Source organism: Triplophysa rosa, linkage group LG2, assembly GCF_024868665.1.
Source record: "Triplophysa rosa linkage group LG2, Trosa_1v2, whole genome shotgun sequence".
NCBI classification, from domain to species: domain Eukaryota; kingdom Metazoa; phylum Chordata; class Actinopteri; order Cypriniformes; family Nemacheilidae; genus Triplophysa; species Triplophysa rosa.
Genome location: NC_079891.1, coordinates 4,210,818 through 4,332,713, shown reverse-complemented (window position 1 = coordinate 4,332,713; position 121,896 = coordinate 4,210,818). Strand labels below are relative to the sequence as shown.

At 39.6% G+C, this 121,896-nt stretch overlaps 5 protein-coding genes across 8 annotated transcripts in view; 3 read left to right on the top strand and 2 right to left on the bottom strand.

Moving 5' to 3' along the window:
- The first annotated feature begins 8,313 nt into the window (after positions 1–8,313).
- On the top strand, positions 8,314–21,133 carry rgmb (repulsive guidance molecule BMP co-receptor b). The gene is made up of 3 exons (XM_057325908.1): positions 8,314–8,780; positions 15,398–15,912; positions 18,098–21,133. Exons 1-3 carry the CDS (start codon positions 8,675–8,677, stop codon positions 18,770–18,772), a joined length of 1,296 nt encoding a protein of 431 aa, XP_057181891.1. The 5' UTR covers positions 8,314–8,674; the 3' UTR covers positions 18,773–21,133.
- A 2,953-nt stretch (positions 21,134–24,086) lies between these two features.
- On the top strand, positions 24,087–32,050 carry erap2 (endoplasmic reticulum aminopeptidase 2). The gene is made up of 19 exons (XM_057327526.1): positions 24,087–24,473; positions 24,828–25,387; positions 25,454–25,592; positions 25,671–25,805; positions 26,355–26,475; positions 26,567–26,721; positions 27,264–27,377; positions 27,474–27,605; positions 27,685–27,816; positions 27,904–27,972; positions 28,132–28,307; positions 28,396–28,475; positions 28,960–29,143; positions 29,300–29,456; positions 30,088–30,272; positions 30,479–30,640; positions 30,924–31,064; positions 31,170–31,251; positions 31,336–32,050. Exons 2-19 carry the CDS (start codon positions 24,897–24,899, stop codon positions 31,480–31,482), a joined length of 2,802 nt encoding a protein of 933 aa, XP_057183509.1. The 5' UTR covers positions 24,087–24,473; positions 24,828–24,896; the 3' UTR covers positions 31,483–32,050.
- A 521-nt stretch (positions 32,051–32,571) lies between these two features.
- On the top strand, positions 32,572–52,739 carry lnpep (leucyl/cystinyl aminopeptidase). Of its 3 annotated transcripts, none has more exons than XM_057319456.1 (18): positions 32,572–32,698; positions 39,516–40,338; positions 40,446–40,584; positions 41,439–41,570; positions 44,157–44,277; positions 44,406–44,557; positions 45,685–45,798; positions 45,886–46,017; positions 46,113–46,244; positions 46,330–46,484; positions 46,655–46,743; positions 46,850–47,033; positions 48,272–48,428; positions 48,508–48,692; positions 48,778–48,939; positions 49,024–49,164; positions 49,722–49,803; positions 49,894–52,739. In XM_057319456.1, the coding sequence occupies exons 1-18, from the start codon at positions 32,653–32,655 to the stop codon at positions 50,023–50,025; spliced, it is 3,078 nt and encodes a 1,025-aa protein (XP_057175439.1). In that variant the 5' UTR covers positions 32,572–32,652; the 3' UTR covers positions 50,026–52,739. The 3 variants fall into 3 exon arrangements, with proteins under 3 accessions (XP_057175439.1, XP_057175430.1, XP_057175447.1); XM_057319447.1 differs by having other exon boundaries at positions 46,652–46,743; XM_057319464.1 differs by lacking the exon at positions 32,572–32,698 and adding an exon at positions 32,875–33,241 and having other exon boundaries at positions 46,652–46,743.
- A 3,525-nt stretch (positions 52,740–56,264) lies between these two features.
- slc14a2 (solute carrier family 14 member 2) lies at positions 56,265–61,691 on the bottom strand. The gene is made up of 9 exons (XM_057319563.1): positions 61,612–61,691; positions 61,248–61,404; positions 60,303–60,492; positions 60,096–60,224; positions 58,831–59,023; positions 58,417–58,564; positions 58,198–58,332; positions 58,047–58,096; positions 56,265–57,456 (listed from the first exon to the last, which is right to left on the bottom strand). The coding sequence occupies exons 1-9, from the start codon at positions 61,633–61,635 to the stop codon at positions 57,211–57,213; spliced, it is 1,272 nt and encodes a 423-aa protein (XP_057175546.1). The 5' UTR covers positions 61,636–61,691; the 3' UTR covers positions 56,265–57,210.
- Positions 61,692–75,833: 14,142 nt separating this feature from the next.
- The window catches only part of setbp1 (SET binding protein 1), a 73,049-nt gene continuing 26,986 nt past the window's right edge, over positions 75,834–121,896 (bottom strand). For both annotated transcript variants that reach the window (XM_057353499.1, XM_057353491.1), the window contains 2 exons: positions 85,432–88,762; positions 75,834–79,952 (listed from right to left, as the gene is read on the bottom strand). In XM_057353499.1, the coding sequence (XP_057209482.1) occupies positions 79,465–79,952; positions 85,432–88,762 (3,819 nt within the window). In that variant the 3' untranslated portion in view covers positions 75,834–79,464. The remainder of the gene's footprint in view (positions 79,953–85,431; positions 88,763–121,896) is intronic.

Below are 121,896 nucleotides of genomic sequence, written 5' to 3'. Positions count from 1 at the left end.
GCTGCGTCATATTGACCTAACATAGGGAACTGCACCACTAAACCATAGCTGTCCACTGTTTGGACATATGAACATTATTCATCTTGTGAATATACATAATGGGTCATGTTTCATCATTTTGTTGTTTTGTAGTCTGCTGACAGAAAATAAGTAAATAAAAACAGCTTTTGGGGGCTTTCGGGTATATTAAAATAATACAGAGAAAAGGTTAAGTGGGATGAAAAACTGATCTGAGGTGCCAACACTTAGCACTAGAGTGACATGATGATGTCATAGAAATGGCCGTACCCACCATTGAGGTCCCCGAGGTCCAGACCTCGGTAGTTTTGTCGTGAAAAAAATGCCAATTTAGTAGAAAACGCCTAGATAACTGATCTCAGATCTGATCAGCGCTCTTAAGTGTCAATCTGATTGAGTAGGCCAATCAAATGAAAGAAGGCGTGAGTTGCTATTGACAGAAGTCAAGCTCCAGTTCAATTGCTACTGTGAAAGAGCGCGATGTAAGTAGCTAACTGTTTAATGTTTTATCATAGAAATGTTAGCGGCCATTCACATGTCGCGTCTAAAAAAACGCGTGCAAAACGCTGACTGCGTCGCTTTCTCCCTCTTTTCAGAGCGCCCGGGAGTTTACACACTCGTTTTGAGCGTGCTTGACGCGCGTCAACATTTAAACAACAAACCTGAGTAAACGACCGATTGTAATATCCAGTAATCCAAACTACAAAATGCCGAAAACATATCATGTACGTGTTTAATGTCAGTTTGACGTGACAAAAACATTACCAGACCTCCACTAGTTCATGCTAAACTGCGTGGCTTCTGGTTGTGGTTAGCTTATTAAAACAACTATATGATTTGCAAATAATTCAAATGCATCACTTTTAAACAAATTCTCGTTCTTTAATTCTGTTTCTATATTATTTTAAGTTGACCTATTTTTAATAAAAACCTAAGTGTCTGCAACTTCTGTAGCTACACAAAAAAGTTAAAGGGACAGTTCACTCAAAAATGGAAACCTCTTACCTTTATGTCATTTCAAACCCAAATGCATTATGCTCCTTTATGAAATACAGGTTGTATTTCAATCTGCTAGTATTTTTATAAAAATATCAATTGACCATGTGTTTACTTTCATTACTGATAAACATGAAAAGACAGAGATGGTTTTAGCAATTGTTATGTAATTTGCACTCCAAACGTTTTAAAATGCACATACTGTATGTATATCAAGAAAGTCCTTTTTTTGTGACAAATTCAGTTTTTGGACCTCGGTATTTCCAAAATCCTGCGTACGACCCTGGTCATAGATATGCAGATGAACACATGACATCATATAGCGACATATAGACAGTTAAAATGTGGCAGCACTGCTCGAAAGGGAACTGTGGGATTCGTATCAAACTTACTTTTAAAATGGGAGCGGAGTAAACCGGTGCAGACTGGTTATTTTCTTCGGAGTGCAAACTATTCCCAAAGGGTCTGAGGAATTTTGACATCTGCCCCGGCACACTTGGGAGCACAGATGTGCGGAGAGCTCCTGAACAACAAATCCCACGTTTCCTGTCTTTTACTGTAACGGGGGTATTTGCGATTGGCGTTCTGGAAAAGACGTTGTAAACCCAGCACTCGTACATAAAAATGTGAACGAGTCTCAGGCTGTTGCCACTTTTTATTCCCAAGTATTGAAAATGAGCTGGTTTTGTGATTTACGATGTAAGTCATGTGATGCAACAATGTCTGTGTTTTCAGGTTGGAGGTACATCATGGGATGTGGTTAAAACTGTTGCATAATATTGTAATAAATACCCACAGCAATAAATTAAGTGAATGTATAATTAAAATCTGTATCCCGTGCCTGTTTTTACTGTCATTGTGGGAATCACAATATATTTGCTTATGATTAGTTAAAAAATGAAACATTATTATTGCAATTGTCGGAATACTGTTGAATGTATCAACAATACTTGAACAAATCAGGTATATGAATCAGTAACCAATGAATTGTGATTCACAAAATAGCTGTCTAATCCGAGTCTGTTGAATTGTGTTAACATGATATCAGAAGTTATCAGAGTGGGTAGTCGTTGAGCTGAAATCCACTGAGCGTGCGAGTAATGGAAGTGATAAAATTGTTTCATGAACGTTCTGGCTGTCTGCCACATGCTGATGAGAGTATAAGAGGCATTATCGCCAGGGGCCTTATGGTAGCGTTTCATTTTATACACCTCTGCGAAAACATAATCTATTCTACACGTAACTCTTGAAATATCCTTATTGAGATGTCATAAATTAATTTGAATCCAAAGTAAGATTTTGTTCACAGTCTAGAGAGAATCTGCATCGTCTCAAGTGTTATGCTCCATTAATGAAATAACAGCGAGCACGGTCCTGTCCTCATAAGGCACAACAGCTGTCTTTCTGCCAGTGTCATTACCCGGGCGATGGACTGCTATAATGCCTGCAGATTCGACCGTCTGCACTCCAAATGAAAGCAATCCAATGTTGCCTCTAAAAGAGGCATTTAATCTTATAATTACTACAGAGACTCGCCTTCGCAGACCAAACCTCCACGCAGTGCTTCAAGAATAGACGTGTGGCTCATACTACCCATCTTATGCATTAAACATGAAACCCATATGTTGGGTTGTGGAGACGGTTTTCCCAGGAGGCGGCGCGGATGATGCGCAGCGGATGGGGTGCGTGAGGGACCGAGGCGCTTTCTATTGATGCGCTGGGGAAAAAACAGGAATTGAAGTTGTCAGTTGTGGTGTATTTGCATATCTACAGAGTCAGTGGTTTGTTTTGTATTCAGACTCTACACATAAGCACCAACATACAGTATATTGATGTGTTTATACTCAGGGCCGTGGTGTGAAATCACTGTTTTTGTGTTATACGTGTATACACAGTGTTTGGATTATATAGGCTTCTACATAGCACGACGTGGTAACAAACAGAAAAAGATGAGAACCCTTGGGATAAAACAGCTGAATCCAGCCTAAGGCCATGCTGGTTAGACTGGTGTGTTTCAGTGGTTTGGGTGCTTGTCATCTGGTCGGCTGGGAGCCAAGTTGGACAGCCATCAATACCAACAAAACACCAGCTTGGCCAGACTGGAAGACCAGCTGAAACCAGGTAAGACCAGCTAACCGGCTCAAGCGACTGGTTCTAGGTGTTTTTTGTCCGCAAATGTCTTGAACCAGGTGTTTAAATGTTCTAAGATATATCTTTGAGATATATATGGCTAGTTAGTAACTATTTTACGAGATGAATTGTAAAAAAACATACAATTACTTGGAAAAAAGCAGTACTGAAGCCCCACCCTTAACCCCGCCCCTAAAGCTAGCGTCACTAGCGTTAAAGCAAATTGTACTAAAATGTGCGAATGAGAGCCTTTGAATTCATGCGAATTAGCCACATCGTACAAAGTAAAAATATTGCCGTGAGATTGTGTTGGTAAGTCCAGTTTCTTCATTTATTTACAACAATTTATATAAAAACAATTTGAGCTTTTATTTTTATATTTTTAGCTTGCATGATATTTTTTTCAATTTGTTTAAAATTGAAATTTTGAGCGATTCTGTTTTTTGATTCTGCTTTTGTCATTTCATGCATTGTTCATATATTGTTATCTATGTATTTATTTTATTTTGTTGATAACTTCAACTGATAGCTTCAACTTAAACCTATAAATTGCTATGGCAAGGCAATGGTATTTTTAAGTAATATTTGTGTTTTTATTTTATCATATTATTTTTATAGTTTTTTTTTTCAAATTATAGTAATGTTTTAATAGTTTTTAATGGTTCTCCCTGAAGATTTGATCAACAGCCAGTCATGACATTTTTGTTGTCAGCGTCAATGCCATGGATGTTAATTCTAGCCAAGAGGACCCAAATGTATTGCCCAGAATTTGTTTCTGCATAATCTTTTTGTTCAGATCATTCAGTCTCATTTGGAAAAGCACATGCCCTCACCAAATGTACAGTAGGCTAATATTGCATATTTTCAGTAATTGCTTAGTTTTTGCCGGTGTGTACAGTACCACACCGACTGGAACAGTTTGGCATCTATCTTAAATTCTTTCCGTTTTCGCCAAGCGCCATTGCTAAGCCAACACCTGTAAAGTCATGTAAAGCACGCTTGTGTGACTGCGGTAAAAATCCTGCTGCCAAAAACCTGAACAGAACTGCAAGAGACGTGCCTCATTACACTTTTCTCCCCGCTGAATTTTCTGCTGATGCTCTGTGTGTCAGGAGAGCAGCTGTGTTGCCAAACCCTCCAGGAGGAGGCGTGCTAGCAAATGTGCGCCATGCGCCCGCCTGCGTGTCTGCCACCGGCCTTTTCGCTACCTTCTGGAGAGACCCCTCAGCCGCACAAAGAGACCCTTGTCTGGAGGTGTCACAGAGCAGTATGTATCAGACACCATATTAAATGTCCCCTAAGCATAGAGGAAGTCTGACGAGGGGTGAGGCCGTGCCAGGGAGCCACCAAAGAGGTTTTTGACAGCGGCCAAAACAGATGGCTGGGAATGGGGAAACAAGGTCAGAGGACGTCCAATGCACTCTCTCCGGTCCTTTCTCCTCGCTGCATTCGATACGATTGAGCATCATATGATGTTTGCCTCTCTTTTTAATTAAAATGGACGCTTCGGAATAGGAGCTTCGTTGTTTTCCTCCAAAGGTGCTTAAGGAGGGAGGTATAGATAACAGAGTGACTTTGTGTCTGGCTGCCGAATGAAAGGAACCACTGTGTTGACCGTTAGGAACAAGACCAATCGAAGATAACCTGTTCCAATGATAAGACTTACACCCGTGTTTCAATGGCATGTATCTCCATGGAGCTGTGATAACTTGTGGTAACATGACCTGCGGGTGGTCCCGCTGCGATTATGTTATATTGTCACAGTACACACGGAGGCTCTTGCCGCGTTTGCATTTCTCTATCTGCCGTAATCAAATGCTGTCTTGTTGGGTGATTTGTGGGGCGTGATACTGCTTCAATTCACGTCGGTCGGGATAATGGAAACTCATTAGAACGGTTAATTTAGTGTGATTCATTTAGCGTACTTGCTTTCAAAGCTTTACAAAGCTTTAGCGAGACGCTTTACTAAATTGAACATAATGATACAACGGACGCCAATTGTCAGATTTGTTCAATCTACACCACGATACTAGCATATGCAAAGTACAAAGGTGTTTTTTTAGGTCAGCCTCAAGGTTTCGACATGAAGACATATTATGAATTAAACATGTACAGCTGTAGAACAAAGGTGACGGAAGGGACGTGGAAAGGCTGTAAGACTATCCTGTTGTCCTCTTACGGGGGAGGGCACGGCTCAAGGTTCGCCTTTTCTCCGACTCACATGAAAGTCTGAGGCAAGGTTAGCCATGTTGCCTTGATGTTGTGACTGAGCTGCAATGTTAAGGTCAGCTCTTTGTGGAAGTCGGGTCCGGGTCTCGGCCCTTCCTGCCGCAGCTGTGCAGAGGGCCGCCATTGTCTGGAGATGGTATGAACAAGCCGGTCTGAAGGAACTGTAGGGAGAAGTGTGGGTATAGGCCAGCTGGACATACAAAGAACAGTACATAAGACTTAAGCAGAAATGAAGTATACTGTGTATTGCATAAAGGACTGTTTTCACCTCCTCTATTGTACTCTTTCCCAGTTATAAAATTAAGGGGATAGTTCACCCAAAAATGGAAATTCTTTCATGAATTATTCACTCTCTAGTTGTTCCAAACCTGTATGCATTTTTTTGTTCTTTGTTGAAGAGAGAGAAAGATGTTTGGACGAATGTTTGTAACCAAACAGTTCTTGGTCACCATTGACTACCATAGTAGGAAAAATGACAATGGTAGTCAAAAGTGCCCCAGAACTGTTTGCTGTCCTACATTCTTCAAAATATCTTCTTTTGTGTTTAACATAACAAAAAAATTATAAATCAATTTTTCCTACTATGGTAGTCAATGGGGTCCAAGAACTGTTTGGTTATAAGCATTCTTCCAAATATCTTTCTCTGTGTTCATCAGTACAATGTAATTTATACAGATTTGGAACAACTCGTAAGTGAGTAAATGTTGACAGAATTTTAATTTTTGGGTAAACTGTCCCTTTAAAGATGTATTAAAGATTTTGTATAAATGTTGTGTAGTTGTGTAAACTGAAGCAAAAAATTATACATACCTTTATGTGCAAACCCCAGGAGCAGCCTTATTATAGTTTTATTAATATTTTAAATTTACTTTTTAATTTTATATTTATAGTTTTCATGCTAATTTTAGTTTAATTTGTGCTTTTGTCATTTTTTAATATTTTATATTGCTATACAAGTTTGATTTATTTTAGAGAGGTTCAACAAAATAGGCTATTAATAGCAGATTAGGTAGATTTTTGTTTTTATAAGCGTTTTTGGGCATATTTTTGTTAATCGTTTCCCTCATTCGCTTTAGTTTGCCCTTTTGCTAAATAATTTTCTTAAATCAATACCTTAACAAAGTTTAGTGTTGTTTTCCATTTTGTACCACGTGCTTGAACCAATCAGATCATATAAAGCAAATATTGTGCAAATATCACTTTTGGCCACTATATCTCCCCTTGCCTAACTCTCTCAAGAAATTCAAAATTAGAATTTGTGACTAGATTTCCAGAATATTGCATTTACGCATTTGGCAGCCGCTTTTATCCAAAAGCGATTTACCTTGCATTATAACATTTGCTTCTGAGTAATCTCTTGTTTCCAAGCAATCCCTGGGATTGAACCCATGACCTTGGCGTTGCTAGTGCACTGAGCTGCAGGAATATGAATTTTTGAGATGAGAAATTCTGTAATATTCCTCTAATATAATATTCTTTCTGCGAATTTGTGTGCTTGACATTATTGCTATCACATTATTATTTTGTGCTTAATATGGACACTTAGCAGTCATAATAGTAACTGTTCAATGACTTTTATTCTGGTGTGGCAGAGGGGTCCACGCAGAGGATTATCCATTATTAACCATTATCATTGCACTTTAAGACATTCTGTATATCCATTGGGCTTCAAACACCATGCCACGCTCATGATTTTGGTCTCTGTCAACTTGGACGTTTTCATCTCCCAAAATGAATGAACAAAATACTTTGTGGCTTTGAGATAATTCTTTAATCTTGTTCCGAAGCAGTGTCACGCTAAAGTGAGAACGGGGTCACTGTTATGACCAAAGAAAACCCAAATCCTTCTAATCCTTGAAGTCGTTCTTACACCTCGCTTGATTTTCACAGGCCATGTAAGCAGCGAAAAAGAAAGAATTGGGTTAAAGGCAATAAGCCCTAAACCACCACAATTCAACGGCTGCTGTCCTATTAAACCGTGTTCCAATACTCTAATCAATTTACAGATGGGCTGCTTCGCCCTCTACACCGAAACCGAACACAAAACACAGAAGCATTTCCAGAATTACAATACTTTCCAAAGAATCCCTGTGAGACATGCGGTGCAGCATAATCCAATCGCGCGTATTCATAAGAAAATGGGTTTATATTCGGATTCGCAGCATTCTCTCCGAATTGATTTTGTATTGTATTGAAAGTGGGTTTCACTGGATGTTTTGAACACATCTCCTCCCCTGCTGGACAGGAAGAGAGCTGCTTTCTCTACTGCCAGAGGGCCTATAAATACCACTTTCACTCTAGCTGTCCAGCACAGGAAGTAGGAGCGGATTAATGTCTTGTAAAGTCTTGTGGTCTTAGTATGTTATTGCTATAAAGGAGCTGATGATATCACCCTGTAATTGGCTCGGGTTTCATCGGGTTATTCCGAATATGAATTTTCCCATAAACGAATAAGCTTTAGATTACACCTCCATGACTGTTTATACACACCGCCCTGCATTCTAGCCAATAAAGCGGAGTATATTTTCCAAGAGACCTGCTTTCAGAATGCTGTATATTAGCCATATTGTTGCGCTTGATTTTTAAATGATAGTATTATAATCCATTTATCATAGTGATGGCACTGCAAAGGCCATGCGTTTGAATCCTAGGGAAAAAACGCACTGATAAAAATGTACAGTTTAAATGCACTTTGCATAAAATGAGCATAAATATAAAAAATGAGAAAACGGTCACATCATTACCAACACGACCACCTCACTCAATAAAACAACACACCCCTGAGCCATTACGTTTGTTTTCTCTGAAAGTGAGAGCGCAAGAGCCCTGCGCTGTCAATCTGGGATGTATGGTTCAGGGGCGGGGCTTATATCTCAGAGTGGGCGGGGTTTCCGCTAAACTCTGGGTTAGGTTGATTCACTATCGATCATTGGGAAAAGACTGGGCTAGATTTCCTTGTGGCGGGCGGGGAGAAATGCGATGTGCAGGCGATATGAGTCGGACGAGTGCGGAGCGCGGATTCGTTCTAGTACGTTAACAGATTTCTTTCGCACTTTTAAATTCGTAGTCATACGGATGCAAACTGAGTAGTGTTTCTCTCCGGTGCTTCGGGAAAGTGTTGCGGATCGCACTTGGCGAAATCGCTACTTTGTTTCTCTTATGCGTAATAGGCGCGGACGGTGCGCGTTACCCAAAAGCGGCCACGTCTTAATAAAGTTACGCGTCCCAGAAAGGAGTGAAGTTGGAGGGCCCGTGGATCACTTAAGCCGTGGAGTACTCTTGAGTCTCACTGGATGGATGGATGGGTATGGGGAGAGCAGGATCTTACTACCCCGGGGCTGAGCGCCTCATCTCTCCTGTACTCTATCTACTAGTGCTGTGCACCATCTCTTGTGTCACTCATATAGGTAAAAGTCTTTTTCACACTTATATGACATAATGCATGGTTATGCACGCTTAAAGCCTACAGAAGAACGCACTTTAAATAGTATATAATGAAATGGTATATGTAGCAGCGCCCTTCGTCCGTGTCATCTCAATGCACAGTAGTCTCTTTATTTCCAACAGATGTTGTTCACAGATCTATGGATCTCTCTATTGTTCAGTCTTTCAAATGAGGTGGAATAAGTCCATACAAATAAGAACTGGAGTAGTAAGTGACCGTAGTAAATTTTAGTCTTAAAGTTAATAAACAATCAAATGTTTTTAATGATCAGCATGCCTTTGGTTTTAGGTTGTTTGGTTCGGTTTATTTTGTGTTAGACATCCTTCTTTCATTTTCTTGTACAATGAGAGTCATGTCTGTTCTTGTTTAATGCATCTATAATTATGTTCATATTTGATGTGCACGTACATATATGTCATCATGTGTGTGTGTGTGTATATATATATATATATATATATATATATGTGTTTTTTATTCATAAAAGAGCTGTTTTTATTTAAGTTTGGCTATGGTTTGTCCAGTTTAAACAGGTTTGAAGTGATTCGGTTGAAATTGGGATGGTTTAGCAGACTGTGAATACTACACATTTGGTGCCCTGTTTTCACTTGGCACCTTGTCAAGCCGTCCACTTTGGGTGTCCTGGCCATAGACTGTGTTAATGCCATTGTGAATTAAGAGGATAAGGAACGCTGCTGTGCGTCCATTGAGCAGTCGCACCTTTTTAATTTATTTAACATGGATCCTGGGCAGTAAGGCTATACACATAGCTATTCTTTAATTACATGGAAATTAAAATGAATACCAACATTTTGCACTGTTTTCTAACTAATTTGTAATGAACAAAAATATCCATAAATCTGCTATTTGTTTTTATCATTTAAATTAAATGACCTCATTGGGACAATCCCAAATGTGACATTCCTCTTTTATTGTACATAAATACTTGGTTTTCCATTTCGTGTGAATTGGCAAAAAAGGGACAGTAATTTATTTTGGACAGCTTTTATTCATTTTTCATTCCTTAATAAAAGAATGTAATAGCTTTAACTGGGGGAGGTAGTTGTATTGTTGCAACGGAAATATCAATGATCATCAAATCAGATCAAATCATGCTATCTGGTCTATGATTTCAACAGTACATGATCAATTTGGTCGCATCGTCTCTCTCAGTTGGTTCTCAGCTGCCCTTTGGTGATGTTTGATTGTGTTAGAATCACAGTAAAAGAGAGAAAGAAAGTGAGAAAAGTGCCTCGTGTTTTATTTAGACTATTGTGTTCTAAGTCCTTTCTCTTTATGTGTCACATTTTGTGGTACTTAACTTACTTAAATAACTGCACAATGTTTGGTCATTGAGTTTGCTGGAAGTCTCCAAAAATAAGCCTTCTCACAATTAAAAAAATAAAAGCTACAACAAACTGACAGACATCAAACCAGATTTTAAAGTTGAGCGCAGTACAGAGTAAGCTCAGAATCTAGGACTGTAGATGTCATTTAGACAGGGAGACTTCTAAACCCCCCCTGCTTTCTCCACATTTTACCGTTGACTGCTGGAGAAGGCGTAGGCCCATTGACCCCTCTGCCCTGGCCAAATTCCACATCTTGAAATTTCACTCCAAACACACTTTGCGAGGCCCCTCTACAGCTGAGAATGCCTGCTTCGGCCGGCTGGCCACCCTGAGAAAATATTTCCGACGACTTAATAGCAACAAGGGTGCGCTGTGTGCTCTCAACCAGACCCTTCGCCCCAACAGCAGGAACATAGATATGAGCTGCTGAAACAAACATTGTGTTTTTCTCCCCCGTGTGTTACTGCAAGTTTGTTTTTATGATCTCGACAGAAGGAGTTTGCCCAAAGCTGTTTTTTTATTTGAGATGTATTATGACTAGTTTTTTATTATGATTTTTTTCATATGTAGTCAATTTAGGATTTGTTTTGCAACCTGCTTCGAAATCCACATTCTTTGAAATGTTACAGTAGATTTCTGGCATTTGTATATTCAGCCACATCACCTCCTCAGAACCAATCAGTGAGCCAGAACTTCAAAACCAGTGAGCCAATCATGTTTCAGGCTTTAGTTTTGTTATTTGTCAAAAGACTGTGACATTCTAACCTAAAGTGTGATGGTTTGATTTTTCACTCCTCTGAAAGCATTACGTTGGGATCTGCTGCCCCCAACTGGGGGTCCCCAAAGACGTTCATGTTCTGCACAAAGATCATTGTCAATCAAATAAAAGAATGCCCAGCCCACATTTCATCTTTATTTGCTCTGTTCAAGCATGTTGATGTTGGAATGATTGTCAATTCACTTGCGTTGGGTCACTCTAAAACGAGATCTGTCAGATGACCGTCTAATTGAGTTTCAGCATCCAACCGGCATAAACAACTTGTGTCCAGGACTGCTGTGAATTAGATTATGGCAGGGTGGCAGATTTGTCCGATTTGAACATGGATGGACAGTGTCTTTTATAAAAATCTATAAACACTATAAAACTCAATGAAATTACCAGACACCTGGTTGTGCAGTATATCAATATGTGGGTCACAGTTTTAGTTATATATGTTACGTATATACTTACGTTTTTATTCGCATTGGACTTCGATAGTTCAAAAAATGTTAAGTTCTGTCTCAGTTTCCAAACCTGTAGGATTTTCGTTGTTTTGCTGAACACAAGATATTTTGTAGAATTGTATAACCATACAGTTCTGGGGCACTATTGACTACCATTGTAGTCAACGGTAGTCAATGGTGCCCCAGAACTGTTTGGATTCCCACGTTCTTCAAAATATCTCCTTTTGTGCTCAGCAAAACAAAGATATTTATACAGGTCTGGAACACCTTGAGTGAAAGTAAATTACGACAGAATTTTAAATTTTGGGTGAACTGTCCCTTTAAGTTCCTAATATATCATATTTATTTATCATATGTTTTGCGCATTCTAAAAATACAGTAATTGAGGGAGCTTAATGTGACTTTTAGTGGTGGTCAGTCTAATTTCCCAAACATTTGACAAATATAAAAAATATATAGATTACTCCCATGAGAATATTGATGCGGTAAGGTAAGATAAGATGAGGTAAGGCTTCACCCCCCACCCCTATAGAACATCATGACACGCATCACGAGCTCACACCTCACGCCCGGTGCGAGGAACAACAGAGGCGCATGATTTTGATGGGTGATCAGGTCACATATGGCCAGCGGGCCTTCATGAAAAGCCTTTCTGTTTCTCGCCGATATGTGGGACATACCTGCCTAATGTGGTTACATTTACAGCATGCCCTCTGTCATTTTATACCCGCGCTTATTTCCCCTATTCGGGTCACGACTCTTTGCGGAGTTGTTTTCGATTAAAGCGTAAGTTTCTTCATTATTGCTTCGTGTGGATCTGCTCGAGCGTCGGCTCGAACTATAAATGGTAATGTGCTGGAGATGGCTTCGTCTTACACGCCTTGCCAACTATTTGAGTTTTTTTGCTCCGGTACAGATGTCACTGGAGCTCTGCCTGATAAAACACGACGGGGGGGTGGATGCGAACGGGTGCTGCCTTCTTCCTTCCCCTTCCAGCCAGCATCTGTACCAACCTTTACCGTATTGTCTTACAGCATGTTACTGTAACTCTATCTCGTCCATGCTTTGTCATCCATCCATGCACGGCAACTGCAGTGCAACTCGGACCGCCCGACCCGCTGCGGCGCTCCGTCATCTGATAATCAAATCAGATGCATTTGGATCCGTAGTGGTCTGAGTTATTGGTGTGGCAGGCAGAAATGGGCGGCCCTGACGGTGTGAGATAGAGTCATTGCGAGCGTGTTAATGGAGAGGCTGCATCTAATATCGTATTAGCAGGGCCTCTCTCCGAGCTAATGCAATCGGGCCGCACTCAAATGTGAGGCATTAGGACTCTGATTGAAGCGGCGTGGAGGATGTTGTTCTTTCCTGGGAGATGATATTCGGGTTTGTGCTTTGTCATTGATGGGTAATTGAGGGCATGCGAGCGTCGTGGTTTGGGCAACCAATGTGATAAGGTAGAAGTGTATATGAAACTAAAAAATATACAGTAATAAATGGTATCCAACTGGTATCTAAAGAAGAGAAGTAACATTTGATCGTACCGTTTTTACGCCATGGCAGTGTTAGGAGATAAATACTTGGGCATGAAGTTTGCGGTGAGTCTTTGGTCTCAAAAGCACACGTGTTGGCTTTGCACGAATAGCTCTGGTTCCAGATCAGCCTCCTGTGTTTTTCTCATCTGAAGTGGCGTTTTATTTGAGTTTATGGCGGCCATAAGCATTCTGCTTTGTAGATAACATAGCTTTCACACGCTTGTTGAGCCTGACTGTTAATGTTTCAAGACCATAATGCGAAACACACGTGGAGTCCACAACTCGGTCCACGGCCTTATTATGCTTTAAAAGTCTGGAAACTGTATTATTTTACTAGACTGTTTCTACATTTTAGCAGGGTAGGGTTATGCTTAATTCATTCAACTGGTATAAATGCCTGCTGGAATAAACAATAGAACCCTGTCCAAAACACAATAGAAAATGTTAAAGATTTAATGGTTATATTGGGAATTGTACTGGTTTTAATGGAAACTATAATGGTGTCTGCTGGTATGTGATGGATTCTATTGGTGGGGTGTTATCTGACAGATGGGAACCAATGGAACACCATTAAATCCTATTGGAGTAATGCCCAAAATACATACACTGTAAAAAGGAATTATGTAATGGTTCTAAAGGAAAAATCTAATGGTTATAATGTTATTTCAATTGGAACCATTAGAAGACCTGTTATGGTTTCTGTTGCTTTTTCAGCAGGGACTTTTTTCCATTAAAGGAATAGGTCACCTTCAAATGAAAATTCTGTAATCATTTACTCACGCTGTTGTCATTTTAAACCTGTGTGATTTCTTTCTTCTGCAAAACACAAAAGCAGATATTTTGAAAAATGTTGGTAATCAAAAAACGTTGGTCCCCATTGACTTTTATTGTATTCTATTTTGTGTTCTGCAGAAGGAATTAAGTCATACAGGTTGGAAATGACAAGAGGGTGTGTTAATAATGACAAAACTTTCATTTTGAGTGTGAACTATTTATTTAATGTAAGGGCACAATATGTAAGAGTTTTGCATTTAAGTATCCAAAAAAACACCAACACAGTTTTATTTGTTTGTTCACATATATACTGTTTACATCCAAAGAACTTGGTCATTTTATCAAGTGTAACATCCCTCCTCATTGTATGATCCTCGCTTCATTCACTGAGTCATAAAGCTATTTCCATTCCTACCTCAATCTGCAAAAATTACATAATGTGCCTAAATTGACAAAAAAGTGACCGTAAAACTTTCCTAAATACTCCTATTTACTGGGGTCTTCATGGGGGTCTCCAACCCAACTGTGGGGGGTCCATCAGTTATTGATGTATCCTAAACCTTAAGATTTGATGATGAAATTTTAAAAAGTGTGTTGAACAAAAATAAACAAAACTAAAGTTAACCTAAATGTTTCACTCTTTCATACTTATTAAATGTAGTTAAATGTAAAGTAATGTATGTATTCTATGTAATACAGGCCAGGCTTAAAGTGGCCATAACTCAGTTTCTGCATATCTCTTACAGTACTTACAGAATAGTATTGCACCCTTCAAATATCTGTAGAGTCTTTAGTTTGATCACATTAATAAAAGACAGATACAGCTGTATGATTTTTTCCGAAAACATACAACTCGTGCGGGTAATATGGGGGGTGGAACTAAAAAACGAGCACACCCATTGCGAACAAAACACAGACATATGACTCAGTTTCACTTACTGCGTGCGGTTCATGTCCGGCATCTTTTAGCGCTGGGACGGCTCCATCTATCAGTTTCAAACAATCTCCAAATCCAGCGTCTTATCCACCATTTATATAACATCCTTTACTAAAATGCTGTGAACAAACAAACACACCTCAACTTCTCTCACTATTGTAAGAGTTACGAGCTGCAGCTGCAGGCCCACAGCTTAGCCAATCTTGATGGTAAGCAGGTTTTCCTATCGCTCGTCGGTTGACACGTGGGCGGGCTACTTCTTTCACCTTGCCGTGGGCGTGATTTTCTGAGAGAATTGCCCAATAAGGGACTAAGAAAAGTTGTTACGAAACAGATTTTCATGTTTGAATTTTTTTTTCAGAAACCTATACAAACGCTGGGGGAGTGTATCGAGCACAGACATACTACGTCATACGTCCAACTCATTTTTTGACAAGTTGACCATGTTAAGCATGAGAAGCCAGCACGTTAACATTATAAAGAAGTCAGAATGCATGAAACAGCGTTAAATCACCCCTTTAAATTACAGCACTTTGATGTAATTGTCCCTGACCTAACAGAGTTTGAAAACTTCTGCCATTCACAAAAAATCTGCAAATAGGGTACATTGAGTTTCTGTGCATATGGTTCTGTGTTTGCTTGATTTACGCCTTTTGTTCTTTTACAAACCTTTTATGAAGCTGTACTGAGTTTTGTAAGGCCATAAATGAGAAAGTTCTCTGAAATTAAGACCGTTAAAAACATCTTATCTGTCTTACCTCAGGTGAGGGCCAGGTGCAAACTCCACAGTGCCGGATTCAGAAGTGCACCACCGACTTTGTCTCGCTCACCTCCCACCTCAACCCTTCGCTGGATGGCTTTGACACTGAATTCTGCAAGGCGCTGCGAGCCTATTCCGCCTGCACCCAGCGGACCTCCAAAAGCTGCAGGGGCAACCTGGTGTTCCATTCAGCCATGCTGGGCATCAGTGACCTCATGAGCCAGAGGAACTGCTCTAATGATGGACCCACATCGTCCACCCATCCAGTCATCCCCATCGAACCGTGCAACTACCACAGCCAGCATCATCATGCGTCGCAGCCCGGGGTGCCGGAACACCCTCGGCCCACCTACCTGTTCTGCGGCCTGTTTGGGGACCCCCACCTTAGAACTTTCAAAGACCATTTTCAGACCTGTAAGGTTGAAGGGGCGTGGCCTCTCATTGATAACAATTACCTGTCGGTGCAGGTGACAAATGTTCCGGTTGTTTATGGATCCAGTGCCACGGCAACCAATAAGGTGAGTGAGAGCATATGATTATGTTTTATATTTAAACACTTAAAAAAATCACTGGAACACAGGATTATTAGATGTGCCATTTTGCATATTTTGTAAGTATTTGTAGTTCTTTGTAGTTTGTGATGTACAGCAGTGTTTCTCAACCAGGGGGCCGGGGTCCACAACAAATGTCCAAGGGGGCCTCCAAATGACTTAAAATTATTTAAAAGCCAAGCTCTAGAATATTTTAACGGGAATAATTTTTTTGTGGGGGGCCTTTAAATATTGTTGTGGACAATGGGGGGGGGCTTGAAGTCAAAAGACTGAGATCCACTAATCTCAGTGGATCCTATATGTATAAAATTGCAATATATTGTGTGTTTTCTTATTTACTGTAGGGTAAAGGCATGCATGATGATTTAACTTTCGTATTTATCAAAATACTGAATAGCCACAGTTTCATTAATGTCAGCTTTGGTTTTCGATATTCCATTTTTCCAGCCTTTTTAATTCACAACATTACATTGTGACTTTTTATCTTCATTATGTGCTCTCGGTGTTTAATGTGATATCTCTATGACTGTATGGAAAAGATTATCAGAAAGAGCCGCAGACAGAAGATAAGACCTATAAAGACCAAATAACATTCAACTTTGACCAAGTAGTCACAGGTGTGTGTTAAACAAAGCAAACAGCTCCAGTCTCATGATTAACACTTCTGACCGTCTGTAAAAGTTCTATCATTAATGACTAGATGTTGTGACCTGGAAAACGTTTACTTTGAAAGAAGCGTCTGTCTTTAGTTTTCCAAGTGTGAGGTGGTAAAACCTCACAGATACTCGCACACAGGCTGTTGCAGAATAGTGTCCGCTAGTACAGATGTTTTTTATGGGAAATATTTAACTTCAATGGAAGCTTGCAAATGCTACAATCCTAGAAGTCCTAAGTCACTCTTGTTGTTTTATCAAGTTAAGACCATTAGCTTAACACAGGTATGGGGCCAGTTGCACAAACTTAGTTTCTAAGTTAAGACTGTTTCTTAACAACTAGTCTCACTGACTAGCAATTATTTAAGACCAATCAGTCTTACTTTTCAGATTTCAATTAGACCAATCTACCCTTTTATGTAACTGATTTAAAGAAGCTATGACCAGTCTTGAAGAAAAAAATGAGATGACTAACTTGTAAGACTAGTCTAAGTAGTTTATGCCACCGGCCCCTGGTCTCTAGTTTGACCTCGTGACCTTGAAAGTGGGGTGCCGTTATTAAACATTGGCGAGTAATTATTAGCACACGCTGCTTAACTGAAGCCTTTCAGTCGCCTCTCCTCATGGCCATCAGCCGTCGTTTTTTATCCCTTTTTGCGTACAAAGCTGCTATTCATACGGCGCTAATGTAACGACCCACTTCTTCTGCTTCCCACAAGTCTTAGAGTTTCACTGCGCAGGGACTGTGTGCCTGCTGGATTTTATGGTTTAAACGTACAAGGCAAAGGTTTATGGTTCTGTACGAGTAATATTCACGAGATCGGTACAAATCTGGATCTGGGGTGCTAATTGTCCATTTCAGTTCTTGCTGGTTTGCTTCAGGGATGAAGCTAATTGTTTTTAAGGGTGATGTTTGTCATCCGTCAATGTAAAATACTTTATGCATTTGAAATAATTTATGCATTTGGCTTGTATCTAAAGCAACTTGTCTTGTGAATTCCAGATCCAATAGATTTGCTCAGTTGATGTCTAAGGGTTCAATTTTTTAGAACATTTAGAAGATACAAGATATTAGAAGATATTTACAAGATATAAGCATTAATCACTTTTTTATGACATCATTCTGCACTTCAGCTTCTTATCAAATTGCATGCTGTGAGGTAACTAAATGCTATTGGCTATGTTGAAAGGGGAAGGAGCCAACTCGATATGTCCCGCTCTAACATCCTGTTTCAAAAAGTTGTCAACGTTTTGACCAAAGCTGAACATTTCAAGGCACTTTAGTGGGTTTTTAATAATCAGGGAAAACTTTAGGAAGTAAATAGTGAACGCAGTCATTGAGCGCTACATACGTAGGTACATTTAGTAAGCAGTATGAAATGTAATACTGCTTGAGTATTAAACAACCGCTGAAATGTAATGTAATAGTAAAATGTTAATTCGATTTGAATTACTAAAATGTTTTGAAAGATAACTCTTCACTCTATTCTTCTGTTCAGGTCACAATAATCTTCAAACCATACCAAGAATGTACAGACCAGAAGGTCTACCAGGCCATAACAGACGACCTTCCCGCCGCCTTCGTGGACGGCACCATCAGCGGGGGCGACAGTGAGACCCGCAGCATCTGGATCCTAGAGAAGACACCGGGTCGACACGTCGAGATCCACGCCGCCTACATCGGTGTCAACATTATCATACGGCAACAAGGCCGATACCTGACGCTGGCTGTGCGGATGCCAGAGGAGCTGGCCATGACCTTCGACGAAACGCAGGACCTGCAGCTGTGCATGAATGGATGCCCGACATCAGAGCGCATCGACCAAGAGGGACATCTTCATCTGCCCATGCAGGGCCTCCAGCAGGCCGGCTTGCAGCAGCAGGCGAGGGCCGAAGCCCAGAGGGGGCTCTTCACCCTTGAAAGCGCCTCCAGTAAGTGCAGAGAACAGCTGGAGGTGAAAGACATTTATTTCCACTCCTGCGTGTTTGACCTGCTCACCACAGGAGATGCGAACTTCACCACGGCCGCCTACAACGCCCTGAAGGACATGGAGATTCTGCACCCCAAGAGGGAGCGCTGGCATATCTTTCCGAACTCGGCCGCCGGGCTGAGGCCTTTTTCATTGCTCTCACATGCACTGCTGGTCGTCTTTCTGCTTGTTGCGCTTTTGTAATGCGGACAGCGCTCCACTGACTGTTTCGTAAAAAAAGCAAAAACAAACAAAAAATAACTTAAGGAGCTAAGGTTGAGACTGTAAAAAATCGTAAGGGTATTCTGTATATACTGTCTGTCCTGAGAATGAATGTTAGTATCTTTGGTTAGACTGTAAATTTAGTGTAAATTACGTTTTCATGAGAGCTGAATATTGTAGATTTTTGTGAGTGAATTTTTAGAAATTTCATGTTTTGGTCCTCGGAAGAGGAAATCTTAATGGAAGCACTTTAATTTTTTTAACGGTTTGTTTTTGCAACTAGATAACAGTGTTCAGTGAAACCCGTGCTCAATATTCTCTGTTAGCGAACTTCCTTGGTACACGCTGTGCTTTTCTCGATACATTTCCGTAGGTCTCTGTACAAATCAGACCACACCATTTTACTCTGTAAAACTACGTCATGATGTGGCTGGCATAGCGATTGTGAGGTTTAAGTATTGTGTGGATTAGACATTCACTTCATTTGTTAAGGTTATATATATAAATTGTACTCCGAACTGTTGATTAACGTTTATCGGCAAAAACAAAAGGAATATACAGTACTACAGTACAGCAGACAGCTCGAAGTGCACTTAATTCGGAAAATGTTCATTTTAAATTTGTCAGTAGCGTGTAACATTTTTATCACTCACAAGTTTTACAAATGACAATCAGAATTTTCTTTGCTTGATACGAAATCTGCCTAATCTTACATCAATCAGTCCTGAAGAGCCAGTTGAGACAACGGCTGCGTCCGAAATCGCCTACTTCCATACTATATAGTAGGCGAAAATGAGTATGAGTCATGAATAGTATGTATGCATAAACAGTAGGCGAGAAATACCCGGATGGTCTACTACTTCCGCCGAGTTCCTGAGTGTGGATCGGATGGACACTCCTCTATCCCATGATGACACGAGAGCTGAGCAACGGTCAAATTTCCTAAGTAAATCAAATAAATATAGCGGAAAACTTTAAGGCGGACGTCCGTTTTTAATGTAAGTGCCAATAAATGAATTTCTCATGACTAAATTATGTTTTATAAACGCTCATGTATAGATTGTTGTTAAAACGTCATGGGTCAAAGAGCACACGGGTCACATGACCATAAAACATGGATGGACGCAGTATGTCCGAAATGTATTCATACTACACCCACTCATACTATATAGAACGTACTGTTTTAACGGCCGATACGACTTATTTAAATTCAGTACGTACTGTCACAGCATGCGATTTCGGACGCAGCCTTCAGTAATTTGTTTTTCATAATAAAAGTCCCCTCTTCTTTCAGTCTAATATCGACTCTAATCCCACAGAATGAACTGGAAAATGAATATTGCGTAAGTGCAAAGAGGGTCCATGTCTCAAACTGACTCCTTGCTAGATTTCTTTTATTAGCTTAGTTCTTTTTCGAAGCAAAATATTTGGCTATTTGTTAAAAGTCTTACGTTGTCCTTGTTTTATCCCTGACCAAAGATATGACCTCACGCATTTCAAATGTTTTGCCAGATGTAGGGTTCACCTATAGATTTTGTTTCACCAAAAATATGGAAGTGAGTCAGACAGACCATGAAATATTGTGTCATTCTCTGTAGGATTACTGCATCAATAGGAGATTACATTTTTGTCATTTACCAAAAGGATGCTGAATGTATATCATCAGTAACATCAGTCAGAGGTTTGGTTGTGGCACGGTGGACATTCATTCAAACGATTGGTGAAATTGAATCAGATGCCTTCTGGGCCTTTACGGCGACTGCTTTGCTGTCCAGCTATGGAAGTCCATACCGACGCTCTCATGCGCACGTTTCAATACACGACTCGCTACTGTAGAGACGTCATAGTTTATTTGTTTATTTACAACTACTGTCAGTGCTGAAGAGCTGCTACATTACTGTGACAAGTGTAATAGATTGTATTTGGAACACTGGGAGTTTCACAGACAGTGATCGGCCGAATCCTAAAACGGGATTATTTGATTGGTCGGATGGCCCCGAAACCGTGTACAGTGGGATTTTTACAGAGTGCAATTTACTGCAAATGAACGCCTTCATCCTGTGTTTTTCGCGTTTGATCTCGTGATCTCTTACTTTTGTTGTGAACATTGTTTTCGTGAAGAGTGACTGCTCGATGTTTATACTTAAATTATTTATGAAATATAGTGTCTTGTTAGAGAAGTTAAACTCCATACTCTTGCTGTTGAAAAAACGTTTGAGATGTGATTGTACTGCCACCTAGTGGGTTGCCATTGTTACATCAGTGTTTTAGTATTGTACGGATGCTGTTTGAAAAAAAGGAAAAAATGTGTTATTTAAAACAATAAATGAAAAATACGTAATGACTGATTTCATATTTGCTTTAATCTTTGCCATGCACCTTTGTTTATTATTTCGTAAACTCGGTTTACAGGCATTTAACCCAATGGAGGACACAATAAAAGTAGCAAAATACAGTACCATAGTAAATTTCCACAACACTGCGTCAGATGTTCAGAAAGAGTTGTATAAGAACATTGAACAATTTGTGATCATTCATTACAAAAATAACTGAATGAAATTCTTTTTAGCACTTGTCACATTCAGACTACATTCTGACATAAGCAGTCAATGCCTAAAAAAATGGTACATTACAAGGAAAGTGACTTTACAAAGCCATTTGAACTCTCTTTGGCCTAGAAAAGTAGTGCAGTTCTTTTGTTGTGTTTGGTATATGATGTGGTTTTGAGCTGATAATAGATTGATCTCCCCAGATATTGTAGCACCTGTGTCTACACGTGTGGCACAATGTCAGTCTCCGGCTCTGCTCATCGAGAAGCCAACATTCTTCTTTCTCATAGACTTCCACTGGTCTGGCATTCCCTGATGCTGTAAACCGCATCCAATTCATTCTGATGTTTTACCCCAAATCTTCAATTGTTGACACTCTAGTAGAAAAGTAGGACAGGTATCAGTTGTGTATCGATAAGTTGTGACAAATTAAATCACATAGTACAAGTTATTATTTTATCTTATTTTTGTCAAATAAAATAATGCTTACCACTTTATGACAACTTGAACTGTCATCAAAACGTTGAAAATTGTGATTTTAAGAAGGAGAACTCGGAGGGCTTGTACAAGCATTAGATCTTTGTTTCCTCTGACTTCTGCAGAAAATAAATAATATACTTTTTAATTGACATATTTTAATAAATAATGGGATAAACAAATGACATATTACCTTCCAAAAAACTGCTGTGATGGTCTGAACACATTTCAGGCGTTTCTTCGTCATCAAACTTTTCTAGGTCATACATTTCTGAAACAAATGCAATTTAGTAAATACAATTACTAAATATTATACAGTATATACTATATATAGCCGCATGCAGAAAAAATAAGAGACCACTCCAAAATTATGTTCAGTTTTTCCGAATGTACTCCCTATTTTGTTTCATTCTGAGGTTTGTTTATGTTGGAATTCAACTGACACCGGACTGCAATAGCCGCAATAAATACAGAAATGCGTGAGTGGTCTTTTAATTTTTCTGGCACTATATGTATATTCTTTAAAATATAATAATTGAAATATATATATATATATATAGATTACCTGTCTCCTTCGGTAACCCAGCATAGTGTCTGTGTGTGAGCCGATCGGACACTCTGTGACTCACAAAGCAAGTATAAGACGTCCATTCACTTGATGCTACAGATATAAGTGACATTGCACTCTGAATGCCGTCGACACTCTGGAATAAGCTATAGGTGGCTGGTCTAGTTCCTCTGGTTCCACTGGAAATCCAGGCTAACTCCATTTCTCCTTGATGAATGTCATTGACCACACACATCAGGATGGTCAAGCCGCTGTGATGGGTGGTCAAATGGACTGACGATAAAGTGGGGTAAGGGACAGCCCCTGCTCCCACTTTTAAAGATGAGACCATTTACACTGGTAAATACATTCTTCTCCATGTTAAAGTATTACAGTTAAAACAACCCAGATATTTCAGAAATGCAATACTTTAAATATAATTGAATAAGTTCCCATTCATTGAAAAGTGTGAGAGATGTTAGGAATTGTGCTAGCTTCCTTATAAAAAATTCTCAACTTACTTGTAAAAAGCAGTATGATGAGGCGGGTGGGAAACATGTTGATGTGCTGTGTAGCTCTGTGAGTTCAGCCAAGCATTCAAAGAGATTATCAAGTTTCAGTCATGTGATTTCACACCCGCCATGGAATCTTTCCATAACGGTGTTAGTCTCAGGAGAGCCGAGCCAACATATGAGATTAAATAAGAGCAGAGAGACGTGTGCTCTCATACACACTGATGCACATACAGTATTTAAGCATCAGATTTCATGCACATAGCAAAAAACTCCATAGTTGCACTACCGCATGAAGGGTGTACGGGGGAAATGTTGGAGAACTGCTTCAGTATAGTGTGCCACCATCATTTCGATTTCCAAATATTTATTAAACATATGTACAGTATGTATTTGAATGAAATGATACACATTCAAAATAAACGGTGTAATATGTACCGTAGTAAACATTTCTAGACGTATATGTGAGAATATGTCGTCTCATTGTCACACCTGTGTGTTGGTTTACTCTGCGGTGAGGGACTGATAATATCAACACCAACGGCTGTACCTGCTCCTTTGTACATCTGGATGAAATAAAGATGCACTTTCAAAGAATATTTTCACTAATATAATCATTTGTACAACGTATTTACAAAACACTGCTCTCTAGAGCAGTAGTTCTCAATCTGGGGGCCGTGGCCCCTGGGGGGGCCCCGAGATGGATCCAGGGGGCCACAGATTTTGTGGCATTTTATGACATAGAAATTGATCATAGATTTTATGCAATCAAACATCAGAAAAATAAGACCACCAGACAAAAGAATTGTTGTTTCAGCATTGTATAACCGAATATGTTTTTGTTTAAATAAAAATGTTAAATTTAAGATTATAAATCTTTATTTGGGAGGCCGCAAAGCGATGCACTCTACACAAAGGGGGCCTTACAACGAAAAAGTTTGAAAACCACTGCTCTAGAGCAGTTTGTCCTTTTAGGGCTACTGTAGAAACAACACAGCGAATTAAATGCAAGGGGACCCTTGTGGTGTATGTAGATTAGTAATATAATATTATAATAAACACATAACGCTTCATTGTGTAAGGTCTTTATACACCTCTGAAGACAAAGTTAGGTATATGATATTGCATTTCTGTCAATAGATCCTCCACAAAATTACACACAGCACATTTAAATAATGATGGACCAAACATTATTGTGTTCATTACAAAAAAATGGGTCTATAATACAAATAATTGAAATTAATTTTGTGTATTCGGTTTTATTCATACATACATGGTGCTACTGTGAGTAAAATGTGATTGTTACTTCAATATATGATTGTACCAATAAACAAACAGTCTACAGATCACTAGCAAAAGCAAACAAGTCCTAGATATTTTTCCCATCACAATTTTGTTTACTTCTCGTCTGTCTGTTCGTGGTGTCGGTAGGTCATTCTTTTGTCCTTTGGCTTAAGCCCCACTGTTGTCGTTTGAGTTGAGATCCACAGTCAGGCAGAACAGAGCAGGCAGCTGCTGCTGTGAAGCAGGAAACTGTGGGCAGGACAAATGAAATAGAAAATGAAAGCAGCAGCCGCAGTGATACAGCTGAAATTGAGGTAAAGACAACATTTGGTGTAATACTTCATTTGCAATGTCTGTTTTGCTGTTTGTTTGGATGGATGCCCGTCCTACTTTACACAGATCATGTACAGTTTGAAGAGAAGGAGTGTTTGTACTGTATGAACGTAAACAGGGCGCCGTATCACATTGCAGTGTTGTGATAGTGAGGTCAATGGAGAACAGTCAGCACGGCTCTGTTGCCATGCCTGTTATTTTAAGAACGCTTTCTCGTGTGCCTTTTATTTTTCCAGGCACGTCGGCGTGTTGCTTGTTATGATTCTGCGTGACTTAAAATGAGATACTTTTTAGTCTTCCTAACAACGCACATGAATTTTCTTGTCTGTCTTCAGGATGCAGTGAGTGCAGATGTCCAACCATTCCAGTGTCAAAATCAAACCAAACCCGAGTCACTTTCCATCATGCATCTTTTAGTTTTCATCTCGTTCTTTCTAAAATTGCAGTTTTGTGTCCCGTCTGATAGCAGTAATTCTGCCGGTGACAATCTGGCAACAAACGGTCTACCTTTTCCATGGAGTAAAGTCCGCCTGCCAAACTACATAGTGCCTGTCCGTTACTATTTACTAATCCATCCCAATCTTACCACTTTGACGTTCAACGGTTCTGTGAAGATTGAAATCGATGTCAAGAACTACACAAATTGGGTCGTGCTGCACAGCAAGAACCTTAAGATCTTCACAGCCACGGTTTTGGATGAAGGTGAAGCTCACCTGTCAGATAAAGTGCTCCCTGTGTTGGAATATCCTCCGCATGAACAGATCGCCATCTTCTCTCCGAAGATCCTGACCTCGGGCGAAAAATACTTCCTTTATTTGGAGTTTGGTGCACCGTTGAGTGAGGGCTTCTATGGGTTTTATAAAAGTACCTATAGGACAAAAGGAGGAGAAACAAGGTATTACTAAAGTATATTGCATAAATCATATGAACTTATATATAAATCGTACATATTTTTTCACAGGGTCCTGGCATCCACTCACTTCGAGCCTACATCTGCCCGAATGGCATTGCCATGTTTTGATGAGCCTGTTTTTAAAGCCAATTACAGTGTCAGGATAAGAAGAGGACCATCACACATATCTCTGTCCAACATGCCATTAGTAAGACCATCACATACAGTTAATCTGCAAAAATATAGAGCCATTTGCAGAATAAAAAACAATTGTATTATTTTGCAGGAAAAAACAGTTGAAATTGAAAATGGCTTGTTTGAGGATCATTTCGAAGCCAGTGTGAGGATGAGTTCCTACCTGTTGGCCTTCGTTGTTTGCGACTTTAAATCTGTTAGTGGAATGACTGGAACCGGAATAAATGTAAGTAAAAAGAGTAACAAGATGGGTAAATGAAGCTACATGCAAGGTGGGAGGAGCCTGATCATTTACTCCGGTCAATCATCTTGTGCACTGCCATTCAAAAGTTTAGGGTCATTTCACTAAAATGTAAATTGTGAATAAATATTTTAAAACAAATGCTGTACACCAAAGTATAACTGTAAAAATGTGTCATTTTATTTGATTATGTTATAACATAATATAATTCATTTCAAATGTTTAAATTTGGATGCCAAAAAATTAACATTTTATACTATGTTCAAATTATTTCGAATTTTTGTCATTTCATAGATCCTATAGCATTTGTTTTATTTAACGAGTTCACTAAAATGTACATTTACTTCTCTAGAAAAGAAATATTAATAATCCAGTTTAATATGTTATATAGTAAATCATTTGTCCTCCTCAATTCTAATGTAAACTGAGCATCTGATTTAAAGTTTGCGAATTTAACTTGTACTTTAATCTGAAACATCTCATCCGACTCTTATTTTAGAATTCTTAAAAAATATATTTTGTCTTCTCCCAAAGGTTTCTATTTACGCCGTTCCAGAGAAATGGCATCAGACGCACTATGCTCTTGAGGCCGCCGTGAAACTATTGGAGTTTTATGAAAAATATTTCAACATACTTTATCCGCTGCCAAAACTGGGTGAGTACGTCTGGCATCCTTCTTTAATGCATAATTTATAGGTAGTTTCTCGAGTGGAGATTCACGTCGTTGATTTTATGATCTGTGCCAGATCTGATAGCTATTCCAGATTTCCAGTCAGGTGCTATGGAGAACTGGGGTTTGACTACATACAGGGAAACCTCGCTCCTGTACAACCCTGACATCTCATCTGCCTCTGATAAGCTCTGGGTTACCATGGTGATAGGACACGAGCTGGCTCATCAAGTAAAGCAAAACTGCACTTTCTGTGAAAAAATAAATCAATCAAGATTACATTCTTAAATGATTATTCTTAAAGGAACAGTTCACCCAAAAACGAATATCCTGTCTTCATTTACTCACCCTCAAGTGTCCAAATGTGTATACATTTCTTTGTTCTGATGAACACTGAGAACGATATATGGAAGAATGTCAGCAACCAAACAGTTCTTGGCCACCACTGACTACCATAAGAAAAATCTCTTAGTAAGCCTAAATTTCTTTGTTCTGTCTTCTCAAAAAAGAAGATATTTTGAAGAATGTAGGAAAGCAAACAGTTCTAGGGCACCATTGACTACCATTGTCATTTTTTTCTGCTATGGTAGTCAATGGTGCCCAGAACTGTCTTTCTCTGTGTTCATCAGAACAAAGACATTTATACAGATTTGGAACAACTCGAGGGTGAGTAAATGATGACAATTTTTTTTTTTTTTGGTGAACTGTCCTTAATAATTATGATCTGTCAAGTTAGCAATAAAATCCACTTTGCTCCTGTTTTTTCTCTCCAGTGGTTTGGAAACCTGGTCACCATGGAATGGTGGAATGACATTTGGCTAAATGAAGGCTTTGCACGCTATATGGAATTCGTCTCTGTTGAGGCTGTATATCCAGAGCTTAAAGTTGTATGTTCAATCTTAACAAATCTCCACTTTCAGTTGCAAAGAATTATGCTTTATAGTAAATGTATATGTCAATACTTCTTTTCTAATGCATGTTAGGAGGACAATTTCCTAGATACCTGTTTTGGAGCTATCGGGCGTGATTCTCTCAATTCTTCTAGGCCGATTTCCAGTTTAGCCGAGAATCCAACCCAGATCAAAGAAATGTTTGATACTGTGTCCTATGACAAGGTAATAAAAGTGCTTTATTCTTTGCTTTATTCAGCATAGTACCATCTTTCCTTATCTGTTTTGTTAATGAATGTTTCAGGGAGCGTGTATTCTTCACATGCTGAGGAACTTTCTGACAGACGAGGGCTTTCAGAGTGGCATCATTCGGTACCTCAGGAGGTTCAGCTACAGCAATGCCAGAAATGAAGACCTGTGGGACATTCTGATTAAAGTACACCACTACATCCTTCATTGCCTTTTTCCGTTTGACGTATAATTTAGCATCATGTCAAAAACTCAAACCATCTTCTCTGTGCAGACGTGTTCTGAGGAGGATTTTACCTCAGGGAAATACTGTTACAGCAGCGCACAAGCCACCAAAAATGCAGTAAATATGTCACTCACATCATAAATAAAATATCTGATGATAGCTGCTTTAAATTCAAAGCACTTCACAAATACAGAACAAAAGTCAGTTATTTACTATTTCTTCTGGTAATTTTAAAGACATAAGGAGTGAATTCACATTCTGAATATCTTTATCTAGTATTCTTTTGCAGGGGAACACATAGACCTGAAGCAAATGATGTACACGTGGACTCTACAGAAAGGCATACCGCTGGTGACTGTTAAGCGTCAGGGAAGGAAACTTTATATCGGGCAAGAGCGCTTCTTAAAGATAGTCCAGCCCAATGACCCCTTATGGGATTCGCTGCAAAGCGGGTAACAGCATTTTTGGATTCCTCCTATTTTTATTATTTACATGCATGTAAAAGTACTGTCGTGACTGTATAAATATTCTTCTCAAAAGCTTTCTGTGGCACATCCCTTTGACATATAAAACAAGCCACTCTGATCATGAGATCAAACACATCTTGGATACAAAATCAGGTATGACTGGAGCAAAATCATTCACGAATACACACAGGTTGTTTCAAGTCTCTTCATATAATCCCAGACTGATGTGATGACGGTGTCTCCTGTATGACTTCTTGTTCATACAAAATCTCACTTGAAGTTCACCCAAAAATGAAAATTCTGTCATCATTTACCCACCCTCAAGGTGTTCCAAACCTGTGTACATTTTGTTGTTCTGTTGAACACCGAGAAAGATATTTGGAAGAATGTTCGTAAGCAAACAGTTTTGGTGCGCTGTTGACTTCTATAATAGGGAAGAAAACTACTATGGTAGTCAATGGTGCCCCAGAACGGTTTAGTTTCCCACATTCTTCAAAGTATCTTCTTTTGTGTTCAACAGAACCAATCATTCTTTACAGTGGTGGTCTTTCAAACATCCACGTGTATTATATATTTGGGAAGCATCTGAATACCTTTTGCATTGCACATTTTACACATGTCAATCTCTTAAACCCAGATGTGTTGACAATGGATGAAGATGTACAATGGGTAAAACTCAACAGTGATATGAATGGATACTACATTGTCCATTATGAGGACGATGGCTGGAACGCCCTGACGGAGCTCCTGCGAGTAAACCACACTGCTTTGAGCTTCAAGGACAGAGCCAACCTCATTCACAATGCATTTCAGCTAGTCACGTAAGTTACTGTGTGATTCACCGTCCCCATCAAACTGGCTGAGATTAAAAAGCACACTTATTTTCTCTGTGAAAAACAGGAAATTCCATATCAAACTGCATAACTGTATTATATGAGCTCATTTGGTAATGTGATTTCCTTTTTTTATATATTAAGTGCAGGGCGTCTGTCACTTGACAAAGCATTGGATCTGATCAGATACCTCAAGTCCGAAACCCACAACGTGCCTCTCCTTCAAGGGCTCGGATATCTACAGTCATTCTATAAACTGATTGAGAAGAGAAACATAGTTGATGTTACTCAAAATCTCAAGGTATGACAAGAGCGTGTCATGTCATGATGTTGGAGTCTAATCTTATTTACTGTCCTTAATTCCTCCACATGAGAGTCATTCATTTGGTTCAATTGAAGTTCCCAGAGGGATATTTTATAGATCGCTCTTTCATATCTCGGGAAATTTGATTGAATTCTCTGTTGTGTTTCATTTAAGCATCAACTCAGTCTCAGTTGTTTCTCCTAAAATTTGCTTAGGAGAAATAAAAATAGAAACAAATGTGACATTTGTTAAAATACATAAAGAGTATCATTTGGATTTGGATCGATTTGATGAGGATTTTTTGAGTTCCTATTGAGATTTTCAATAATATTGACTTTTGATTGCAGACTTGACAAATCGCAGTTCAGTTTGTTACATTGTTGAGATCTCTTCTGAAACTCTAAAAGAGACATTTGTGAGATTTCTTCTTCTAAAAAAAAAAATGAGACACAGGAGACTGAGACAAAAGTTTGTATTTGTTCTCAGTTTAATTTCATTGATGTCTATAGGAGAAATACTTTAAAGAGACCATAAAGAGATCTCATCTCTAATTTACTTTCTTATCCTGATCAAATGTCATCCTCCAAAATGTTCTTATCTTGTGGACTTGTCTTGTTTTCTCCTGTAGACCTACATCTTGCGGTATTTCAGAGATGTGATCGACAGGCAGTCATGGAGCGATGATGGGATGGTTTCAGACCGTAGACTGCGCGAAGAGGTTCTCTCACTCGCATGTGATTTGGGATATCAGCCCTGCTCGGAAAAGGCTAAACAACTGTATGACGGCTGGGTGGAATCTAACGCTACAATCAGGTGATTTGTGTGTCTGCAAATAAAAGCATGTTATAATAGGAATACATGGAAATCATGCCTTGTGAATTAAGGCTTTTATATGACATAATAAATCATAACATCAGCAGGGATAAAATGTGGGTATAGGACAAGTCCACAATAATAAAATAAAATAATTATGGCAGTATGTTTCTAAATTTGTGAAATTTGGTTTACAAATTATACAGCTTGCCCACCGATGTGTCAGAGACAGTCTACATGATTGGAGCTCAGGATGACAGCGGCTGGGCTTATCTCCTGGAAAAGTACTCCATCTCCATGTGTGAAACAGAGAAAAGCAAATTTCTTTCCGCTTTAGCAAACAGCAGGGATTCTGAAAAACTGTCAAGGTACACGCGGTTGTCAACACACATTTCTTCATTTCCTTTCATCGACAAACATTTCCCAGCAAACCAAACAAAATATGTTCAAAGAACGTTTTGCTAACGTTAGATGTAACGTTTTTATAACGTTTAGCTGTGAAATCATGTTGATAAAACGCTCTTTTAATTTTACTGCATTAATATTTCGTAATAACTTTAAGAGAGCTTTCAGAGAACGATAACCGATCTGTTTGCTGGGATGGTTTCATATTTAAAATCATGCAATGCCTTTTGTGTGTTTTTTCTGTAGATTGTTGGAGCTGGGATTGGATGGAACTGTAATAAAAACACAAAATTTACCCTCACTTATATACAGGGTAGCCAGAAATCCAGTCGGTCATTTTCTAGCGTGGGACTTTGTGAAGAAACACTGGAATGAACTAGTAGATAAGTAGGTCCTTGTTTTATTTTATAGCTGTTTTGTGGGGGTTTTTCTTCAATTGAATGAATTTAAGAAGCTTGAGTTTACAAACTTCTTGTTATCTTATTATCAAAGGTTTCCGCTGGGCTCTTTCGGAATCAGAAATATTATTGTTGGCACTGTAACTCAGTTCTCTTCCACAGAGGAGTTGAACGAGGTGAGTATATTTTTTTATCATTCAGAGAGAATGATTTTTTTAATAGTTACTTACAGTGTCAGTATTTCTTCTTTTTATCTTAAGGTCAAGGATTTCTTCAGGTCTTTTGCAGAGCAGGTATCTCACCTGCGTGTCACTCAAGTGGCCCTGGATAACGTGGAGAAGAATATTCTCTGGCTCACAAGAAACTTAGAGACCATGAGGTCATGGTTACAGAAAAGACTCAAGTAAAAACAGAAGTATAGACCAAAATCTCTGCTGATTACTAAAATCATTTGGAAAGCATAGAAATGACGGAACAATGTTTCGTTGTTCATAATCACATCAAACTCCATGTGACTTTTCATAATTTTTCTATTGTTTGTGGTTTTTAAGTTAAGTTTGTTTTGGCTAATTGCTTTTAAAATGCACGATTTCATTGCTTTTTTATTTTTTGGTAAGAGAAAGGGATTTGTAGTCATGTTAATTCTTCTGCAGTTTTACGGTTTTGCATTCTTTGTCACTGATTGTTTTTTGACGGCTGTGCCAAATGTTTTTAACTAATGTAAATACATGATTGTCTAGCCTATAAATCTGTGGTACATATGAATACTTGAACATGAAAATGAGCTGTAAATGAGGTTTGGTTAATAAAAAATGTCTCTGGAGCACAACCAGAACACTTGAACTCTTGATACAATGTGTTTCAATTATTGTTACTTCATATCCACTCCACAGGCATTCAGATTGGCACCTTACCAAACACTAATACTGTTTTATGGAGGAGTATGTCATTCCAGTTTATTCAAAGTATGTTTCAATATTTTTTCACACTTACAAGAAAAATTCAAATGTTTATTTTTGGACTATTATGTCACCAACATCCTCTATATAATATTTTAGTGTAATGTAACTCAAACGTAATGGATGTAGTATTGCTGTTACTGTCGCTAGGGGGCAGCATTGCCTCCCAATGTTCATTCTAGCTGTCAAAAACACGTGTTTAAACAAACATTAATTCATGAATGTTGTGTATCTTTCTTTCTTTTTTCTTTGTTCTCATGATAGTGGACCTTTTAGCTGTCTACGTTATACCTTAAACACTACACTGTTCATACGATGTAATTATTTTATTATTTCAATTTGTCCAATTTCTTTCTTCCCTGGTAGTTGACTTTTTCAGCAGAGCCATCTACAGTGTAGTGTTGTTCTTATAGTACAATGGCGCAATTATTTATAACTGTTCCATTGATTCTCAAATGTGCTGCACACTGCAGGCCCTTAAGAATACACCAGTCCATTGTAGTGTGCATTCACAGAGCAATAGTCACTGCCAGTAAAATGATGTGCATGTGATGGTTAGAATTGCTTGACTGTGATACTATCGCAGTTTTTCTTGAGCATGGCACCAAGTCTCGGCGCATGGAACCTGCAAACCATTTAAATCAACCCGAATATGGAGCCATTGGTATGAATTATGCATTTTTATTTTCATAAAATTAGTGTTTTTATTTTGTATCCTACTTATTTTTGTTTAAACGTTTTTTTTTCTTGTCTTGTTCATTTTTATTCATTGACCTTTTCAAATGTTAGTATGTGTCAGTTTGAAGTTGTCTCTGTTTGACAACATGATCATAAGTAGGTTACGTCGGTCAGTCAGTTCAGTGATGTTGTGTGGAGTAGCAGCAGTCTGTAACTTTAAAGGGACAGTGAAGGGGAAGTCGTGGAAGTAAAGCTTGTCAGACAGCAGTGATTGACACTTGTAACTTGTGTCCACTGTTTTATCAATGCCAATACCTCTGTAATAGTCTTTCTAATGCGGACGGATGATTTTAATGCGCTGATGTGAGAGCTGTGCATCATGCTAACGATGCTAATGTAGCACCAGTTGATCCGATGCGCTCTTGTCTGACTTTTTCGGAATTAAACCGCGATTTATTCTCCAAGAGGACTTTGGTTTTCACCACAGACTTCATTTTATGAAACCTAAGTATGGAGCCGTTTGAAAGCGGTAAGACTGCTGCATATGTCAGGCGACTGCTCTGTGCACTGGCAAAAGTTATCGGCTAACAGGCTACAGCTAGCCGCATCGCTTCGCTTCTTCTCGTATAACTAACATACACACATGACGTTTACGTGCGTGATAAAATAACGCTGTTCTGTCTTTGTGTAAACTGTCTTTTTGTATTTGTTCGTGTTTCTGGTTATCGAGTCGGTTTGGTTAAATAACGTTACTCGAAGATAACATGCACGCAAACTTCCGTCATGCTAACGAACAGATTTGAGTATCGTTAACAGTTATAGTAAATAAACAAACCGGTATATGTTTTTAGTGCGCAGCAGTGCCACTTTAAGTCCATGACAGCACATCTGAGGTTTGAATGGGTATGTCATTGTTTTTGAAGGGGGTGAAAACAGAAAATATGATCTATAGCATTTATTTTCGACTTCAAATAGTCAACAGATCTTCTGTCTGTTAATATTAGCAATGTCAGTATGTATGCATGACATCAAACATGCGGAGGATCTCAAACATAATTCTCCCCATAATCCTGGAAAGGTGACATTTTGTTGTCTGTTTGTGCTTTTATGGTCTTGGACAGGTGGTTCACTGGCCAGCTGGTTTTACTGGTTCGCATTTGTCTCATAGTTTAGTTTATTAAAGGAGACTCAAGTTATTTCATGGCCAGGCCACTAAACATTCGTCTTTGTTTCCTGACAGTAACACGGAACATGATCATGTTCTGCTGTTCTAGTTCACTTCCTGAATGAAAGTTTCACTGATAATGGAAACTTGACAAAAATAGGTCAGATGGAAGGAAAGGAAATGTTTGTACTTAAATAATAGATTCGGCCTGTTTTAATGACCTCTTAAGTCTCCTTGTTTATTTCTACATTATTTGTAACAATGTTTACATGGTAATTAAGCGTACACCCTACCCCGTTGCAAAAACCCAAAAAACTAGGCTATTACAGGTCATGTGGTTGTCCTTTGGACAAGTAAAGTTTTTTTTGTCTCAGGGCTAAAATACACTACAAGACTTTTGCTCAGATTTTTAGTCTGGACAGTCTGCAGATTTGATCAGTTAGTGTGTTTCTATCTGAAACTTTCAAAAAGTCTGCAAGTGTATAGCTGTGTCCCAAATGACATAGTGCATATGCACTATGCACTTAAACTATGCACTCAACCATGTAGTGTATGAAGTTTAGAAGAGTGTATCGGTTTCCATGACATCAATCGCACGGCACAATGCGTGTGAATAAAAAATCAACTTGAACATTGTACAATTAATGTAGTTTTCATCTGTTTTGCCCAGCATTACTTTAGTCATCATCAGATTGAAGCGTTATCGCTCTGCAGGAGTTTTGCTCGAGCAGCGTCTGATAGCCCTGCTACGTAAGCGAAACTGCGACCGTTGAGTGCGTGAAGTGTCACGATCCGGGATGCCTGCACGATCCGTTCTGCGCATGCGCATAATGACGTAGTAAACAACGTCACGGTTTCCCTACACTATTGGTATCAAGCATGCGATGAAACGCTTGATGGCCAGACGACACAACTGGCGGCATATTTTTGTAGGCTACATTGTGTTTTTCATTTAACAGTTCATGGCGGGTCTATTTTGATGTTTTAAAATGTAGCTTACGCTATGCATTACGATGTGTTTACGTGGTTGCCAATCCAAAATAATAAAGGAGTTGTTACATGAACATACACGATTTTGGTTACATGTGGAATAAAGTCTGAGTCTTTAGAGTCTGTCACTGCAAACCTTCAGTTTCCTCCATACTCCCCTTTGCGATTCATTGCTGCATGGCATTAGGCCTACTTAACTTGCTGTGTTTCGATCTGAGGTCAGTAGTATTGTCAAAGACGGTTTTTATTAAAAGCTGCTAATATTAGTTAACTTTAAATCGACTCATTTTGTATTAGTATGGGTCTATATATAGGCTAATATATCTATCTATATAATCTAAATGAGGAATAATCCCTTCAATGGTGTTTACAGAACACAATAAGGAACATAATATGCATTTCCGCCTAGACTATCTGCACTTACATGAAGAAAGAACTACAAACAAGTCTGGGGAAACGTTACAGAGTATTTCAACGCATAGTGTGCACACAGAAGTGACATGAGACCAGAGGTGGACAGTAGTGAAAGTCGCGGTACAAAGGTGCTCAAGCGTGGAACAGATCATGCAGTGTCGTCGCTAAACAGAATTATCTACTACGTCATTATGCGCATGCGCGGACGGATCGTGCAGGCATCCCGGATCGTGTACCGACAGTGTCCACACTTCATATTTTCGGTTGAAAAAGTGCATCATCCGGGTACTTAAAGTGCACGTCTTTTTTGAGGATTTTAAATGTGAACGCAGTCGCACTAGTCACACTATTTATACTACAAAATGGCGTAGAATAGTGCACAAGTGTGCGATTTGGGACGCACCTAAAGTCTAGTTTAAAAAAAATCTGTTCAGATTTTAAAAGTCTTGTAGTGTATTCCATTGTAGACTATCACTCGTGTAGTATGGTAATCTGTGCACCTCATTCACTCAGACATGCAGAACACCCAGATGACATATTTAAATAACAGGATTCCACGTACGCATCTAGTTATATGGCCTCAATGCGATTCGCCATTGATTATTGTCACTCACAAACAAGCACAACCACGACAAAAGCAATTCACACAAACACGCGGCTCTGTCTAATGCACCCAGGGGCGTAAATCCCGGGAGGGACGGAGGGGACACGTCCCCCTCCATCCGAGGGTTGTCCCCCCCCAAATCATTAAAAATCGCACTGTCTATTGTGCAAAATATATTTATGTATACCTAAACTAATTGTGTAATTAGAAAAAAATACAAACGCGAAAAATGCTTTTTAAGTTTAGAAACAGTTGAGTTTCCCCTCCCCTGCCTCACTGTGGTTTGGCCCACTGCCTGCTTTCCCCTTTCATCTCACCTACGCTACACAACACATAAGTAAGGTATGCGGCTCAGTTCAGCAGTGGTTGTTGAACCCCAGTAAGAAGGCTATTTTATTCACGTTAAATTAAGTGATTCTCTTTAATGTAGTTGATGCTGATTCATTAATAAATTAGTTGTGCCTAAAAAGGCTGATTACTGATGTATTTTTCCATGAATCTGCTATGTTAGCGATTAAAACGTTACTTAGCTAGTTAATGTTAGCTTGTTTACCATAGCTTCTTGCATAGTGCGTCAAACACTGCAACTAACACGCCAAAGCCGGTTCCCATGCATTGTTTTATTTGTGGCGACCTGGCATAATGTTAACATTAACGGCCACAATTAGCCGCCGATCCTTGCCATTCAGGTCCCGTGTCACACACAGTCGCACAAATACCGGTGACAGTTTAGTGACTTTGGCACTATATTTAGCGAATTTCAGACTTTTGTCCACAAAAGTTGCACAGTTTTCATTCAGTTGGAAAAGCTCGTTTTCTCATAGTTTGTTGGCGGAGGCAGTGCACTACATGGGAAAATAACCACTTCTCTTTAATGTAGATGTATGGTGACTTTGTCAGACGTGGTTGCAGTATAAATCAGGATAACATTTAAAAAGTGTTTAAAAAGTGACTCATTGTTAACATGTAGTATCATGGGTAGTGTTTTTATACTTGTTTCCTGTCTTGACAACAGAGACAAAAAAAAATGGAAATGGAAACAGCTTTATTAGGTGTTCACTTGTATTACAGTATGTGGCAGTTCAGTTCAGTTATAATATGACTGCAAGTCTGCATGATAAACCTATGAACCTAACGCATATTGTCGCTTTATGATGTAGTAAGTACAATTTTGACTGTATTATCTGTGTCCCCTTCAAAAATTGCTCTTGAGAAATTTTATGTTTATTGTCCCCCCCTACTGTTAAATGAGATTTATGCCCCTGAATGCACCTATCTTATTATTCGCACAGACCGGTTTTTTCGTAGCACTGTTATTTGTATTTTTTTCAAGTTGCTTGTCTGGTCGGGCAAGTAAAATTCTCTCACTTGCCCATACAAAACACTCACTTGACCCGGACAAGCGTTCATGTCAAGCCCTGTATTATATTAAATATATATATTAAACAGTATATAGGCCTATTGTTTGAGTTATAGATTTGATTTTAACTTATGATTTAATGCAATACACAATAATGGTTACAGGATACAAAGTTTTTAATATTTGCAATTTTTTTTAAATGAAACTGAAATTCCAAAGCTTGAACCATTTTTAATGACATTTCAACTTATGGAACTGGCAACATATAAAGTTTAGTTAAACCTTATGTAAGTACATTACTAAAAATGCAATAGTTCTGTCACACTAAATTAAAACTGAATTTTAACATAAAAAAGCTGAACCCTAAGAAAAGCTTCTTAAAACTGTACAATTCGTAAATGCTAGAGGTGGGCGGAATGGCCAAAAATCAATTTCACGGAATGAGTAATTTTATTTCACGGTAACGATATATTTCATGAAACAATCTCCCATTATAATTCAATATTTTATACCTCATTTTTCTTAGATTGATTTAACTAATTTATTTATTACAGTTAATTTAAAGCTCACCATAGTTAAAATGTAGGCAAGTTATGAAAATGTACTAAAGATATCAAATTAAGTTCTGCTAATCAGATGTATTATTTATTCATATTTATATTCTGGCTATACCATATGTATACAGTATGAAGATAGACAACATGTATAACAATAAAGTATGAATATGCACAAACAATGAGAGTACAGTATATGACTAGTGTTATAAACTGGTGTTCATGGGGTCTGTACTGTAGGTCTTTATCGCTCTTCACTCTCTATTAGATGAGCAATTTTAGTGTGTTGCGACTCTCTGTCTTTATGTTTGTTTATTCTCGGGCTTGTTTTTGCACTGCAAGTCTCTGGTGACTCCTCACGCGTCTCCAAAAACTGGAGGTAGAAGCACGTCACATCAAAGCGCTCACGCGCTCGCGAGCATCATCGCGCATTTCAACGCAAGTTTCCTTGGCTCGCCTGAAGTTAAACTTTCTAAAACTATTAACAGCTTTTCAAAACAACCTGACTTCTGAAATACTTGTTGAGAATGAGCTTTTTTAAATGCTGGCGCAGATCCCTGCACAAGCACTGCGGGTGAGAGAAGCGCCGGACTGGAGCGGATCACTAAACTACAGACTGAAAGAAGGTCAAAAGAATGTTTGATACGTTCATTTGTTACGGGTGGATTAATTCATTCCTTTTTTTCAGAATAGCGCCTAATTTGCAGAGCGCCGAGTTAACCACGCCTACTTATTTACATTCCGCGGAATACACGGAATATAAAAATCTCTTACGGTTGACATTTTATTCCACGGTAACGGAATATTCCGTCATTCCGCCCAGCCCTAGTAAATGCGTTATCTCCTTCGGCAAAGAAGCGAAAACGGGACGACATCTTTGTCCTGTGTCAGCCACTGTTGTGCTTCAAAGGGGAGGGGAGGAGTGAGCCGTTGGTTGCAATTCGCAACCTTACCACTAGATGCCACTAAATTCCATACACTGTACCTTTAATTGTTTTATTCTTTGTTGAGGAAGTGACAAAGGCGAAGAATGCATCCTGTTCACAAGCACTTTTGACAAATCGATTACCCAAAAATAAAAAAAATCTTTTATTCACTCTCATGTTGTTCACAATCTGTAGAGGACTTTTTCTTCTGTAGAACACAAAAGAAGATATTTTGAGAAATGTCTCAGTGGTTTTGAGTTAATACGATGGAAGTCAATGGAGGCCAATGTTGTTTGTTTACCAAAGTTTCTCAAAATATTTATTTTGTGTTCTTCAGAATAAAGAAAATCATAGAGGTTTAAAATGACATGAGAGTGAGTAATAGAAGGAATGATTTTGGTGAACTATCACTCTAACAAAGCTAGTATAAAACGACTTGTGCTGTGCGGTACTGTCTGGCTGTGGTAATGTGGGGTAGATTTACTGGAACTTCTCAAAGGCGCATCTTCAACACTTCTCTAAAAGACACACGAGAAGCTTTTCATCTCAAGTTTCATTTTCGTATAATTTTCTACACGCTGACTCGGAAAATGTGATAAAATCATGCCACATTTTGGGAACATTAACTGTCCCCTTATTCACACTGCCTTCACAAACCAATAATTCAAACAGCAGCAGTTTGAAGAAGCCTTAGACGACAGCCTGATTCTTAACATTAAGTCTCTGCTTTTTTCATTATGCTTTTTTAGTCACGCACATTTTGGTTTTCTGTTGCTGCTGTAACCTACAGAGAGAGCTCCAGTGCCCAGGAACATGATCGAGAACAGCATGTTTGAGGAAGAGCCAGATGTGGTGGATTTGGCGAAGGAGTCGCCAACCAATCCCATCGACTCCGACGACGCGGTCTACGAACCCCGCAACTCGCGCCTATTGGTCCGAGGCCTGGGAGAAAATGACCTGGACGAAGACGAGGAGGACTACGAGTCTTCTGCTCGGCTGCTTGGCATGTCCTTCATGAACCGCAGTTCCAACCAGCGTAGCACATCCTCGCCCTACACCCGCCAGCAGCCCTCCGGATTGTGCTCGATGCCCTCCGCTAAGACTTTAGTGGTGGGCGTTCTCATTTTGGTGCTGGTGGCTTCCATAGCCATGGTCATCTACTTCCTGCCAGGCTGCACTTTCACCAGAAATGGCTGTAAGAAAGACAACTCCACCATGGACAACATCTATCCCAATTCCACAAGTGGAGAGCCTTTCCCGTGGACGGACTTGAGATTACCGGGTGGCGTACACCCCGTGCATTACGATATTTCGCTCCATCCCAACCTGACCAGCATGAACTTTCGAGGCAACATTTCCATCACGGTGCAGGTCACGGAGGTGACTAATAAGATGGTCCTGCACAGTTCGTATATGAATATAGTCAAGGCCACGTTTCAAGGTAAAGAGGTCAAGATCCTGGAGTACAAACCCTGGCAGCAGATCGCCATTAAATTTCCAGAAGATCTTCAGAAGGGAATGTACTTTCTGAATATTATCTACACAGCAAATCTCTCCACCAGCTATGACGGCTTCTACAACAGTTCATATGTAGACACAACTGGTGCAAAAAGGTAACCGTTGTGTGAGCTCATTTTGAATGGACTTATTTCTATTAAGTTAATTTATTAATTAGTTTTCCTCTCAAAGGTTTTCACTCTATGCTCAAATTTTCTTCCAGAGTTTTGGCTACGACTCAGTTTGAACCCCTGGCAGCCCGCAAGGCTTTCCCTTGTTTTGATGAGCCAGCTTTTAAATCCACTTTTCTTATTAAGATGATAAGAGAACCCAAATACATCAGTCTTTCAAACATGCCTAAGGTAATTGTTCGATTTTGTATATTTTTTGTTTTGTACCACAATTTAAAGCTACAATCTGTAACGTTTGACTCTCTGTCGCCATCTCTGTTTGAAACATAAAACTTAAGGTTACTTTACGTACTCTTTACATTGAAGTCAAATATGTCTATCATTTCTCATGAAATCGTGATTTACATCTGAATTATAAATCTGTGTGATTTGTGTTAAATGAGACGTGTACTTTTTCATGCACTTGCTCACTAACAGATTTTTTGTTTATTTTAAACAAAAAACACTATAGTTTGCATAAGGAGCAAATACATGGGGATGTTGACAAATATAAAGTCCATGTGTCCTGTGGTGTGACAGCAAAAATGTAATTAATAACATATTTTTTTGAATTATTAATGTTTATATTTATAATAACATAAGTTAATACATAAGTTATATTTAACATAACATAAATAACAGAAGATTTATTTTAGTTGTTTTTTTACTTTTGCTATGTCACACAATAGGACACATTTTCGGTATGTTTGTCAATTAACTACATTTTACTGCTGTCCTTCTGAAACTTTGTATCTCCATATTTCTTGATTTTTTTGTTGTTGCCATAAATCATTATTATTAGTCGCCCTTTATGTTTGTCACTGGGTTTTGCAAATATCTAACCAATAAATAGTATTAAAAAGTGCTTGTCAACGTTGACAACACAGTATTTAATCATTTAAAAAGTACAGTGTTTTTATTCCATTTTCTGAAAAACAGCTAATTTGTACATCCGAGGTTTCAGAAGAACAGTTACAATATAATTTTTGCTGTGTGTGGTTAAACTATGTACGTCAGACTTGCTAAACCGGTCTGGTATTTTGTAGGCCAAAACCACTGATTTAAAGAATGGTCTTCTAGAAGATGAATTTGAGAAGAGTGTTATTATGAGCACTTACCTGGTCGCATTTGTAGTGGCTGAATTCAACAGCGTCAGCAAGAACGTCTCCAAAACTACAGTAAGTGTCCTCCTAAAAAACTTTTGTGTTTTTGTGTTAAAAAAAGTTAGAGGTGCACTGAAAGATCAGTCAATAATCAGCATCGGGGCCGATATATCCTGTTAATCAAAGGAGGACAGGAAAATGCAATGAATTTGTGCTCTGTATATTGAAAAAGTTAAGAAACATCACAAGTTTGTAGGGATGCAGTGTTGGGTAAGTTACTTTGAAAAAGTAATTAATTACTAGTTACTAATTACATATTCAATAGTGTAATTAGATTACTGTACAAATTACTCTCTCCAAAAAGTATTTAGTTACTTATTACTAATTACTTTCTATATCCTACATCAACCTTGATTAGTTAAGTGATTGAAGGATAGACATGAAACTGCTTATTTAATTCAGTCAAATAAATAATATTAAACTACATAAAGTACTCTTATTAACTGACCAAAGTATTACAAATGTGAGAACTCACTATTCACTATACTGATCTCACGATACAATTTATTCACAATTTATCTTTACAAAATGAGTTGATGCTGTTCAAAACATGTACTGCAATTCATTTAACATCTCAACCGACTCGAATCATCACATATTATAATCGATTTTCAACCGGCTCACGGTGAATCATTACATCCCTACCAGTTTGATAATCAATGTTAGTAGTCATTGTAGGAATTCATAACATTCAGAAAGTTAAAAATATTTATTTAATCTTCAGAATCGGTATTGGCAGATATCTCTCAGAATAATCGGCTTTCTGTATTGGTGGAGAAATGTAGTATCCAGTGGCGTAACGGCCGGGTGGGCACGCAGGGCACGATATAATAAATCTGATTTTTGACGTGAATAAATAGGACTTTTAATTTGGTGTTCATTGTTGCCTACCCCTGTTTGGTGATCGCAGTATCTTTTCTCGTCGTTGTTGTTATCCAATCGTAATGGTGAATAGATACAAATGTCCAGGGGCAGGTTGCACCAGCTGTTGCTACTAAATATTTTTTAGTTGCACCATTCAACTTAGTTGAAGCGTAATGTTACGTTTAGACTAAATATTTACGGAAGCCTCCCGTCAGGAGTAACTGTAGGAATAAAATAGAAGGCTCTTGTTTCACTCGACATTCTTAAATGATTTACACACATGATAATGCTGACATGTACAGTCACTTAACTTTTAAAATGGAGAACATGATTACATTTTTGACGGCGCTAACAAGAACCGCCCTTGTGCGCCTCCGTGTGTATATAGGCTATCTGCCTGTGTTGTGCATGTCAAAATAAAATAATCTTTTTATTTCATTGGTGGTTTGCAGTAAAATGAAATCACCCATATTACATGTCATTTATTATTGTGTGAATTATTGTTTTTAATCAGCTTTTGTTTATTAATCTAGATAGATAGTATTCTATTTAATAACATTTTTATTTTACCGTTATTATGTGTGATAAAATACGTTTAAATCAAGAAAGTTTTGAAATTTACAACATTTCAACACAACTTTTTCTCACAAATTTAAAGGCTGCTATTGGACGGTTGAAGGTAAACATCATATTATGTGACTACGCATTACTTTACGGAGAGCTTACGAACTACTAGCTACGTTCTGCCTTATGAACAAATGGTGCAACCGAATAGCATACAGATTTAGTTACAAACTAGTTAGTAGTTACTAACCCCCATTTCACACCGCACGCGTAAGTAGTGCATAAGCAGCGCATATTTTTTTCGGCGTACTTGTTAATAGATGAGATCATTCATACCGCATGCTTAAGCAGCGCGTTCTCTCGGAGCAGATCCGGCGCGTAAGCAGCAGTGCAGCGATCAATCCGTCGCTGAGTCTAGTTTCCCTACTCGCTGTTCCCCCTACGCACTGCTTACGCGTGCGGTGTGAAACGGGAGTTATCCTCTATTGTGGACTTTACGTTCACATTTAAGAAAGAACTTACGAATGGCTGGTGCAACCCTACCCTGGAACGTAATAATCTTAGCCTTCTTTGCTAAATAAGTAAGATCAAATATCTCCAAAACGGTGTCCGAGTGTCACAGATGTTTTTTTAACCATCCCTGTCACCATGCAAGTGGAGATCGAGATGTTGTTTTCTAAATTAAAACTTAAAAGTGAGCTGTACCATTTCAAGTTGGATGTACGTCACGAGGCTACGTGCAAGTAGTCCAATAGTTTTGACACAAAATAATATGGTCTAGTAAGTGGCATAGCACTGGTAAGTTACGATTTTATATTGCATGAATTCCACTGATTTGATCAGGGGTGTCCAATGTCGGTCCTGGAGGGCCACTGTCCTGCAGAGTTTAGCTCCAACTTGGCTCAATTTACCTGTTTGGAAGTTTCTAGTCTGCTTTATGAGAACTTGATTAGCTGTTCAGGTGTGTTTGATTAGGGTTGAAGCTAAACTTTGCAGGACACCGTCCCTCCAGGACTGACTTTGGACACCCCTGGATTATATGGTAAAGAGGCCCTGCCTCCACTCTTGCGGGAGGGCCACCGCAGTTTGCGTTACACCACAGGTAATATCGGTGCATCTCTTAAAACAGGAGTGTGTTACTGTAACTTTTTGGTTTTTTCTTCTCTCTCACAGGTCTCTGTGTATGCAGTGCCTGACAAGAAGGACCAAATTCATTACGCTCTGGACACGGCTGGCAAATTGTTGGAGTTCTACAATACGTTCTTTGACATTGACTACCCGTTACTCAAGCTGGGTGAGCAAGCCTTTCCTGAATCTTCAATCAGGGTTATTAGATTCGCAAAACAGCTTTTATCAATAATAAAATTAAACGTTTATGTCTGTCTGCTGTTGTGATTGAGTTCTCTTGAATACTGTAAATAGATTTAGTGGCCATTCCTGATTTCCTCGCTGGAGCCATGGAGAACTGGGGACTAATCACATTCCGTGAGAACATGCTGCTCGTAGGGAATGATTCCTCCCCTATAGACAAGCAACTGGTGACATCCGTCATTGCTCATGAACTTGCCCACCAGGTAATAAAGTATCTAAATAGATCAACATTCACATGACAGGGTAATAATAGTCACATTCACACTGTTTTCAACGCAGACGATAGGACATGAAAGAGACTCTGTGGCCGCATAGCTATAGTATGTTAGGTACAGTATGTTTATGACCAGTGTGGGTGTATTTAAGTGTTGTCTACACTAACCACAGATTACAGAGTGTAAGAACCTGCATCAGATGGTAGTTATATAACAGGATATGTTTAATAGAATCAACAAAAAACTCTTTGTCGTTTTTCAGATGCTTCAGAATTTTTATTATTAATTTAAAACATATTGTGGATGTGATAGATGAACATGCAGTCATGCACAGGAGTGACAGCGCTCGTGCTAATCAGAATGACTGGCAGGGAAACATATCAAGTTATTCCTACTAAATAATGATTCAGCAGTTGATTGTGACATTTATTATATGGATTTGTGGGTGTTGTTGTCATTTGAATTATAAATGTTGCAGATTGACCGATTAATGTGATATTCATTTGAAAGTGAAAGTGACCTATTAGTCAGATACGGTGACCCATACCCGAAATGTGACCTCTGCATTTAACCCATCCAGAGAGTAGTGAACACACGCACAGCAAGTGGTGAACACACCTACACCCGGAGCAGTGGGCAGCTATCACTGTGTGTACACTGAGTGTGTAACCATTGTTACATCGCAAATATCATAATTCAGCTCCAGTTTGAAGATTTGTTTTAAGAGCCACAGTGGTCACAAACTCTCTCTCTCATCCCCTACACTCGTAATTTGACTATGATTCATTGGCCTAAAAAAGATAAAATACAAAATGAAAGATGAATTTGACTGATAGCATAATTTATTCTTAATTATTTCAATTGATATCGTAATAAATGCTTATTGTGAATTCTTTTGGCCACAACTATCGTGTACTGAAAATGTAATATCACGGTAGCCCTATTGTTGGCACAGGTCATTTTGTAAAAGAAACTCATCATAGCTCTACAGTCCGTGCAAACTTTATTTTGGTACCGTCATACTGTATGTCGTGCCACAATATACCGTCACACTCCTACTCAGACGTGATTTGTTCATTATGTCTGTACTGATGTACTGATTCTGTTCCATTCAGTGGTTTGGGAATCTGGTGACGATGAAATGGTGGAACGATCTTTGGCTAAATGAGGGATTTGCAACATACATGCAGTATACGTCGATTGAAACCGTTTTCCCGGATCTGGACATGGTAAGTTATAGTTTACGGCTATGTTCGTCACGCAAACCATTTTCCACCAGAGAAGCTTAAAGTTGGTTGGTCTCTTCGCATTTCCAGGACACTGAATTCTTAAGCATTCGTTTCAAAGCCCTGGCCAATGACGCGCTGAACTCATCCCATCCGGTGTCCTCTATAGTGAAAACACCAGAGCAGGTTGAGGAGATGTTCGACTCGGTCTCTTATGAGAAGGTACGTCATGAATTACCTGTGAACTGAGATACGGCACAGCAGAAGTATTTCTCATCAATTATAAGCTCAAGTTTTATTGTTTTGTTCCACACCAGGGGGCGTCAATTCTGCTCATGCTCAATTCAACGCTGACAGAGGAGGAGTTTCGAAAGGGAGTGATCGAATATTTGCAAGCGCATGAATTCCAGAACACAAAAAGTGAAGACTTATGGAACAGTCTTACCAATGTCGGTCCTTTTCTTAACCCTTTTTTTTCTCCACTGAGACATTGTTCTTATTAATGTGTATTTTCATGCCTCGTGTTGTACGCAGGTGAGTAAACAGCCGTTCAGCGTGGCCCAGATGATGAACACGTGGACCATTCAGAAGGGCTTTCCTCTGGTCACGGTGACGAGGAACGGAACTCAAGTCACACTGACCCAGGAACACTTCCTTCTGAATGCTAAAAATGCCCCCACCCATGACAGGTTACAGTAGTTTTACTACAATTGTAAACATCAGTCTAGACATTTATCATATTATGGGCAAGATCTGTCTGTTAACATTTTAAACCGTAGCTAATTGAATTGACCATTTAAAGGATGAGACTATCGCAAATCAATCGAATGTTTTTCGTCTTTTGTTTTACTCGTAGCAGCTTGTGGCACATTCCCTTGACGTATGTGAACGACAGCTGTAGCGCTTTGAGTTCCTGCAAGCAAGTTTTTCATCTCAAGGACAAAACAGGTTTATGTCCCTCATGTTAGAAATTGCTTCATATTTCAGTTACTTCATATAGTTAAGTAATAAAACTGGAGAGCTGATTGTTTTTTTATGTTTGAATCTTTCACAGCTACATTGAAACTTCCAGATCAGGTGAAATGGTTAAAGTTCAACTACAGGAGCGATGGCTTCTACATAGTGCACTATGACAATGAGGGCTGGGAGGCGTTAATCGAGGCGTTGAGAAACGACGTCAAGGTCCTCACCCATAAAGACCGAGCATCTCTCATCAATAACGTCTTTGCTCTCTCAAGGTAGATCTGCTCATTTTATGTCATTTAAAGTGGCCATAACTCAGACAGTTTCTGCATATCTCATGTTAATCTTGAGTACTTACAGAATAGTATCGCACCCTTCAAATATCCGTAGAGTCTTTATGTAACTCAGTTCAATAGAAGTTAAGGAAGGAGGCAGGAACCGGCGAACATTTAATAAACTTTAATCAAAATAACCAAACAATAACACGGAAGTAAAAGGCCGGCAGCCCCTCACGGACGACTGCCGGCCACACAAACATAAACACAAAACTTAACATTTCCGGGCCCGGTCCTCTCTCTTCGGCAGTCCCGTCGCTCGTCCTCTTATGCTCCCTAGCTCCCCCGTGAGGCATGCGGGACCGGTGCGCGTACAGCTGATACTCATCACTCACGCTACCGGCCCCGCCTTCCTGCCCCACAGCTCTCGTCCCGCCTTCCTCGCTACATTCTCTTGCCACCGGCTCCGCCTTCCTGCCCCACGGCTCTCGTCCCTCCTTCCTCGCTACACTTTAGTTTGATCACATTTATAAAGGACAGATACAGCTGTTCGATTATTTTCAAAAACATAGGATGCGGGGGGTGGGGGGTGCGGAACTAAAGCACGTGCGCACCCATTGCCAACAAAACACAGACATATGACTCAGTTTTACTTACCGTGTGCAGTTCATGTCCGGCATCTTTTAGCTCTGGGACCGCTCCATCTATCAGTTTCAAACGATCTCCAAATCCAGCGTTATATTCACCGTTTATATAACATTCATCACTAAAATTCCTTGAACAAACAAACTCACCGCAACTTCTCTCAATATCACAAGAGTAACGAGCTGCAGCTGCAGCCCCACAGCGCAGCCAATCTTGACACATCGCAGCCAATCTTGATGGTAAGCAGGTTTTCCTATCGCTCGTCGGTTGACACGTGGGCTGGCTACTTCTTTCGCCTTGCCATGGGCGTGCTTTTCCGGGAGAATTGCCCAATAAGGGACTAAGAAAAGTTGTTATGAAACGGATTTTCATATTCGAAAAAACTTTCCGAAACCTATACAAACGCTGGGAGAGTGTATCGAGCATAGAAATACTACGTCATACGTCCAACTCATTTTTTGACAAGTTGACCATGTCAAGCATGAGAAGACAGCACGTTTAACATTGTAAAGAAGTCAGAATGCATGAAACACCGTTGCATGGCCCCTTTAAAGCTACGATGTAATATGTTTGTGTTTATGGATTGCCTCCAGGTTGGGGAAGGTGCCCTTTAGACAGGTCTTTAATCTGATGGAGTACATCAAAAATGAGACCGAAACCGCTCCACTAACTGAAGCTCTCATCCAGCTCGGTCAGATCTTCAGATTGCTGGACAAAAGATCAGAGCTCCACTTAGTCTCCAGAATGAAGGTCAGTGTAACATCCAGTGTGTAAAATGGTTTTCTGCATGCACAGACGGTTTTCTCATAAAAACATTTGCTATTTGCAGAGTTACATTTTGGTCTATTTCGGAACTCTGATGGGGAATCAGTCATGGCAACTGGAAAGCTCTGTGTCAAAGATGACCCTTAGGTCCGCCCTACTTGAGATGGCATGTTCCCTCGACATTGCCAACTGCACACAACAAGCCAAACATCTCTATGATCTGTGGACGGCTCCTAACTCAACTTATCAGTAAGTCTGAGCAGCGATTGACCCTTGGAGAGCAGGAATAATGCCAACTGTTCAACATCCTCCACTATGTTTCGTGTCGTTTCAGGATTCCCAGTGATCTCATGAGAACGGTCTTTAAAGTTGCTGCCCAAACTGAAGAAGGATGGGGTGTGATATTAGAAACATATAAATACTCCATCTCTGACCCAGAGAAGCATAAGGCTCTTGAAGCGTTGGCCAGTACGCAGGACGTGCGGAAAATTCTCTGGTAAGTCTGGACCACGTATTATTTCATAGGGAAAATTCTGGCGGCATTATGTGTCAGCGCAACTACATTTCTTTTTACCTTTAGGATTCTACACAAAAGTCTTGATGGAAGCGTGATTCCGACTCCCGAATTTCCTTTGGTGGTGAATGCAATTTGCAAGAACTTCGCTGGCTACCTGTACGCTTGGGATTTTGTAAAAGAAAACTGGGATAAGATCACTCAAAAGTGAGTTTTCTTTTAAAAATACAGGGGTCTTTTGAAGCAATGCAATTGATTATAAATCGTAAACTAAAAAAAAAAGCTTTTTAATGAGCTGGTTTTTATTACTATTTTACGAGGTGGCTAATTCATATACATTTGTATACTCGTATGATTGACTTAAGACCGTGGTTCTCAAACTGGGGGCCCCAAGATGGATCCATAAGACCACCAACCAAAAAAAGGGATGTTTCAGCATTGTACTGTATAATTGTATGTTTTCGTTTAATTCGATTTTTAAGTTTAAAATCATTTAAGTCTTTTTGGGGGGGGCATAAAGGGGGCCCACAATGAAAAAGTTTGAGAACCACTGGCTTAAGATGTTAGACATAAGATATAAGTTGCAAGGATAGGGCTTTATTTTTACTTTTTTGTAATTGTTGTATGTTTTTATATGATTTACATCAGGTTTATGCTAAATAACCACTTTGTAAAAAATGATGTGAGATTGCATGTATTTACATTCAAATGTAAAAAGTAATCATGTCAAATTGAATATGCATTTTTCTTCTTTTTTATGTCAGGTTCCCTGTTGGATCCTTTGCCATTCAAAGCCTCATCACGTCCACAACTAGTCAATTCTCCACAAAAACCCATCTCATGGAGGTCTGGTTTCCAAAAAACAAACTATAACTTCCATTTTAGATGTTTTTAGGTGACTTTTTTTAAATGAACTTTTTTTTCTATCTCATCCAGGCCCAAAACTTCTTCAGCTCTCTGGGGGACAAAGGATCTCAGATGAGGATCGTGCAGGAGGCCATAGAGACTATCAAGTTGAACAAGAGGTGGATAGAGACGAATCTGGAGACACTCCAGGAGTGGCTGTAGTGTGAGGAGTCTCTCCTCGCTTGTGCCTCTCACTCCCTCAGGTGATGTCATCTCGCACCGCAGGTGTAAGTGATGTTACCGTGACAACAGCCAGAGCCATTTCTGTCATGTGAAGGATGGTACAGATATGTTTTAGGGCATCATGTAGGGAATTTTTAATTGTATGTAAATAAACAGGTTTGTGTAACAGGTATAAAGATGGTCTTTAGGTAGAGGCACCATATGATTTTCAGTGTCATAACTTGAACATAAACTGCTTGGCACATGATCTTCTCTCACATCACATTGACTCTGTATGTGTGTGTATGAACAGGTTTATGGCTCTGGTCTCATGCACTATTTGCACTATTCAAAGTTACAGCTTGCTCAGGGTGAATCTGGTTGTTTTTGAAATGTTATGATGCATTTGAACCCTTAATGTTGGTGGCTACAGACCAAAACCTGTCATCGGTATCTCTTATATATGTCCTTTTGCTCGCATTGCCAAAAATGATAGTTGCCTAATGAAGGTTGAATAAAATGCTTAATTCTGCAACAACAACAAAAAACGCAGCAACAGAAACCCCTACTGGGTATAAAATCTGGCATCCATGAATATGTTAGCAAAATGTGCAGACAATCGATTGTCAGTAGAGATGTAACGATTCACTCAACTCACGATGCGATGCGATTCACGATTCGAATCTCACGATGCGATTTATTCACGATTTACTCACGATTTATTTTTACAAAATGAGTTGAAACAAATTAGAAATGAACAACTTCCCTTGCATTATTTCTTAAATGCTTCATGTTTCTTTGTATAATAAAATTATGTTTTATTTCAAATAACAAAACTAAACTGCAGTTTTATAACAAATTAATAATAGAAAAGGTCTCTTTAATATAAACAAACTAATACTGTCTGTGCTTTTCTTGGACTTTTTTGCATTTAAGAAATATTAGCATGTCCACGTTTAGGTTTGCAGTGAACATGGCGGCCCCTGCTGTTCAAAAAATGTATTGCGATTCAGTTCACACCTCAACCGATTTGAATCGTTACACATTATAACCGATTTTCAACCGGCTCACGGTGAATCGTTACATCCCTAATTGTCAGTGTATTTGTCTTTTTATTTATGCGTTTGAATGAGTTTTATTGTTTGCATAGTCTGTGTGATGTTTTTGCCTTAGGAGTTTTCCTTAAAACTTTCGTCCTTTGCACAAAATGTATTTTGGAGAGTCTATTTTCGAGGTGAGTGTGTATATTATGTATTAAAGTTCACGCAGGCTTTTTTATGAACTTTTAAGTTGGCGTTTAAAATCGTGTGGATTTATTTTGTTTTTTGCAATGCACATTCTGAAATGATTTCACAGTTATATTGTTATATAGGAGGCGACAACGTGTGTGAGCAGATTTATAGTGTGTGGTTTTAGGATTTGACCGGTATAAATCTATATTTGTTACCAAGTTTAAAGAATGTGTAAAGCTTTAGTGAATGGTACCACCGGAAGGCAAACGGACTGTAAAGTCACATCACTCCTCAGTTTTTATTCTTTAGATCTCCAGCCGTTGCTGCTGACTGTTTTTCTTCAGTAAATGGTGGGTTTTTGTGTGTGGATGGCGTTTTACAAATCCACAGATGTGTTCTTATTGTCTAGAAATTGAATTCGGAGTCAAAACAGTATCAAAACCTCCCACAAATGTACAGAACGGCCCCAATTCACAAATACACCCAAGTGTAGTTTAGTTACATTTCTGTAATTTAATACACAAAACTACTGAACTTTTTCGTTAGTTTTCTGTCTGGAAGATCTTCAAGATCTGGAGTTTTTAGGGTTAGAGTCGGCCTTGTTGGATTTCTTGCGCTATCATGTTATGAGTTTGTATATTTAGGAGTTTGTAGGAGGTTTTATTTAGTTTTAACTCCAAACGTTGATGGTTTGAAATCTGTGGTCACTAGATATCACAAATGATGATAATTATGCTTTCGGGTTTTTTATTTCTTAATCTGACCTCATAAAATGTCACGTATGACTGGTACATTGTAGTACAACGGGTACATTGTAATTATTTTGTAGTTAACAATTGCCATTTGTTCTTTAACCATGAGCTTTATGTATAAATGTTTTTAAGACAACAGCAACATTGCTTACACTCTAAATATGGCGTTTATTGTAGATATCGAAGTTGGAACGTTACAGTGTATCAATGAAAGTATTCATGTTTGTTACTATAGGTTTGGTCAAACTTGAGCAGTATGATTGTAATTCCCTTCTATCTGAATTGATCTATATTAACAATATGGATAAATTGATAAGTGTTGAAAGTACGGTATATTCTTCCATTTGACACCATTATTGTTATTTTCTTAGCAGTCGCATTTTTGGAGCTACTCATTTTTGTAGTTTTCATCTGCAGGTGCAAAATATGATTATTCACTGAATGACTATTTTCTTCCCCTGAAATGATCTCTTGTTTCGGAGATCTCTTGAGTTGGACAGTTATAAATAAATAAATATAAATATGCTTATATTTTCAAATTTGCTTTGTTTAATTGCTTAATAGGTTTGTAGTGGATTATGGAAAAAAGGATTGTTTGGTGGTGGAAACTGTTTATTTTATTTTGTTAAATAGATTTACACTAGATAAAAACATTTTTAAGACATTGCTTAATGGATAACCAGTGGCCCATCTTTACACAACACAAAAAAATAAAAACGTTTGTGAACAAATTTCCCTGAATTGTGTGTATTCATGTTGTGGATTCATTTTTTTTCAAATTATTCAGTAGGTGGCACTGTGCTCTCTCTCAATCATGCCTCTCTCCTCTCATTTATGCTCAAGGATCAAAGAAAACACCTATAACCTAATTATTAGAAAAACATTAAGATGAGAAAAGATTTGTGCATTTTTGTAATTTAGCTTTGAAGGGATACTTCACCCAAAATGAAAATGTTGTCAACATTTACTCACCCGAACTCATTTCTTTGTTCTGTTAAGAAAGACATCTTCAATTCTGGGACATAATTCACTGCCGTAGTAGAAAAAAATGGCATTTTTTTTGTTCTGTTTAACACAAAATTAGATATTTTGAAGAATTTAGGAAAGCAAACAGTTCTGGGCGATGTTTGACAACCCTTTTAATTTGTCCTACTATGGTAGTCAACGATGGCCTAGAGCTGAAAAATAGCTAATACTCTTCCAAATATCTTTCTTTGTGTTCATCAGAACAAAGAAATTTATTCAGGTTTGGAACAATTTGAGGATGAGTAAATGATGAACGAATTTTCATTTTTGGGTGAACCGTCCCTTTAATACTCAACATGCTTTTTATAGCAACTGTGTGAAAGAAAGACCTTTCAAATCGATTTCTTTACTTTGGTCTTTGCATGATGAGTTTTTCCCAGTAAATTATTTGTAAACCAAAACTGGCAGTTATCATGAAGCATAAAAATGTGAAATCAATCAGCTGTGCGACGTCAACAGGAACTCCTGATGATCCCATCATGAAATGTTCGATTCAGGGTTTAGATCCAGTATCTCACAGAAGTGAGTACACCCCTCACATTTTAGTAAATATTTTATAACTTTTTATAATAAAATTATGTCACTTCGCTACAATGTAAAGTAGTGAGTGTACAGCTTGTATAACAGTGTAAATTTGCTGTCCCCTCAAAATAACTCAACACACAGCCATTAATGTCTAAACCGCTGTCAACAAAAGTGAGTACACCCCTAAGTAAAAATGTCCAAATTGGGCCCAAAGTGTCAATATTTTTTGTGGCCACCATTATTTTCCAGCACTGCCTTAACCCTCTTGGGCATGGAGTTCACCAGAGCTTCTCAGGTTGCCACTGGAGGCCTCTTCCACTCCTCCATGACGACATCACAGAGCTGGTGGATGTTAGAGACCTTGCGCTCCTCCACCTTCCGTTTGAGGATGCCCCACAGATGCTCAATAGGGTTTAGTTCTGGAGACATGCTTGGCCAGTCCATCACCTTTACCCTCAGCTTCTTTTGGGGTCGTTATCATCTTGGAATACTGCCCTGCTGCCCAATCTCTCAAGCTCTGCTTCAGTATGTCACAGTACATGTTGGCATTCATGGTTCCGGTAGCACTCATGCAGCCCCAGACCATGACACTCCCACCGCCATGCTTGACTGTAGGCAAGACACACTTGTCTTTGTACTCCTCACCTGGTTGCCTCCACACACGCTTGACACCATCTGAACCAAATAAGTTTATCTTGGTCTCATCAGACCACAGGACATGGTTCCAGTAATCCATGTCCTTAGTCTGCTTGTCTTCAGCAAACTGTTTGCGGGCTTTCTTCTGCATCATCTTTAGAAGAGGCTTCCTTCTAGGACGACAGCCATGCAGACCAGTTTGATGCAGTGTGCGGCGTATGGTCTGAGCACTGACAGGCTGACCCCCCATCCCTTCAACCTCTTCAACAATGCTGGCAGCACTCATACGTCTATTTCCCAAAGACAACCTGTGGATATGACGCTGAGCACGTGCACTCAACTTCTTTGGTCGACCATGGCGAGGCCTGTTCTGAGTGGAACCTGTCCTGTTAAACCGCTGTATGGTCTTGGCCACCGTGCTGCAGCTCAGTTTCAGGGTTTTGGCAATCTTCTTATAGCCTAGGCCATCTTTATGTAGAGCAACAATTCTTTTTTTCAGATCTTCAGGTGGATATCTGTGCTATTATTATGGTGACAAAGCTTCTTAATTTACTTTAGATAAAAGTCTCTGTCAAATGCGTAAATAAAAAAATTGGTGGTGCATCAGGATACAAACGCAATTGTATGCATCTATAATGTTGTGTGTTTCTCACTAATTTGTTTTATCTAATACCTCCTGATCCATATCACACTGTATTTTCATGTACCCCTAAAAATACAATAACAAACTTGTAAGTTTATGTTGTAAAAGACCACCACTGGCCCAACGACGGAATCCAATGGCGTGGTTGAAGGGATCTCCTGTTCTGCTTCTCCTCAGTGTCTACTACATGAAGTTATTTAAAAACGGAATTGTTACAATTTGGTTCAATTTACATGACTCCGTGGTTAAGACCAATCTGACTCCAATTTTAATATAATATAAGTTATATGACATTTCCAGTGTATCTGTTGATCATAGTTAATTTTATCTGTAAATCTTTATACTTTATATATATATATACAGTATATAGTTATCCTTTCGTTTGGGATCTGCTGTCGCACAGAGTCTCACGCCGGCCGAGTACGTGGATCTCATGGTCACAAAACTGTTAATTCCGGGGAAACTAAAATCATTAAGTCTGGCCGCCCCATGCTTGCTCAGAAACATAACAATAGTTATTTTAGTCAGGATCATGCAACTTTCTAAGGCAGGTGATGAGTGGAATTCTGGTACATGTGAGCTTTAGTAAATGTGCCCCATTTGTAGTTTAAATCAAAACTCCAGTCCATCCTCCAAGTCTTCATAAATGATATGCACAGTATGAAATGAGTAAGCACTTTTCCACTGATCATGGCCTGAAGAGATGAAGGGGAGGGTAGAGGTGCGATAAGAAGAGGGGTTCGGTTCATGGAAATCAACTCCTGATGGGAGGTCAGGATATCATTCCTCAGGATCTAGCAACAAATGGGGTTTTATTGTTTTGTGTCCCAGCATCGCAAACAACCTTAGTTCTTAGCACTTTTCCAGCTGCCTTACAATGTTGTTCATTTATGAAAGGGACAACGTGTGTTTGCTGAAATTTCTACGGGTTGTTCTCGAATAATCTGATGTAATGCTGAGAATGTTCTCATGATCACATGGCTATGCAAAACAATAGCTGTCAATCAAAGAAATGTTAAAGAATATGATTAAAGGAAAGCGGCTGTGCATTAAAGATGAAGCAAATACTTTATACGTGCAAAAATATTTTCATAAGACAATCGAATACACCTTGCCATGATTTATTTTCTTAAAGGTGTGGTTTTGCTACCATTGTTTTAGATTTGACCTTATGTGGCCCTTTAATAACGTCATCCAGATTTCAATCTTTGCCACCCGATGCCAAACATTGCAAATCACCTGTGAAATTATTTCGATTTGGTACACTAAAAGTTCCTCTTCAGGACAGACTTAAAGGCCCGATTTATAACAGCTGACCGCATTACATAGCCTAAATATTATTTTATTTATTTTATTTTATGAAACCTTGCTACGCATATGGATTAACCGTTTTATAAAAGCAATAAGCCCCGCGAAGCAGTGGGTTAGAGTGCACTTTATTAGAAAGTCTTCAAAAGTGTATTCATATGAAAAATATAGTTATGTAAAATTTACAATTCGCCGTCAATTTATGGAAGTTTATAAAAGTAATTTTCCAAAAACACAAAACCATTATTACAGATGATTAAAACACTGACCAGTCGTCGAAATATACATTTCTATTCACATCCCTAAAGTACAGCATACATTACAAGAAAAAAACCATTTCTTAATCCAAGCAGGTGACACTGAAGCTAAAGGCATCTATAATACTGTGTGTACAGAGCTATTTGTTTTTGACGTCAATCATAGGAATGTTGGTCGCCAGCCAGATCTCATTTATAAATTGTTGAAATACGACCAAAAAATCATTTTAATTGCCAGTTAACATGCATTATTTTTGTTTGTGCATGCATTCATATTTTAATGTTGCTGCATTCGTTTAAAAAAAAGATTCCGCTTGTTCATTCAAAGATCTTTAAAAAACTACATAAAAATAGTGTTTCTGAAAAGTGACAAATATTTGACACTTGCGTCAACCGTTCACATTATAAATGGCAAAAACTCTAACACAGTAATGAAATGTATACTTCAGTCTGGTCCAGGTTTGTACTCTGTGTTATATTCTCTCAGTTAAGCCCATTGCACATTGAGTCCGAAATTTGCGTCCGAAATTTCCGCACGTTAAAAAATAAATACGACCTCACGTTGTGTCAATCACATTTACACACTGCCTCCGATATTTTCGTCCGTCATAAAAAATTCGGACTGGGTTCGATTTTCTGCGTTTTTCGCATCGGTCAAGCATTTTGAGTGGCCTTTCATAACAATTCAGAGACACCGTACAAACGAGAGCCAAATACGAAAAAACGCATACGAAAATTTCGGACTGTATGTGCAAAGACCTTTAGTGTCGTCCTTTTCCTGTACGGCCACAGGGTGCTCCTTCACACTATTCCACCGTGACAGATATTTCATCATCTTTCTTTAGCTCAGTGTCTTTCAATTGCATCTCTTGTGTTTTCTTCTCCTCACCGGCCCTCTCCTCTTTCTTCATCTTCCAGAAATATATCAGGTTTTTCTCAGGGTAGGTGACCTTAGCAAGAGGCAATTTATAAATGGCGCTGGTCTCCGTAGTGATCAAGAGGAATGTGAGGGCAGACAGGCAGAAGGGCCAGGTGCATGCTGGGAGTCCAAACTGTTCAAATAGATATACTTGAATTGTTTTTTTGTGCATTCTTGTACATTGTTTTCCCTAATAAGTATACTTTATCGAGTAAAGTTCAAGTACATTTTTAGGAATAGTAGTCTAGTTTTCTAGTAGCCTTTACTAATGTCAATGTACTAGTAGTGTGTGTTGTAAGTATAATGGACTAAATTGACCTAAGTGTACTTTAAGTGTAATAATATTAAGCTTTGAGCACACAACTACACTACAAGTGAAGTTATGTACTGTATACTAATAGTTTACTAGTTTAGTTTATGAAAGTACACTTTGAAGTACAGTATACTCTCAGTAAACTACTAGTTTAGTAGCTTTTATTCTACAAGTATACTTTTAAAGGTTTTTAAGTTGACAATGCTATCAATTACCTAGATATTTCAACTGTGTTCCTTTTTTTGACATATTTGAGAAATATCTTCAACTGTAGCCTACTTTAAGTACAAAGAATGGGGATGAAAGTATAAGAAGGGAGAAAGTATACTTATGTTTTGTTTAAAGAAGTATACAAATAGCGTACAAAAGAAGTATACTAATAAAAAAAGAATTGGGTGTGTGATACGTACAGTAGACATCACATTTGCTATCGCCGAGCCCAGGTATGCACAGAAGAATGCTAAAAAAGAATAAGAGTGTAATTAGTGTGCTTTGTCCGTGATTGAGCAAATTGCTGTTATGTAATCGGGAAGGACAGGAAATAGCTCATGTGTCACGTACCGCAGGCCACGGCCAGAAGATGTGTCTGCCACGTAAGAGCGTAAAACATCCCTCCGATCGCGATGCATGCCAAAACACAGTTATAACCCCATAAACCAAAGTAGATGTTCTCGAACGGTGCGGCCAGAGCAAGACCTGCCGTTTGTGGAACACGAATCAGCTTAAAAATGTGCTTTTATTTCAAATAGACCATTTTTAAATAGACTTCAGATGTCTTACCTGACACCATACCAACGGCTGATCCGATGGTAGCGTGCGCACATGTTATGGGTGAGGAGATAAACAAGGCAATCATGAATATCCCCCCCGTCCAGGGATTGTCACAGCCGTACACCTGTCCGATTCCCACAGGGATCGAGCGGAAAAGCTGCGCGAAAAAAAACTGTTTAAAAACTTTTAAACTAGGTGGCACGGAATGTGATGCAGGAAAATCTGGCATTTCTTGCTAGATTGAATTCCATAGTGACAGTTGCATCTTCTCTGCACGACCTGCTCTTTTCAATGCCATGTGACCTCTTCTGCCATCAAGATTTAGGACCTGTTGCATAATCGCTCGCTCTCTGTTCTGAAGTACAGCCAAATTCAAAAACAGCTTCCCCTTCGGAAATGCTGATCGTTTTCTTCACGTCTTACCTTCGCGTAATCCATCTGGGACCAGGTGATATTGGGCAGGGACGTGCGTGGCTGGATGAGGACCTGTGGGAAGTGGTGGTTGTAGTGTCCTGTGGCCACCATGTGTAGACACACAAGGATGTTAAACGGGAGGGTGAAAACAGGCAGGTCCCACCGACTGTTAATGGAGGCCAAGGCACTTGACACTATGGGGCTACAGAAACAAAACATAAATAATTGCTCATAATACACTGTACATGCGAAGTCCATGTAGGCAGCACGTGTGAAAAGGTCCTGGACAGCAGATAATTATAGTGTACTTATTGCAAAAGTGAAAAGGCGTTTACTTTTTAAAGAAGGAGGCAGAGAAGAGGAAATGTATTATTAGACAAATGATGAACTCATTCTCAACACTGAACAAAACTATGCGAAAGGAAGAATGAAAAGAATTGCCTGGGGTCAAATCTGGGCCATCACGCAAAACCACCAGAATGCCACTGGTCTACACTAGCAGTAGCAAATAAAAAAGTAATAATAAAAGATTTATATTATGTTATATTATATTATATTAGGGCTGGCTGTCAACCAATCGCATCCAGAATAAAATTTTATGTTTACATAATATATGTCTGTGCACTGTGCATATTCATTTTGTATTTATAAAAACATACACATACATGCATATGTTTAAGAAAAATGTATAAACATTTATATATCATTTAAATTATTGCTAAGTATTAATAAAAACATGTAAATATTTCCTAAATATGCATACATGTATGTGCTTATAAATCTGCGCAGTACACATACATATATTAGGTAAACACAAACTTTTACTCTGGATGCGTTTGACTGCCCTATATAATACACATTGTTATAAAATATAACTGTAAAACACCAAATTAAATTGTACTTGTACTTTAGACATTTTTATAAAATAGCATTGTGTAGTGTGCCCCTTGCAAAATAAAATAAAAGATGCCTTAAAATATTTTATATATTGTTAAAAAATCTTAATAAGCCATTTGTGCTTACATCACTTAACGAAAAAACACAATCTACATTTTTTACCGGTAGTTTTCCATCCACTTCCATGGAAAAGAACACTCGCTTAAATCATATGACACTAACTCGAGGAAGCCATTTACAACATTTACAAGTACAGTGATACAATTATCTAATTCAGAAGAATCTGAATACCTTTAAGGTTGGATCCTTATATTTTTTCTTTCATAATACAAATACAGTCATCTACAAAACGAACCGAAGAAGCAAAGCAAGCTTACCATGCCATTGACATGAAGATGTTTGGAAGAAGAAGCCACCAGTACCAGTCTCCTGCACTCGAGAAAACTGCCATCAGAAGGCCAACCAAGATTCCATTATATCCATAAAGACCCGCTGCGATAGCACCTCTGAGGACAATATAATAAACCCGAAATCAGTCATTCGGAACACCAGAATGCACCATTAAACATGTCAAATAAAAATACCTGTTCTGACAGAGGATGAGAGCAGAGATTGTTGCAAACAATGTGCCGACAAAACCGTTCAGTGCCCACCATCTGTTCTGAAGAATGAGTCCAGCAAAGATGATAAGTCCACTGAGAGGGTTATTCACAAACATCACCTGAGCCGCCCCACGCAACACCCAGTCCAAAATCTGCAGCATGATAAACTGACCTGCATGGAGCAAAAATGTCATGATCTACACTGTAAAAAAATGATTTGATAAAATTGTAAGGTTTTTTACAGATTTTTCAAAAACGTCAAATTACAGAGAAAGACCACACATTTCCAAGAAAAACAGTGAAAACATATCATTTTATGCATTATGTAATAACAGCTGCCAGAAAAATTCCATTTACATTCCAATTCCATTTACAGTGTCTAAAACCAGAAAATCTACATGGAAACTAAGCAATGCTTTCAGTAGTAACACAAAAAAACGAATAAAAAATACCTTTTCTATTTTTTAAATGATACTTCCCCATAAAAATAATATATCTTATATCTCTTTGATATCTTTTGTTATATCTTCTAGACAGAAATGAGATTAAACGGAGAGCAATCGGAAACTTTTGCTTAAATCTCAGGCATTTCTTCTAAGGGAACAGATCCATAAATCTCACAAATGTCTCTTTCAGTAGAGATCTCAACAACGTCACAAGCTAAGCTCAGATTCCACAGTCTGAAGTCAACATTACTCAAGATTTTATTATGAACTCAAACATTTCTCATCAAATGCAGATTCAGCACTTAGTACAAACATCAAAGACACTGAAAAATGAATCCACGTGCCTCTTTCCAAGCGTGTTTTGTTTTTTCAGTTGGGTGCGCACTCTTCATAATGTTTTTATAAGGAAGTGTCAGGACGTAGACTAAAATGATCAACACACATGCTTCGTTCTCAGTGTGGACTATTCTAGACCGTGTACCTTTCATCCATTCACCAAACGCTGTCATGTCACCGGCAATGTAAGAAATCCAATGGATGAGCTTTGCTTTTATCTTCTGATGTGAAGGTGCTTGTTTCCCTCGCTCCATGTGCTCCGTGCTTTCATCGACTAGATTTGCCATGAGTGGTTGTAGCTCCTGTAAATGTTACTTTTGGCTTCAATTATTTTCAAACTTAAATATGAATTAGGCAAAACGGGGCACAATGTTCTAATTGAAAGAATATCATTTATTTATTATTTTAATATTTGGTCATTGAATGCAATTAAATGTATATCAATGTTAATTAAATTAAACAGGAATTTTACTGATTTGGTGTGGTGGATAAAAGAGAAAGACATCTACCTTGGCGCGCTGTGTTTCAGGCATAAATCAGAGGAATATTAGGAGCAATATCTTCTATAAACCAGCAACGCTGAAGCAACACACAGCACATCTCTGAAGTTTTTATAGTACTGTACAGCACTGCTCCTCCCCTATTCATCCAGCGCTGATGGAATTGAAACATACTTATCTCATTCTCTCTACTGCAGTGGATCTCAACCTTTTTGACCTTAAGGCCACAATATTTGATGGCCCCCATTTACAACTTATCATCATTCTAGATCTTGGCCTTAAGCTGTACAGTGCTTTACAGATGTACAAACAAATGTATAAGAGCGCCTACGCAGAATTGGTGGTTACAAAGCATTTTTTATGTTTCTGTAATCATTTATCCACCAGTATTTGTAATGCTTAAATAGAATTGTTGTTATTATACATGTTTTACAAGAAGGGAAGAAAAATAGTAAAGCACTTTATTGTTTTTTTTAGATGCCCATTTACAGATATTTACTTGCAGTCATAAACCAAGTTATGTACTCTTTAATACCAAGTGGAGTGAAAAAATAAGGTGAAATAAGATATAATTACACAATATCCAACAAGAAGTATTAAAAATGTTGTTTATTTTCAACAAACGAGCGCTGGATTCAGATTGGACGTGCGGCGTTGTCTAGGTAACATTTGGCCATGTCACAGAGCCATTGAAACGCAGAGTTACGACACTCACATAGACCGCCATAGTAAGAGTGGAATGCGGAAGTAACTCGCGTCATGGAGCGACCAATAGTTCCAAACACAGCACTGAAGCCCATTCATTTCAATGTCTCCCAAACGCATTTGCTGTACAGTTGGTGAAATAACTGCATGTTTTAACATTTTAACGAGTTGGTGGACATATTTTATATTCATAGATCTTATATTCATATTACCCCCCAGACAAAACGCTGCTATAAATGTAGTCAACGTAGTAATCAGTGTACACAATGTGCTAATATATTTAGCAACATTTAAGCAAATATAGTTGCTGTTGTCTTTCCCACTAAAATCCATTCAAATAGGTTGACAGCACGGATTTGTTTGGAACTATTGAGCGTTCCATGAACCACGTGACCACACGGCGGAGGGATCGAGTGTCGTAACTCTGTACTTCAACGGCTCTGGCCAGTCATTCCTTTTTGCGTCAACTAGGAATCTGGGCATTTTATTCGATAGTAATCTGTCATTTGAAAACCATGTTGCCAACACCTGCAAAACCCAGTTTTTTCATTTTAAGAATATATCTCAATTACGTAATTTGCTGTCACCATCAAATGCAGAAAAATTAATTCAGGCATTCATGACGTCAAGATTACTGATGTACTAGATTATTGGGTAACACTTTACAATAAGGTGCTATTTATTAACAATTAGTTAATGCATTAGCTAAAATGATCTAACAATGGACAATACTAATACATCACTTATTAATGTTAATTCGTGTTCATTTCAGCATTTACTAATACATTATTAAAATCAAACATGGTCACTGTTAACATTAGTTAATGCATCATGAATTAACATGAATAACTGTATTGACATAAACTAACATTAACAAGGATTAATAAATGCTGAAAAACTAAATTGTTCATTGTTATCTAATGTTAGCTAATTCATTTACTAATGTTAAATGATAGCACCTTATTGTAAAGTGTTACCGATTATTGTGATGCGCTATTAGGCCTGTAGGTTTATTACAAAAACTGCAACTAGTTCAAAACGCAGCAGCTAGATTTCTTACACGAACAAAAAAGTATGTTCATATTAGCCCGGTCCTGTCAACATTGCACTGGTTACCTACAGTATTAAGCAACGTATTAACTTTAAAATCTTACTGACTTATAAAGCCCTACACAGTTTAGCTCCACAGTACCTGAGTGAGCTTCTACTACTATACAGTCATTCACGTTCTCTAAACTCTTTGGGCACTGGACAGTTGATAATACCTAGAGTTTCAAAATCAGTGCAGGTGGTAGATCCTTTTCCTACCTAGCGCCCAGACTCTGGAACAGTCTTCCAAATAGTGTGCAGGAGGCAGACACACTCTGTCAGTTTCAATCTAGATTAAAGACGCATCTCTTCAATCTTGCGTACACAACACTTCTATAATACAAATCCTCTAAGGGATTATTAGGCTGCATTATTTAGATCAACCGGAACCAGGAACACTTCCTATAACAACTGATGCACTTGTAGAACGGTATTCTGCTCTCAGTTGTCTTTTCTCATTGCTCCGAGGTCTGTAACAAGTCTAGATGGTAGAGCTGAAAGAGGGAGGCGGTGACCTGACATGTCCTCACTACACAACAAAATTGCAACTGCAATTAGCTATTAGAATATTAAGATAATATTAAAACTATTATCTACCTCTTTTATTTCTTTTTTTGTTTGTTTATTTAGCCTAGTTGTGCAAGCACTGTCGAGCTTGTAGAGATGCAGCAGTAGTGCCAGAGGAGAACTGGTTCCCCTGGCTGGGAAAAAAGGTTTTTTTTCTCCACAAGAGTTTTGGATGGTGTGTGTGGACATGGTGTTCCTGGTGGAACATTCTTCTTAACTCGGTCAGGTCAACCACATCTCTCACAACATTCAAAAAACTACTTAAAACCCATCTCTTCTGTGAATTATGCAGGGCTACTGGTAAGAAAACATTCTTACCAACAGTTTATTGACAAAAAATACTGGACAAGTTGCATCACATATTGATTCAGGAACAGTGTTTTTCCCATTGCATCACAATCTCCTATTAACCGGATGAGTTGCAAACTTAACTTTGGTCTGTACTTGTTTACATCTATGAGGATAACTTGAATATCATGACAATCGACTGTTTGGTATCCCTTTATTAGCTAAAAATGCTTATTATATACATGTTGTGGAGAGGCGGAGTCACAGATTAGGTCAAACAATGGCATAGTAGTATAGTACTGTTATAAATGTTAGGTTGAGAATTTACAGTATAGTTTCTCAGTGTGTGTTTAAAATGAGAGCGTTAAATTGTTCAGATGCCATGCACCACCAATTGTGTCATTTTATTAGGTGAAAGAAGCAGCCTTGCCAAGCTTTAGCCCAGGTGGAGAGACAGAGGCAGGGTCACAGGTGATTAGGCTTTTAAAACATGATATGTTATTTGTTGTGCATTATATTAAAGTTATAATAATGTTGCACTGTCTATTAAGCACTCAGTCAGACATACAGTAGTTTTAACAATGTAGGCATGAATATGTACGTATAAAGGTAGTTTTTAGCCAGACTGTAGATGAAGTTGAACATACAGTAGTTGATACTGAGTGGCTAATAGTATATTCTGATGAATTTCTAAGGAAACTGATCCTGCTGTAGACAGCAATAGGTAGTATAACATTGAGAGAGTGAGAGTGACAACAATGAAGAACAGTGTAGAAAACTATAGAAAGTATTGTTAACAACCTATCCACTTTAAGAAGTTTAATGTTCATCATAAAATGAATACTAATTAAAGTCCCGTCCGTTTTATTAAACGACAGGTCGCCAACAACCTTTTACAAAAGTTATAGCGCGTGTATATATAATACAGGAGACAACAAAGTAGACCCACGAGAGTAGAAATACACGGTCTGATAAACGGTGGTAGTGGTCTGTATGTTGGACGTCATGCGGAACTGCGCAGACCGATCGGCGTATGGCAATGAGGACGCGCGAGAGCCATTCTAAAGCTGTGCTCTCGCGGTACTTTGATGTCATAAACTGATCAGTCTGCGCAGGGCACAATAACCTCCGCGGATGAAGCGAGTGCTGAATTTAACCGGAATCAAGTATTCCCGCATGCAGAAAAACAGCTCCAGAAATCTCGTTAAATGACGAGCCTATTTATTTATTTATTATAAACGTTTAACTTAAATAAATTGCTTTGCACTAGACATCTTATTTAACCACTTATTTAGACTAAAACACTTCTGTGCATGATAAATAATTAAATGAAAGACCTTTATTTCATAAGTCTTTCTGTGTGTGTTTTGGTACATTAGTGTACCATTATACAGCCTATACTTTAATGTTGGAAGCATACCCTGAATACTTTCTGTTTATATCTTTTTATTGTATATAAAAAAATGTCATTAGGAATGATCCATGGACAAGGATGACGTCAATTAGATCACGAACAAAACACTTATGAGAGAGTTCCACTGCCCTTGACCATGTTTTCCCTCTTAAAATGAATCAGAACAGCAGAAAACCTTTTATAACTGTTGTTGTTGCCTACATGTGGGAATAATGATCATGCTTGTATTTTATTTGAATATATAACCTTGTATCCCCTGATCAAGCATGCACAAATTTCACTGCCAATAATGAGTTGAAATAACGGAGTTGCAGAGCGCCCCCTGCAGGCAAGATCACAAACACATATTAGAAATTAGCCTTTTTAAAACACTAGGGGTCAGAAGAGATTCGTTGATAATGTTGTGGGTTGTCACTTCAAAATTGAAGAACAAATTATCAACAAAAAGAACGTTTTATTGCCTTCTTTCCTCCATGTAAGGACACTTCTTGAGAGCTGGTAGATGCATAGAGGAGTATTAAAACAGATGTCAATGATTATTTAACGGAGAGTTTGAATAATTTGCTTATTTGGTTACATATATACTGACCTGTCATCAGTGACCCTCCATCTGTGTTTTTTTAATCCAACCCAAATCAGTTAGACTTGATACATTGTGACACTCAACAGGAATGCAAGTTTTCTTTTCTTTTTTAGAGGGTTTGGCAGACAACTTGATGAGATTTCCATATGGAAGTCCAGCTTTAATAGCAAATGCGATATTCTGCCCAGACAATTATGCAATCAATGGGTGATTGTGGTTAATTCATAATTCTGTTTTTTATCATGTACTGGATTTATTAACCGATCAATTCCCTCTCCTTTCTGACGCATGCTGAAAATCAATTAATCGCAGAAAACGCCAGGTTTTCTGTGCACGAAACCATCAAAGTTAACTGGATTAAAAACACATGTGGTCTGAAACTACTTTGCCTAATTTCTAACAGGCAGTTTATGTATCATGAAATGGAGAAAACATGTCTTTCTAATAACATAGATTTTAACACTATTATGGCGACACTTAAAATAACCAATCGTTACTTTTAAGTAGGAAATGTGTTTATACATTCTAAAACTTTTGTCATGTCTGCAGAATAGAAGGGCCCATCGAAATGTGACGTTCTCTTGTGTACGGACTACATTGCTGACAGTTAGGCCACCTGCGCAAACATTTATGTTTTGCAGTTCAGCTGACAGCATTTGAGAATGTATAACCCCCATATTTAAAATGTTTCAGTTTTTACATTGCAATTCAAAGAGATAGCATTTCACATCATTTATTTCTTAATAGTCACAAGAACAAACCAAGTATGCACTCGCTAAGTGGTAAAAATGTGTCATTTTCTCAGATTGCAGGACTGTTGGATTTAGTCATCAGAATGATAAACAAGGTACTTTAAGGTCAAGCCCTAAAGATGAAATCAACCACAGGTGCCAGTACCTAAACGCGTACTCATTCTCTCGGGATGGACCCCTGTGGTTCTTCCCAGTCTTGATCGAGACCCCTATCAAAATCAAGTCGAATCATTATTTTTGATGGATCCGTCAAGTGCAGGCGAGCTGAAAGACATCTACTTGCCCCCGTCTATAGACACTGTCCCCACATCCCATATACAATAGGTTGGCTATATATGGCCAAGTGCCTTACTCACACTAAGATGCAGACAGCCAAAGAAGTAGAAGTGGTTTCCAGATGTTGACATAGACAGACAGTAATTGGAGTCTGTGATGGCTTCCAGCTGCCATGGAACCCAGCCAGTGAATTCTCAAAAGGGAGTGAATATTCTGTGCCATAACTCACACAGCAAGGTTTACAATAATAATAATAACATGCTTTGCCATCTTGTGGGGAATAAACGACAAAGTGATGGCAATATAGACTTTTTGTTATTTGTTGCACTTACAATAGTCGATAGCGATGAAAAAAACAACTGTCAATGAGGGTTTTCGGTCCACTGGTTTCTTGTTTTAGATGGATACTGTACTACTATCATCAGTCTCATCTTGTTTTGCCAACATTACTAGTGTCTCTTTTATAATATTTATCATGATATATACATTCATAGTACACATCTAAATACAGTAAAGGTAGCATGTGTCATCAAAAAGTGTCTTCTTAAAGGGGTAGTACACCCAAAAAACCCTCTTGTCATTTCGAACCTGCATGACTTTTCTTCTGCAGAACACAAAAGAAGATATTATTAAAGGGATACTTCACCCAAAAATGAAAATTCTGTCATCATTTACTCACCTTCGAGTTCTAAATCTGTATACATTTCTTTGTTCTGATGAACACAGAAAGATATTTGGAAGAATGCTTATAACCAGTCAGATTTGGCCCCCCATTGACTCCCACAGTAGGAAAAAAAACAATGGTAGTCAAAAGTGCCCCAGAAATGTTTGCTGTCCTACATTCTTCAAAATGTCTTCTTTTGTGTTCAACAGAACAAAAGAAATGATAAAGTATTTTTTTCCTACTATGGGAGTCAATGGGGTGCAAGATCTGTTTGGTTACAAGCATTCTTCCAAATATCTTTCTCTGTGTTCATCAGAACAAAGAAATTTATACACATTTGGAACTCGAAGGTGAGTAAATGTTGACGGAATTTTCATTTTTGGGTGAAGTATCCCTTTAAAGAATGTTAGCAACCGAACAACGGCGGTACCCATTGTTTTGCATTAGTTTCGTGTCCATACAATAGAAGTGAATGTGTACCGCCGTTCTTCGGTTACCAACATTCTTAAAAATATCTTCTTTTGTATTCTCATGACATTCTAGGTAACACGTCTCTTGTAGAACAAAGTTAGCGTTGACCGCGACCGAACCTAACTTCGTTTAGTCCCATAACAGGTAAACCTGCGATTAATAACACTTAAGTACCATTACACCTTTTGATCGTCCCTCCTTAGCTTGAGCTGAGAACGGGGCCCTCGCGATTAACGCCGGCCCTCCGATTAATCACAAAAACCTGCTTTGTATCCTCATGTTGGCAGCCGCGTCCAGTTTGAGGGGCCATGGCAAGAAACCCTTAACACTGACATAGACCAGATGTTGGCAGCATCCCCAGTTTTACTCTAAATGAAAAGGCGGCAAACAGCCAACAACCTGAGCTGCTTTCACTATGAAATTATATGTTTACAATAATGTGCTATTGCTGGGGCACAGGGGTGCAGTTTCTCAAGGAGAGAGAAAACGAAAACAGCTGCGAAGAGTCAGAACCGGTTTGGGTACGGGTGAAAAATCGGAGGTACCGACGGGTGGAAAGAAGACGCTTTTCATTAACATTGTCAGTTTGGGATCTTTTTACGCTTGAGCGTATTTTGTTTGTTACACTTTATTTCCTGCATGTATAACTTTTCGATCCAACCTTCTCGATGGTGTGGCATCGAGTGAATCAAAAGTAAATGAACAAGACCGGAGGATTATATCACGTATTTGTTCAGAGAGCGCTCAAATCCAAAACAATAAGAGAAGAGCACGGTGCCCCGAAGTGGAGGGGATACAATAAAATCAACACTCATCGCTGTGATGGAACATACGCAATGTAAACAGTAACATGTTACCTTCCTCCGTTTCTGACTTCAGTGGCATTACATAATGTTACAGCTATCCACGGTTTCAAATTCAATTAATTCTCCAGAGCGCCCGCAGCAGCCGGCTGCTCAGAGTCTCACGAGCTCTACAGTTCACTGAGTACATGTAAAATCAAACAACTTCTGATGATAAAATGAAAATTCTGCCATTTTTTCCTGCATGAAACTGTCTTGAAATTGTATGTTTCATGTTATCATGACATATCTAATTGAAACAGCTTCTTAAATGAGGACATTTTTTTGCCGGGATTTGACTTCTTCCATCGGGAACCGATTGGTTTTTGGCCGTTGTTAACAATAATGGAGATTTGATTCTTTTCAGCAACATGTTGCTGGAGGGGCAGAAACAAATCGATAGCCACGCCCTCACGCCATGACTCGTGACAGGAAGAGTTTGCAGGTATTAAAATCACTATTATTGTCACTATAAAGGGTTCATTTTTACCTCTGGTACAAGGTATAAAACAACAGTATGCAAGTATTGTGTACCTTTAAGAGTACAGTTAAATGTTCTGTTCGTCAAGGAACGTAACTGTACCTTCACAGCACTTTTTTCAGACAGTGTACCATATTGTGACACAGTGACACCCTAATTTGTATGTTTTGTACAATGAACACATTTAATTTTTGAACATAGTAGTGATAGACTGGAGTTCAGAAGATATACATTTACATTCACCATTAGTTCTTTGTTTCTTACGAAAATCTCAGATTTTTTTCAGATCTTTATTTTCAGTAAAGCTAGCATCTGACAGACAATAAAATCACCATTCACTTTTTCAAATGATGTTAATGTGTCAGATTGACAGCCCAGCGGTAATGCTGAAAAATGACCTCAAAGATTTTCCTCACAATCACAAATCCTGCAACTGGCCTTTCGGGAACATTTAAACAAGACACTTTGATTTTCTGACATGGTAAGTAACAACACATCTGAATTCATATATATTTTTATTCAGCATCCGCTGTGTTTAGATCTTTTTGTAAAGAATCTGTCAGCTGAAAAACGTTTTTCCTGTAAAGTGCCAGTTTTGGAGATATGACCCTTAAGTCAGACAATGACCATTTCATGTAATAACATTGTTATGTTGGCCACATTACTTTCTTAATATTGACATTGGCCATTGAAAACTCATATTGGTCAACTATAACCTGTCAATAACAAAAAGAGAAATTGTAACAGTAGATCCTCCTTGATGAACAGGCCAACATTTCGGCCAGTATTCCCGGTGATCTTTGATCTGAGCATGACTGATTCAAAATGCAACACCATGTGGGCTGATCTAGTTATTCTATAGCAATAAAAATGGAAGCCATGAGGCGATTTCCAACTGGATGAGTTTAGGAACAAAGTTCCGGAACGAGTAAAGAGGGCTGTTGTTCGTGAACGAAGTTTTCCCTCAGGCCATTTCCTCGATCGCATTCGCACCGGCAAAAGGAACCATTTAGTGACGTAAGCCGGTCGACAACAACGTCTTTAAGTGCGTCCGTCGAACAAGGTTGTGGCTAGAAGGGATCCAGCTATGGCCCAAAATCTTGCGAAATCTCACCAGTTGAGCCCTGTTTTCATCTTAAACCTACCGCTAAACCTAAAATCTCGTGAGATTTGGCCGTAGCTGTATCCCTTCTAGCTCTAGCCATCGTACAACGACAAACGGAAGTTCGGCCAATCAGAGTTTGCTTACGTCACGGGTGTTCCTATCCTGCTGGTTTGGACCTTGCCTCGGAGAAGGAACTAAATTGTCGCTCCATTATTGATTCTGGCTGGTTCCTGCGGTGCGAACACAACAAAAAGCGGGTAGGCTTACCTCTGGCAAATCGTCCCAGAACTATGGAATCGTTCCTGCGATGCGAAAGCCCCTATTATAGACCCTCATTTATGACACTTTTATCATGGTTTAATGTAACTTTTTTGACATTTTGTTAGTTGACTGACATACAGGAGCATGAAATTTCTCCTTATGCGTTTCTTGGAAAACTAGCTGCATGATTTGGGCCGACACGGTCTGAGTACAGGATGACAGATTTTTTATTTCTGAGTGTACTATCCTTTAAAAATTGTTATTATTAGCTGATATTTGAGATAATACTGAGCAGCTTTTGCAAAGTCATACAAAAAATAAGTAGTTCCCCTGCGAAAAGCCAAGAAAGTGAAGAGTTTTCAAAACAAAGCAGACATGCGACACTAGCATAACAGTGTAGTTGTAATGTTTTGAGAGCTGCGCCGTAGGAAAAACGTCTCACCTCAGCGTCTGAGGACCTGCGCAAGCTTTCAGATCCTCCTGGAAAGCGAGAGCGGCAGAAGGAGACTTGCGTGCCTCGGGTTAGCCTCACTAATTACCGGGAATAAAAGCGCCTTTTCACTAAACAGTAACCTGAGTGCTCTGCTGGGAGAGCTTTCCTGTGAGCCGCTCGAAGACGTGGAGTCACCGCTGAGGAACAAAGAACGGGAAAAAAGTTACAAGAAAGTAAATCTCAAGTTCAAGTGACTATGTCATGCAGGAAAAACAGTACGAGGGAAAGGAGGGAAGGTTTGATTGATGAGTTCCCTTACATAAGCAGCGAGCGCTAGGGATGAGGGACGCGCTGAACATCCACTTCTAAACACTCAAGCTTGGCTGCTAACTACATTAAATAAATAACCATTTCATGCAAAGGGAAATCACCTGACAAAAGCACCTGGAGATCTTATTATTCATGATTAATAAACCAGTTCAAGTTGGTTTTATCTACACATTCACGTTATGCTATTAGTTTATGTCATTAGGCATTTTAAGCGGTGTAAACAGTCTGAATGTGTATAGGAAACCAAGACCAGGCGATGGTCTCCATCAGGGGCCATTTGAGCAGTTGCAAGAAACACAAATGTTTTTACAGTCGTAAATTTGAACTATATATAGTTATTAGTACAGTAAGTGCAGACGTACACACAAACCGTTTTGACAGATGTGAACACACAGGTTGTTGTCCTGAATCAGCCTGCTGTTACCGTATGTACTTATGTTCTTATCATAGGTCTTTAATAAGTATGTAAAATGGAAACATTTCGGGGAGACAGGGGCTAGTTGTCACACCTTCTCCTCGACTGAATATTTCTGGTTGTATTTCTCAGCTGCTTTTGAAACTCAATTTCTAGACTGGTAAATTAACACTTTCACATTTATTTGACAATAAAAAAGAATTTCAAGTTAATTCAACACGTTGATGTTTTACCCATTAGTAGGGCCGGGTATCACACTATGTGGGGTAAGTTGTCACAACAGAATTTTTTGCTTAAAACCTTAAAGGGATAGTTCACCCCCAAATTTCTGTCATGAATTATTCACTCTATAGTTGTTCCAAACCTGTATAAATGTCTTTGTTTGGTTGAACACAGAAAGATATTTGGACGAATGCTTGTAACCAAACAATTCTTGGACCCCACTGACTACCCTTGTAGGAAAAATAACAATGGTAGTCAAAAGTACCCCAGAACTGTTTGCTTTCCTACATTCTTCAAAATATCTTCTTTTGTGTTCAACAGAACAAAAAAATGATTTAAGGAATTTTTCCTACTATGGTAGTCAATGGGGCCAAAGAACTGTTTGGTTACGAGCATTCTTCCCAATATCTTTCTCTGCGTTCATCAGAACAAAAAAACGTATACAGATTTGGAACGACTCGAAGGTGAGTAAATGATGACAGGATTTTTATTTTTGGGTGAACTTACCCTTTAAATAAACTAAAGGCCCGGCCTCCTCTGTGTTAGGCATATTAGGAACAATTAGATGTCCATGAACCAACAAGTTTCAAGCTAAAACCAATCCCTAAATCTTGTTTCTCTCATGAACTTGCAACCTTCGATTTCACACATTATCTGTCATCTTCTGTTTCTGCCGAAGCAGTCTTTCAAAGCATTCAACCCTATAAATAACAATGTCTCCGGAGAGACCGTGTCTTATCCTCTCTATGCTCTGACATGTAAATCAAAACTCTTCTGTTGACGGATTCAGGAGCGAGCGCGTTTTAAACCCCCATCACGTACTCCTCTAAACACTAACAGCTTCATTCGCTAAGCAAATTGCTGCGACTTGGCCTGTCACCGTAGCAACTGCAGCCCTGCCAGTTGCCAATCATAAAGAACAGCATCCTTTGCGTCCTGCGACGTATACTCACAAACGTATCCCAAATAGTAAGTGGTGCTTTGAGGAATGACAGTGGCTGGGTGGGAGTCAGGAGGGGCGGCTGCATACAAGCTGAGGTAATTACAGGCAGATGAAGAGAAAATGATTTGCTATAGAATATGCCTTCTGTATTTAGGGATTTTCCATAAGACTCAATTATTAGTCTTGTTTCATAGTTTTTGTATACTATTTAACAGAAGCCACTTTAAACCACAAAAAGAAAACAAATCTATTTTTAGGCTTTAGGTGTAGCAAACCGGTAATGACACATTCAAGCATCATTTGACACACGCCATCCCGAAAAATGTACAATGTTCTTAACACCAAACCAGTGTTCTAAACTACTCTTGACTCTAGTGTTAAAGGATTTTAAAAACTGAGCAAAGTTCACGTTGCACAGACATACATGTGCACGTACGCAGCTATAAAACGGACGTGCTGGTGACAAACATTGTTTCATGAGTACGTCATGTCCAAACTCTCACAATTAGCTGTAATGCGAGTTACACGGCAATTGTGGCACAGAGGAACAAACAAGCCACATTATCATCTGCACCCCATTATCTGTAAACACTCGTCATCTGTTCTTCATTTCCAACCAAAACGCTCCGTTTTCAGCAGAAATTGCAGTCTCAAATTTTCCGCAATGTCATACATGCGTGCGCGTTCGGCAGACTGACTCGAGACATTTTATTCGAGCCAAGTGGAGCACTGGAGTATTTGGGCAGTTCCCCCAGCTGCCATGGCAACAGGAATTTTACAGAGGCACAGGCCTATGGTTAGACGTTTTTCACTTCTCCTTCACCAACCAATGGCTGCGACTCAGGCCAATCCGTTTATCTCTGCTCTGCAGTGCTGTGGTAATGCAGTGAGTGGGGATCCCCTCCAGTAAACTGCACACGGACACCAATTCCAAGCACAGAGGACAGATGTGCACTGCTACATGATGATGTAGACAAGATATGCCCACATTTACATTGACACTTACTGTATAATGTGGTTTGGAATGATTACGAAGCACCACTTTCAATGTAAATTTGCACAAATTATATATGCTTTTAAATTGTGTTTGCACAGTAGGTAACATTATGACACTATACAGAATATATACAGTAGATAGACAGACAGAGATCAACAACATAATTAAAGAATAATGATTCACATTAGTAACTATTATCTGTAAAATCATACTATTATCATAGTAGTGACTCAAATAAAACAAATGTAGTATACTACTAATTATGCTTGTTATGTGGGTGATTCTTACGAAACCTTGGTTTCAAGATGTAAAAATTGATTTTCTTAAAACCCCTTAAAAAATCGCATCAACAAATTTCCTTTTGATTCATTAAAGCAAAAAAAATGTTTTACTTACAGTTTAACGCAATTTTGAACATTTTGTACAAAAAATGCCTTAAAAAGTCTCATTACCGTAACCATTTAAAACTGTCAATCCCATAACATGTTTTGCTAAAAGAAGCGAAGACATGATGCTCAAGCAAGTTTTTATTAATCATACATAAGAAGACTTTAATGAATTATATCTTTTATAGAAAACTATACATGTAACATTTTTAAATGCTGAAAACTACCTGTATCGGTAATGAGAATTAAAAAGTTACATCACGACAAGAGAATATTAAGCTTTTGACTAGAGAATTTTGTTAAACTGTAAGCCATTTGAAAAGTTTCTTCACATAAAATCAAACTTAATGTAAATATCTTCGTGTGTGTCTTTTAAAAAGGTTACTGAGGGTGAGAGCATCAGACACTTCTTTTTTACACTTTTTCTTCATTTTTATTATACATGAATATTCTGTCAATGATTTCTAGTAGAACATCCAGTTGTTTTTTTCATAATGTTTACATCTTACTCTAAATAACAACATATAATGCACAAATTATGACGCATTACAGTAATGAGAATTTCAGCAGAAAAAGCAATGAAATAAATAAAAAATTCCTTCCTATGTTAAAATCATGCTTTGTCCAAGGTAAAGAACACAATTATGTTCATGATTATTTTGTTACCGAATTATGTTTTATAATTCAAATCTTTACTGCCATGATGTAATGATTTTATGAGAATGACCCATGTAGTAATACTACTCATAGTACAGCACGGTATAGTGCAGAATAATAAGTGTACTTTAGTTTTCTATAGAACTAACTATAGTAACTTGATACACTGTAGTAAAAAAGGTATTCTTCAATATTTACCATAGTAAGGTAAGTACAATTAGCTATAGCTAATACTAGAATATACTGCAATATTTTCTCATATGGTAATATAAAAGAAATATTTAGCAAAAGATCAGCAGGATTAAAACATCAACAAGTAGGCAAAAAGACAATTGAAAACCGAAGCGAGCTCTCGATAAATTCATTTATTATTTTTTGCACAATGAATGACATGAACAAGATCTACTGTATTTTAAGCGCTCGTCGCCGCCCACCGGAGACGGTTCACAACGCGAGCTTTACAGTAAGAAAGACAAATAAAAAAATAAAACTACAAGATCATGAACGGCAAACGTTACCAAACACATGCAAGCTTACATGTATGTACATATGTACAGTGTAGTACTATAAACATGTCTGTATACACCGTTACACTACACACCAATGTGTTTACATACATTCTATGTACAATGCATATGTTTGTGTACATCAGTATTTATTCTTTTGTATATACGTCCATTATTTGCTGTTTTTAATATCCATACAATGTACAAAAATGCTTTATGAATTTAAAATCCATTACAAAAAACCATATCAAACAATGTATAAGATCTTATCCAAATCGAAATGTAATACTTCTTCAAAATTGGTATGCATACAATCAAATAGGGCATGCAGAAATCAAATTATCAAAAAACACCATATGCGTGATTTTTCAAAACTTTCAGAGCGATAAGAGCATGTGTTGTGTCCTTATTAGGAATATTACTTTTTGATTAACACTTCACTTGTATTATAACTTCATCATTAACAATACAAATAAAAATATGATACTCGTGACAACACTTGTGTGGATGACATTCTCTTGGTGACCTTGGTAATACTCGACACATACAGCATGTAATGAAATTGCAATCGTTGTTTTAGAACATAAAAAAATACACCTTAACTTCACAAGGCACCACTTATCAGCTGGTGGAGAAAATATATCTGGCATTTTAAGACCACAGAAGCCAAGCTGCCATTTTTTTACTGTATCATCTAGAGTCGCGTTTCAGAAAACTGCTACGGTGTACATTTCGTTTAAAACATAGATTTTGTCCGTTAGTGCTTAAAGCACGGACAAAAGGTCGACATTTTTGGCAACGTTTCAAGATGGTTTGCTAAAACCAGTCCAATCGAATGCATTCAGCAAAATGTCCACGCCAGAGGCAAATAGCTGCCAGCATCTATTATTTCTTTTAATGAAAGTTGTCACATGGACAGAATGCGTTTTAAGCCACTGCGTGTCCCACTTTGGACAACTGAATGAAACATACAGCATCGACACGATTCGTAGCCATAATCCATGCAGCTATATGCGATCTAGAGACAGTCGACTATTTACAGGGGACATTTTTTGTTGAAATTAACATTTAAGGCGGCACTGCTTAGAGGTCAGTCTCTCCCCTAGACAATAATTAGAATTGCAAAAGAAGTGATAGTCAGTTTTAGCACAAACTATTGGTCATTGTAACTTTTCAGAATGAAAATTTCAGTAAGACCACTTCATAGTTTAAACTGGTTAAACAAAACGGAAAGCTTATAAAAGAGTCGATGCAAAAAAGTTACGTGTCCGTGGATTCACAGCGACAACCTGATGCATAGTAAAATAAGCGTGTGTTAATTTTAAAAACCTTGGGTGTGGGTTTCTTTATAGAAATGTATTGTTTTTACAGTATTTAGATGTGTAGTTAAATGTGTTGTCTGATCACAAAATTGTAAAGGGCCGTTCACACTTTGGACGATAACTATAAACAAGTATATTAGTGCCCATACCAACAGAGGATAACAGCAACGATGCGTTAATTCTAAGGAACAAATTATGACACACCCATATACTACATAATTTACTTTAGTGCATTAACTACAATTTACTAGATAAAGCACTAAAAATATTACAATCATTTTAGTAGACTGTTAAAAAATATACTAGTAATAAACGGATTCATATTAACATAGTTGTATATTATGGCCTGTTTTGAGTATTTTTTTCTGTAATGGTCAAAATGTAAAATTTGAGTAAATACTAAAGTATACCGATTTTTTATGTGGGCTAATATATTATTGTTGTATAGTAAAAAACGAAAAACACAGAAAACAGAAAAAAATGAAACGGAAAAAGATAATTTCACAGCCCCCCCCCCAAGTATGTTTTATTGTTCATAAGCTAGAACAATTGCTCTGGAAGTGATCCCAACAATAAAGTTCCTCTAAACGTTAAGCGCAATTCTCTTAAATTTACATAGATTTTTTAAAACTACATTTTTATTGTTATCGCCCATAACGTGAAAGGCTCATTACTGAGCTCAGGTTTAGTAAGTACAGTATATGTGTGTGTAGTTAAAACGTTGATTAAACTGAAATAATGCAACATCGAACACATTACAACCAGGACAGCGTACACGATTATTATTGTTTATGTACATTCTCGACTAACATCTTGCCATTAAGCTTTCCTTGTACCTGAACATGTTATGGACTCATAGACAAACGTAAGGCACGTATATGAAAAACCGAGAAACCAATAACAAATGGAAAGCTATTCAAATCAGGACCACATTCAAATTCTATGCAGATTGTAAATTATATATTAGTTGTTCTACAATGTTTGTTTCTAAAACAGCGTAGAACATATATAAACGTTTCCGATGTCCTATGATCGGACCTAAATAGTCTTCTGTGTACATTCCGGTTTCTATTTTCCAACCAATCCAAACAACAGAGCTTTAAAGAAATAAGCACACCGTCACACTTACTACCCACTCAATAGTAATATACACAAGCAGCTAAACTGAAACCGATCTACCTTATGACATACGACTACACTGATACTTTGGTCATGTGAATATCTAATACTGACAGGTATATAGACATACTATATTATTGTTTCTTTAATAATAACAGGCACATTCTCAAATAAGAAGGCGAACTGGTCGCTCCGTTCGGCAACCGAGTGAGAAAATATCGTCCAGATGATCACTGATATTTAAAGCGAAAAAACAAAACGGTGACAATCCAACCCCCATCCCCAAAAAAAGAAATAAGTGCTTCGTAGGTTTTAAATGCAACCGTAGCATTTTTCATCCGGCCTGATGTGAACGACAGTATCTCCAGGTGACGTTATTTATATATTCTGTCTTGTTTCTAAAATAACAATATGCAGTGAATCCACTTTGTTTGGATTACGTTACTAAATGCGTTTCGACACAAGCTCGCTTATGTCGCATCTACAGTATATGTTTAAAACAAAAAACATTATATGATTTTCGACTTGATATGCTGACAGTATACTGTAGGTAGATCTAAAATACTTAGAAAAGTTAGTAGAGTATGTTGCTATGTACAGTGAAGCTAGCCATCGAAAGGGGGTTCATTCAAAAGTATTGCCATTAGTTCCTGCCTGAAACACACCTGAGCACAGGCAAGTGAATGTGTGTTAACGATTGACCGATGACCTGTTGTTCAAAATCAACCTCAGCCAGAAGATCTGAGCTTGTGCTTGAGCGAAACAAAACAAAACAAAACAAAAACACAAAGAAAAAAGTGCACAGTACCGTAATTTAAGTTCATTTACATGTGCTGGTAGATTACGGCTAAAGCCACCGTTTCAAAATCCTCCTGGTTTTGGGCTTTGGAACAAACAAGTTTAATTTGCCTCCTTTAGACAGATAAAGTTTGTAATAGCATCTGAAAACGGAGCACGATCTTGCTCAGCGAATGCCCATTAAAATGCGTCAGTAGAACTGAGACGAACAAAGAAACAAAGACCCAAGCACTAACTCACAGTGCAGCGTTATAACCTTCATCCCGTCTGTTCCCTCTGCCTCGCCGACGCTCTACTTGAAGCTCTGGCTGAACTTTGTGCCAGTACTTGCCTCCCTGCATGGACTGTGGGTTGGGTTGAGATCTGGCCATGTGCACCACTGACTCAATGGCGTCTGTGATGGAGTCGTGATTGGAGAACTCAAGCTGAGCGGGCACCAGCCCGCCGTGGAGGTTCCTCTTGCCAGGAAGGTCCACGCACTTTTCCAGAACTGGCATCTGAGCCATCAATCCATCCTCGAGAGAAAGCGGCTGCTTCCTGGGTCTCCCTCTGCGTCTCTTTACCATGTTATTCCCCGTCTTGGCTTGCCTCTGAAGCCTCTTGACCTTCAGAATCTTGTTGACGTGATCCAGGTTCTTCTTGGTAGTGAGGATCTTGGAGTAGGCGCACATTTTATGTACGTCGCACTGCTCTTCCGGATGGTTGTGCCTCCTCTTGTAGGAATCTGGAGGGGAAGCAAAGTTGATTCAGTAAACATCTAACGTAATTGATTTGCTAGTTGACAGCAGTGAAATTTCTAAAGTAAACAAGACACATGAAGTCAGACCAAGAGAGACAAACATCCATCTTGTGGGTAATGATGTGACAATCTGATGTGTCGTCGCACTAATTTGTTTTAGCTTGCGTGTAAACATTCCCGCTATAGAACCGATCGTAACTGATACGATCTAACAGAGTGAACTATTAATAAACCAACATGTGAAACACGCAGCACTAAAGGAAAGGATTCTTGACACTGGAGAAGGAACATCGGGAAGGTTGTTAGGTAACCTCCCACTTACCAGACCATCAGTGAATATAGTCTGTGTTAGGGGTTGCACGAAATAGTCGACATTAATGCTCTGGTGCGACATTCTAAGCTTGATGTCGACTAGTTGCGAGTCATGTAATTTTTTGACACTGTCCCTTTAAGAACACGGCTGACTGTTCAACGGACCCGCGCGCGGGACGGATGTCATTCCCACCCCGTTCAGCGAGATGCTGTCACACTACCGGCAATAATATAAGTTATCTTGTCATCATTCACAAAGTGTCCTGTTTTCGCAACATTCACGATTTGTTCTGACGCCGCAAAAGCTTGCAGGTAAAGCCTTAATGTGTTTCAGTGCGCTAGCTTTTTAAATCTTTTATTATTATAGGCTATTTTTGTACTTGTTCCCCGTTTAATAAAACATGAAAGAAACAGAATAAATAAAAGTGTTTCTCACATTGGCTGCTGTGTCACTGAGGTGCTGCGTTTGTAAGTCCGCTATGATAAGCGTCTGCTGCATTAGGCTAATAAATATATTGACGTTGTTCTAAAGTCATAGGCCGTCACGAACAAACTCAATACATTTTTCTGTTGTTTCATCTATTAGTGCACATGACACTTTCAGTTGACTTGTTGTACATGTCATTGGAGTTTGGTCTGTACACACACTTCAGATCTTAGGCTGCTGTAGAGACACCTGCTGCTCTTTTACTGCATAGCCCCGCTACCACTGACCTCGCGCTTTGACATAGTTTTATTTTAGTTTAGTTGTTGCTGCTCTTGTGCAATAGATGAACAACAGTTTATTTGTATTTAGATACTAGATATTTAGAGGCTATTTTACGGGAGTCCCGCCATTCTCCCGCAGATCGCACACACGAGCGTCTTACTGCCCACACCCATCAAATCTTGTTGCAAAACATTCCCTAGCTCTTATCTGATTTATTAATGACGTCATCGACTAGTCGACACGACTTTTATCACATAATAGTAGACCTCCAAAAATCTAAGGTCGTTCAACCCCTAGTCTGTGTTCACATCCACTGCAAATAGATGTGTCTGGAATTACGAGTAATAAATGACGAGGCCTCAGATACATTTGTGATTAATTTACTGCCTCTACACGGAGCGTTGGATGAAAGCCCAGAGCGGAGGAAATGCTGGCTTTCTGGCAGCCGCGTTAGAAATGAGTTCAGACGGTCCAAAGCTGCCTAAAATGTGCGTTCCACATCTAAGATTTCTCCTGCACTCTCTTCGCATCTCTGGAGAGGTCTCTTTTTCTCTCTTTTCTCGTTGATTGCCCCTCCATCTGGTAGGTTTCCATGAAAACAAACAAGAGCTGTAAGCTGGATTGCGATCAGGAGCATTTTACGCATTTCTAGGTTTCTCCTAAAGCTCGGCGGAGAGCGCACCTGTGCAAACTTAAAAACAGGATACGCTTGGTGATTAAGAGCCATAAATCATTTCCTAATCCATCCTCATATCTGCTTTATCAGCTCATTATGGTATTAAAGTGAAGTAAGGTGCACAAAGGTTTCTACAAAAAAGATCCAAGGTGGAAAGTGGGTATACAAAGAAATGGATTGTACTTTTGAAAAGCATAATATCATATTTATTTTATAGTACAAATATGCCTAAAATAATGTGCAATGATACTCTTCTGATGACTGAAGTTTTTCTTATGCATTACTTGCATTACAAAAAAAAATGTGATTTTATATATCGTCTCTGTCCTTCCAAAAAATGTCCAAATTTGCTGTTATTTAGAAACTGTAAAAAACACTGTACTTTTTAAATGATTAAATACTATGTTGTCAGAGTTGACAAGCACTTTTGAATACTTTTTATTGGTTAGATATTTGCAAGACCCAGTGATAAACATAAAGTGTGACTACTAATAATGATTTATGGCAAAAAATAAAATCACAAAATATGGAGATACGAGGTTTCAGAAGGACAGTGGCGATATATAAGCACGCCAACAATTTATCAATATGTCGCACATTGCGTTACAAAAAATTTTGGATATGTACCTTTGAGCTATGGTGATTATTTTACAATATGAAGTCTGTTTATTACTATTGGTTGAGCTACCAACATGTGACCTGCGTCAACATGTAAAATGTTTTGTTTAATTTTGTGCTTTCACTACTTATTCCCTCTTAAGGTCTCTGCACATACAGTCCGAAATTTTCATATGCGTTTTTTTTGTATTTGGCTCTCGTTTGTACGGTGTCTCTGAATTGTTAAAAAAGGCCACTCAAAATGCTTGATACGGATGCGAAAACGCAGAAAATCGAACCCGGTCCAAATTTTTTTATGACGGCCGAAAATATCGGAGGCAGTGTGTAAATGTGATTGACACAATGTGAGGTCGTATTTATTTTTTAACGTGCGGAAATTTCGGACGCAAATTTCGGACTCAATGTGCAATGGGCTTTATGGTTCAGCTTTCTTAATTTTAATTTAGTGTTAAAATTCAGCTGTATTTTTCATTGACGAATCAAACATTTTTTTTACATAATATTTTACAAATATTTTCAATTGCAAAAAAAAATTCATGTTATTGAGAATTGTTTATGTTTTGAAAGTAAATTTAAATTTCAGATATTGTGATATATAGTAATCATAAATCCATTATCTAATCGTGAGCTAGGTCACAATTACATAACTAATTTAAATGATATATTTTGTGCGCAAGCAAGCTACATCCAGACTACATCCAATTTTCTAAACAATGTGTTTCCTCAGTTATCAGTTTCAACAACAATAATTATCATCCAGTTGCAAAGGATGTCAAATGACCAGGGCAGGTTTGGATCCGAGTTACAGCTAAACAAAAAGAAAAAGAAAACAAGCATGGGTCACTAACCAGCTGTGCATGGGCTCCTTCAGCCCATTTGGTTTCAATAAAGTAATACTAATGCTTGACTAAACATGAGCCCTACCCTCTCCAGCCTCAGTTTATCACGGGAAAACTCGCAGATTCTTCCCAAGTGCCAACAAATCATTGGACAGAGACATTCGTTTTCAAAGGGAGCATCACAACTCATTTATTCCCCGAAATCTCTACCTGCATTCTGCGCACAATGTTTTCATTAGAGGCAGCAATTTATGGACTCGCCTCGCCGCTGTCACCACAGCTCTGAAGCGGAGGCCTACTTCCTGTTGTCATAGCAACCGAATTCCACAGATCAAAGGTAAACGATTTAGAAAACAAAAAATACGGTGGCGTGAGAGATGATTTCCCCCCTGAATATATTCTCTAGTCAAGGCAAGCTAGTGATTTAATGCATGAAATCCTTGTTTAGCTTGATGTTTCGGTAGAACCTTGAGAAACATCACTCACAGCCAGCATTATTGATGGCTTTAATAGGGGTTTCCTTGCTTGTTTGCGGTGTTAGGGAAGATGAAACTGTATACCAGCAAGCTGGATCAAAGGGAAGTCCTCGGTGTAATTCCTGTGCTAACAATTAAGTGGCATTACGCTACGTTAAAGCCAGCCTTACTTAAACAGGGCTTAGAGAGCTGAAAGACCTGCACGCTGAGTGCCCCATCGGATTTTCAATCCATACCACATGCGCTAACAAATGTAAGATGAATTACTTTCAAGAGCCTATCATCGGGTGATATTTCTCTTGACGATATTTACATCACCCTACCTACTATTTTCAGATTCACTTATGAGAGCCAATACCTGAGCAACAATAACATGAAATGCTGCAAGTTTTGATATTTTGCTTGATCATAATATATAATGTATAATCACATAATGCAAATGCTGTTGTCATCATTTTATTTTCATGTTAAATGAATAGTTTAGCCAAATTCAAAACTTCTCTCATAATTTACTCATCCTCATGCCATCCCAGATGACTTTATTAAACACAAACAAATAATGCAGAGCTCCAATAATCCAAATGACTTTGTATTGTTAGTGAGAGAAACACTAACACTAATATATTTAAATCTAAGATATTTAAGATATTTAGTTATACAGTATGGTCCTGAAACTAGACAATTTAATAGTAGAAATATTCCACGTAGAGGTTTTATGAACTAAGTACATTTTTGGTTTAAAATAAGTTCCAAAACAAAATAAATATAGCATGTCCCACCACACGATTTCATGCCCCTAAGTGAGGCTTTAGGTTTAACTTTGCCAACATTTATTATAAAACCTGTGTGATGAGGGAAGCGGGACGAGAGCCGTGAGGGAACGAAGCGAGTGATAATGAGTGTCAGCTGTGCGTTACACAGGTCTCGCATCTCTCGTCCCGCCTCCCTCATCAAAACCTGCTTAACTAATAACTCTTTATGACGATAGGTTTAAATGCTTTAGGATTCAAACCTGGCAAAACATCTGCCCCAAACTACACTTTGCCATCATAATGATTGATAGCCTTATTACACAATGCTCCATGAATCTCTACCAAATAGATCTTATTAATTGTAAATGAGATGTGACCTTAAATGCAAATTTGGTCACATAAAAACCTAACTTTCCTACAAATTGCATGATAGCCAAATCGCCACTGGCAAAACACGTGGCTGTTCTAAAAATGTGATTCTGTCAAAACACGCCGAAATCATGCTTTGATGTACACTTAGGCGGGTTGCATGTCATATTTCTCTGTTTAAGAACAACAAACTAGCTCTTTAAAGGGTCTGGTTAATTCATGGAGGTGGGTGGCAGCAGGCAGAACATGAGTCATCCTCATAGTTCCCCTAGGGGAGTGAAAATGTAATCTAACTGTGCCTAGGGCTCGCAATTCCCCTTCAGTGGAGTCGACTGGATTCATTAAACCTCTGGCTTCTCTCCAGCTCTTTTAACAAGAGGCAAGGTTTTTTATTGCGTGTCTGTAGAATATAAATCAAAATGTGTGAATAATATATCTCTACAAAAAAACCATTGGCAAGCCGAAAAGGGAGGAGAGAGAAAATTGTGAATTATAGTTGTCTCCATCCATGCATTACATTCTCCATGCCAGATGTACTGGGAACAGAATAAAAAGTGTTTAGAAAGGCACATTTGTTCCTCTGGCTTTCGAACAGAAGTGCTGAAAGCCATTTTGCTAATCAAAGCTTGTACACCAAAAATCATTTTCAATACTGAGGCATCACAACACAAGCAAAACTTGGATCTTCTATTTAGTTTAAACGCAAATATTACCTGCTACAGCCATGTCTGAGCACTGGTACATCTGCTCCGCCTGCTCTTCTCTACTTCCTTGAAAGGACACCACGTTTCCCTCTTTGTACGACGCAAAGTCCTCCAAGCTACGCCTCCTGCCGTGGATGCTGGAATCATTGTCCCTTAAGTGCTGCCCCTTGAACGAGTCCAGTGCCTGGTCCTGGCTGGCACGCAGGCGCTCGTGCGGTTGTCTAGTGCAGATGTTCAGGAAGTTGTCGAGAGTCTCTCCTCTAATGCGTTTACAATGCTGAGAGTCTGATAAGGATAATGACGACAGAGTGTCTACTTCAAAGTAGTTCCTGGAAGCTTTCGGCGAAGCGTCAGCGCTTTGCTTGCCTCTTTGCTTGTCCTTTAGTTTGAACAGAGAGTTCTTCTCCAGTCTGTCATTTAATAGGCTGAGGAATGCAGGGCTCTGGGTTCCGCTGAAGAGTCCACCGAGGTCCTCCCTCTGTGGGATGTACTGATCTTCCTTATGTTTGTGCTTGTACTTGTGTTTGCGTTTGTGGAGATAGACGCTCGGCAAGCAGCTGTTCGAAGAGTGATGGGAGTCGCCCATTCTAGATGAAGGCATTTCATGTGGCATACTCTTCGCTCTATGCCGGCTAGAAGGGACAAGACCAGAGGACGCACCGGGGTGAAACTTTGGTGGAGGGACTGGTGGCCTCATGAGAGGGGAGCCTGAAGGTCCAAGTGCATGAGATAAGTACAACGGCGAAGGGTACTGTCCGTAATAGCCCATGTTGATCATACTTGTGGCGAGAGGCATGGACGTGTAAGGCATTGCGTAGGGTGCATAGTAATTGCCGCCGGGCACGGGGCAGCCGAACCCTTGAATAAAAGGCATCTTAGATATTGGCTCATTTGATTTGGCAGGCCTGCCACGCCTCCTCTTCGACTTTTCAGAGCTCCTGCGAAGATAGTGCACGGGATCATAGGGATAGTACGGCATGGGACAGTAGTGGTCGAAGTTGAGACGGAAGATGCTGGGATATGAATTCTCGTGGTAGAATTTGAAACTGCGGTGGGAAATCCTGAAGGCCTGAAACTTGCTGACCAGCTCCTCGAGGTCGGCTATAAACTGCAGGTCATCCCGGCCTTGGAGGGCCTTGCGCTTTCTCCGATGTTTCTGCTTCTTCAGGCTCTCCTGAGCAAATAAATTTTCCACAGCAACTGCAGTGGCACGCTTCTGGTAGTGTCCCCTCGCTGCTTTGCTCTTTGCCTCTATGACGGCGGCCTCCGTTGCATCAAAACTGCAAAGGTCAAAGGAGTATCTCCTGCGAGACGCTGGACCTTTCTCGGTCTGGTCGGATGTGCTGTTGTTGTCCGTTCCAATTCCACTATCACTAGGGATTGTCTCTTCACTGTGGGACTCACTAACCGGAGACAGGGTGACTTCTTTGATAGAAGCTACTTCTGACAGGTGAGATGGTGAGTTGGCCATTAGTCTTGGGGGGGAAAGCTTCCAGTTACTACTTAGCAAGCCCTTGTGAGTTTTTGTAGGCAATGCACTGATAGGCTGAAGATTTGGCATTGTCTTCAGGTCATGCTGGCTGGTATCTGTGGTGGCAGGGTGAGCAGAGAGAAAATGCAGGACCCTGGGAGAAGGCATTCCGGTTGTGGGGGATGTATTTGAAGGCACTAGAGGGTTCTCGAATGGACTGGAAATAGGCAACGGGTGCTTATCACTGGCTTTGTGCTCATTTTGTTGGGCCTGCGGATCAACTCTGGGTTTCCTTCCCCTCTTTTTGCCGATGTAAATAGTCCCACGCTTGCTCACATTGATTTGCTTGCCGAAATGGGCCTCGATTGTCGATGCCACGGTTGACATGGCATTCGAAACCGGAACGTTGGACTTCAAGGCAAGATTGCCCGTACTTGAAGAGGACAAAAGTTCATTCAAAATGCTCTGCATCTTTACCAACTTCATTCTTTTAGTAGCCCTCTTTTTAAGGACACCTTCTTGACCGGTTTTCTTGAATTTCAACTGCTGTCCTGGAGGGGATCTTTTTAAGGCCAACTGCACCAATTTTGACATGTCATGTTTCTTCCTTCTCTTCGCATTGCTTGATGAATCTAGGGCTATAGGGCTGACGGGGCTTGTTGCAGTGCCTTCATGAATTGTCTCCACGGTGAGCAATGGCTGCTTTTTGGGCCGGCCACGTTTCTTCTTTACTGGAGAAATGACTGTCAGACTGTTTGTGTTTGTGTAGAGTGGGCTGGATGGGGTAATGGGAAAGGCAGAGGGCGGCTCATCGATGGACAGAGATTGATTCGCGTCTGTGCGAAGCGCAGAGTTCTGGGACTTTAAATAAGACCACCTGTCCTTGACCTTTGATTGCCTCCCATCTGTTTGCTTGTCAGTATCAATCACTGATCTCGGTCTCCCTGCTGGGTTTTTCCTCGGTCTATTCTGAAACATTTCGACATCATCAGTCATTGTACCGGTACTGTCTGCTCCTGTCTCGCGTAAATTCACACTAAATTGTTTTGGTGCACTGAATTCTATTTTCTTTGTCATTTTGGGTCTTGTGGTACCTTGGTCAGCTTTATCAATCATGTCAACATGATGTGTGAGTTGTGCATCATCTAACATGTTGTTTTCTTCAGCTACTCTTCTATTTCTTTTCTTTCTACTCTTAGATTCATCAGTTTGATGGATGTCACCAACCGATATAACCCTACACTCATCATCTGTCCTACTGCTCGACTTCTCAGGTTCCTCTGTCTGAAATTCAGTGTTGTATGATTGTTTTTCCTTGCTATTATCTTGACTTTCAGTATCTCTGTCCATCTTTTTGGCCCATTGAAGGTCTAAATTATGGGTGACCATTGCCCTTGTTGGGTCTTTCCTGCCATATTTCCGTTTGATGTTCCCAAACACTTGCTCTGTGACTTCTTGCAAACCTCTGTTTTTATTGAAAGAAGAGTGTGTCAACAGACTTGAGTCCGTTGGGGGACTCAGTGTTACATTAGTTGATGATGCTCGCGAGTCAACGCCTAGAGAGGATAAGGCAGGGGCAAAGAGACTTCCAGAAGAACCCTCTGTGACCTTTTTAACTTGTGTTTTTGAGAATGTGGTGTTGGGCTCCGTTGAAGGGTTCTTGCTGCATGCTGATTCTCTTTTTGATTCCGTATCTGTCCCGTGTTGTTCCTGGGTTGCTTTGTCTCCAACAGTATCCAATGGCTTTGTCCAGTCAAGGTGGTGAATGTCGTTGCTTTTAGACTCATGCTTTGGTTTTGCGCTCTCCCCGAGGACATCCATCATCGCACTGTTAGTTTTATCCACAAGTTTATAAGGCCTCTCATATGTCTGAAAATGAAGTAAAAAAGGAACAATTTAGAAACTTAAGCAAAATGTCCAGCAATACCTGAATATTTGAAAAGTAAACATATACATCCTCTTACATTAGGTAACTTGACACAACACATTCACACCCCATCAAAAAAACTACAACTAGGAACCTACATGCTGTCACTGATAACAACTACTGTTTTGCTGCCAAGTTCTCAGCCACACCCACAGAAAATCATATAATACCATGTACTGTTGTGCAAGCCTTTGAGACTTGTGGTTTGGTCTGTTAGAAATAACGTATTTCAAGATCAGCACTTGATACTAGGATATGTTCTGTAAAGCCATCCTGTTTTCAAAGCCAACAGCTACAGGCGGTGATGAAGTTTAACCACAGTTTTGTTTTTCAGCAGGTCAACTTCCATTTCAGAGCTCTGCAGCTGAGGCTAAGACAGTCTATGCTGTGGTTTTAGATTGGTTTACATCTGGGGTCCCAGTGTTTTCAACGGGCTCACATTAGACTTTCAAAACACCAAACACACAATGTACTGTCAGAAACAGCAAACTGTACTTAAATTGCTGTGTGTATACATATATATATAGTATATTAATTCAAAACAGAATATAAAATATACACACGGAACATAATATTGAATAATAAATAAAACTAGGGCTGTCAAACGATTAACCACGTCTAATCACATCCAGAATAAAAGTTTGTATTTTCATAATATATGTCTGTGTACTGTGCATATTAGTTTTGTATTTATGAACACATGCATTTAAGAAAATTATGAAATATAAAAATGTACAAACATTTATATAAAATTTCAATTATTTATAAATAAAAACAAATAAATGTAAATATTCCCTAAGTATGTTTACATGTATGTGTGTGTGTATTAGGGGTGGGGAAAAAATCGATATGGTGATTTATCGCGACATTTCAGCCCGCGAGACGTTATCGATACTCTGGCACAAAGTATCAATTTTTTTTTCAAATACAAAAGATCTAAATTCATACCTACACTGTGCTTACCAGAACGGCAGTACCCACATATTTCTTGTGGTGACGCTCCCACATTACGGATGGTCAGATGAACGGAAATTGTAATTCACAGCGGAGAAGAAATACGAGCATAATGGCGGACCAACAACAAATTAGAGAAGCGCCAGCGTCTTTTAAATCAAAAGTTTGGGCGCACTTTGGATTTCGTAGTGAACGTAAATAAGTAGGCGTGGTTAACTCTGCGCTCTGCAAGTTGGGAATACTCTTTTCACCTTCTTTCAGTCTGTAGTTTCGTGATTCGCTCCAGTCCGGCACTTTCTCTCTCACTCGCAGTGCTCGTGCAGGGGTGCAGGCATCTGCGCGTACATATTAAAAAAGCTCATTCTCACGTATTTCAGAAGTCAGATTGTTTTGTAAAGCTTTAATAGTTTTTATAAAGCTCAACTTTAGGCGAGCCGAGGCGAAACTTGCGTTGAAATGCGCGATGATCCTCATAGCGTGAGCGCTTTGACGTGATGTGCCGCAAACCCCCCTTTTGGGAGACGCGTGTGGAGTCACCAGAGACTCACAGTCCAAAGACAACTGCAAGAATAAACAAACCTAAAGACAGAGAGTCGCAACACACTAAAAATGCTCATCTAATAGATACTTTTTTCCCTTCATTTACAGATGTCGTGATGTATTTTTATAGAATTGCCAAGCGATATATCGATTATCGCAGAATCGGCGCATTGTGATGTTATCGGTATCGTGAGCCCTGTATCGCGTATCGAATCGTATCGGGAGGTACCCTGCGATTCCCATCCCTAGTGTGTATGTTAACACAAACTTTTATTCTGGATGTGATTAACCATGAGTAATCATTTGAGAACCCTAATAAATAGAAAATAGAAAAAAATAAAATAGAGAATTATCACAATTATTTTTTTTTAGGTTTAAAGCTTAGCGTGCTTCAAAGAAAAAGGCATGGACACATTGACTTGGAACTGACAAGACATTTAAGTCTGACATTAAAGTACCTTGAAGTCTGGTTTGTTTAGGTCATAGCACAGAAAAAGAAAGAATGTGTGAAAATGCCCTTGAAAAATGTCATGCCAGAGTTATGAAAGTCGTTAATATAAAGGTGTCTCACTTCTTGTAAAAAACAGACTTCTTGCAAAAAAATATATTACCTTATGCTCTAAGTGAAAGTGTGAGCAAAGCTACCTGGTTTTTTAACCAAACACTTAGTTGGAGCCATGGACTTACGCTTGCTTTGACACACTGAAGGCTCATGCAGGCAATAGGAGTTCAAACATGGAGTTTACAAGACCATTTATAGAAAAACAGGTATTTAAAGCAAAGCTATCCGACATGAGAACAACAGTGTAGTTGTCCTTTTAATGTACAACCCAATTTGAAAACCACAAGATCTATCTCTGACATGTTAAATGATCACAGACAATTATACAGTCCATCGACACACCTTATAATGGTGACCTGCCTACCCATTACACTATTTGGAATTGCCTTTTTGTTCTACCTCTAATCAGCCAAGAGTAATGCCTCACTTAACTCCAAACCACCTTCTGAAGGCACCCAGGCAGGCCAGACTTTTATCTGCCATGCACAGCCCTCACCTTCAACATCCCGCTGTCGCATATGTGCCTTTCAGGAGTCATCCCTTAGCCTAATCCTCTCCAATATCATTCAATCAGTAGTTTTTAATTAAAGGGAAGCAGACATTAATGAGGCATCGCTCCTCTGCCAAGCTTGCCTTTTTATTTCCCGCATCTGTGAGAAACTGCATCACCTTTCAGATTCCTAATCCTGTAATCCTATGAGGAATTTGCGGTCTCCCCCGGCCCACAGGATACAGTCTCCGCTGTTGAGTGCCAAGTCTCTTGGCCGCCCTTTAATTTGCCTAAATACTGTGATAATCCCCCCTCCCGTCTCCAAAACAATATTTGAGGGATATGGCATAACCTCGGCATTGAGTATGTCAACGCCACTCAGCAAACTCACTAACTCAATTTCTGTCTAGGAACTGCTTTCTCAAAACCAGAACCTGAAAAAATAACAAAAATAATAAATATAAAAAACAAATGCAGATTGAAAAATGCAGATTTTGATGTGTTGAGTGGGGTAAATTTAAGTGCTAGCAGTCGTATGTTACAAACACCCCATTGGTCATTGTAAATACACCACAACATACTGTGTCAATGTGTTGACAGTGAGTTCCTCACCAGATAATAAAAATCTCTGTAGTCATAAATGACTTATGAGTCCTCTAATGAGCACTTCCTATCTGCTGTAAACAGAGAAGCGTTTCTGGCAGGGTCACTGGGCAGCCTGGCGCAGTAGGCACCAAATCCAGGCTTACACCAAAACCCAGATCTGCGGGAGATGACTCGGTCTCAGACCAGATAAACAGACAGCCGAGAGTCCTATGCATGATAATAAGCCAAGTTTGGCATCCTCACGTGGCCCTCGATAGCCCTTTTCGACCCCTTTGCATTTCTTGGTAGCTCCTCTTGTTCTCTTCGTTTTTCCCCTCCATCACCGTCATGGTAATTGGCCAGCCAAAGCATCATTGGCCTCTTGTGTGTTTGGTAACCATGGGATACCGTGAGTCAGAGCCACCGAAAATAGACAGAAACGCAGCGAGCCAAACATGCAACTTCGCCCCACCGATACCCAGCCAAACTGGCTCTGCCCTGCACTCAATTCTACCTGTGCTGGTGCAAGAGCTCAGTGTTTGCCTGACAGATGACCAGTCCACGAGTCCAATGTTGAATCAACATAGCTTGGCATGACGCTGATGTTCGGACGTTGACTAATGATGCAATGATACCTAAACAGCTTGAAGAAGCGAAAGTTGGTACCCAAAATGCAACCAGAACACCACAAACCGCCAGCAGAACTGCAAGGGCTCTTGCTTTAGTTTTTGATGTCCTTCCTACAATCACACAAGCTTTAATAGATCGAATAACATGACAGCAGGTCAGCTTTGTTTTCGAACTGAACTACAGAGTTCTAGCCACAGGCTAATTTGTCAAATTACAGGCTTTGTAAGATGGCCCTGGTAACACTTTCAGAATTGGTTAGTGAAAACCAGCGCTGACTCGTTCAACACACATCCTACGCTGTGGCGGCCCGTGCGCAATCTGACACCGGACTGAGGACAACACACAACTGGATAAAGTGTCACTCACCTGATCTGGAATATCTAGATCTAGCATCTTTAAACCCATCCTAGTATGGACACTAAGGCCATTAGTTTAACAAAGTAGATCAACAAAGGGTTCTTCAGACTAGCATAAAAGTAAATGTTTGTTGCAGAGTTATTTTGTTTTCGTTTTTTATTATACTTTTACTCATATTTGGAAGGTACTTTTATTTTAATATTTATAGTTTTCATGGTAATTATAGTTTAATTTTTAGCACATTTATTATGTGCTTCAGTGTTAAGCACTGCTATCAGTGCTTAGACCATTCAAATGTCACATGAGCTATAATATATGCTTATCACTCCTTATCGTTCCGTGTTAAGCTCTCATCGACTCGATCTGTTCTCTTTTTTGTATTTACAGTGAGCCACTTACAGCGGAAGTGCATAGGACAACGTTATAACAATTAAAGTACACAAAGTACAGTCTTAAACGAACACAAACGTTCACAAGCGCAGTTTGGTAGAATACTGAACCTTGTCTGCTAACAAAAAGAACTTTTCCAAACCCAAATTAAGTCGAATAACTAGAATTGAATAACATCCAGTTGAAACAAAACTAATAATTTAGAGCACTGTACAACTAAAACAATAGACATTTTAAGAAACGATTTATGGCAATTACGTGTTTTAAAATAATTTTCTACGTTAATAGATTTTGTGGCTAAATCAAGTATTGACCCAAAACATTACACTCATGACATCCCGTTAGCAGATGAGAAATGGTTCACATTTTACTTCAACTTAATTCTCAGTCATCCTCGTTGTTTTCTGCCGCATGAAAATGAGCTATTTGACAATGGAAACAATTAGCAGCCATTTCAATTTCGCACTCTCTCAGTCTAATGCTTTTAATGACAAATTAGATTGATTGGAGGAGAGGGTCAAACGCAAATAAGGCCTTCTCTCTCATTGGCTACGCTGTCGCGCTCTCATCTCTTAATTTGCCTTTTAATACTATTAGCCCCCGTAATCACCACAATTGGCTTTAAAGTTCCAGTCATGCTGTGTGTTTGTTAGCGTGGGGAATAATTCATTATGAGCAGTCCCACCAGGCCCTCTGAACTCATCCGCCCTGCTTGAACTGACTGATTAACAGACCATAGGCAGACGCCGCTCTCAATCTACTGCTGCTAAAGCATAATAGATAAACCGCGCTGTCGACCGCCGGCGTCGTCGGAGGGATAATAAACGATCCTGAGGAGCATTTTAGCCACCCCCCTTCCACAAGCGGTCGACAAAATAACAACTCTGTGATATTTGTCACTCGTCGCAATATGTGCGTTCCTCCATCTCGAATGAACACCCATCTGGATGACGGTCATTCATGGGCAAGGACGAGGGGGAAATATGGACTTGTTCTGAAGCCCATTAAAAAAGCAGAAATGTGCCAGCCACGGCTCCCAAAATGCATCTGGCACAAACAGAATAGAGCGCCCAGTGTGTACCAGAGATGCTGTGAATGGATAATAAAACATTTGTGGCTGAATAGAGGAGATAATAGATTGAAGCAGCATTCTGATACCATCCTGCCATGTGCTAGATGCCAACAACTGAAGATGCTAATATTCTAGAAGCATCCGTGTGGTTTAATATTGACAATGAGTGGAGAAGCAAAGCCATTTAAAGGGATAGTTCACCCAAAAATGAAAATGTTCATCATTTATTTATTCCATTGTATGGGCACGAAACCATTAAGACATTCCTCAAAATATCATTTTTTTGTGTTCCATAGATTTTTTGTTAACCATCCCATTAAGCATTGGTTTGTCAATATATGCAATTTATCTTAAATATGCATTGGTAAATGTTAAAATTAACATGTATTAAACTTAAAAACATCCTGTAGATGTTTTGTTCATTGTCAGGTTTTAGACTAAATATACCAGATTGGCCAAACCAGCTTAAACTAGCAAACCATCCTAGGCCGGTTGAAGCAGTTCCTTTCAGCCGGGTATTGCCCGACATCCATCATCGGCCGTGAGGAACTTGTATGTTTTCTTAAAAATGTCAGATTCATAGCTCTCATATGAATGCTTTACAGAAATGCAGAGCTGCTAATTGAAATCTAAATATTTACAGAGAGGAAGAGCTTTTGAGTCCTTTCCTAAAAAAAGAGGCAACATGTTGAGCGGGGACGTCAGTGAAATGAAGGATCCTCCACCTGCACTAATGGCTCCAGTCAGCAGGGGTCATTAGCACAAGTCATACAGCTATGTGACTAATATCTTCCTCACAGCTGCGTTCACTCTGCAATGCTCCTTGGAAAGGTTTATGACTAATTTTCATTCGTGATAGAACACCGACAACGCACTGTTTGTTTGGTGCTTAAGTTAAAAAATATGGTTCACAATAACAAGGCAATTACATTTAAGAAAGTTTCACCCCCCCAAAAATTAAATCCATTTGTTCACCCTTTTTTATTCCAAAACTGTATGACTAACTTTCTTCTTCAGAATGCAAAAGAAGATATTTTGAAAAACACTGGTAACCAAACAACACTGGCCCCCATTGACCTCCTTTGTACGGACACAAAACCAGCGAGACATTTCTCAAAATATATTCTTTTGTGCTCAACAGAAGAACAAGTCATATACAGATTTTCAACAACAAATGACAGAATTTTTATTTTTGGGTGAGCCTTTAACCCTTAACAGTCTGTGAAGACACCTTGAACATCTTTCAATGTTATAAAAACCCCTTCAATCTTGATATAAGCAACAGTCAAGCACCACTAACAAAAGCCCAAACAAGCACGACACACCAACATTTCCTTAACACATATTTCAAAATTGTGTAGCAAATGCTCTTGGCAGCATATGGCCATGGGTCATGATGTCATCATCCCAGCGCGTTAAGAAAATCAATCAGCTTCAGACTGTTTACAATACATCACTTCACTAAATCCCATTATCCAGATGAAGAATACCTCCATTTGGCATTTCTAGTGTTTGTGGAATGCACTGCAGGAATGAGAGAACACACAGTGGAGGTCTGGGGGGGTGATCGAGAAGCATGATGAAAACCATGCCTCGCATTCACAACATAAGGCCTCTGCATTAACTGTAAGCGACCGTTCTGTGCTAATTTGAGTTGGCTTGAGCTTGAGCTTGTAATCCGGTTAGGTAAAAGGTTCTCGATCAGTATACAGACGGATGCTCTCTGCACCTGTCTGATCAGATACAGCCAGACTAAACATCATTAGCAAGAGATGGCAAATCACCAAGTCTGACTGCATGTAAAGACGACGATTTAAATGTTTATTTTTGACTATCACAGAGCACTAATGCATATGTGATGGATATGTATCGGAAAATGTTTGCCGCTGAATAAAATTTTGGTATTCGCTGAAATCATTAATGACAGATCACAAGTTAAATTTTGGCTGACCTCTTTTATGATTAACAAAGCTGAACTTTTTTTTGTTTGTAAACTGGCATCCAGAATTTCGAAAGAAAGACATGTGAAAAAAGAATCCACACAATTTGCAGAATAAAGGCACCCTTGACATTTCTCTGTCTCACACACTCATGCGTGCAGAAACGTGCAGACTACCCTTCAAAAAACTGTCTGCAGCCTTTTTATTTGGTGAGATGCCTGGTGGCTTGAGTGTTTCAGTTTTTTCCGTGTTTAGGTCTGGGCAGATGTCCAGAAAAGCTTTGGCACAAAGAGGGTGAGCGAGAGAGAGACATACTAAGGGGAAAGGACAGAGGCAGGAACAGTGAGAAGAACCCCCCCGTGGCCACCCCTTTTCTTTCATAACTATTCCCTCCAAAAACTGCTGTGATTGATATGAGCCTCACACAGCCCCCTTGGCTTTGAAACAACCCTACACCCCCCCTTCTGCCCCAGTAAACTGTGGCCCTGCCCTTGCACCCCCCCCTCCGCTATCCCTCCCCCCTTCTCCCGAGGACCACCCTACCCTGTGGGAACAGCGTTTGGTCAAAGACGTCCCCCCTCCTTCTCCTCGGCAGACCCCCTCGGGTTCCATTGAGAGCGGAGCAGCTCTCTCTGATGTGGCCTGCTTTGTGTGACAGGCTGACAGGTCCAGAGCAAACAAACAAAATGAATACTAACACGCCTTTGTGTCCGTTTCCCGACGAGAGGCACTTAAGGATCGGGGGGTGGCGGTGGTAAGTGCAGCCCCGGGAGTGATGACAAAAGCTGGGGGGAAATAAGAAACTCCGGACCCTGATACTACATGGACGAAAATAGCCCCCTTCCTACAGCGAGAATAAAGAGCTCCATTTAGCACACCCGTGGGCCACGGGGTCCTAAGGTGCATCTGGCCTGGTGCGTGTCATAGTAGTGGTGGGCCAATCACAGACCAGCGCACTCCGTATTCATGACCTCACGAGTGACAAGCTTTCATTCAAGGTCTGGGAGTGAGAGTAAGACGTTACACAGCTCAAGGCTTGGGCTGGATTATATCTTTATTTTGAAGCTCCCCTTCTGAAGCATAGTGAGTGCCAACTGAAAACCCCTAAAAACACATAAAATTTTAATTTTGATAAAAAAAGTCGAAATATGGATTTAAAGGCTCTTAATCTATGGGTTGTTTGTCGATATTAGCAAATGCTAGTCAACGCTGGTGGGTCATTCTCAAAAAACAGTGACTTTCTGACTTAAAAAATGTAATTCAGTTTTCATTCCTAAAATTTGATGATTAGTATTCACCGGCCACCGGTATTGTTACCAATAATAATGGGCAACTTGAATCTCGTTCTTTATTTAATTCTTTTATTTTACTTAAGATTTGCATAGAGTTTTCTGTCATTGGTGTAACACCAGTGACAATAACACCAGTGACAAATTCCCATGAAAGGCTAATTTGGCAAAGTGATGGCTAAATCACCTCAAAACTACCATGATGAGGCACACTAAAATCTATACATTATCCCGATAAACATGTTTTTTTCCAATAAAAATCCTTCATAATGACACAAACCAAAGCAACACCAATGACGTTTTAAAGAACCACACCAAAATAAAGTATATTAATCTAACTTATATTAAGGAAAGGGACACTCCACCATGTGTGTGCTTGAATAGAGCATCTTCTTTGTTGACCTTGTAAGTACTTACTTGCATATTTTTATTCTTTCAAAATAATAGTTGTGTCACCAATAACACCAATGACACAAAATCAAAGGACAGATACTGCATATATTTTAAATTATTTGTAATAATAAATAATTATTTTGGTTTGCATTTTTATGCATTTATTATGCCCTATTCTTGTGTTTAATTGGTTAACTTAATTAAAAAAAATAATGAAAAGGAAATGTTTATACATCTTAGAAAAGAGTTAAACAAAGGGAGGGGGACATGTGTTTTAAAGTACAAATGAAATTCAAATTAATTTAGAAATTGAGAAATAGAGTTGCGTATTAATGGCTAAATCAGGTGGATTTTTTTCATTTGGAAGCTTTTTACATGCCTGTAAAGTGTGGGGACAGGTTTGTGACCAAAACAACATTTAAAAAATGACCCTGGTACTTAAAATACAAACACTGTCAACGTATAAAACATCTGTTTCTAAAACAAGAAACACCTTACTTCTATTTTCCACACATTGAGTATAAGAGCTTGTTCAAAACAACATATTACCGGTGGAAGAAATGCATATAATGAAATGTTGAAAATGTGCGTGAAATTACCTCCATTTTCTAGCAATAATGCGGATAATAATATGTTCAGCCATCATTGGCTCATTTCACCTGGGTCTGGTTTTGCATTTAAATGACCCAGCAGATGTGCTGAGAGAAATGATCGATGCCAAAACCGCGACAGAAAGCCACGCTCTATGAAGCCAATGATTTCTGTTGAAAAAGCAGACCACGGGTCTCTATTAATATTACCCGATGCTGACTAAACAAAAAATGAGGCTCTACGCCTCAGGCTAACGCTAATAATGTAATGCTAATGAAAACCACAGTACCTAGAAACCAAGTAATTTAATCTTGACATGATTTTGGGCAGGTAACTAACGATCCGTAATTCATAACTTAAAAATAAATCAAAGTACAGTACATGTCTCCTTACGCCAGCCCGTCTGACAACGATAAGTTTATAATCATTTATAATTGGAGCTGTCAGGTACGATTTCACAGGAGATGTCAGTTGGATGTCATTTTACACACAAAAGTATGTACTTAAAGTAATCTGCAATGTCATGTTTCAAACAGAGATGGCGATAGAGAGGCAAAACAAATAACAAGTAACAAATTCTCTACTGAGAAAAATGTCAAAATTGTCTAAATGTTATTTTTGTCTGCATCAAACAAATTTCCAGAACATAGCCCAACTACAAAAAAATAACCTTTTTACTCGGCGAATGCTGCAGGATATAAATTTCATAAAAGTCATTTAACCACAAACCATAAAACCCTACAAAAGCGAAAAGGCCAGGCAGCCATTTTAAGAAAAGGAAATGATCTGAAGCCTGCGAGATTCTGGGTTATTTCAGTTTGTGGAAATGCTTCAGGCACCAAAATGTCAGGATAAAACCCACACAGGCACAGACCTGATGGAATGTGTTCCTCACCACAAGCCAAAACATTCTGTAATTAACACAACGTGATTGCTGAAGTATCACAGGGAGCCATTTAAAGCTAAAGTCTTTTTTCGAGGATTGCTCCTGTGGGATCATTTCACTCAGAGCGAGAGAATAATGAGAACATCAGTTTCTGGAGGTGAGATTCTGTCTCAATCAAAAACGGCGTTATTAGATTTCTTAATAGACTATCAGTTCCTGACGATTGTGGCTGATCGCACAGTAGGTAGATGCTTCTGAGCAACTGTGGGCAATTCTGTGAATCTTTGCATTGTGGTCAGGTGTAACAAGATGAGAATATTTTCAAGAATTTACTTTTTCGTATACCCTGCTGGTAACCATCAATGCCAGACCTGCCAACCTGTGCATATTTTGCATAGCGGGAACGCATTTTGACCTCAAAGTACGCTGGTATGATTTGTCACTCTAAACTACGCAAAAACCTGGTGACGCTCCTGTGCACTCAAGTAGTCAAATCAAGCAACAGCAAAAGCAGAGTTCGACCAATTGTAGTGCTGGATTCTTTCCTCAAATAGTAAGCGGGGATGATTGACAAATGCCTAAAAGCCTATCACTAAAGAGACTGCAAATCAATAGCAACACAAAATCCGAGAGGCGTCTCACTACCACTCCTGCCATCTGACGGACTTCTTAAGCGATGACAGCATAAACGGGTTGTGGTAGATGTAAAAAAGTTGAATTGATATAACTTAATCCAGCGTTGCCAATTTAGCAACTTTATCATTTAGCGACATTCAGACCCATTTTGTGACTTTTTTACATAAAAGGTGAACAGTCAAATCTAGCAACTTTTAGATAAAAATGAGCAATCATTGAGTCGAAAAATGTCATCAGTACTGCCCCGCGAGCTTGATGTCTTGCTTTTCTGGCGCAGGATCGCGTCTTTTCTGTGCAGGTGAGCGGTAGAGAAAAGCAGCACATTCTGTTGACCATACCGCACAAAACAGCGCTTCCAACCTCTGTTTCCAACTTCTGTCACTGTTACTGTTTAGTAGGCATGCGCCCGGTTAACCGCGGTTACCACTAAATCCTGCTGAAACCGAGTTGGCTGCGATAATGCAAAATATCGATTATTTTATGATCATTATAAATATACTTTATTATCAAAAAAATACCTGATGAGGCTTGAGGATCGGTGATAAAAACATGTCCTTACGCATTTCCTAGAACTACTTGTGTTATGGTCCTCTTCTGCAGTGCGTATTTGGAGTTTCTGCACGAGAGCGCCCTCTGGCTTTCGGATGCAGCAGCATTTTACCGTACTGCACTCACAAATTGTGCATAAATCACGTGATATATATTTTCGGCTAACCGGGCATATGTCTACTGTTTAGACATTTGAACATGACTGAACACAGTTCGTATGTAAATCTGCACGTAGTTCGTTACTCAGACAGAGCCTTTGTGCTACATGATAGAAATAATAAAGTAATCTAGCCAAAATCACAGCATATAGTCGCTACTTATTTAATTTTGTCAGACAATGTCATGGTTATAATTCAGGATGTACTATTAATGGGTCAAGTATAATTAAGTTATATTTGTTACATGTCCTGACAACATTAACAGAAAATATGTATTTTATTGGACATTTAGTTGTATTATAACAGATTTGTAGTGCAGAGTATGAACGCAAAATACAATGCCATCACGTTGTGCATAATGCATAATGTGCATAATTAGCATGTAACGTCATCTAGAGCCATAGTCTCGCAAAATCTTGTTGGAAACACTGGCAGCGTTTCCCATACAATGCATTTACTTGGGCGGTCCGCACAGGTATATTTATGGCCGCCCAAGTATATTTGGTGTCACATTTTTTTTATCCATCCGTGCTAATTACAGTATCTGTGATCGAATAACTAGTGGATAAACATCGCCAGTGTTGGGTAAGTTACTCTGAAAAAGTAATTAATTACTAGTTACTAATTACACATTCGATAATGCAATTAGATTACTGTACAAGTTACTCTCTTCAAAAAGTATTTAATTACTCATTACCAATTACTTTCTATATCCTACATCAACCTTGATGAGTTAAGTGATTCAAGGATAGACATGAAACGGCTCTTTTTTTTATACATTAAAGCACAGATTTTAAAGTTAGACTTTGAATTTTGATGTAAATTCCTCTTCTGCACACACACATATTACACAAAGTATTTAGTTTAATTACATCAGAAGTAACTGTAATTAAATTACAGAAAAAATAAGAGTAATCCCTTACTTTGCTTTTTCAAGGGAAAAGTAATTAAATTACAGTAACTAATTACTTAGTAACTAGTTACACCCAACACTGAACATCGCTTACGCGTCTTCTGTCCTTCCTTACTTGTTTGGTGTGAGTGGAGCGTGGCTACGGCCTCATCTTCCTCATCTCATTTAATTGTCACTTGCGTATTGTGATTGTGATTTTGTCCGATGATGTTGCGTTTATAAATCAGAATTTTATAGCAGCAGTTAAAGTGACTGCAGGTGGCATCCTGTTGTAAAATACAGCCATGTTCAGACTTAACTTCTTTTTTGAAGCTGCTAGCGTCTGTTTTACATTATGATCCTATGGAGTAAACCGTGTTTTCAAAAAACGTCCTGAGCACTTTTTTAAATGCCAGCGGCAACATCTTTTTCTGCAGTTCAGAGTGTCTTTTGAGGTTGAAAAAAGTTCAACTTTTCTGAAAAAAAACCCCCTACGTCAAGCTCCATTTTCACAGCTAACCAATGACAGATACCTGTCATTTCCATAACAACATCCAAGGAACGTGATTGGTCGAGAAGGCTCAAGCTCGAAAAAATAAAATGGCAGCCGAAACGCCCGTTGGAGGATAGTTTTGTATAAATGTAAGTTTAATTTTCACTTTCAACAACTTCTGATTGCATTTCTATCGAGAAATGAGTATTATAGTTTTTAAATATGAGATTAGTTATTGCAAAGACGCTCTCTGTTTATAATTAAAATATATTTCAGTTACGCTGCCTATGTTTCTCTAGGCTGCCTTCGTGCGCGAAGTCATGGCGTTCGGCTGCTATTTGAAGCCAAATGCTGCGAGCGATTTTTTTACTAAAAAAGTGCTTTTGTCAACTTTTTCTTGTCAAAAAAAGTGCTAACACTAAAGCTGCGTTCCCACCAAACGTGAATGAAGCGTTAAGCGCGAGTGATTTACATGTTAAGTCAATGCAAAGACGCAATAGGACATCCTGTGGCGCAAATTGAGCGTTTCGGGCGAGTTGAAAAATCTGAACTTTGGAGAAAATTCACGCCGCGTTAACCAATCAGGAGCTTGCTCTAGTAGTGACGTTATTATAACGTAGCGAGCGGAGGCAGAAATCCGAAACAACAATGGTGGACAAAATCATCTTTGCTGTATGTGGATACCCGGAGCTGTACGATACATCTTACTTTCATCGAATTAGGAATAAAAAGGATCTTGCTTGGAAGAAAGTGAGTGAGGAGGTCGGACAATCTGGTAAATTGTAAAAAAACAATCTTTACTCAATTTGAGCTATATATATACACGAGACTGGAGCCGCCAGTCAGAAGCCCCTCCCATGACGCGAATTCGCGTCTGTTCTGAAGAGAATTTCACGCGCGAATGAAGCGAATTTCACGCTCCAATGAAGCGAGTAAACTCAAAATTTTCAAGCGTCTAACTACGTGCGAATAGCGCGATTCATTTGCGCAAGTCACGTTTGGTGGGAACGCTCAGTTACACGACGTGATGACGTCACAAGTATGCTAATTAGTTTGTGACGTCACGATGATGTCACAAATATGCTAATTATCAGTCAAGTTCCGTAACACTGATGGTACTCAAAAAAAAATCAAGGTTGGCAGGTCTGCAATGCTGTTCTTGGTTTGGGAGATGAAAGAACCTCATGTTCTAATGTTCTAAAACACCCTCTAGATATATAACAGAATGTTCTGTAAATGTTTATGCAATGTACACCTGCTGGTCTCCGGCAAAAGGTTTAATTATAAAATGTGGCTCTGGTAAAGATAGCACGACTTGTATTTTGGTAAGGCAGAGAATAGGCGAATACAATTCAGGGTGTTGCATTTGATACTCCCAAGCTGTCGTCCAGTGAGACATCTCATTAGGTTTCAATGACAAATCCAGACAGATAACACTTATAGTGATGCCCTAAACACAATACTCATCCACAACTAGATGAACTCGGGTACAACAGTTTACTTTAAACCAATAAAAAGGACTGCTTAGTTTTAATCCTCAAGTTACCGAACAATGCCTGCTTTGTGACAGCGAACACTTGGCTCCCAGGCAGCTGTTTTTTCCACTCGATATCGATCTAACCCCCCAAAAAACAGAAGCACACAAGCACCTGTGCATTGGAATACAGGACAAAAGGAGAAACCGAGTCTTAAGCTACTGCTGAAATCTGTATCCACAAAACATGATCCGGCGGATTCTATGCGAGGACAAATGATCTGAACGGGTCGGATGTTAAAGTGTCACTTGGTGATAAAATCAATGAGTCCACCTTCTCAAAAGCAAGTCAGCACATTAATGTACAAGCGGATCGATGCCAAACCTGCACAGTCATAGTTTAAGTGCCTCCAAATGATGACCCGACGGCTCATCATATTTCATAATCGTGTTTCCAGAGAATAGGGAGTGCTAGTTGACCCACGCGGTGGAAATAGCCTTGAAATAGCAGTAATGGCATATGACACCGGCCCAGTCGGTGTTTTGTTTTGATCAGTTCGCTTTATCTTTCGAAGATTTGATTCCACTAACCAGGCAAGATTCGGCAAATCCAGTAATAAGTTCATGTGACTCCTGGAGCTGTCAGATTGTGACTTGAGCAGCCAGTTTTACGTGTAACATGCGTCAGGCGGTCAGTGAAGGGAGCGTGGGTGGTCTGTGGGCATAATGTCTGAGGCTGCAACTATTTTAAGGTTAACATTAGTTTAGTAAGCAGGACCTTCACTTGCTTGTTGTCACTTCTATCCCAGAAAGCAAAGCTCCAATTAACTTTCCCTTATCTCATCCTTTTAATGGGTAAAGTCAACATTTTAAGATGTTCTTAACTGTACAGCTTTGTGCACAATTACTTAAAAACTAGGATTGGGAATCGAAAATCAATTCCAATTCAGAATCGGAATCGGAATCGAAAGGTTAGGAATCGGATCGGAATTGAAAATAATAGGATAAAATGTTGATTCCTCTTATCAATTTCTGTGTGCATATGTGAACCGCTGATATCGCAATAAAAGCCCTTTTAAAAATGAACCATACAGGGCTCCAGACAAAAAAAAACAGTTAAGAAGCCTTTGGCTCCTATAGGGAAAAAAACAGGCGCCAAATCAAATAAAAAAAATTTAAGAGACGTATAACATTAACTTAAATTTTTTAATCACATACTTTCAATTATCCAGGGTTCTGGATAGCTCAAAATTAGGCGGAGGTGGTGCCATCCTGATTTTGTACACACATTCATACCTTCAACATACCGTACCTTTAAGTGGCTTTAACACTTTACAAATAACATATAAAAGTTCAAAAAAATTGATAGACGTGACAATTGTTAAGTTTAAAAACATTTAAATATTAAATATCACAACTGCAGTAATAGGGTTAAGTGTGCGAGAAAAAGTCCAGCTGCATCCAGTTTAAAATTAGTAAATTTGGATGGTCGCCAGTGGCGATCTCCGCAAAAATATCACTCGCACTATATATCTATAACTATAATATCACTTTTTTTTTTTTAAGTTTTAGGCGCAGTCTTACTATAGTTTCACTATAGTAACTTAAGTTTAACCAAGATGTAGTTAAACTATGGTAATACAAATTGTAATAAATCAGACAAAACATGGTTGCTATGTGTACACAAAACGGTGCTCATAAATATATATATATTTTGCAAAACAGTCAATAAGCAGGCTAAATGACCATACAGGTTAATATATTAAAGTGTTTTACTTCAAATGTGAAATCAAAACTGGGAATTGAGAAGAAATGGTATCGATAAGCCGAATCGGAACCCAAGCCTATTAAAAAGTGTTGAATGTCATAAACATAGAATTTGATTTAACGCTGCACTTTATATCGCCATCTATGTTTGAAACATAAAATTGAAGGGTTTTTTACATATCTTTACACATGTTAAAGATGCTAATAGAGTTAACACAGACAAGCAAATTCTGCTTTCCACTAATACTGCACATATATGAGACATAAGCACAGACTTCAACATGTTAGATAAAATCTTAAATGAATGCAAAGAATTGTGAAAATGGGAGAGGTGTCAGATCTGCGTAGAGAGACAGCTATTTAAGGGGCCGCATTCTTAAACCTGCTGCTGTGACTCCTGTCACTAATGTTAATCAAAGAACAAAAGAAATGAGGAATTCAATATGTTTTGTAGCATTAATGATAATTCTTCTGTATTTAATTTAGAATTTAGCATTAAAGACTGTAAATTAAAGTGTTAGAGAACTTCATTCAATTTCTGTATATTTCCTTCCTGTTAGACATGATAGCTCTCGATTATACTGTTGAATGGCTATCATTAATGTTAGAATAAATAAATAAATAAATAAAATAATAGAGAAATCAGTTGCAGTACAAATATCAAAATGTTGGCTTTCATTCATAAACAGTGTTGGGTAAGTTACTCTCAAAAAGTAATTAATTACTAGTTACTAATTACATATTCAATAGTGTAATTAGATTACTGTACAAATTACTCTCTCCAAAATGTATTTAGTTACTTATTACTAATTACTTTCTATATCCTACATCAACCTTGATTAGTTAAGTGATTCAAGGATAGACATGAAAGGGCTCTTTTAATTCATTTAAATAAATAATATTAAACTACATAAAGTACTCTTATTAACTGACCAAAGTATTACAAATGTGAGAATTATACATTAAAGCACAGATTTTAAAGTTAGACTTTGAATTTTGATGTCAATTCCACTATTGCACACACATATATTACACAAAGTATTTAGTTTAATTACATCAAAAGTAACTGTAATTAAATTACAGAAAAAATAAGAGTGATCCCTTACTTTACTTTTTCAAGGGAAAGTAATTAAATTACAGTAACTAATTACTTAGTAACTAGTTACACCCAACACTGTTCATAAATGATGCCATTAAAGAAATCTGTACTTTCGCCTGGACGCACATTCATGACGAACCACCCACGTTCCATTACACACACACACACACACATGCTTTCCCCCCACTGTATTGTGTGTGTGGGTGAAAGGTCATGTTAAAGTAGCATTCCACAGAGAGCGAGACACAGCACTTTGAAAGAAGAGAGTGGGAAATAGGGTTTAATGTCTCTAATCCCACATGGGACTGAAGGATTTGCAAGGACACCTAACCCATTCCCAGTGAAAAGCTACAGTTAGCAGTCACCTACAGCTCCCACAGAACCTGGTTAAACATCACAGTCAAAAGGGATAATTTTGACCTTTACACGTCTTTACACTTGTACACTGGCCTGGAATTATCTAACAAATATAATACAAAGATTAAACAGCACTGAATAAATAAAATTCCATTTCTTAAACTAAATAAAGCTCTTATAGCTCTTATACCAATTCCGGACTGACATACAAACCTCTTTCAAAAGACGCATTGTTTACCAACACAATTTTATTTCACAGCAAGGTTCAGCAGCGTAAGGAACTTTGATAGTTGCGAGTCCAGGTTCAGAGGCACAGTTGCAGTTTCTCATGAGCGGAGCGCGGACCTTGGAATAAAGGGGCTCATTCATGGCTCCGGGCTGGTTGAGAGGGCCACTGCATTGGTTTGCTCTCCCTGTTTTATCCTCACAATTAGACTGACACTGAATACTCAGAAGGGTCACTTCTGGTGTCACACTAACAAAATACTCGACACAAACACTATTCTCTTCATTTGTTCACCATGCTTTTGCCCCTTCTCAGGCCTCCACAGTAATTGTTCATCTTTGAGGACAACTTTTGCATATTAAGCACCTCATTGAGAGTATTCACTTTCCTCCGGCCAAAATAAACACTCCAAGTTCACAATGTCTCATGTGTTAAGAACATATTGCTCTCACTAGACATTATGTTAGTGCTAAATGGTGAATATTTATGCCAAAAAAGTAAAAACAATAGTCAATATTATATTGATGCATGTCTATCCTAGTAACACCACCAGTACAAACCAATACTATGAAAATGGTTTAGTACTCCAATTTAACCTCAAGTCGTCATTAAAGGGGAACTCCAGCCAAAAATGAAAATTCTGCCATTAATTACTCACCCTCAAGTAGTTTAACATCCCTAGGACCTCCGTTTTTCCCTAGAATGCAAATTAGGGTAGTTTTGGAAGTTTTGGAAGCTTTCTGACTCCTCTATAGATTGCAACGCAACCAAACACACGAGCCACACGACATTGCATCCGGTGTCAGCATCGCTCGACGCATGCGCGTTCTGACCACATGGGCTCTATGTCAGAACACTCATGTGTCGAGCGATACTGACACCGGATGCACATCGTGTCGCTCTTGGGAACGCGTGCTGGAAACTAACCCGTCAAATCAAATTAGAAAGTTTTTGAATATAGTCGTTAGTTTTATTTGTTTGCGCACAAAAAGTATCCTCGTCGCATTATATTAATTTATACTGAACTACCGGAGTCGCGTGGACAATTTTACGATGTCTTTACGCACTTTCAGCGCTTTGAAGATTGGTTGCGTTGCAATCTAAGGAGGAGTCAGAAAGCTTCCAAAACAACCTTAATTTGCATTTTGAAGAAAAATGGAGTTCCTACAGATATTAAACTACTTTGAGGGTGAGTAATTAATGGCAGAATTTTCATTTTTGGCCTGAGTTCCCTTTTAAACCAAATTCACGTTTTTTAAGTATGAATATGTTACCCTTAAAAGTCCAGTGTACGAAATTGAGTTCGTACATCTCCTTCCCTCACGCCTCCCACAGAACTAAGATGTCGTTACATTATGTATTCACGTAACGTACTCTGTAGAGCAGTTTGTCCGTTTAGGGCTACTGTAGAAACAACATGGCGAATTCCATGTAAGGGGACCCGCAGTGTATGTAGATGGAAAATAAAAACATAACGCTTCATTATGTAAGATCTTTAAACACCTCTGAAGACAGTTATGTATACTATATTGCATTTCTGTCAATCGATCCTTCAAAAACATTACACATTGGACCTTTAAGAATATCTATAAACTAGTGTGCTTGATTAAAGTACCCCAGAGTATCATGAAAGTACTATAAGACATGAATATGGTTATAGTTCAATGGCACTGTATCAATGTACTGCAGCATTACCATCTGACACCACAACTCTACCATAGTGCCGCCTTGTAATGCTTGTGTAATTCTAATGAATTCGACAAATTCAATAAGCACCTTATTTTAACATGAACTCTACATATCACATCCTGAGATGACACAGGCTGGTTCATTTAATTACAAGATTTCAGAGGTCTGTTACAATGGGAGGGAAAGAGAGTCGGAGAGAAAGTGCGCGCGCGCGCGAGAGAGAGAGAGAGAGAGAGAGAGAGAGAGAGAGAGAGAGAGAGAGAGAGAGAGAGAGAGAGAGAGAGAGNGAGAGAGAGAGAGAGAGAGAGAGAGAGAGAGAGAGAGAGAGACTGGAAATTAAGAAATGCTTTGTGAAAAGGTATCCGTGTCCGCCAACATCTCGGTAGCAGGGACGATCTCCAGCGGACAGCTGATGGGTCCGATCGCATTTCACTGACAAACTCAATTGCGCTTCAAGTGAGATCTAATGAAAGTCAATATGCCACATGGCCCCCGTGGCTATACTGTCGCTCGCCAGGACCCGATATCACTCATTTATTCAGTATATTTCCAACTGTACTGCCATGCAGAGTTCTGGGTTCTTCAGAGTCTCCATTTAACCAGTGAAAGGTGTGATGAAACAATAGATTAAACACTGTTTGAAGACTTGAGTATGACACTCACGTTAAAATGACTTAAAGGGCTCATCGGATGAAAATCTGACTTTTTCCGCATTTAAGTGCTATAATCGGGTCTTCGGTGCATCTACCAACCAGTGTTAATTTTGACAGCAAATTTTGATTTAGTTTTAGTCATAGTCTTTTGACGAAAATGCAATTTAGTTTTAGTCACATTTTAGTCAACCCCATCATTTTAGTTTTAGTCTAGTTTTAGTCAACGAAATATGAAAAACATTTTAGTCGAATAAATATGCATTATATGTATTTAGTCTACAAAAATCTAAATGGTTTAAATAATTTTCTTGGTGTAATTAAATGTTCCATACAAAGATGTTGAACTGTTTTGACATAATTTACTTATCATAACCAGTGCTATCAAATTAAGGGCTGGTGCCACCAACTAAATAACTTGGTAGCACCAGCAGAGGTGGGTCGTAACGCGCTACATTTACTTCGTTACATTTACTTGAGTAACATTTTGGAGAATATGTACTTTTTAAGTCAAATTAAAAGTGTGTACTTTTACTCTTACTTGAGTAAATTTCTAATAGAAAATCTGTACTTTTACTTCGTTACATAACTTACATTGCGTGACGTTCCTTTTTTCCTTCATTTTAAAATATGTATTATAAAATGCGTTGCTTATTTCTAGGTTGTCGTCTCTTTTTACGGGCATTCCCGAGTGATCGATTCTTTTGAGTCGATTCTTTTGAAAGCATTAATTGAACAATGGGCAAAACCATTTGAATATGAATCAGTTCAAATGATTTGTTCAGTTCGCAGCACGATCTGAATCATCTGAAGCAGGATTACTCACACCTCGTAGCGCGAAATTTAAGAACACGCAGAACACAAAGAGCGTTGAATCAAGTGGATATTAATCTATATCTATACAATCAAAACTGCAAATGTGTCATATTGTTTGCCAGCAATGATAAATGCCCGCCATATGCGCGCACCCGCGCGACCTGTTCGTCAGACACAGCAACATGCGCGTTACCTGTCAGACACAGAGACGTGGGCTTGCAGAAATATACATTTGAAGAACAGAAGGAAGAAAACTTGTTGATGGGTGTGTGGTTCACTGTTTACTGTTTGTTTACAAGTGAGAGCGTTTCACAAACACTCTTCTGTGTTTGTCTATTCTTTAGTCTCTCTAGTATATTGCAAAGATATCTGCTTATGATAATTAAAAATATTGATTAAAATGTATTATTTAAATATTGGCGTTAATATTAATTTTATGTAGTAGGCCTATATACAGTAATCAGATACAAAGTAACTAAGTAACTAGCTACTTGAGTAGTTTTTTCATTGCATACTTTTTTACTTTTACTCAAGTAATTTTTAAAATAGTGACTTTTACTTTTACTTGAGTAACAATTTCTCTAGTTACTTGTACTTTTACTTGAGTAAAGATTTTGGCTACTCTACCCACCTCTGAGCACCAGTGCCACCTCTCTCAAGTGTTAGTCTAGAGCCCTGCTTTCTTGTAGAATTGTGCTTCAAATAAAGAACTTTATGTTGACCGGATTATTAGTTAATCATTTACAAGTCAATATTGCCTATATGGACAGCGATTAAAAAAAAGTGAACTTGTAAAACTGCGGCGTTAAATGCGATGCGGTCACAAATTTGGGTGCACCTAACTTTTGTGCTGGTGCACCTAAGAAAAAAAGTTAGGTGCACCAGTGCAACCAGTGCAAAAAGTTAGTCTAGAGCCCTGTTTCATTTTCGTCAGTGAAAACATGTCGTTAACGAATACTTTTCGTTGTAGTTTTCGTCAACGAAATTAACACTGCTACCAACTAAGAAAACACGAAAATCGCGCCGTTCAGATTTTGCTCCTGTTGTGACGTAGAGGGAGGCTCTTATTGTAATGTTACCGCCCCTTAATCTACACAATTCCACCCACAGCGCTGCCGCCATTGTTGTTTTCACAAGCGACAGCGGTGTACGTGACGCCATGGCTAAAGTTCATGGACAACATGCAAAATTGTAATGTAGTTGGCTGCACAGACGAAGTCTTTGTTTAGACTCCCAACCTTGGAAGAGATGGGACAGGAGTGGATTTATTTTATTTTTAGTGGAAATCCCTCAGAAACCATAAGTAAAAACCACAGAGTGGTTTATCAACCTGGGACAGTACAAAAGTTGTTCCTCAAGAGGGATCGAGACCAAGTGAACGAGACAAAGTGGCCAATGTAAGTAATATTTATCAACCGTCTGAATTGACATAAATGTACCGTATATATAGGAGGATAACGTTAGCATATGATAGCGAAGGGAGCTAAGTCCGTCACAGGCTAAATAGAACATCCAAAGCCAGTGTTAAACTTAGTCTATATTTATGTTATTTGGCAAATGTGCACTTGGAGTTTAGCTGTATGTATGTTAATACATTATGTGCTTTAACATGTTTAGCTGCGGCACTATTGTTATGCTAATGAACAGGGGTGTTAGTTTCGTTTTAAACGTCTCAAATCATTCGTCCTTAGGCTAAATAAATCTGTCACAGCAAACAGAGCATACTAGTTATGCTCTCACGTTGTGTGTATAACTTGTCAATGACAAGCGCTAAAATCCATGTAATTCCTCTGAGATCTGCAGATGCGCATTCCGTGGATTTTATGCAAGCATACACAGCACGCACAACGTGAGCGCTGTTTGCTGTGACAGATTTTTTAGTCTCAGGACGAATGATTTGAGACGTTTAAAATTAAACTAAACGCGGAGGAGTTCAGGAAATATCGTTTAGCTAAACGATTTCCATGGCGCAGTAACTCATTATCATTTAAAGAGACCAAAACGGGTTGCTGTGAGCATAGAAAAAAGGGTTTTGTTTACACAGCCATTGAGCAATATATGTTACAGACATTTCATGAAGACCCTAATAAATCATACCAACTTGTTGAAAGTGCTCATACGATGAGCCCTTTAAAGAGTCTTAAGTTTAAGTATAATTTAAATTAGCTAAAAAATATACTTTAAAAAATGTTTTTCGCACAGAAATCAGGCATCATCGAGTAACATATCCCTTATCAAACGCATAATGTTTTTGTTCAAATCAAATTCAAATGTATAGAAATTGTATACGTACTGTAACGTTAATAGCCTACACTGGTGCATAAAGCTAAATTTAATCTTTTGCTAGGCTAACGTTAGCTTTGCTTTTAGGATTAACCTGCAGGAAAGTTTTGGATATGACAGATTGTGTTTGTACGAGCATGTGTGACGCATTCCTGTTTCTGTGAATTCAATGTTGTGCTTTAACAGCAAGTGTTACGCTGTCTTAACAAAAAAGGTACAAGATACAAGTTTCCAGTGATAAGGACAAACGACTACTGCACTACGTCACAAACGTAGCCAATCATAAAACATTTGATATTGGTATACGCTTACATGCTGCAAGAATTGTTAGGCTGATCCAATCAATGTGCATGCATTTGTACAAAGAAATAAAGACAATAAGGAACAAAACACACACACTTTATAAAACTAGACTGTCAGCTAGTAAGCACTTTATGCCCAAAAAGCTCTGGGTACAAAAAAGAGTACAGTCAACTATTACATTCTAGCTCACCAGACATGAGGTTTCCCAAACCGTCATAATCCTAACCAATACACACAAGAGAGGCTCTCTGAAATCACTAGGCTCACTTTATTGACCAAATCAAAGGCTCTCAGAGGAGAACCTGTGGTTACCAAAGGCAGCTTCCCTTCAGGCATCAGCACAGGCAGGAAACACACTTTCGCAACATACACAGCTCTGCTTCTAACTGAAGACCCAATTAACAAACCGCTGTTACGCTGAAGAGACACTCGCTACATACTTGTCTGCAAACGTTTAGCTCTTTTTCAGATCGGTAATGACTGATAATGTGTGATTGTGTCAGTGAAAATGACACAATATACCAATATTAGGCATGGGCCGGATACCGGTTTCAAGGTATATCATGGTTTGGAAACGGCACGGTTTTAAAACCACTAAAAGTTTCTCTGGTGCAGGAAGCCATCATCCATCATATTTTGTTTATGCTTAATTAGTTGTTTGCTCATCTGCATTTAATTAATTTATGTATATGTATATATATGTATGTTTGTTCATTAGGATTTATTTCTTAAATATATACATGTATGTGCATGTGTTTAAAATTAATATGCACAGTCCACAGACATATATTATTATAAACACAAACTTTTATTCTGGATGTGATTAATTGTGATTAATATCCCTATTTCACCGCTTGTTAATACGTCATAGGTGAACAAACACATCAATCAATGGGTACTTTGGTATTTTTCATTAAAGGTATAAGCTACAAGCTTTTGTCAAAAGTCTGTCTGCATGAGACGGCCGTCACACCCTCAGCACATGCAGCCATTAGCAAACTGAGGGTCACATTCACGGGACGACCCAGAGTACTGACACGGTTTCGTTTTTCAGAATCTATTTCAGGGCGAGTGTGCTGAGCTATGAGGTCCGTCAGAACCATAAACAGAGTAACTGATGCTCGAATGATTGAGCGAGACGCTTTCACACATCAAATCCTTTGCAGAAGGACCTCCATATCTGTACTGATGCACAGTATGTGTTATACCCAACACATACCTCACAATACAGTATGACCAAGAAACAATGTTTGAGTTACATTTTTGAAAAAGGCCAACTGATGTTAGATTAAACATACCCAGATATCATTATCACACTGTATTCCAGTGTCGCTGCTACAATTTTCTCAACCAGATTTTTTGCAACCCCCCAAAAAGTTCTCTTACAGCAAAGTTCAATGTGGGAGGCTGTATATAAGCGGTCTGACATCAAGAGATTACAGGATTCAAGAAAGGATCAGAATCAATGAAGAGGGACTTAGTCTCAAGCAGTGTTGGGTGTAACTAGTTACTAAGTAATTAGTTACTTTAATTTAATTACTTTTCCCTTGAAAAAGTAAAGTACGGGATTACTCTTATTTTTTCTGTAATTTAATTACCGTTACTTCTGATGTAATTAAACTAAATACTTTGTGTAATATGTGTGTGCAATAGTGGAATTGGCATCAAAATTCAAAGACTTAACTTTAAAATCCTTGCTTTAATGTATAATTCTCACATTTGTAATACTTTGGTCAGTTAATATGAGTATGTAGTTTAATATTATTTGATTGAATGAATTAAATAAGCCCTTTCATGTCTATCCTTAAATCACAACTAATCAAGGTTGATGTAGGACAGGGCTAGTCAACTGGCGGCCCGCGGGCCAAATGCGGCCCGTCAATCATCTTTACCTGGCCCGCCTTAACATTTCAAATAAGTGGAGAGACTTTAAGAACGGTGTGCTTTAAATGCACGTCCTCCTGAGACGCCACATCTTTAAAAGTCCAAAACGCTGCTACATTCAAAACGAAAGTAATTCCTCATAATGTTTTACGTCTTATAAAGCGATTTGATCGGTCAGTCCAAGAAACTTAATGTTATTTACAACGTTATAATCAGCAATGCATTGCACAGCCACAGGCAATCGGTTTGCGCACGCGATAGGTCGCGTTCTAAAATGCGTTTTGTGCCCTTGAAAGTAGGCTAACTGTAGGAAGGGTACACCACGTGAACGGTTGTGTCAGGTTTCGGGTCTGAGCACCTGCTGGTTTTGTCTTGTTTACGTTTCTTTTCGCCGAGCACATGGGACAAACCTTTTTGACAGTTCTACACGTGCTTGGTCTTTACTTTTGGTTGCCCCGCCCTCCTTGTTATCCACTCATCACCGCACACCAGTTTCTACTTCTGCTAATCACACCCCACCGGTTTCCACTCGCGCTAATCTTCTCTCTCCCTTCTTATTCTCACTGAATTCCTAGGTTTCTTGTCAGTCCGTTAGTTTTTTCTAGTTCGCCTGACTTCCAGTCTAGTATTTTCTTGTCGAGTCTTGTCCTGTCTGGTCCAGTTTGATTCGTGGCTAATTTGTTCTGTCTGTCTAGGCTCCAGTCTCTTGTGCACCCTGCTTGGTGTCCCCTTTCTCACGCAGATCGTTGCGCTGGTGGCTTCAAAGGGGTTTGTTCGAGTGGATTTACCAGATTCTTCCTGCTGGGGTTTGTTCGAGTGGATTTACCAGATTCTTCCTACTGGGGTTGGTTCGAGTGGATTTACCAGATTCTTCCTACTGGGGTTTGTTCGAGTGGATTTACCAGATTCTTCCTACTGGGGTTTGTTCGAGTGGATTTACCAGATTCCTCCTACTGGGGCTGTTCGAGTGGATTTACCAGATTCTTCTTACTGGGGTTGTTCGAGTGGATTTACCAGATTCTTCCTACTGGGGTTTGTTCAAGTGGATTTACTAGATTCTTCTTCTGGGGGTTGTTCAAGTGGATTACCAGATTCTCCCTTCGGGGTTGTTCAAACGGATTTATCAGATTCTCCCTTCGGGGTAGTTCCAGCGGATTACCAGTTCCCCACCACTGGGGCTTGTGTGCTGTACTCTCCGTGACTCTCTCCGTGAGTTTGGCTCTACAGCTTCACCCAGACTCTTTGTGTTTCCCTCGCCATTTTCCCCAGCCGAGCGCTCGTGCCCTTTTCCCTGTGATTTTCTGTTTGCCTTACCCTGTTATAAGTTCTGTTTGATCTCCCAATAAAGCTCTTGTGACCCTGCATCTGACTCCCGTCCTTCTGGCGTGACAGAACGGACTGACCAATATGGAGTCAGCAGGACCTGATCATCTCCGCTCCGCTGTGGTCCAGCAGGGGGTCCTGCTGGGTCAGCAGGCCACCCAGATCAGCGCCACCGTCCAGGAGGTGGGCGCCATCAACGCTCAGATAACGGAGCTTGCGACCCGGCTCGACGAGCTACGATTGGTCTCAGCTGCCACCACCACCGACCGTCGCGAGCCCGAACCGCACGCCAACAATCCCCCGGTATACAACGGGGATCCAGAATCTTGCCAGGCCTTTTTATCCCAGTGTGCCTTGGTATTCACTCTCCAGCCCCGCCGCTACGCTTCGGAGACCTCTAAGGTGGCATTTGTCTTGACCCTTCTCTCCGGTCGGGCCCGTGAGTGGGGTATAGCGGTATGGAATGCCAAGGCTCCCTTCTGCTCCACCTTCGAGGAGTTTCGCACTGAGATGGCGAGACTTTTTGACCGCTCTGCTCAGGGGGATGAGGCCGCCGCTCTACTGTCCCGTATCATGCAGAAGGAGAGCTCGGTCACGGACTATGCCATCCGGCTCAAGACACTGGCGGCGGCGTGCGATTGGAACGCTAGTGCGGTGCGCGCACGCTTCCTGGAGGGCCTAGACTACACCATCGCTGATGAGTTGGCCGCCCTAGATCTGCCTAGAGAACTTGAGGCACTCATCAGTCTCGCTCTTCGGGTGGAGAGCCGACTCGTCCGGCGTCAACAACGTCGATCCTCCAATCTTCCCTGGCGACGTCAGCCCTTGTCGCCCAACGAGACTCCCTCGGCTTCTGATTCCGGTTCCGAGCCCATGCAACTGGGTCTGCTTTGCCTCACCCCTCAGCAGAAGCAGCTCCGTGTGGCGCAGGGTCTTTGCCTGTATTGCGGTAAGGCTGGCCACTTCGCTCTTCGGTGTCCTTTAAAAGATCGTGCCCACCGGTAAGACGGAGAGTTCTGGTGGGCGCCATAGATTGTTCAATCTCTCCTCTCGATCGAGCTCAGCTACCCTTCAAGCTGCTTTTCCAGGGACTCACTCATTCCGGCCACGCCTTACTCGACTCAGGGGCCGAGGGCAACTTTATTGACTCCACCACGGCCCAGAATTGGAGGATTCCGGCGGTTCCTCTTGCCGAACCTATTGAGGCCTGGTCACTGGCGGGCAATCTTCTCACAACCATCACTCACGTCACTCCTTGTGTAAGTCTGCTCCTATCTGGTAACCACAGTGAGGAGATTGTGCTGTACATCATTGATTCCCCTAAGAGTTGTATCGTCCTGGGACATCCATGGTTTGTACAGCACAACCCTCACGTGGACTGGAGGAACAGTTCTATTCTTTCCTGGAGCCAGTATTGTCATGTGTCTTGTTTGGGTCCTGTCTCTTCTCCTGTTTCTGTGTGTTATGTTCCGCAGGTGCAACCTTCTGACCTCACTGACGTCCCGGTGGAGTACCACGACCTCAGCATGGTATTCAGCAGGTCCCGGGCCACCTCGCTTCCCCCACATCGCTCCTTCGACTGTGCCATTAACCTCCTCCCAGGCACTTCTCCGCCCAAGGGTCGCCTATACTCCTTGTCTGGTCCTGAAAGAGAGGCTATGGATCAGTACATCCAGGAATCACTCCTAGCCGGGCTCATTCGTCGTTCTTCTTCCCCGGCTGGTGCGGGGTTCTTCTTCGTTCAGAAGAAGGACGGCTCCCTGCGACCGTGTATTGACTATCGAGGGCTGAATGACATCACCATTAAGAACAGGTATCCCCTACCTCTCATGTCTTCAGCTTTCGAACTTTTGCAGGGAGCCCGGGTCTTCACCAAGTTAGACCTCCGGAATGCCTATCACCTTGTCCGCATCAGGGAAGGAGACGAGTGGAAGACAGCATTCAACACCCCCACGGGACACTTCGAATATCTGGTTCTTCCTTTTGGTCTAACCAATGCTCCAGCTGTCTTCCAGGATCTTGTCAATAGCGTTCTGGGTGACATGATTAATATATTTGTCTTTGTGTACTTGGATGACATACTAATTTTTTCTCCCTCGCTCCAGGTGCACACCCAGCACGTTAGGCAGGTCCTTCAACGCCTGCTCGAGAATCAGCTATTTGTCAAGGCGGAGAAGTGCGAATTCCACGCCGAGTCGGTTACGTTCCTTGGCCATATAATTTCCTCAAGGGGAATCAAGGCGGACCCTGCTAAGATTAAGGCTGTCGCCGAGTGGCCCACCCCTGACTCTCGTAAGGGCCTACAGTGCTTCTTGGGTTTCGCCAACTTTTATCGGCGATTCATCAGGAATTTCGGCCAAACAGCCATGCCCCTTACCGCATTGACCTCCACCAAGGAACCCTTCAGGTGGAATCAAGACGCTCAGGTAGCCTTTGACTCACTTAAGTCTCGTTTTGTCTCTGCACCTATTTTGTCTATTCCAGATCCTGAACTCCAATTCGTTGTAGAGGTTGATGCTTCTGATGTCGGGGTCGGCGCAGTCTTATCCCAACGGTCTCCTCGTGATGGGAAGGTGCACCCCTGTGCCTTCTTTTCTCACCGCCTCAGTCCTGCAGAACGTAATTACGACATCGGCAACAGAGAGCTGTTAGCGGTGAGATTGGCTCTGGGCGAGTGGCGCCATTGGCTGGAGGGAGCGGCGCAGCCGTTCTTGGTCTGGACGGATCACAAGAACTTGGAATATATTCGTTCAGCCAAGAGACTGAGTTCGCGCCAGGCCCGCTGGGCACTCTTCTTCGGTCGTTTTAACTTCACTCTCTCGTACCGGCCCGGGTCTAAGAATCTCAAACCCGATGCCCTCTCCCGCCAGTTCGAGGCCGATGGGAGAGTTCTACCCAACGAGACCATTCTCCCTAGGGGAGTGGTGATTGGGTCCCTCTCCTGGGGCATCGAGCGACGGGTGATGGAAGCCGGTCGAGGGTTGCAAGTTCCAGCAGAGTGTCCAGGGGGTAGGTTGTCGGTTCCGGCTGCGCTGCGCTCCGAGGTCCTTCGGTGGGGTCACTCATCCAGGCTGGTTTGCCATCCCGGTACTCGGGGAACGACGGTAGCCATCCGCCGACGTTTCTGGTGGCCGTCACTGGCCGAAGATGTCAGACAGTTCGTGTTGGCCTGCCCGACTTGCGCTCAATGCAAGACATCCAATTGTCCTCCCGCTGGTCTGCTCCGGCCCTTACCTATTCCCTCCCGCCCTTGGTCCCATGTCGCTCTTGATTTCGTCACAGGGCTTCCCCGGTCAAGTGGCAACACCGTGGTTCTCACAGTGGTGGATCGCTTCTCCAAGGCGGTTCATTTTATTCCTCTTCCCAAGCTCCCCTCCGCCCGGGAGACCGCTCAACTGATGGTGGACCACGTCTTCCGGCTCCACGGGTTGCCGGTCGATGTGGTTTCTGATAGGGGTCCTCAGTTCACCTCCCGGTTCTGGAGAGAATTTTGCAGACAGATCGGGGCCTCTGCGAGTCTGTCTTCAGGTTTCCATCCCCAGACCAACGGGCAATGCGAGCGGGCCAACCAGGATCTCGGTCGTATGCTCCGCTGTCTGACATCCAACAACCCGAGTTCCTGGTGCTCTCAGCTCTCGTGGGTAGAGTACGCCCACAATTCCCATCCATCAGCGGCGTCAGGTATGTCCCCTTTTGAATGCTCCATGGGTTATAATCCTCCCTTGTTTCCATCACAGGAACCCGAGGCTGCGGTCCCGTCTGCTCTGGCCTTCGTCCAACGCTGCCGGCGCACCTGGAGGAGGGCCAGAGGGGTCTTGGTCCGGACCGAAGGACGGACCAAAGCAGCAGCCGACCGCCACCGGTCCTCTCCTCCTACCTACGTCTGTGGTCAGCGGGTATGGCTCGCCACCAAGGACTTGCCTCTCCGGGTGCCTTCTCGCAAGCTGGCACCCAGGTTCATTGGTCCATTCCGCATTTCCAAGGTGGTTAATCCGGTGGCAGTCAGGCTCAGACTTCCTCACACTCTCGGGCGGGTTCACCCTGTTTTTCATGTTTCCAGGGTTAAACCTGTGATCCACTCTCCCCTCTCTCCTGCCAGCATGCGACCCGCTCCTCCCCCCCCTCGTCTAGTGGATGGCTCTCCCACCTACACGGTGAGGAGATTACTAGACATACGTCGTCGCGGCAGAGGCGTCCAGTACCTGGTGGACTGGGAGGGTTATAGCGCAGAGGAGAGAAGCTGGGTACCCACACGGGACATCCTGGACCAGGCTTTGATCGCGGATTTCCACCGGCGACGAGGTGAGCCCCTTCCCAGAGCGCCTGGTGGCGCGGCTGGGGGGGGGGTAATGTCAGGTTTCGGGTCTGAGCACCTGCTGGTTTTGTCTTGTTTACGTTTCTTTTCGCCGAGCACATGGGACAAACCTTTTTGACAGTTCTACACGTGCTTGGTCTTTACTTTTGGTTGCCCCGCCCTCCTTGTTATCCACTCATCACCGCACACCAGTTTCTACTTCTGCTAATCACACCCCACCGGTTTCCACTCGCGCTAATCTTCTCTCTCCCTTCTTATTCTCACTGAATTCCTAGGTTTCTTGTCAGTCCGTTAGTTTTTTCTAGTTCGCCTGACTTCCAGTCTAGTATTTTCTTGTCGAGTCTTGTCCTGTCTGGTCCAGTTTGATTCGTGGCTAATTTGTTCTGTCTGTCTAGGCTCCAGTCTCTTGTGCACCCTGCTTGGTGTCCCCTTTCTCACGCAGATCGTTGCGCTGGTGGCTTCAAAGGGGTTTGTTCGAGTGGATTTACCAGATTCTTCCTACTGGGGTTGGTTCGAGTGGATTTACCAGATTCTTCCTACTGGGGTTTGTTCGAGTGGATTTACCAGATTCTTCTTACTGGGGTTGTTCGAGTGGATTTTCCTGATTCTTCCTACTGGGGTTTGTTCAAGTGGATTTACTAGATTCTTCTTCTGGGGGTTGTTCAAGTGGATTACCAGATTCTCCCTTCGGGGTTGTTCAAACGGATTTATCAGATTCTCCCTTCGGGGTAGTTCCAGCGGATTACCAGTTCCCCACCACTGGGGCTTGTGTGCTGTACTCTCCGTGACTCTCTCCTTGAGTTTGGCTCTACAGCTTCACCCAGACTCTTTGTGTTTCCCTCGCCATTTTCCCCGGCCGAGCGCTCGAGCCCTTTTCCCTGTGATTTTCTGTTTGCCTTACCCTGTTATAATTTCTGTTTGATCTCCCAATAAAGCTGTTGTGACCCTGCATCTGACTCCCGTCCTTCTGGCGTGACACGGTTGTCTCAGATAAGGGGAAAACGGTGTTGTTTTTATTACTGCATTTATTATGAATAATGGCTATATTTACGAAAAACAGCTGTTCATCTCCCCCAGAACTCTACTATACAAAGGCTCTGCCCTATAAGTGCGTGGGGCACATGAATGCGATCGGCATTCACCCGAAGATGTGATAATAGCGTTCAGTTTCTTGCACAGATCAATTGACTGATTTATAAGACGCTTATTTAACGTCACAAGGGGCAGGGATTACTTTTGTGTTGAATGTATTTGTGTTTTTTACTTTTATTGATTTAACTTTAATTAATTCAACCAAATATCTTCTTGAAAAAACAATGCCACCCACATCTTGGATGTACTGGAGAACTGTGGGTGAGTAAATTAGTAGCAATTTTTGGGTAAAGTAATGCATTAAGGAATATAAATTACAGTTAAAAAGACAATATCCCTTTTAATTTAATATCATGAAAAGGCACAAATACTGGATGCAATATTTGTGTGC

Bases quoted from the DNA above. Each gene is read 5' to 3' on its own strand.
- rgmb (XM_057325908.1), top strand. From the start codon at position 8,675: ATGGGTATGGGGAGAGCAGGATCTTACTACCCCGGGGCTGAGCGCCTC. The intron at 8,781-15,397 runs GTAAAAGTCTTT...GTCTTACCTCAG, and splicing joins CTCTTGTGTCACTCATATAG to GTGAGGGCCAGGTGCAAACT. The intron at 15,913-18,097 runs GTGAGTGAGAGC...TCTTCTGTTCAG, and splicing joins GTGCCACGGCAACCAATAAG to GTCACAATAATCTTCAAACC.
- erap2 (XM_057327526.1), top strand. From the start codon at position 24,897: ATGCATCTTTTAGTTTTCATCTCGTTCTTTCTAAAATTGCAGTTTTGT. The intron at 26,476-26,566 runs GTGAGTACGTCT...GATCTGTGCCAG, and splicing joins TTATCCGCTGCCAAAACTGG to ATCTGATAGCTATTCCAGAT. The intron at 27,817-27,903 runs GTACACCACTAC...TTCTCTGTGCAG, and splicing joins TGTGGGACATTCTGATTAAA to ACGTGTTCTGAGGAGGATTT.
- lnpep (XM_057319447.1), top strand. From the start codon at position 32,653: ATGGAACCTGCAAACCATTTAAATCAACCCGAATATGGAGCCATTG. The intron at 45,799-45,885 runs GTAAGTTATAGT...TCGCATTTCCAG, and splicing joins TTTTCCCGGATCTGGACATG to GACACTGAATTCTTAAGCAT. The intron at 46,485-46,651 runs GTTACAGTAGTT...TTTTACTCGTAG, and splicing joins AATGCCCCCACCCATGACAG to CAGCTTGTGGCACATTCCCT.
- slc14a2 (XM_057319563.1), bottom strand. From the start codon at position 61,635: ATGCCTGAAACACAGCGCGCCAAG. The intron at 58,565-58,830 runs GTAAGACGTGAA...TTTTTCGCGCAG, and splicing joins CCCAGATGGATTACGCGAAG to CTTTTCCGCTCGATCCCTGT. The intron at 57,457-58,046 runs GTACGTATCACA...CTATTTGAACAG, and splicing joins TAGCAAATGTGATGTCTACT to TTTGGACTCCCAGCATGCAC.